The following is a 124,114-nucleotide window of genomic DNA, read 5'->3' as shown; positions in this document are numbered from 1 at the left end:
TCACTTTATGCCGTAGAGAAGCAAATGAAGTTGCTCACATTTTGACCCAATCTGCTGTAGAGACACCACCTTAAAAACACTCACCCAATGTTTATAGCACAAATGGTGTTCCTTGGCTACTCTTAACTTCTCATGTAATCGACATTTTTTTCTCAGACATATAAATGAAGTTATCAGTTTCCAAAAGGAAAAACTACATGATCGAATGATTTTCTTGTGTACGAATATAAAAGATCAGTTTCAATTCTGAATAACTTACTACTTTGTAGAATTATATACTTATCAGAAATCACATTTCTAATACGGTAACATAAAGATCCATAAATGGAACTTATAAATATTTGGGAGATCCAACAATGTGCAAGCATGGAAATAGGTGATATTAGAAAAGTTTGTTGTTGGCAAGTTTAGGAGATTGGGATTTGGTTTGCCTAGCATAACCTCCTTAACTTGAGGAATAAAATGAGAGGCTTTATAGGCAGCCTAGTCTAACTTATGCATAGTATGACTAAGAAACTTGTCAAATCTGAGGGGTTCCTTGCCCAATTTTGGAAATAAAATTTCCAAACAACAACCTTTGTTCTCTTCAACAAAGAAAAAAAAACCTTTTGTTCTTTTACAGAACTATCGCACGCTAAAATAGTTTAAGCAATGTTACAATCACATGATTCACCGTCGTTTATTTCTTTGTTCTTTTTTTTTTTACAGGAAGCAAGTTGTTTTCTCAATAGAAGTACTAAAAGGAGGAGAATAAATGCATAATCCTTTTAAATTTAGCATTTTTGAGATAGATAGATATTAGATAGGTAGGGCATGGATTTTCTCAACATATGAGAGGTTTAGACAGCTAGTAATATTTTATCTAGTAAAAAAATGTTTTGTTCGTGTACCCTCACAATTCATAAAAGAAAACACATGATTCAATCAGCCTAGACTAATAATTGTATTCATTGTCATGACACAATTAGATCCGAGATCGTTTTATATGTACAAAAAATCTACAAATATTGACTCTGATCTAAAAAAGTGACACTTGTACAGAAGTTCAACATCCGGGTCTATTAAGAAACATAGAATCTTAGCACATGAGATTTGAGAAAATAATGGTCTATAGAAACCAGAAAGTTATTTGTGTCCTAGGTTGATGAAAATGGATCCTAAGATAATAAAGTGTGGCATGATAATAATGTCCCTAACAAGAGAAGTAGAAATCAATCAAAATCCATAAAGGGTGCATCAATTACCCCCCACATTTTTGGGTTCTTTACTGATCCTTCATCATTGTTTACCCACCAAATAGAGACATTGTCCCACAATAAGCTAGCTAGAGTGATAATGCAACTTTTGAATAATTGTACATTAGAAACACACGCTTATGGACATGCTAAGGTGGTATTTCAAGTGTTTAGTCATTTTTATGTGAGCATGCTAATATGATTGAGTACACAACTATTTGATTCGATGATCACCACCAACATTTATCTGGCAAGATGATCATGGCCGTACAATATATATATATGCCCTACCACCACCACTACTTAGACACAAGAAATCGAAGACACTTTAGGATATGTTTTCCCGTTTAAAGATAAACACAAGATATAATTCCATGACATTCTTTTTCACTTTGGTTCCCTTAGGTTATTTCATCTTTTTATTATTTTGAAGTTCTTTTTTTGTTGAACTTTATTATTTTGAACTTACATAAAGTTCAATTAAATATGGTAAATACACCTTAAATTATCCAATACAATAGAAATGATTAGATATTTTAATGGAAAATGGTAAAACTCGAATTCTAATATCTTCAGGGAACATACGTACGATAGAAATAAATATAAATATTATCTGACTATAAAATATGGTAGGTTTTGACTAGATATCTTCAGTGAACATACATACGATAGGAGTAAATATAAGTATTATCTGACTACGAAATACGTAGTAGGTTTTGGCTATCCAACTCGCATATGTCCACCAACTCAATATACATCAAATATATCACGCATAACTGGACATACATCTCTTCTTCCAATTAACTTTATACAGTTGGAAAAGGAATAAGAGACACGTTGGACCCATTTCCCATTGACAACATAAATTCAGATGTGGTAGTGAAACAAAGTTGTTCCTTTCCTATCATTCATGTGATTGTTCAAGCATGATTTTTGCCGTGTGGATTTTTAACTGACGTAGTGCCGTGATCAAAATCTTTTTTTTCACCTCTCAATACAGTCGTATGGGTGATGGGTCCCACTTGAGATGATATCGTCTTGACATTTGTCTGGTTCGATTTTTTCTTTTGAATTTGTCTTCAATGTACTATAGTCATTACAATAGTGTGGATACATTAAAGATGTGATAAACACGGTAACTGCCAGATTAAACAAGAACATGCCTAAGTCCAACTTAACTACGACTTAAAGTCCATCTACATTATTTATTTGTCTGGCTCGATTGTTTCAATGGACCCTGCATCTTCACTTGTAGAAACATAGTTACTGGTTGAAGTGGACTGAGTGGACCCACCCACACCCACACTCTTATCTCATAAAATAAGGCCAACGCTTTGGGGAAAACTAAATAGTTTCCGGGGTGTAAATTTTTAAAGGGAATATGTAGAATTTTAGAAATTTTCCAGGGAAATAAATTTTAAGGGGAAATAAAAAAAAACACTCCACCTCACCTCACTCTCTCTCCACCTCACCTCTCTGTCTTCTCCGATTAGGTCGCCAGCCGGAAAATTTTCCGGGCGGCGACCATGAAAAAAAAAAAAAAATTTCACACTCTCTCTCTCTCTAGAAACTCCGGCGAAGGGGTTTCCCTTCGCCGGAGTTCCGGTCTGTTGAAGAACAGACTGATGCAGACCAGATCGGTCTGTTGAAGAACAAACCAGTTCCGGTATGTTCTTCAACAGACCGGAATTTCGCCGAAGTTTCTAGAGAGATAGAGAGAGTGAGTGAAATTTTTTTTTTCATGGTCGCCGGCCGGAAAATTTTCCAGCCGGCGACCTAATCGGAGAAGAGAGAGAGAATGGTAGGGAGAGAGAAGTGAGGTGGAGAGAGAGAAGTGAGGTGGAGAGAAAGAGAGAGCTGAGGTGGAGAAGCTATTTTGCTTCCCCCTAAATAAAATTGTCAAACAAAATTGACCAATTTTTGACCAAGTCTTCACACCCCGAAAACTATTTAGCTTTCCCCAAAGCGCTGGCCTAAAATAATACTACTTATCTTGTGATAATTAACCCACATTAGTTGAGTTCTCTGTTTCTTTTTTTAGTTGGATATCTAAATTTAAATTTGAAGCTGAAATTTGAAGTTTTATATCTAATGGTAATGGAATAATGGGCAGCAGTTGAAAGTTTGTTTCTCGCTGATGTTTTCGTGACCATCCAAAAGAGATTTGTGGGTATTATTTGAAAGTAAGAGTCAGGTATTTGAATTGGTACTTAAAGTTGATATTTGAAATTTTGAGTCGATAAGAGTGCAGGCTTTCTAGTCTTTCTTATTACCATTTTTCTAAATTCTTTTAGACGAACTAATTTTCTTAATCATTGAATTTAGTTGTCGCTTTCAATGAAATTATAAATTGTTGGCAAGTGTGGAATTTGAGGTGTTTGTAGTCACATTAAGACGAAAGGCCTTCATACGACCTGGATATTATCACGCACGGTATAACTATCAAAATTCTTAATGTGATCCATAACAATTAAGAAGCATTCATGGGACACTGATGATAAAAACTTGTGTTCAAATGTGAAAACACTTCGGCAAATTCTACTACGTTTTTAGAGTTCCTTGTTTTTGTTTTACCATAATACAGAAAATGAGTTTTAAGTTACTTCAGCAACGGAGGCGATGCTCTTTTTTAAGCATGTCCTGAAGGAAAAAGGAACGAACATTTTCTTATGGCATTTTATTTGCCAAAAAAAAGGAGAGACTTACATGGTTTGCATAGGTAGTTAACTTTGTTATTTGTCTATCATTTAATTCGTTTAATCACACTTTTTTCTGAACGTTTTAATTGCACTTTTAGATGTTAACATGTTGTACTTGGTCTCGCAACAACAAAAATAGTATTTCGTAATGAATTTGGGCTTACTTGACAAGATTAGACAGACACTAAATTGTAAACAGTACTCGCAGTTGCATCTTTCCCATGTTTTAGTGTTTGTACAACAAATATGATTTTGGACGGCTTTCTCAAAAGTTAAGCTTTATTTGTTTGAATTAGATTCGTATTTTTTTTTGTTGAAATTGAATTAGATTCGCTTGGATATTATTTAGAATTTTTGGGCTTATAATCCAAAAAACGGACCCTAATAGGACTTTTAGTCCTCTCTAATCATATAAAGGATTTCAAAACCAAAAAAATAATACAAATGGATATCTAGTCCATTTGGTGTCATCTAGAGAGAAAACACAAATCCCTAGAATACCAAATAATTTATAATACCTAACCTAACCTTCCATATATATAAGATCTAATTTAAGCTCAAATCAACCAATATTCGTTTCCCTTTTTTATCTCCCTGTTTCTCTTTCCAATTATCGACTCTAAAGGAAGAAAGAAATCATTATCTTCCTTAAATTTATAACTGAAACCTTCTCGTCCTATCTTTCTCTCTCTCTACTTCTTCATCTTCTGAAACTATCCTCCATTAAAACAAAAAACTTTGTAACCGAAACCTTCTCGTCCTATCTTTCTCTCTCTCTCTCTACATCTTCATCTTCTGAAATTATCCTCCATTAAAACAGAAAACTGAGGTTCTAAGTTCAGGTAAAACTCAAACCAAATTTTATGTTTTCTGATTATGTTTCGATTGAAAATCTTCCATTAACTTGTTTCATATCATTAGAGCTATTAAAAATCATCATCTTAATTGTTAATCAGGTAAACAATTTTCTTATTTGATGATTCTGTTTCAGATCAAGAAAGTTATTATTGTCTTTCTCTCTCTAAAGTTTGTATTAATGATCACGATCTTCATGAGATTAATACTTCATTTCTAAATCTTACAAATCGAGTTTACTAATTGTTTGCAATCAATCGTCATATCAGTTATCAATAGATTTGGAGTTTATGCAAAGTATGATATTCAAATTTTCTCCAGATCTGATTTTTCTCCGTACAGATTGATGAAACGTGATTCTTTCGCACGGTTACTCATAACAGAATTAACATTATATATACTTTAGAATAAATTACCATAATGTAACGTAAATTATATAAATTTTTCCCTGCGATGTTTATCAAATTGAGAACATGATATATGTTCTGGTTCTGCAAATTTTTCACGAATAACATTAACATTATATTATTTTGTGTAAATCATACGTAATTTATGGAACATTATGTATGATTTAATATCAAAACAGTTCTCCTTTCATTATTAGAACATCTTTAATTTACATATGTAAATCCTGTGTACTTTTCTGTAAAGTACATGTAATTTATTCAAATGTTCATATAATTTACTGCAAATAATATACTTGTATATATAATTTATTTGAATTAATCTATCTCACTTTGTTATCACAGATGGAGTTCCAGGCAGAATCATCAAATCAAAATAAGGAAATCAAACTGAAATCAGATGGTTGAGATAAGATATTTACAGAACTAGGACAGTTATTTCCTGGGGGTACAAAAGCTTTTCGATATGCTCTTAGGCAATATAGCATCAACACCGGGCATGATTTCAAATTCATAAAGAATGATTCTAAGCGTGCTACTGCTGTGTGTCCTGTTGAAGATTGCAAATGGATAGTGCATGGATGGTCACCATTGAAATGCGATTATATGTTCATATTGAAAGACATGGAAAGGAAACATGATTTCATTATTTGTGATAAATGTCTCATTATTTTTCATAAAGTTTGCATAATTTATTTACATAATATCGTATTTACAGTTTAGGTATATAACGTTTAAAATTATACTTTATCATTAGTATATCAGAATTTGTTGTACATCATTAAATCCTATTGTAAAACATACTTATTGTATATCAGTATACAATATAAATTCCTTCATATAAATGACCACTATCAGAAATTACAAGGTTTGATCAATTAAAAACTTTTAAATTTTTGCTGTTATCATTGGTTATTTATAAAAAATTACCGAATCCTGTTGTAAATCACGGATACTTGTGAATAAATTATACATACTTTACAGTAGTTTAAGTTATACCAGACAGAAATTGACATAATTTATCAAACAGATCTCTAAAAATTGATTTATGACGAAGCTTTGAACATCAGAAACTATGTCACAACAGAAAAAATCATAAAAATCAACCCAAAATCTCACCATAACGTTGAAACAAACTTCTTTATGATGAAAAATAATCATGCAAAAAAAAACTTGTGAATAAATTATACATACTTTACAGTAGTTTTGGTTAGGATTTTTGTTTCTGATTGATTCGGATAATAGGAAAGAGAAAATTGATTTGGTTTCTAAATCTGTAAAGAAGAGAGAGAAAATTGATTTGGAAATATCCGTGGTGATGACGTTTCGTTTTGGTTAGGATTTTTGTTTCTGATTGATTCAGATAATAGGAAAGAGAAAATTTGCTTTCCAAATCTGTTTAGAGGAGAGAGAAATTATGATTTGTTTCTATCCATTTTTTTCTAATAAATCTCCATATTTTTTGCTAATAAATCTCCACAATTTTTGCTAATAAATCTCCACGTCAAATTTGAGCGTGGGACATTGATGGTAATGTGTTTAGAAAATGAGAGTTTTTATGTCCATAATGTAAAAGGACTAAATATCCATATTTTGAGAAGATTGGATCATAAACCTTTTTTGAACATTATTTTGGTCTATATACCCACCGACCCTATTATTTATTGTTTCGGGGTTATATCAGGCTTGCACCGTAAGAACCCCAAAATTAGCATTTTAGCAAGTTAAGTGAAAAAAATTAATATATTATATATATAAGTGAGAGTCTATTCGAATGGGAATCTATCACAAAAAAACAAATCCAATGATTGAGGGTGTCTAACGGGTCGGTTCGAATATCTCACTACCTAGAATCGAAAACTATTAAAATTATGGTTCCAATTCCTAACGGTTTTGGTTCCTTAATATAAGGATCCAGAACCTATAAAAAATGCAGGTACCCGTCGAATATCGGGTATTTATCGAGGCTCTTTGAGACTTTGTATTTGATCATTTTTGCTATTAATTAGGAAGGTTATTCTTCATTCAAGATTCTAATTATTGTTATTAAAACTTATTTGATAAGAGATAGATGATCGAATTATAAAAACTTACAACAAATTTTATTATTAAATGTTTGAAAGTTGCTATAAAATTTCCTATTGAATATATTTTGATTATCAATGAAGAATATTGTATGGGAAGTTTTAAAAGGCCTCCCCAATTTTGTTAAAAGGCCTCCCCATGAACCATTTTACTTGCTAAATTATCACTGAGGGGAGGCCTTTTAACAAAAATGAGGGGGCCCTATAAAATCTCCCATATTGTATTGAGTGGGACATTCAAATGACGTAATTAATATACAATTATCATATAGTAAGTAATTCAGACCTTACGTCTTGCAAAAATATCAATTAATCACCTATTAGAATTGGGTATCGGGTACCCATCGGATCCGTGTGGGATATAGTATACTAAATTAGTATTGAAATCTTATCGCTTCCAATCAAATAATACCCGACGGGTATAAAATCATTATCGGGTATGAAAATCAAGATCCAAAACCGGCATAAGTTCCAGTTCGGTACCGAGGTTACCTATTGCCACCCCTGCCCGTGATACTCATTCTTATGTTAAGTATAAAAATAACACGGAACAAACTAGTACACATATACACCCTACCCTACTCAGGGAGTCACGGCAAGACTAAGGGGGTGGTAGTGGTTCAGGACATTGGAGGACAATCAGAGACAAAATGTTCCAGAGACATTTTAAGACATTTCGGGACATTTGTCCGTAGACAAAATGTCTTTATGGACATTTCAAGACATTTGATTCATAGACAAAATGTCTCAGAGACATTTCAAGACATTTGGTTCATGGACAAAATGTCCTGGGGACATTTCAACATATTGAATCCATGGACAAACTTTGTATTGGATATTATTATTATTATTATTTTTATTATTATTATTATTATTATTATTATTATTATTATTATTATTGAAGGGTAATTGGTAGACATTTATTATTTTAATATTATGAAAATAATATTATGAAAATTATTGAAGGGTAATTGGTAGTGTCAAACCATATGAAATAATATATTTGTACTCATATTTCAATAATATATTTTTCGACTTTTGTGGATATCTGAGGGATATTGATGCCAATTGATAGACATTTATTATTTTAATGTTATCATTATTGTCTAATCATATGAAATAATATATTTGCACTACCACTTTTGAAAATAAATTTTTCGACTTTCGTAGACATCCGTGAATATCTGTGGACATTGATGGCAATTGGTAGACATTTATTATTTTAATGTAATCATTATTATCTAATCACATAAAATAAAATATTTGCACTACTACTTTGAAAATATATTTTTCGACTTTCGTAGACATCCGAGAATATCTGTGGACATTGATAGATATTTAGTTGATATTTATTATTTTAATATTGTTACTGTCTTACCATATGAATTAAAGAAAAATTAATTAATATTTTCAAATATATATTTTTCGACTTTCGTAGACATTCATAGATATCTGTGGACATTGATGCACAATTGGTAAATATTTATTATTTAATATAGTTAATATAATATTAATATAATAATAATAATATAATAATATTAATATAATAATAATAATATAATAATATAATATAATAATAATAATATAATAATATAATATAATAATAATAATATAATAGTATAATATAATAATAATAATATAATAGTATAATATAATAGTGATATAATAATATAATATAATATAATAATAATATAATATAATATAATATAATATAATATAATATAATATAATATAATATAATATCATATAATATAACAATACAATAATATAATAATTATAATAAGATAATATTATAATAATATGATTTGATAATAATAATTATTTTTATCACCTTCCTTACCCAAATATAATATAATAATATAATAATAATAATAATAATATAATACTAATAATAATAATAATAATAATAATAATAATATAATAATAATAATATAGTAATATAATAATAAGATAATATTATTATAATATGATTTGATAATAATAATTATTTTTATTATCTTCCTTACTCAAATGTCCCCAGGTGTCCACAAGTGTCTTCCATATTTTGAGAGACATTTTCTCTCCAAAAGCTCTCCAAATTTACACTAAAATGTCTCCAAATGTCCCCAAAACTAATTTGTCTTGAAATGTCCCTAATTTCGTGTCCCAAACGAATAACACAGACATTTGGGGACATTTCAAATGTCCCCAACCAATAACACAGACATTTGGGGACATTTGAAATGTCTCCAACCAATAACACGGACATTTGGAGACATTTCAAATGTCCCCAACCAATAACACGGACATTGGGGGACATGAAAATGTCCCCCAATGTCCCCAACCACTACCACCCCCTAAGAAGTGACCTTCACGAGCCGTGCCGTATAGAAATTGGATGTCCCAACCTCCAATCCTTAACTAAAGAGTAACCATTTGGCTTTTGTAAGTTTTATCGACTAAAGTACTAAACCATCTTTTTTACTTATGCTTTGGGTTAGTGCATATCATTAAATTTGTTAGCCTCTAATAAAAGATCAATTGTGATAAGTGAGAAAACACGAGACATTGTTTATTTGTTTATGAGACTTCTTTTATTGTACATGGGGTTCGACTATCACGATTGTGTGTCTCCAAAATGTAGTCATTGCAGATAAATTAGAGAGGTATACTCTCACCTCACCCCTTTGAGATAAGTTTGATAATTTTTTATCTTTGAAAATAAATTTAGGAGGTATAACCACAAACAAATATATTGCAAAGAAGATATCTTTCTCTTATTACATATTGGTATGTATCATGTATCGAACACAAATGTTCCTATTAAACTATTTTCAGTAGAATAATGAATTTACGATACATAAGGTTTCTATCAAACCATCATAAATAAAAATGTTGGTTTATATCATGTATTATGAATGTGAATCGAGTACATATGTTAGACTACTGACTAGTTTATATATCTTCTTTAAGTTGATGAACTTTCTGTTTTGTTTTTCCAAGAAAATTGGATTGAAAAACACCTAGATTAAAATCAAATAGTTTATAAACAATTCAAGATACACTAACATCAAAATTTACTGAACATGAGTTTGTATATCTGGAGTTTCTTCATAGCACTATTGCCTACAGTGGTCATTACAAAGACATTGACACATCGATACAATGTGGTAAAGAGTTTCCTCATATTACCATCGACTACAATGATCATTACAAAAGCATTGACACATCGATACAATGTGATAAGAAATATGAAAGGAAATGACGTAAATGCGACAAAAACTACTTTATTTATGCCCAAGCTCAATATTCCTGTATTTGCCCTTCCATACGAGGGACCCCTGGGACCTCCGCATTACAGAGTACATGCACTTACCACGGCTGCCAGTTGGTGGCCAAATACTCATATTGTGAGTTGCTATATAAATAGGAAATATAGTTGTCCACGTAGTAGCCACGTGTATATTATAGTTGGTCTTGTTTTAGGTCTTGAGCTTGTCACCGGATGAATGTGATCTTTCAAAATTACAAAATACTCAAACCAACAATATACAATAGTATCCTCATCAAAAAACAATATACAATAGTAGTATAAATACAGGTTTACTCCTTTGCGCCTTTTCTGCTCCCCCACATCATCTTCCCGTTTAAACCTTTTACCTTTCTTCTCTTTTCTCACTAACTCATCCATCTCTCTCTATAAGGTACCTTCATAAACCCTAACTTACTATCTCTGTTTCTCTTTCTTAATGTTTCTTCTCTAACCTGACTCCACGTTAATCGAGTTCTTCACTAGAACTAGTTCTTAAAGTTAGTCCAACTTATAAAACTCTATGAGTTTTTTTTTTCCTTATTAATGTGAATTCAGAAGCGGAATTCGCTTCTTTTTTGTAATTTATTGTTTATAATCTAGATGATTTTTAATTAAATTTGCTTGATGATTGTGTTTCTTTCCTTTTCTGAGAATTGTTTTTCTTTGATTTTCAGATGATTTTGATTATGTTTAATATATTGATCGATTTTACATGTTCTAGCTCTTCAAAATATTTACATAATTTTTTTTTTTTTTTTTTTTTTTTTTTACTTCAGATCAGTAATTTTAGTTGATTCTGGATTACCTTTGAGACTTGAGAAACTCAATCTGAAATCTTCTCACGCCATTGTTAGTATTTGACTGCGTGTTGTCTATTAACGTAATTTAGTAGAAATCCGATGGTTGCTTTTGTTTTAATTTAACTTCTCTTTTCTGGATTGTTTGCTAAACATAGAACACCTAAAAATTCAGAGTTTTGCCTTTTTTTTGCTTGTTTCTATAATCAATTAAACTTACTTATTTTCTCATTTTTTTTGTCTTGGAGCTTGTTTGATCTGAATTACTATAGGTATTGGATGTTTGCAGGGTCTGATAACTAATCAGAGTTTGAGTACTGAGGAAATTTTTTGGATGGAGTAGCTTGGAAAGATAAGCTAAACGTCTAAACGAATTGAAATAAGTTAGCGGGTTTGAGTTATTTATCCGACTGAATTGGTTACCAATGGCTCTCGATCTTGGCTCTGTTTCGAACAATTTAGAGCTATTAAAGGCATCGGATCACGCCACTGTCGTTTCGGTAACATTGTTTGTTGCACTTTTATGTGCTTGTATCATTATTGGGCATTTACTAGAGGAGAATCGATGGATGAATGAATCTATTACAGCTATTGCTATTGTGAGTTTCTTGTGTACTTCGATTTCGAGGATGGTTTATGTAGTTAGTATTGTTTTTTTCTTTCTGGAATTTCATTGAAGAAATTATGAAGTAATTGATTTATTTGTTGGAATTGATGATAGGGTATTTGTACTGGAGTTGTGATTCTACTAACTACTGGAGGAAAAAGCTCACATATATTAGTCTTCAGTGAAGATCTCTTCTTTATTTATCTTCTTCCGCCTATTATTTTTAATGCTGGGTAAGTTAGCTCTCCATGTTTCCTATTTGTAGCAAAAATCAGGTTTTAATGTCACAATTGAGGCAGTGATTCTGTTTCTTCGTGTCACAAATTTGTGTTCTTCCATAAAGTGTCTGTGTCTGTGCATGTAAAAAAGTAAATTATTGGAGATATAGTTTTGGATCAGTATGATTTTTGGCACTTAATAACAAAATATTTGATTTCGCGTCTATAGGTAATTTGTTAGTTCCATAAGATTTTCGTGCTAATAGACTGAGATAGTTCAAACAAAGCTTGTCAAAGCAGTTATCTGTTTTTTTTTTTTGGCATAGAGTTTATCGCCTTCATGTACGAATGTAGAATTAACATCTCCCTGTACAAGTTTGAACTTTTGATTTAAGAAGCTTAATTTGATATTAGAGAAGAAGATTCGAAGAGGTCAAGCTTCAATTCTCATTGGTACCCTGAAGGGCCTGAACCAGACCAAATTCCTCTTTGGCCTTCTTTTGTCATTTTTTATTTTTCATAGATATGCAAGTCAAAATTACTGTACATTGTCTAGATATAGTGAAATTTCACAACTATTTGGAACCTACATGAAAGAAGCTGTGGTAGTCTTTTCATTCGTTTGATTAGCTCTGTCGTTTTAATTGCATCTTTTAACCCAAATTAATGTTTAGTATTAATTTCTAGTTACATTTTGTGGCAGTGGACGTTTCTTCATATTTTTGACATTGTTATTTTGTCTTTTCTTGATGTGGTAACCAGTTTCCAGGTTAAAAAGAAGCAATTTTTCCGCAACTTCATGACAATCATTCTATTCGGTGTAATTGGTACATTGATATCCTTTGCCACTATTTCTTTAGGTATGTAACTTCAACTTTATATATCTATTCCTTCTGCCCTCTTCCCTTTGTCTGTAATTTTGCATACTAAAGCTTGTTATCTCAAAATAAAATTCTTGTGTTATTGTCCATTTGTTAGTTTACAAGTCATGCTAATTGAAGTATTCATCCATAGATGATCCATTATATGATCCTTCATGAGTTGTCTGATTCGTAATGCAGGTGCTACAGAAATATTTAAGTGGTTGGATGTAGGCTCTTTGGAGTTGGGAGACTATCTTGGTACTTTTTCTATATTACCCACTTTTGTCATTAAAAAGAAATTTAAGCTTCAAAGTGTATGTCACTTTTGCTCATTCTCTCAACCGTATTCCACTTGCGACTTGTAGCAATTGGAGCGATCTTTTCTGCAACAGATTCTGTTTGCACCTTGCAGGTATGAATGGCCAAGTCTGACTTTTCCCCCTAATTTTTACCTAATAACGTAGAATGAGCAGAGAATAAGTTATCTGCTGTAACAGGTGCTAAATCAAGATGAAACACCACTACTTTATAGCTTGGTTTTTGGGGAAGGAGTCGTTAACGATGCTACGTCGGTGGTGCTCTTCAATGCAATCCAGGACTTCGATCTTACTCGCATCAATTCCAGAATCGCTTTTCAGTTTTTCGGCAACTTCTCATATTTATTCATTATAAGTACTGCACTGGGAGTGGCTGTAAGTCTTCCGTCTTCTGGCTTTAATCTGCTTGCCCTTGACTTTAAGTCATGTTCTTAACTTAATTCTGTGCTTTTTTCCTGCAGGTCGGTCTTCTGAGTGCATACATTATAAAGAAATTGTATTTTGGCAGGTACTTGACACTTTTACCTAGTTGAATTGGAAAATTTTCTTCCCTTTCCATGTAAACTTTTCTCCCCTTCTTGTTTTCTTATCTGAACCATCAATCAAAAATACCTAGTGACTGTAAATCTATTTGGCAAACAAAGTTGCAGCACATGACATGTCCAGAATGTGTGCACTGAGCTATTGTGATGATTTTACTTTAATATACTATACTAGACTGGGTTGACCAAATAGCATCTGATTCTGACCTCTAGTCATTAGGGTTGGGTGAGATCAGGTCATATGTGTTATTGGGTAAAATCCCATGCTCAGATTTGTAATCTCAATGGTTAGCATCTTTGAGTATTTTGAAATCAGTTCAGTTATATTACCATTACATGCTGTAGTAGAAGCACAACGCGACTACACGAGTATATAATTATATTTGTTTAATTGATATCAATATTATTTCAAATTTTTGAAAGTTTCTGATTCCTTAAGTTCTCTGTTATTACAGACACTCAACTGATCGTGAAGTTGCAGTTATGATACTTATGGCTTACCTTTCTTATATGCTAGCGGAAGTAAGAATTTGCAACTCGTTTGGAATTCCCCAATTAGCTCAGTTCTTTTCTTCTATGTGTATATATATGTTTTTCTTCTCTAACCTGACGCCTAATGTTCGAAATTTTGATTACAAATGCAGTTATTCCACTTAAGTGCAATTCTCACAGTATTCTTTTGTGGAATTGTCATGTCACATTACACTTGGCATAACGTAACGGAGAAGTCCCGAGTCACCACCAAGTATGTTATTCAAATGATGTTAATCCTATTTAATTATGATATTGACCTATTGTTTTGTTTTCGAATTTGAACTAGTAAAATTGTGGACTAAACAATGCTGTTACGGATAAATTGCAGGCACACTTTCGCAACATTGTCATTCATGGCTGAGATATTTATCTTCCTTTATGTTGGTATGGATGCCTTGGACATTGAAAAGTGGAAATTCGTGAGAAGTAGGTATGATGATATGATCTATTACCATCCCTCATCTTCATATTATATGAATAGTTCTAAGTTTATGCTTCAAGGGAAGGTACAAACGACATTTTCTGTAGTGTCGGTTGAGTTCGAAATGGAATATTTTTGTTATTTTGGTGGAAATTTATATACATTCAGTACAAATGTACAATCATCACCGTTTAATATCTTCTGATATTCAAATCCTTGTACTAAGTTATTAACATGAGTTTATGTATTCTCGTCTTGCAGTCCTGGAAAGTCAGTTGGTGTGAGTTCGATACTGCTAGGGTTAATTCTGATGGGAAGAGCAGCTTTTGTTTTCCCATTATCGTTTTTATCCAACCTAACTAAAAGGAATCCGGATGAAAAGCTCAGCTTAAATCAGCAAGTAAGGGGTTTTAATTCATCTGACGTCTATTTTCTCACTCTCTTGATCCAATAGAACTGACATATTAAATGACAACAATCTTCTCTCTGCAGGTCACTATATGGTGGGCTGGTTTGATGCGGGGAGCTGTTTCGATGGCACTCGCTTATAATCAGGTATAGATTAGAACTGTTGCTTCCATTCACATCTAGAAATTTCTAAAACTTAATTGTTAGTGCTTATCAGGAGAAATATATGCCGTCCTCTTATTAGTCATTTTACTTTCTACATTTATCTCACCTGAACACCGGTATGGGTACCGATATTTTGACAGCAACCTAAAAATATCCCAAAACACGGGTACAGCTACGTTTACGTTTCCAGAAAGTAATTGAACACTTATTATTTTATCTTCTAAAAATGGACACGAGCTTGGTATTATACACAGAATACACTAGCCTAGAGCAGTAATTTACGCTCCTAAAACTATAAAGGAAGTATCCACACATAATCGCTTTGCCTTGGTGAAAAGGATCTTCGTATAAGTTGATATATATATATATATATATATACTATCTCCTTACATCTTCTGTGGATTTAATTGAATAATCAACTTTCCTTGCATGTGCAGTTTACAAGGTCAGGGCATACTCAACTTCGTGGTAATGCTATTATGATCACTAGCACAATAAGTGTCGTTCTTTTCAGCACAGTGGTAAGATAACTTATTTTTCTTTAAATTTTTAACTGGACCTAGCATTTCTCCACCAGTATCGCATTAGTTTTGAATGGTGGTTCACTTATGTGGCGGGCCAACCACCTGGAATGCCACAGCCTGGCCTGTTTGGTTATGGGCGGTGTCACTTCCCATGGCCCATTGGTGTTTTTCTTGGGCTGATACGACCTGTTGTGGATTACTAGTTTCAACACTAATCTATTATTCTGAATTTCCCTATAACCTTTTTCGATTTTCTCCTAAATTCTTAATGTCCCATCTTTGCTTCTCTATAGGTATTTGGATTCTTAACCAAACCTCTTATAAGACTCTTACTGCCTTCACCAAAACCCATGGACAGTATGTTATCCTCTGAATCCTTCATAGTTCCACTTCTTGAGGAAGATGATCAACCTTCTGACGTCGAAGTTACTCCGGGTCACATCCTCCGGCCGTCCAGTATTCGTATGCTCCTTGCCACCCCAACTCATACAGTTCATCATTATTGGCGTAAGTTCGATAATTCATTCATGCGTCCAGTTTTTGGTGGCCGGGGATTTGTTCCCTTTGTTGCTGGGTCACCTAGCGAACAAAGTCTACACGATAAAGATGAAGAAACACAAACACAAACACAAAGCTAAGTGTACAGAGTTTTTTAAGAAGACGACGACGACGAAAATTGCATTTCTCTACAGCTAATATGGACTTCTTGTTATTTAGTGTGAATATGTGAATAGAATTTGAGATATAGGAAGTGTGCCATCTGAGTTGCTATGTATATATATATATATATATATAATATATATATATATAATATATATATATATATAATATATATATATATATATATATAGAGGGAGAGTTGCATATTCTTTTTGTAGTCTTTAGGGAGTTGGGGCTTTGTTTACCAATAAATGGGGTCTATTTTTCTTTTCCATTTTGATAACCTTCAGAGCTAAAGCACAGGTGTTGGTTTCAATGTTATCTAAGCTTTCATATTTGTGGGCTTGTGCCTTCCTTTTATATATTTCTTTCTGTGTGCAATAATGTCATCGAAGGCGTTTTCAGGGTTTCAATTACAATCTAGTATCTTGAATTATTTCTCCGAAGAGGTTTCGCATCAACCTAGAGTATGAACTGAATATTATTATCAGTCACCAACATCAAACTAAGGAAAAAAAGAGAAGCCCAGTAAATTCTATGATAACATATGACATGTGTGGTAAGATACATCTCACCTAGGACAATAGGTGAAAGTGTAGGGTAGGGGTGGGAATCGGGCGGGTATCGGCATCCAAGGGCACTTGAAGTATCGGGTTGGGCACAAAACTTCAATTGCTATTGGGGTAAGCGGGTTAATTGGCGAGCAATTTTGAAATTTGCCTTGTCCATTGACCGCCTAAGCCTATAAGAAACTCGTGTAATTCAGGTATGGGCAGATGAGTAGCAGGTAAGTCCAAACTTGAAAAAGTTTACTTCTTTCTCTCCATTTGTAAAGTCTCCAAACACCTTTCCTAATTCTAAAGAGGCAATGTGGGGACCAAAACTAGAATTTGTTTGTATGTTCTTTTGAGTAATGTAATCCAACATTGAAAGCTAATGAAGAAATGAAATTGTGATAATATAAATTTATCCCACTTCTTGCTCCCTTAAGTCAAGCGCTACTTCACTAACTCACTAGGAATTCTCTTGCGCTATTGCAAAGCAATGCATTGGGTTTGTGTGATTGCTTTAAACATATTGTTTACCATCACAGCTAGGCCTAATAGCATTGGATTTTAGGCTTCATCAAGTCAAAAAGTCAATGTGATTTGGTTGGTTATTAATGGGTGGCGCTTAGCGGATACAAGCATGGGAGTGCGGGGGTATAGGTTTTAACTCATAGCCTAAGCCATGCACAAAAATTTAGCGGGTGGACGGGTTGTGTCGGAGACAGGTGCGGGCGTCCACGGTCTTCGTTGGGCTCGGGTGCCCATGGTCGGTTACGGCTCATACGCATAATTTCCATCCCTAGTATAGGGTAATGTAACATTTTTATATGTATTTTGGGTGCCAAACTTTGCACAACTTAGTTTTTCTTTTGTTGCAAGTTGCACAACTTAGTTGGGTTGCATTCATTTTTCCTTTTGAAAATGACTTGCCTTGCTTTAGAATTAAATTGATTTGTACCAGTATGTGGTTAGGGCTACGACTGTACAAAACATATATTCTAAAGTTTGGGGACCGGTAGACTCCATTTAACTCTACTTTTCGTGTCTGGCAACTTTGGAAACAACCGGTTGAATAACATTACTTGTGTGAGTTCAATTGATTTGTGCTCCTGTCTGGTATTGAATCCTATAATGTGGGAGGCCTACTCTGCCTTGGTAATTTTAGAGTACATTACACTTTTCTTTTTGGCCTCCCCATGGATGGAAATCTCGCTTTACGTGGAACCCCATTCCATAACTAACTTTGGACCTATTACATTTCAGTTTTCGCTTCCGGTAACTTCAAATACGAAGTTGATTTACGTCACTCAGTCTCAAATTAAATCCTTTCAGTTTAATAGCTACTTTCAACTGGAACGCTTTCGTATATAAGATTGTTCGTAATGACTTTACATCCCAATACGAGTGTTGGAGAAAATTATTTCTATAAATTGAATACTACTTAAATTTGAGAAAAAAAATGAACCTAATTGGGCAAGCTTTAAAAGAGGCAGGTAGACTGCGGTTATCAATCCTCGAAGACATACTTTTTTTTTGTTGAAAAAAAATGAAAAGTAAAAAGTTGAAAACGACGCCTGAGAGATTCGAACTCTCGCGGGGAAACCCCATGTACTTAGCAGGCACACGCCTTAACCACTCGGCCAAAGCGTCGTTGTTGTATCTTGGCCAAGAAAACTTTAATAACTAAACACTTCTCGTAAGAAACAAATATGCATTAAGCCATGATTAACAACACTATTAGTTCAACAAAAAAAAAAAACAACACTATTAAGAAACACAAAGAAACATTCACTTTAGGTCAGCCATATTTCATGTAGTTGGACCATTTATAAAGTTAGAAATTTGATTTATCGGTATGCAATGGTGGGTCGAGTAAAGGTTATTATCGCAAGACACCAACATGACTAAAATAATTAAGGATCCGATAATGATTCTTCATCAGTGTTCGATACTTTAGCACAAGTAATAACATGAGTTCGGACTAGTCCATCTAATTAGCCAAACCGCTTTAATACATAAATAATAGTATACTTTTACTGTGTGTTAAGTGCAGAAAGATCCACTTCAATCCGCCACAATCCACCACATTCATATCCGAATTCGAAGGGACAACGTCTATGTTCTGTTTTGTGTGAAATGAATCAACTTCTTTAACTTATGTTTTTCAGTTTTATGTTTTTGAATTATATTTGTACATTATGTACTTTTACACAGACAAGTATAACCAGTTCACTGTATTTTTAACCATTCTAAGACAGTTAAACACGATACTTATTTGCTTTGTCAAATTGTCATAAGACTTATCTATTTCATATACTTAAACAATGCCTCATGATAGTTAGGAGCCCATTCAAGCCTCCCAATCACGATGGATGAATTCTCAACAGGAAAATCTTAAGGACTAAAAAGACCTAACACTTTAAAGTGTAACAACAGTCCAATGGGCAGGTCAATTAACCAACAACCAAGTGGTTAGGTATTAGATGAACCGCAGAGCCGTTACAGGTCCCACCACCAACCATACACGTTGTCAATAAATTTCATATGCGAGAGGATTTTAAGATGTCGTAGAGAAACAAAAAGTTTTGCTCTTGCACCAACTGAAAGGCTAAAAAACAGTCGATGAAACCAAAGAAAGTAGCAATATAAGTAGGAACCCAGTACAAAGAAAGAAAGAAGAAGCATTTTTTGAGTTCTCCGCCTCTTTCTCTCTCACTTTCTTTCATTCAGATCTCTCTCTCTATCTTTCTATTTCACTTTCTCTCTCTAGAATCCTTCTTTCAGATCGAGCAATGGCTTCCATCGGAGTATCTTCTGTTTCCGTTCAACCTCGTTCGTTCGCTAACCAGGTATAAATCATCTCGTTTCTGATGTTTTAACTTCTTAATTTGATCTAGGTTTGTTTCTTTTGTTGAGATTTTTGTTTGATTTAGTTTCTTATATCATAGATCTGGAGTTGATTTGTATTATTTCAATTGATTTCGAAGTTGATTCATTTTGATGCATGGAAATCGTTGTTTGATGTTGATTCGTGTTGTTATGATTCTATCGTTGTTCTTACTCTTTTCTATAAGGATTATAAACTTGATCTGAGAAATTTGTTGAAGATTTAAGTGAATTTTTTTTTTCCTTATGTTATAATTCTTCCAAAGATTAATTTTCACCTGAAATTTGCATTAGAAGTTGTTGATTCTTTGGTGAGATAACATTTCTGTGAGGATTTTCTCTTACTAAGTGACGGATTTGTTCCTCAAGAGCTGTTTAATCATGCAGATTTGTATTTAGGCGCTTCAATACAAAGAAGTTTTATAGGAAAAAAAGACCTTTTTTTCAGAATTTTTAAATTCATGGCACATCTCACATCAATTACTGCTCCCACCAGCACTTCTGGCATCCATTTTGGGGACCAAGACAGTGATTTTGTGGGTGCATGATAGAAAGTGATTTTGTGGGTGCATGATAGAAAGTGATTTTGTTTCCTAATGAACCTCTCTAGTTCCTTTGTTTTATTCATGCTTAATCTTTTTCTCATGAGGGTATTGTATCTTGTTCAAAGCAAAATGATAGTGTCTTGCTCTCTCTAATACTTTATTGTCTTACTAGCCCCTTTGGGTATGATTAAAAAATTAATTGGAGGCTTTTACAAGATAAAGTGGTCTAATAGATGTAGATACAAGTGGATTTGTTTATGGATTGATTTGTTTATCATGTTCCTGTAGTTGTTTCTGGGACAAACTACTACCGAGTGTTTGTTTTAGAATTTGGCGTACATTTACCAAGACTAGAATTGTATACTTGAAATCTCACTTTATTCTACTACTAAAGAAACTTGCTAGTTGAACAAAAATAGCTTGGCCAGTGCAACCTACAGTTCCAACCTAATAGTTTGCTCTTCGAAGAATGATTAAATATAACATCAGATATTGTTTTTGTTTTGCTTAATATTGCTCTAGATCTGGTAGAAACTGATGATTCAATTTTTTTTTTTTAATTGAGCAGGCTGCAACCAGAATTTCAAGTCTTAGGCCGACATCAATTGCTTTCCAGACAAGAGGCTTTCCAGCTCTCAAGTTGCGCTCTCTTCAGGTTTCTTGCGCTGTATGTTCTTCTAACCCTTCCATTTTAACTTTTCCAACGATACGCTTTTAAATAACTCCAGTTTATCTTTATGATTTTAAAATTTGATGATAGTGAGTTAATCACCATACTTTCCGCCAATATTTCCAATAAAACTATAATTGATTATTATGTACTCTTAATGGCTCAAGTTCTGGTACTTTAGAGGCGTCACTTGTGGTGGTTTCGTACCTCATTTTGGCTTAAATGAGGGATATTTTCAGAATCTGATGCTAATATTTTTTGAGCAGGCAAAACCAGAAACAGTGGAGAAGGTATGTGGCATAGTGAGGAAACAATTGGCTTTACCTGATTCTTCTGAAGTCACTGGTGCATCAAAGTTCTCTGCTCTTGGAGCTGATTCTCTTGACACTGTAAGTTAAATCCTTACAAAAACTTCTATAAATATCCTCTTAATATATCTGTAATTCTCATCTTAAGTGGTTCTTAAGTATGCACAAGTTAGACATGAATATCTCAGCCTTCATATTAACATCCATGACCATTGAGTTTTTGAAAAATTTAGTATTTCAAACATTTTGAATCTCGCGGAACAATATCTTCATCATTGTCCCCTCACCAATCCCTCTTTATCATAATCCTTGTTGCATAACTCCTGCAACGATTCTATCTAGAGGTGTAACCTTGCCACCCTACTCCCCTGGCCCACTCCAGGCCTTAAACAGGCCCATGGACTGGATGCAATATCAAGTTTCAAGTGGTTTAAATCCGGCCAGTCTACTACTTTGGACTGGCATTAGCCTCAAGCAGGCCCAAACTGGGATGCTGTCCCGGGCCGGTGGGTCTTTATCTGGCCCGAGGTAGTATATAAAATATACGTAGCTCCTTTATTGCAAAACTGTTTTGTTGAACTTAGTATTCGTTTTTCGTTACTGGGTTGTTGTAGGTTGAGATAGTGATGGGGCTAGAGGAAGAATTTGGAATCAGTGTAGAGGAAGAGAGTGCTCAAACTATTGCAACCGTTCAAGATGCAGCTGACATGATCGAGGAACTCGTCAAGTGCAAAAATGCTTAAGATGATTATTTCAATAAAAATTCTCATATTAGATATTTATGATCTTTTTGTCATCTAGGGCTCTGTTTTTCTTTTGCGTGTTTGGTCTCAACTATGTTTCTCCTTGTTTTAGTTTCAGAAGATATCAAATTTTGGGTTTGGATTTTCTCAACTCATAAATGTTTAAAAGGTTTTTAGTTACTGTGATTTCTTCTGGTTGGTTAACTCTGTTTTAATAACCGTAGTACAGATCAACAAAAGTGGACTATATCAAATTCAGGGGACTTCTCTGTCTCCTCTCTTTACAAACACTTGATATACACCCAAAATACATCACTTGCATCAAGCTTTCATTATTGGAGAGAACTATGGAACCTTAGAGTGCACCCTAGAATTCTTCTATTTCTCTCGAAAATTGCTAATGGTATCCTTCCTTTAAACCAATACCTTGCTAACTTCCTTCCAAACACTCTCCCTCTGTACCCACTATGTACTAAGGAAGAAGAAAGCATTACACACTTCATACATAACTGTGAATTTGTTAAAGGAGTATTAGGAACCTTTCCAGAGATCCAATTAGCACATACCTCTTGCAGTAACTTTCAGGAATGGTTTGATCATTTTCAAATGCTAGACTCGGGGCAAGAATCATCTAACACTCTTAGGGTTATCGAGAAAACAACTACTGCTCTTTGGCATATATGGAAATGTCGATGTGAATTGGTCTTCAGAAACAAGTAACCTCATATTGCTTCTTTGGATATAGAAATTAAATGCTATATTCAGTCACAAACTACAATATCGAAAGCTCATTCTCTCAGCCAATTGTCTAACCCACAACAATAGATTCCTCCACCATCATGAGTTATTAAATTCAATTATGATGTTTCATTTATAAAATCCACTCTAACTTCAGCTCTGGCTATTATTATACATGATCATACAAGAAGCGAAATTGGCTGAGAATCTATCCTCACCAGCTCCAGATCAGTAGACGAGGGCGAAGGGAAAGCAACAGAGCTAGGTGTTTTTTTGGGCTCAAAGACATGGAGTGAGAAAGCTTATTTTGAAGGGAGATTCAATCAACATCAACAACTTTTTGAATGACTTTCTCCAACTAGATGCACTGGACAGCTAGGCACATGCTAAAGAAAATCAAAGAATCCATCTCTTCTTTTGATATGATAAAAATTTTGTATGTGAATAGAAGCTTCAATGCAAAACAAACTCTCTGGCTGTTAGCACTAGGAAAAGAGGATCTAATCACTCCACTTTTCTTCCTACTTGTTACTTTTCTCATCATAGTAACAATGTACCGAATAATCTTATGAATGAATAGATGTTGTGGTTGTCATAAAAAACAAAGTAGTAAAATTTGGATTCACAACCTCCAAATAGAAGAATTTAAAAGAATTTTTTTAAAAGTATTTAAAGAAACTACAAAATGTTCCCCAATGCTAAACTATTCAACTTGACTCCCAAAGTGAACCCATCGAGGCGTTAACCACAACATAGAGTTGTTTTGCACCAATGTTTGAAATTTCGTTAATTCAAACATTCGTATTTTTGATATTGGCAATTTCAGTCGTTTACCTTTACTTTTTGTTGCATCGATTTCTTCCATCAAATTTTCAATCAATTATATATCATTTCTAGAGGTCTTGAAAAGCTTAAGCAGGAACAATTTCTTTTGCATCATCTTTGAAGAACAACAATCTAAGAGCAACTCCAATCCCACTTTGTCTTAGGTGGAAAAATTCACTTTTTCAACCTCAACTCAGCCTCGAAAATTGAGCTCCAATACCAGCCTGTGCTTAAGTCTAAAATTTGTGCATGTGGAAAACTTATGTATAGATTTTTTGTGGATGTGTGATTTTTTGTATGTCTGAAACACCTGCTTGAACTATTTTGGAAATAACTTTTTTTTATAAAAAATAAAAACTAATGAAATTTTAAAAATAATAATTAGATTAAAAAAACTTATTAGAATAAAATCTAATTAGATTTAAAAAAATTAAACTAAAAACTATATACATTTAAAAAAAAAAACATAATAATAATTCTAGCCGTTGGATTTCCTCCAACGACTAGATTTGGCCCCCAACACATGACTGTTGGGGTCTCCCGACCTTCATCCAACCCAATCTGTTGGGTCGGTTGAAGGGTTCGACCCCCCAGCTCTGCCCCAAGCGATTGGCGTTGGACGGTTGACTCAAACCCAAATTCAAATTTTGGGCTTAAATCGGCCCATGTTCGAGATGCTCTAATAGTGTCTTTCAACAACAACAAAAAAAGAAGGCCAGCGCTTTGGGGAAAGCTAAAAAGTTTCCGGGGTGTGAAGACTTGGTCAAAAATTGGTCAAATTTGTTTGACAATTTTATTTAGGGGAAAGCAAAATAATTTCTCCACCTCACCTCTCTCTCTCTCCACCTCACCTCTATCTTCTCCGATTAGGTCGCCGGCCGGAAAATTTTCCGGCCGGCGACCAAATCGGAGAAGACAAAGAGGTGAGGTGGAGATAGAGTGAGGTGAGGTGGAGATAGATTGAGGTGAGGTGGAGTGTTTTTTTTTTATTTCCCCTTAAAATTTATTTCCCCGGAAAATCTCTAAGATTATACATATTCCCTTTAAAATTTCACACCCCGGAAACTATTTAGCTTTCCCCAAAGCGCTGGCCAAAAAGAAATAGTCTAACTTTTTTGAAAAAAATGTTGGTATCCGGACACCAAACCACCGAGCTCAACCCAGTCCACGGCCCCATTCTTCCCTCTAGTCTGCTAATGCATCAATATTAAGGCCCAAAACAATTCTTTCCAAGTCTCTCTCTCTCTCTCTCTCCTTCCACAGGTGATCTGACGAACTATTCTTCCATTCAGAGGTAAAGTTTTAAATTTTAATTTGTTTTTCTAGGGTTTCCTTACACAAATCCTTTCGGTTTTCACACAAATGTTAATTATTGATGTTAGTTTACTTGTAAGGAAGAAGAAAATCAACTAACTCAGATTGATTTATGTATAAATGGTGTGTACAGAAAGTTTCCTAGTTTTTTAGGTCAAAGTAAGAATTTCATCATTGATTTAAGTCTAGATTTGCATAAGAATAAAAGGGTTAGGTTTGGGATTTTTTGATTTTACCCCATATAAGACCTAAACCACAATTGGGATGAGACTTGAAAGCCATTCTTCATCAGATTCTAGGAGAATGTGATATCAAATATTATGTCTCTTTAATAACTCATTTGTAGGATTACATCGAGCAATTCGACCCATTGGCATGATTTTATTGCTAATCACTGATTGTGTTCGTATTTGTTTTATGTCTTTTGCGCAGGTAGATAGTAAAGTATATCTTCTCATATTGCTTTGTTTTTCTGTCTTTGAATCAGATACAATTCATTGTAGTTCAAATGAAACATATTATAAAGATTTTAACATTGCTTGTGGCCATTTTTGCCTTTTGGATTGGTCTTTTGGAAACTTCTGTGGTTCCGCGTAGCTATACTTGGTTGGTTAGTGTTCTATCCCTGCTTAAATTTTGTCAGTTTTGCTCCTTTCTTCCATGACAATGCTTTATGTACGAACATGTTTTCCCTTTTTCAGCTTCCGATCTACTTAATCGTATCGCTTGGATGTTACGGTCTTCTTATGGTTGGAATTGGATTGATGCAATTCCGAACGTGTCCTCAAGAAGCTGTCTTGCTTCAAAAGGTGATCACTTGCATCTTTGTTTCACCTTTAAATCGTATCTAATCTCTTTGAGTTTATATAATTCTTTTTCTTTTTTAACAAATTGTACTTGTTTTGTTTCAATACTAGCTTTTTGAGTCCCAAGCCACTGGCGGGCTAGATCATCATGTGGGTGGACTAGTTTTTTTCCTTCCATTTTAAGAATTCCTTGTTCTCATATTTCACTATATGGATAACCCATTTCTTGGTTTCCTTTCACTACTCCATTCACTATCTTCTCCTTTAGGGCCAGTTGTCATGGCTTTAGTTCTTGTGAGATCCCTTTAGGCCATAGTTTTAGCTTCTGCAAACCGAAACCGATATGCAAAGAAATTTGGATTTGCATCTGTATCAAACCATCTTTCATATTTATCAAAATTTCAATTTTACTAGATTTCCAATTATTTTTTATCGTTCTCCCCCATTCCTCTTCTGTGCTTTGACTGTACATTCAACTCTTTACACCCTCTTACACGAAATCACTCCTGTTTCCCTGCAAATCTAATGATTCAATGAGTCCCTGCAAATTACTTTAGTACTTAATCTCTCATCTCACTTGCAACTTTGCATCATTAACTCGAATCACCTGATCTCTTTAGTGCTTCCTAGTATCTGTCTTATTTAGTTTGTGAACAGACGACTCTCAACCAATTGGGAATGAGTGACGATATCAGAGATATTATATACTTGGTCACAAAATTTGCGCTTTGTCCATGTGGAACTATTATCGCGTGCCCCTTCAGGAGGGGCGCTTTGAGCCTAAAATGTGTCTTTTTGTTGGTAACATGGAAGCAGGTTTGATCCTTGGCCTATTATATGTAGGCCTTGATCCGAGACCGTATTAGTTTTTTAACCATCCAGATTCATACCAATTGGCCCGTTTACATCTTTAGACTTTCCTTTCTGCATGGTTTTTGAAGTAATATTAAAACTAGATGTATTTTCGACAGCACTTAGAATTAAATATTTTATCATCCAGGATGTTTTGGAAGCTAAAGAGTTCCTGAAGCAAAGAGGTGTCGATGTGGGAAGCGAGTAAGTTTAAAAGAGATATATTTTCTTATTGTCAGGATGGTTGCGATCCAATTGATTGGGAGATGCTACCAAATACCAAGGTTTTTCCCGAACTGACGCATTCACAAACTTTGTCCAAGTAAATATTTGAATGGAAAGGCAGCAGAATATGGATTTGAGGAGATTTGGTGTTCTTCAAATTATCTCATGTCATAAAAACCATTACAGTTGATGTTTGAATAGATAATTGTGTTAAAATTCTAATTTTATTGAACAATTTTGTATGATTTTCAGAAAGAAAGCAAAATGAATGGTGCAAGTAAACTCATAGATGTGCCTGTCAAAAATCACTCTCAAGTTCTCAACTATATTTTTCTTCTTGTTTCTTTTCCTTCTCATCTTTGACCTTACTCCCATCTCTTTCAGTGACACATTCGTGTTCATGTGAGGGATTGGTTCAAAGTATTTCAGTGTCGTATCTTTTTGTAAGAGTAACGTTGCTCTTCGTCAAACCTAATAGCTCGGGTTCCATAACGTAATAGGGATTACGTGGCTATTCCATGTTGAGTTCCTTATTCCAACTCCAAAATCCTTCCTTTTTCTTCAAAAACCATAGCTCTCTACTTAGTATATACTGTACTATATAGGTTCTTTTTTATTCGTCAAAAACCATATCCTGGCCAGTGATATATGGATGTAATCTCATGGTTGTGCTTGTCCAACATTACTCTTAACTATTTTTCTTCTTCTCATCTTTGACCTTTCTCCCATCTCTTTCAACGACACGGTCGTGTTTATGTGAGGAATTTCTTCAAGATATTCTAGTGTCCTATCTTCTTTTATGAGTAATTTACTGGTTCTAGTTTTTGGGTCATAAGAATAAAGACCATCATACGTGTACAATATTTCGTTGCTCTTGGTCATACCAAATAGCTGGAGCATGGCAATGTAGGTTTTCCCGTCGCTCCCCTGTGGCCATTCCATGTTGAACTCCTTATTCCAATTCCAAGAATCGTCGTCACACTCTTCTTTCTTCTTGAAAGACCATAATTCAACAAACTTGTATAGGTTTGAGTTGAGACAATACAAATCCCCTCCCAATATACTGATATCAAATTCAACCGTGTCAGTTTTACTGATGCAAGGTGGTGACGGTAGCAACCTAAACTCTTCTTTCGCCAAACTGAATGATACAACGCCCAAAATGTCCAAAATGCCTTCCCGTTTTACCGAAACAAAGTAAATTGATTCATTCGCAAACCCAGTCGTATCGTGCACCTGGTAATCTATGGTTCCTATTTCTCTCCACCCACGACGATCACCGAGAGTGTAAACTTGGACAAATCCAACTATGTTATTTCGAGTGCTGGAGGCGTAGTAAATTCTTAAAACTTTGTACTCATTAGTTGAACGTAGGTAACCGAATCCACTAACTATTGAGCCTCCTCGATGTTTGATCAACAGGCGTGGAAGATTGACGTATTCGCCTGTATAGGGATTACATACTTGGACAGGATCAAGGAGATCGTGGTGGGGTATCGTTTAACAAACCAAACCATTACACGAACCGACCAATGTAATTGAGAATTCGTACTTACCTATGGGAGGGTGATCTATCTTTACAGTATCCCTTGTATAAGAGTATTTCTCCCAGCCTATACTTTTAATATCATCGAAATCTCCGTAATAAAGTTGAACACTGCTTCTACTCTGATAAAACATATTAACACTAGTGTAACTGCTCTGCTCCAATCCAAACGAAAACAAAATACCAAGTTTGTTACGACGACGAAGAATATCTTCCCATGTTTTGCACACAAATTTAGCCTCTGAAATACATTGTGGAGGAATACGACTAACAATTTCCTCTACAAGAGCAGGGTGAAGAGTCTCCATGAAGATCCGATGAACGAAAAGTAGAAGAGAATTGTGCAGAAAGCAATGTTATTTCTCTTCTTTAGATTTATATTCATGTATTAAGAAGGCAGCTATATTAATAAGTCGGTTGAGAGATAAATAGAAATAGCAACTAAAATCCATATTTCCCAAAGTTTTATAAAAATTTAAGGAATTCTATTTTACTCGGAGAACCAGTAAAATCTCCCAATATTAAATCAAACTCTTTTTTAGCCGGAGGAAAATACTAGGATCTTGACATCAGAGTCGTTATCTATAAACCCTCGTTCAATGACTAAAATTACACCTGTGGATAGAGGGTGAGGTGATGCAGGGGCACCCGGCGTGGATACTTTTTACCGTTGACCTAACGACCACGTAGGCCAACCGGCCATATTGATTAGTTTAGAAACAATCCTAGTTTAGTAAGATTCATAATGAATCTAGGTTTAGGAAGTTGCATTATTTCAGTATTTCTATTATTTAGGAAAGTCCAGTTTGAGTCTATCTAGGAAAGTCCAATATCCTATAAAAGGATGTCCAGTCTGTCTTTATTATTCATGTTGAAGAGAAAAACCAATTGAGTTTAATCAAGTTTATAGTTATTTATTCGTTATTTTATCGTTTTTCGTTTACTTTTATTATCTTCTTTTAATTCCGCTGCGTTCTACATCATGTGGTATTCAGAGCCACCAAAGTTTTGGGTGAATGATTCTGGAATTTTTTTTCCAGACCAGTTAAATCAGTATCGATCATATTCTACCCCTCAAGAAGATTATAATCAACCAGATTATACTCATCAAGAGATACCGAATCGATGCTCATGCTCATCATGTTTATATGCGAATAGAGACTCGTACAACTATCATTGGAATCCGGGAGAACCGGTACAAGAAAACCTACCACAACCGTCTCCTTGTCAATGCCAACCGTCACCACCACAAGTGTTTTCTACACCATCACGTCAGTCTTTTTATTATCCGACCAAAACCGAACCAACACCACCACCACCACCTCCGTACTCTAATTATACACCACAACCTTCTCCTTCTCAGTACCAACCGTCACCACCACCACCCGTGTGTTATACACCATCACCTTTATCTTATTATTACCCGACACCATCCTTGGAAACACCACCACCACCGTACTCTTATTATACACCACCACCTTGTTCTTCACCGGATTTACCACCGTATTCACCATCGTATTCCCCGCTTATTATGTCTCCAAACCATGAAGAAGTAACATATATTCAACAAAGACATGGCATGAAAATAGAAAAATATGAGTTCGATGTTGAAGAACCATACTCCGATGATATTAAAGAAGATAATTTCCGATTTTATAGGGATAATCTAGAAGATCAAAACAAAATCTTGGTTCAAACTTTTTGTGAAATCACAACTTCCGCTACAGAAGAAGTTTTGTTTTTCTTAGAAGGTCATAACCGAGATCCCGATTCTTCTGTCTCTACTTTCTTAGGGAACAATATTCCCCTCACCGACAATATCAATAACCCTAATTTCCAATCAATTTCTCCTTCCCTTCTTCCTCTATCTCCACCATCAATTTCATCTATTATCCAACAACCTTCAATTTCATCCGGGTTTCAATCAATGGCTGCTCGACCAGACATAAAATCAGTCACACCTGCTGTTAGACATCCTGGAGATGACTATACCCTCTTTGATTTGAATAGTCATTCTGGTCCTGATTGGTCAATCATGGGTATTTCACGAGAGTCTATGCACAAGAGACGTGCAACTGGAGGCAGGACGACGGGTTGGAGGAAGAAGCAAAAGTACAAGCTTGGAAGACAACCAGCAAACACAAAGCTTTCAAGCTCCAACACAGTTCGAAGGGTTAGGGTTCGTGGAGGAAACATTAAAAGGAGAGCCCTTAGATTAGATACAGGAAATTACTCATGGGGAAGTGAAACTGTTACTGGAAAATCTCATATCCTTGATGTAGTATATAACGTATCTAACAACGAGTTGGTTCGAACTCAAACTCTAGTAAAGAGTGCCATTGTTCAGGTTGATGCTCCATTCAAGCAATGGTATCTCCAACATTATGGTCTTGATATTGGACGTAAGAAGAAAAGTACTTCCACTAAGAAAGAAGCTGTTGTTGAGGAAGCAAATAAAAGCAACCGTGTTGTAAGGAAAATTGAGAAGCGTCAACACGCGAAACAGAAATTTGCATTCCAAGGTGTAGGAAAATTTATTGATGTTTCGCCTACTAAGTTTGCACAGTTTGAGATGAAGAATGGAGAGATTTCTAGAAACATCTACGACACCGCGGTTAACAAATTAACTAAGGAAACGACGAAGGAAGAAGAAGGTGACATTGAAAAAGTAGTTGAAGATAAGGAAACTGATTCCCTGTTTGAAGGTATTGTTTTTTACTCCACCCTTACCAATGCTAGTTTCAAAGTTATTAATATGAATTTATTTAAAGAGTTTATGAAGCCAATTGGGAAGTGTTTGAGTGATGCCAAAATAGTTTTTCCTGGTGTTGTTCTTGTTGGTGGATCGACTGGGACTTTGAAAGATCGATTCCTTTTGCCGGATTTCTTTGAAGGACAAGGGCTTTGCACACGCATCTACCTTGATGAATTGGTGGCTTATATTGTTGTTGTCTACGCTGCTATTGTGAGTGTTGAGGGTATTGAGACGGTTCAGGACTTATCATTGTTGGTTGTCACCCCTCTGTCTCTAGGGTTGGAAGCGGCTGAAGATGTTATGATTGCGTTGATTCCTAGGTACAACACCATTCCTACCAAGAAGGCACAAGTCCTCTCTAATTACTCGAGCAATCGACCCATTGTGTTTATTCCGTTAGATTTCGGCAAGATAGCTATAACAAGGGACCGCAACTTGTTGGTTATGGTCTATAGACTTCATGAAGATGAACGTGGAAAGTTAGTCAGAGTTAATAAAAAGGAAGAAGCAAACAATGTCATACATCAGAAGAAATTTAAAGTTTTTTTTTTTGGAGAACAATATGGTATTTGCATTCTTATACGTCAAACTACAAGATGCTGGAAGATTTCGAAATTTAGTGGACGTTAATTCACTACTATCAATTTTGTGCAAATCTTCGCATCATGGGTTTCAGTTTATCGTTGGTGACTTGGTCCCTTTCTCTAGCCTTCGGATTTCGTACACCGTTCGTGCAAAGTGGGAATTACGGATCGTCATTGCGGAATTCAGTGTATACGGGCGGCGGCTCACATTATTTTTGTCATCGAAACGGTTCGGGACGAACCTCGTGGGAGAAGGGGAAGCTGATGCAGGGGCACCCGGCGTGGATACTTTTTACCGTGGACCTAACGACCACGTAGGCCAACCGGCCATATTGATTAGTTTAGAAACAGTCCTAGTTTAGTAAGATTCATAATGAATCTAGGTTTAGGAAGTTGCATTATTTCAGTATTTCTATTATTTAGGAAAGTCCAGTTTGAGTCTATCTAGGAAAGTCCAATATCCTATAAAAGGATGTCCAGTCTGTCTTTATTATTCATGTTGAAGAGAAAAACCAATTGAGTTTAATCAAGTTTATAGTTATTTATTCGTTATTTTATCGTTTTTCGTTTACTTTTATTATCTTCTTTTAATTCCGCTGCGTTCTACATCATGAGGTATATGCGCCGGCACCGGGTCCCCACCACAAATAATAAACGTTTTTAAAATAGACAAAAGAGTTTTTTAGTAGCTTAGCTGGTCAAGGGTTTAGAACCTCTTGGTAGCATTACATTTTTTTTTATAAAAGTCGAACATTGCATGCATGTTAGCTCAATTTCGAATCTCTACTCTGCCTGTATTTATTGATTTTTTGTTTTACTACTCTAATTTTCATATTAACTAATACATTAGAGCCTCTTAGCTAATACACTAAATCTCATACTTTCTTTTCTCTCTCAATTTCTTCTGTCTCTCTTTCTCACAAGGCTCTCTCTTCTTTTCTCTTTATCTAATTTGTGTCTTTTTCTATATCAAATCTATCTCTATAAACCTTAATTTTAGATCGTGTGAGAAGATAAAGTTGAAAGCCTAATTTAAAAAAAAAAATAACTATACAAACTACAGAAGTTTTATTTCAGATAATGTTAGGTGAACCGTAGAGAAACATTACTCATTGAGTTGGATTCGTCGATGATATAATATAATTTTTATTCCTAAATTATTTTAAAATTTGTGTTAATTACTTCGTTTGTACGAAATAAAAATTACCTTCCGTATTTACGATACAAAGGCCCTGGTTGAAGTTCAACACTAGGCTCATAATTGTCAGCCACGATCCTGGATTTACACCTCCCAAATTTATCTCCAAAAGTTGAGATTATATCTCTCAAACTTATTTTCAAACCCTCTTTGAATGGCTAAGATTACACCTCTAAAATTTATCAAATAAAGGGCTTGAGTTTATAACTCCCAAATTTATCTTCAAATCCTCTTCAATGGCTAAGATTATACCTCCTGAACTTATTTCAAAGGTTGAGATTACGAGTTTGATAGAACTGTCCATGCCTGCACACACACGGGTAATGCTTTCCCTTTACTACATGATATATATGGGTGAAATCTGTTTTTGCCCCTCATTTGTGATCAATTCACCATTTTAGCCCCCACAAGTATATGACCATTCGATTTTTGACCCCCAAGGGCCAAGAAAAATTCAACATTTTCCAAAAGTATCCTTGGTGCCAAAATGGAATTAATTATCAAAACTTCTAAAACATAAAAGCCACCTCATATATCCCTCTCTCCTCCATTTCATCTCTCTCGCCACCTCATCATCTTCTCCGACAAAGATCATCGTTCGGCCAAATTTTCCGGCGACTTTCAAACTTAAAAAAATAATAATTCATTTCTTTCTCTTCCTTTTTTTCTTTTCTCTCTACGTTCCCCTTAGCTGGACGACGAAGGGGAACAATTTCAACAGTAGGGTTTCATGAACAAAGCTCTCGGCTATCGTTTATCGATCTTTATCTTCACTCCATCTGTTCTACTCCATCAAAATCCCCTCTACACTAAAAGATATAAAATAAAATTTATAGAAACTAATTTTATTTTCTCATATTAAAGCTCTCGGCTATTTTTTTTTCTTCTTTTTAATCGGTATGAAATCGATTGGAATGAACAAAGAACGAGAAAGAGAATGAATAAAACTAGAGAAAGTAAGGGGTCATCTTTAAGCGAGCGATAGAGAAAGAGCTGCTATTGTGGTGACTAAAATCCTAAATTGTTAAATTTTTTTACTTGTAATATTATATTAATGACGATTTTAATGTTTCATAAAGGTATTTATTCATGATGTAGCCAAATCATATTAAACGATAATTCTTGGAATGAATAAAAATTACGCCAATGTAACAGAGGTGTCACTTGTGCTATTACAGTTTACCGTGGAAGAACTAATTCATATATTTATTCACCATGTATCCAAATTATATTGAACGTAGTAACTTTTGGACCCATGTCAAAAAAACAAAAAGGTATGACATTTCGTATTTCATCTACAATGTGGGAGATCTCACTTACTCCACTCTGGCAGCCTATAACTTTGAACATCTGGTATGAAATCTCATTCTTATTTTGTTTTTGAGATTGAGCTTCAAGGACTTTTACAGTTATGTGACATTTATATAATACGAATACTATATCTCTTTTGCTCTTAGGATTCACTCATAAATTCATTTTCTACAACATGTATCATTTCAATTTTGAATATCTCAATTATTAATAAAGCTGAATCTCTCAATAATTAATAAAACTGAATCTCTCAATTTCTTAAATGGATTTCCTAACTTATATGGTAAATCTTCAACAAAAAAAACTTATATACTAAAAGACATATCATGACATAAGTTATTTTCACCTTTTACCAAATAATAATAAGAGTTAATTCCTATATGGCCCCCTACTTTGTGACCAGCTTCCTTTATGGCCCCCTTTTTTCGTAAATTCAAATTTGGCCCCCTATTTTCAGACAAATGTCATAACTACCCCTCTGATTTATGTATTTTCAAAATAAAATAAAAAACAAAACCTAAATTCCACCTCACTTCCTTCTCCACCACTCATCTCTCTCCACGTCACCTCTCTCCAACTCACCTCTCTCTCTCTCCAACTCATCTCTCTCTCTCTCTCCAACTCATCTCTCTCTCTCTCTCCAACTCATCTCTCTCTCTCTCTCCAACTCATCTCTCTCTCTCTCTCCAAGTCACTCCTTCTTCTCCGACGAAGGTCGCCGGCCGGAAAATTTTCCGGCCGGCGACCTTAAAAAAAAAAAAAAAAAAAAATTTACCTCTTCTCTCTCTCTCTAGAAACTCCGGCGAAGGGGTTTCCCCTTCGCCGGAGAACAGACCTTGAAGGTCTGTTCACGAACAGACCAGATCTGTTCACGAACAGATCTGGTCTGTTCGTGAACAGATCTTGAGGTCTGTTCAAACGAACAGACCTTGAGGTCTGTTCGTTTTTTAACAGACCTTGAGGTCTGTTCGTTTGAACAGACCTTGAGGTCTGTTCGTTTTTGAACAGACCTTGAGGTCTGTTCGTTTGAACAGACCTTGAGGTCTGTTCGTTTTTGAACAGACCTTGAGGTCTGTTCGTTTGAACAGACCTTGAGGTCTGTTCTTGAACAGACCATGGAAGGTCTGTTCTTGAACAGACCATGGAAGGTCTGTTCTTGAACAGACCATGGAAGGTCTGTTCTTGAACAGACCACGAAGGTCTGTTCTTGAACAGACCACGAAGGTCTGTTCTTGAACAGACCACGAAGGTCTGTTCAAGAACAGACCTTCTCCGGCGAAGGGGTTTCCCCTTCGCCGGAGTTTCTAGAGAGAGAGAGAGAAGAGGTAAAAAATTTTTTTTTTTTTTTTTAAGGTCGCCGGCCGGAAAATTTTCCGGCCGGCGACCTCCGTCGGAGAAGAAGGTGTGACTTGGAGAGAGAGAGAGAGATGAGTTGGAGAGAGAGAAAGAGGTGAGCTGGAGAGAGAGAAAGAGGTGGAGAGAGAGAGATGATGTGGAGAGATATGTGTGGGGGAGTAGGAAGTGAGGTGGAATTCAAGTTTTTTTTTTTTTTTTATATGTTGAAAAAATATTGATAAGAAGGGTATTCAGGACATTTACCTCAAAAAAGGGGGCCATATTTGAATTTACGAAAAAAAGGGGGCCATAAAGGAAGCTGGTCACAAAGTAGGGGGCCATATAGGAATTAACTCTAATAATAATGATGTTTTTATACTACAAATATGGGTGCTTTTAAAGGCACCGGGCCAAAAGGCTGTTAGCGGACGAGCTCTATTAATACCAGGCCAACAACTAATTTCTCTGTTAGCACCGGCCTCATCTAACCTAGCCCTAACCCCCATCTAAATCTCACAATTTGAAAATCAATTTGGGGAAAAACCTACATTTTCTCTCTCTAAAGTTCAAAACCGAACCTCAAATTTTTGCTCTCAATCAATCCTTTCACTCTCTAAGTGTTAAAATCCACAATCATTTGGTGAAAACGGATAGTGATGAATGATAAAAATTTTAATTTGCGCTATAAATCTATCGGACGGACTGGACCAATCCGAAACCTAAGAGAACCAAACAAATCAGTTGATTCGGAACCTAAGAGGACCAAACAGATCAACTGATCCGGGACCTAAGAGGACCGAACAGATCAGCTGATCCGGGACCTAAGATAACAAAACAGATCAGCTGATCCGGGACCAAAGAGGACCAAACGGATCAGTTGATCTGAGATCTAAGAATATCGATGATAGTGGACCTTTACTTCTTTTAAAAGATGATATAACACAGTTGAAAAATGAATATCTCACTCGGATTGATGGTTTCGTTTATTTGAGTGGCCCCTGGTAGGTGTCGATGTGGTTGCCGGAGAATGTCGGTAGTAGTGCACAACCTACGATTTTGTTTTGGAAAAAAAAGAATTTTGTTTTGGAAGAAGAAGATAAAAAAACGGAGGTGAACTTCACCCAAGTTAGGTCGGGTGCTTATAGAGAACTCGAGTCAATAGTTATTGACCCGAGCCAACGAAATGGTCGCCCGCTAACAGCCTTTTGGCCTGGAGCCACCCTACAAATATTTGTGATAGATGGTATTGTCAACCACCACTTAAAGAAAATTATACTTAGTTTATTGTGTACAAATCTCTTTGTGGTTAATTTTCATTTAGCTCCGAATATGTGACCAACTTGTTTACTTGGCCAATATAGTCCAGCTTTCCATTTAGCCCCTTTTATCTATTAATTTTTAATTAATGAAATAATCTTTAATTTTAATTATGCGTTTGGGTTTTTTCTTCTTTGTTCTTCTTTCCCTTTATTACATCTTCTTTTCTCACAATTAAAAGAAAAAAAGTTTGAGATTCATGGATTCCAAATGAACATATCCTCTAGAATCATCAAGTTTTGCACCAATTCTGGATGACTTTTCGATTTAAAATCCTAATGGTTTAAATTCGTCTCAAACCATGGGGTTTCAAAATATAATCCCATCCTAAGGTTGATCTGTAACCCATTAAACCTTGTACAAAAAGAAATTTAGTGAGAAAATTAGATAGGAGAAATGAAGATTACGGTTGAGGAGAGACATAAAAAAACTAAAGTTATAATTGAAAAAATATTTAAGTTTTTTTTCTTTGGTTATAATTGAAAATTTATTTAGATTTTATATTTTGTTAAAGAAATCTATATAATAAAACAGAAAGGAAAACGATGATTGTGACAAACATCCTTATTTAATAAAGGGTGCTTCTAAAGGCACCTGACCAAACAGCTGTTAGCATCCAAAAATATTGTTGACTCAAGTCAATGATTTTTGACTTGAGTTCTCTATAAGCACCAGTTTTTAATGTGGGTGACCTTCACCTTCGTTTACTTCTTCCATCTTCTTCTTCCAACAAAAAAGGAATCCTAATCAATTCTTCTTCCAAAACAAAACCCTAGAAAAGAGTGCAACATTCTCCGGCAACGGCGACGGCAACGTCTCCGACACCTACCGGCGACTATTCTTTTATTCGAAAAAATCAATCCGGGTGATTTATTCATCATACAGCTGTGTTACATCTAATTCATAGCTTCTTTATATCATCTTTTGAAAAGAAATTAGGAAGATAACCATGGAAGAAGAGAGTTCTAAAAATTTAACAACTACATCGATTCCAACTCTTTCACCTAATTCCGGGCAAGGAGAAGTTTCTCATGAGGTATACAACCATTCCCCGATCCTATTTTATATGTTTTTATACGTGTTGTGTGAGTTTTTGAAAAAATCAAATTGAAACTTCGGTGACGCGGACGGACTGAACCAGTCCGGTACTTATCAGTCACTAACGGATCGGTCTATCCGTTTATAAATGAAAGGGCACGGACTCAGAAGTCCGTGATCTTGTAGATATGGACGGATAGGCTGATCCGTCATTAGCTGATAAATCCCGGACTCGTTCAGTCCGTTCCATCCTGAAGATTTTTTTTATCTTTAAGTGTTTTTTATGTTTTTTTCACCTTTTGACAGATTCCGGACCTTAATATTGTTCCTATTGAAGAGGAGTACCATGCCGAAGAAGAAAATCGACCTTCAAATGATGGGTGTCAATTTATTAGTATTGATGTTGGTGAGTATTTTGTGACTGAAGATGTTTTTCAAACTAAAGAGGAGTTAATCGTTTGGGCTCAAGAAATTGGGAAAAAACATAAGTTTGTAGTATTGACCTCTAGGTCAGGTAATAGAAAAGGGGGACAGAAACCCCGGTTAGAATTATGTTGCGAAAGAAGTGGAGTATTTCGTTCACATGAGAAGAAGGATTTAGTTCCAAAATCCCATCAACCACCTATAAAGAAAAGGAAATCGAGCACCAAAAAATGTCAATGTCCGTTCAAGCTCAAAGGAATACCGGGGGTTAATGACACGTGGAAAGTGTCAGTTGTGTCTGGAATCCATAACCACGAGTTAGCTGAAAGTCTTCTAGGTCACGCATATGTGAATAGGTTGAAACCCGATGAAAAAGCTGTTGTGAAACATCTATTAAAAATTGGTTCGAAGCCAGCTCAAATTCTTTCTCAAATTCATGAACAATTCAAGGATAACACATCAACGTTGAAAACCATTTACAGTGCACGTGCGAACATACGTATGGAAAACCAAGAAGGAAGGAGTCCGATGCAACAAGTCATTAAGTTGTTGGTGGAACACCATTACGTCTACCATTTTTCAAAGAACGAAGACACTGATGAGGTAACAAATCTATTTTGGGCACATCCTGATTGTATTCTATTATTACAGAGTTTCCATACCGTGTTATTGCTCGATTGTACGTATAAAACCAACCGATTTAACAAGCCATTGCTTGAGATTGTCGGGGTAACTTCTACGTTGAAATCCTTCACCGCGGCCTTTACATTTATGGATGGGGAGACAACTAATCAGTACACATGGGCCCTTAATCGTTTGCGGACGTTGTTTTCTCCCAACTCAATGCCAATCGTGTTTATTACCGATCGTGAACTTGCATTGATTAACGCCATTGGTGAAGTCTTTCCAAATGCTCAAAGGTTGCTATGTACTTTCCACATCGACAAGTGTGTGGTAGCCAAAGTCAAAGGTCATTTCAAACAAGAACAATTCAATGTGTTTATGACAATGTTTCGAGCTATCATGTATGCTGAGACTGAAAGTGGTTATAATGAGGCGGTAGAAACTTTTGTGAAGTTTTGGTCAAACACACATCATAAAGATGTTAGTTATGTTCAAGATACCTGGTTGGGATTGAAAGAGAGATTTGTGACTGCATGGACTAACGGGGTTATTCACATGGGAAATACTACAACAAATCGTGTGGAAGGTGCTCATTCTAAATTGAAGAGATATCTATGTAGCTCCGAAGGTAACTATGTTACGTGCTGGGAATTTATGCATATCATGACGGAAACCGAGACATGTGAAATTATAACATCTTTTGAGCACAGTCGTATTAAGGTGAAGGAAGGGCATCAAATCAAGTTTTTTAAAGAGCTACGTGGTTATGTCTCGCACGCGGCATTAGATCTTATGGTAGATGAGATCGACCGTGCAAATGGGATTGATATTAACGTTCAAAATTGCGGATGTGTCCTAAGGTATGTCTATGGTCTCCCTTGTGCTCATGAGATGGTATCTTTGATGAATCAAGATAAGGTATGTCCAAAGGACATCATTCACCCTCAGTGGACCAAGCTATCCATTAACCCGACTCCGCCGATTCATAATGATCTTGACGCATCACATGAGATGGAGCACCTTTATTTAATGTGGGATAAATCCAGTGATGCTGAGAGGACCGCAATACTTGAGAAGTTGAGGGAAATTTCTTTTCTGGTCATGACAAACTTGTGTGAGCCATTGCAACAAACAAAGACAAAAGGGGCTCCGAAACAAAGAAGAATGAGCAAAAAAGAAAAAGAAGCTGCAAAATCTACTAAGAGGAACCCATCTGCTTTCGAATATGCAAAGTGTGTTGATGAATGTGTTCCCTCCACTCAGACAGTACGTAAAGTTAAAAAAGTAACCAAAGCACCGAAAGCAACCATACCCAATTTTGAAAGATACAAAGGACATATTCCGTCAGTTATGCATCCATTCTTGGATGACATTATAGATGTGCCAGGCGATGGTCATTGTGGGTTTCATGCCGTTGGTAAAGGACTTGGGTTTTCACTAGAAGATGGTTGGAAACAAGTTCGCGAAAATGTCATAAAAGAACTTGAGGATCAGCACACACTCTACAAAGAGATGTTTGGAATAAGAGATTACACTCAAACACACAGTGCCGCGAACAACTTCAATTCTACATGTCCGGAAGATTGGTTCTACATTCACCCAAACACTAGTATAGTTGTGGCGAGTAGCTTCAATTGCATATTAGTTCATTTGTCTTACGGTTGTTCGACAACTTTCTTACCCTTACTTAGTGGTCCACCTTCTGAGGGTTATAAAATTGCATGCATTACATATACTGGTGGTCACTTTATGAACGTTAAACTCAAAAAAGATTCTATACTCCCTCCCATTGCACCGCAATGGTCTAGGTATGCATCGCTAGAGGCAACGGGTTGGCTTCAACTTGTTAGAGATAGAATCGAGGATGGAAAGAAATTTTATTCTCATGATAATTCGAATGAGCCAAGTAGTAGTGTGATAAATTTAAGTGATGATTAAGTTGTACTGAAAGACCGAGTTACAAAGTTTTTGATTTTATATTTGAATAAATTTAGATGATTAATTGTCTTCGTTACTTAACTTTTTTTTTCTTTGGGTTTATAATCGAAGAGAAACAGAAAAATAGGAATTTCATACAGGTCACGGATCCCTGAATCCGTTCTGGTTCACAAAGGGACGGATCCAGAGATCCGTTTCTTGTAAAGTCGTCACGGATCCATAGATCCGTTACTTCTTATAACCGGGGCTATTATTTTCATGTTAGAAAGAAACGGATCTATGGATCCGTTTCTTGTAAAGTCGTCACGGATCCATAGATCCGTTACTTCTTATAACCGGAGCTATTATTTTCATGTTAGAAGGAAACGGATCTATGGATCCGTGACGACTTTACAAGAAACGGATCCATAGATCCGTGACCTGAGAAGGGAAGGCACGGATTAGGTGATCCGTACGTTTTTTTTTTTTTTTTTTCCGAACAATGGTACTTAAGGTAGATATTAAAACTTGTTAAAAAAACAAGAATAACAATCAAAATGTACGGTAGATGTTAAAACTTGTTAAAACAAGAGTAACGATGTTCAAACATAGATCAAATTGTACGATACACATCGTTCACAAAAAGCAATTCAAAATAACGAGACTACTCTTGAGATTCTAAACCATAATATATGCCTTAATATAATACTTCATTCCATTTGTGATTTCCTCGACTTCTTCACCGTAGCTTTTCTAGACGATCTTCTTGGTTCGGGTTCTGATTGAGGTTGATGAGGACATTCGGGAAGCGGCATTTCAGCCCTCGCATTAGTTAGGATTTCAAGCCCTAACGAAACGTCAGACGCTTGAATCGCTACAATGGCACGATCAATTCCATCTCTCTAAAAAAACAACAATGGATTAATAACAAATTATAGCTACAAATTCAAAAGTAACAAAACAAAAGAATGATAAATCGAATACTCACGTAGTACGATACCGAACCTATGTACTGTTCTGGTCTATTGGATTTGTACAAAGCTGGGTTTTGTACAAACGGGTGAGATACTCTCTTGAACCAATGGTTATACTGAGCGCTTGCCTCCCACGGAGCCAAAGATACCTCCTTCGGTCTATCACTCATGTTTAGTAGGTGATCTTCCCAACGCCCCCAATAAGAAGCCACATTACCAAAGTTTTTAGAATCTCCATCCTTCGACACCTTTTTTGGTCGAATCGGTTCTTTAGGGATGACTTGAACCAATCCAAGTTGCCTTAACACCCTATCAGGGTGATAGGGCTCGGCAATATCATTAACCGCGATGCAACCAGTGTAAAAAGAGTATTCAGGAAGTGGTAGTGCATCATCAGACGATAAGGGACGATATGGGTCCCAAATGACCTACATGATACAGACGTTTAACGAGTGATTCCTATAGCATACGTCAGGTATTATAGAACACAGGAAAAATTAATAAATAAAATACATACATCTCTCTCGGTCAGACCGTCCAATTGCTCACGAGTGCTTCCTAGAGCACATGCCTTGTTGCCTTTCAAGACGTGTTCCTCCCATTTATACATCCGGGGCACGTTAGATGTAGGATCATATTTTGGGTTGGGAACAGACACCCCAAGTTTGAAGTGTTCATCGATCCACGCCTACAAATGTAATGTTAAATACACATTTATTATTCGCTACTCTAACATAATAAAGAAATAATTGAGAGACAAAAATAAATATGAAATTACCTGAAATAAAGTAAGATAACCAGCCAATTGATTTCCTCCCCTCGAAGCAAAACCAATCTGCCGATAAAGATAGGCAAGCGCCGCTGTTCCCCACGAGTAACTCGAAATATCATCTAAGTTCTTCAGATAACGTAGATAGAGAAAAGGAACCTTAGTTGCACTCTTATCAGCAAAAAGAGTACAACCAAAAAGATGCAAGAGGTATGCCCGTGCAACAGCATCTTTGACATGTTCGGGGTCATCCTCTTTCGACCCACTGCATTGCTCCCTCAACCACTTAAGCTCCACAGACTTAGATTTACCTAAGTGCAGTTTTACACCTTCGTAATCTAATTGTAAATAACGAGAGACTAGTAATGCATCTGGATCTTTTGTATCATCGTCATCGTCATCGTCATCGTTCAAATCTTCATCATCCGTCTTAGACAGAACAACGGGTTTACCTTCAATTGGAAGACCACATATGCGATACACATCCTCTAACGTGATCGTCATCTCCCCGAACGGCATGTGGAAAGTATTTGTGTCCTCGTACCACCGCTCTGTAAATGCCGAGATTAGAACACGATCTAGCTTGGTGTATGAATATTTGGCGATGTGGGCCAATCCCGTGTTCCGGACTCTCTCTCGAACACTTTGACACTCAGTTTCGAGGTCCCACCCATTCGTCTTCTTCAAAGCAGTACCCACAACTACGGCAGACGCATGGTTGTGTAACTTCAGCACCGGCCTCTCCTGAAAATAAAAAAGATATTGTTTTAGATTGATGATTAACAAAATTTTATCATAACTACTAAAATTAGAAAATAATATTTGCTTACCGGTTTGTTCCAAATCGTATAAGCAACATGATTCTTGAAACAAGGTAGAAGCGAACGATCTATCGGACCTCCAGAGTACGGGTCTGAAAATGAAGATGACCCCCCTACTTCTGTTTCTGCTGTCGAAATAGGAGGCTCTGTTTCGTTCTCATCTCCTTGCGTTCGTCGTTGCTTACGTGGTGCCATAATAACTTTTGAATAATACGCGTATGTGATGCACAAACAATAAATAATCAAAATATGTTTTCCTACTCTAAATTAATGAAGGAAAAATTAGACGTATCGCTACAAAAAAGGTCATTCAAAATAGGCACGTATCGCTACAAAAAAGGTCATTCAAATAATGAAGGAAAAATGATGAGAAAAATAAAGAAAGAAAAATATGAAAGATTAAAAAAAAAAAAAAAAAAAAAAAAAAAAAAAAAACTAAGGTCCCGGATCAGGTAATCCGAACCCTTTAAGTCCGGAACGGATTACCCAGTCCGTCACGGACTCAAAAGGGAGTCCGTTTCTTTGTACTAAGTCACGGATTAGCTGATCCGTGACTAGGAAGACACGGACGGACTGGACCAGTCCGTCCGAGTCGTTCCAGAACGTTCATAAACCTAGGGCAGTACACATGGGCATCAAACATTCACAAAAAATGCTCTAAATATGTTCGAAATTGAAGAATACAACATTCTAAACATGTTACAACACACTATTAACATCCCCAATCAATCAAACAACAAATTTATTCAAAAAAATTATAAAAGTTAGGGTTTTTGAACCAACCTTGAAGGAGTAATTGTAGCTTGATTTCAACTTCGTCTCCACCAAATGATTATTGATTCTAAGAGTTAGAGAGTCGAATGACTTATTCTCAGCAAAATTTGAGGGAGATTAGTGAGATTATGAGCGATTTGATGAGGGTAAAATTCGGTTTTGGGTGAGCTTAGAGAGAGAAAGTTTAAAATCCCCAATTTTGGATGGATTTTGTGAGAGATGGATGGAGGGGGGTTAGGGTCAACAGATAATAGACGGTGCCTACATACTTGAGTGGTGCCAACAGAGAATAGAGCGGTTGGGCGTGGTGCCAACAGAGATGGATGCTAACAGCTGTTTGGTCAGGTGCCTTTAGAAGCACCCTTTAATAAAAGATATTGTCTAGAAGTCCTTCTCAAAATTTGAAATATAGTCCTTCGTAGAAATAAAATTACCTATTTAAAAAACAATAATCGTTACTTCTTAAAAATAAAATAAGTAATTTAAGAAAAAAATAAACAAAATAAATTTCAAGGGTTAAAAAAAGAAATTAAAATCTTTTTCTCTTTCAATAAAATAATAACTAATTTAAGAGAAAAGAAACAAAAAAATAATAACTAATAAAAATCTCTCTCTCTCAATAAAATACGAAAGAATAATAACTAATAAAAAATAATAACTAATAAAAATCGTTCCTTCTTGGAAATCTTCTTCAATAAATGACCTGATTTCCTAGCTTTAAATATAGGACGCGTGAGAGTAGAGGAACCCGGGGTTAACAGGTGGTTTGAGGGAGTGGTAAATTTCCAAGGTAAGTAGTATAAAATAGGGAGGGAAGATGCATCTCTAATTGCATAATACAATTAACCTAAAACACAAACACCACCCCACAAGCCACAACCACATTCATTCAAAAGAAGAATCTAGAGAGAGAAAGTGAAAGACATACACTAGGACTAGAGAGAGATAAAACAACTCTGCTTATTAATCAAATCCCTTCTTTACTTTACCCCCCTCAAGATTTCACAACTCTCAGGTACTCTCTCTCTCTCTCTCTTTCATTGTGTGTGGGTCACATTTTTCTTATCTATAAAATTTTAGTTGTTAGGTTGTGTTTGTTTTTTACCTAAATAATCAGATTTCAGTCTATTTGTTTTAATTGAAAAAAACACCCCCATCATTTTACCCTTTAGATTTTTTATTGAGTTTTTTTCAGACGGATTTGGAGAAGATGAATAATGCTAGAAGTAGGGTTTTCCGGCGAAATAGTCAGATTCCGGCCACCTTATTCTCCAACTCATTTATTTACATGATCTTCTTGGGATTTGATGATTATTAAAACTTGAATAGCTTAATTTTGAATTTTGAATTCCTTCTATCATGCTACGGTTTTTGCGCCAAAAGTTTTAAGTCAACAGTCAAAGGTCTCTGACTAGAATTAAAGTCCATATTGATTAAAAAAAAAAACTAAGAACAAGAAAAAACCAGACAGATTTTGGATAGAAATTTTACATCTCTTGCCATGGTTCGTACTTCCGGTTATTTTGATCTGACTTTGCAGCAAGCTAAATAGGGTTTCTGCTTAGAGTATACCTAGTTTTTCTTGTTCCCTAACATTATACTAGATTAAAGCCTAGTTACAATCACCTGTGACCCATCTTTGATAATGACTATTATGTCCCTAATTATTATTTAGAAGGTTATTTGGTCATGATTTTGGGCAATGTTAATTTCCCTTAGGGATTTTAACCTTCTAAGTTAGAAATCTTAAAGATCAATACAATCAAGGAGAGAAATTAAATTTTGACTAATTAAAATGGGAAATAATCTATAATTTTATCACATATATTTAGGACACATGATGAAGAATCTTTTTTTTTTTTTAATGTATGATATGATTGTGAGTCTTCTAAACCACATATCATGGTTAAAAAAAATCTGCGGTTGAGAATGTTACCCTAGTAAGTCTTATTTTGCTAGTAATAATACATTTTACTCAATATTCTCATTCATTTTGACCTAGGTTAAAAGAAGATGGTAGAGGAGATAGTTCAGAAAAAACCTTCACATTCATGGTGGTTTAAAGGTCATAGTACCCCAAAAAGGTCCCCATGGTTGCAGTCAACTCTCTCTGGTAATAAGTCTCTCTTCTTCTTTCTAGCTTATTTATTTTTTTTGGCATTCACCCATCTCTTATTCTTTTTTCTACTTGCTTTTGACTTATCAAACCTCTTGTTAGAAAAGCTACTTAATTAAAAAATCACTTATCAAACCATTTGTGTACAGAATTCCATTTGATAACCTTTTCACTTTTATTTGTTGTGTTGAATTTTTAACATTTGATGGGTCAGTCTTTCAAACTTAAAAACCTTATAATTTAATCATGGGATTTCTATAATAATTGTTGAAATTAGATTAGAATTTAATCTAATGATGGTTTATTCATTGAGAGGAGATTTGAATATTAGAGGGACGGGTTTGTATTGTTTGCCCGATAAATAATGTATATCTAGAATGACCAGACGGGCCGACAACTGTTTGGTCAGTTGGTTGTGCATCTACTTAAAAAACTCGAAGATCATGGTTATGCATATGCTTAGCCACATAATTGAAGGTTTTGTGATTCATGAACTATTTATTCCTCAAGCTTTTGTTACACCTCAATAACCACTTTGTTTAGATATATGAACAAGTATTTTTTCACTTGACTAGGTAGTTCTTTCTAAATAGAGAATTATAACTTAATTCAATTCGCTATTCAAACTCACATTCTGATTTTGCTTCTCAATTCTTATTTACTATTACTTATATAGAGCTAGATAAGAAGACAACAGCAATGCTCAAATTGATCGAAGAGGATGCAGAATCATTCGCTCAACGGGCAGAAATGTACTACAAGAAGCGACCTGAACTAATCAACATGGTTGAGGACTTCTACCGAACTCATCGCTCATTAGCTGAGCGATTCGATCTGCTCAAGATTGAATCGAAAACTCGCTCGTCTATTTACCAACCAAACAAGATTAGTACTACCGACATGGTAGAAAAGCCTTATGATAGCTATTCTGACAAGTCTGAAATGTATCCTGAATCTGAAGTTGATGATCCAGAGGAAGTGGAACAAGAAGAAACCCATGTTCATAAACAATTGGAAGACGACTTTGAGGGCGATGACGGTTTAGGGGAGTCTGAAGTTGATGACGATGAAGAAGAGGAAGAAGAAGAAACCCGTGTTCATGAAGGAATCGAAGACAATCTTGAAGATGATGAAGGTTTAGGGAAGTCTGAAGTTGACGACTCTGAAGAGAATGAAGAAGAAAAAGAAACCCAAATTCATAATCTAACGAAAGACGAAGAAAACGAAGTTTCAAATGGTAAAATTAATGAAAATGAAGTCGTGAAGTTGAGAGAAGAGCTTGAGAAACTTAAAGAAGAAAACAAGATACAGAGAGAACTATTGATGCAGAAAGATGAAGAGAAAAGAGAAGCTATAAGACAACTTAGTTTGTCAATGGAGATCTTGAGGGAGAATTTCAAGTCAAGTAAGAATGCTATTAAGGAGTCATACAATATGAAGAAGAATCAGTTTGATTTAAACAAACTCAAGGAACTAATTTCAGGGAAGTTATTTGGAGGAGGATCATCAAAAACTAGTACTAATCTAGTAGCTCTTTGAGGAAATTTTGTTAACTTGGGTTAACAAACAATTGTGTAATTTAGGAACTTAGGTTACATATGTGATGAATTATAAAGAGAGTAGAAGTAAAAAAACTAGGAGGGTTTATGTTCTAGAGTAGGTCTTAGACTTTAACTTCCATACATACTCTTAGCAACTAACTGATGTTGCTTGTATTGTGACTGTTATATTTATATAGTTCTCTTGTTGTTATGTTTTTTTTTTATGAGATTTGTTGTTATGTTGTTAATCAATCTTTTTTTTTGTTTTTTAGTCTTTGATAGCTCCCAATTTTGTGGGCTCTTTTTGCTTTATTCTCCAAGTATTAACCTACTTGGAGAGAAGTTCTACTTGTACAACCTGGTGAACACAATTTGATGGTATAAGTAGACTTTCTCATATGCTGTGATTTGTGACTCCTATTTTGGGTTTAATCTAGAAACTTGCTATACATCTAACTTTAGAACATAAAGTAGCTTTCTAGTGTATATTAGATGGAAAAAATTTTGAGGCACCCCGCCGCCGACCCTTTGAAACAAAATTCTCTTCTTCATCATCTCATTCCACCACCTCCCATCCACCACAACTGTCGTATCTCTCTCCTCTCAGATCTCTTTTTTTTCACTCTCTCTGATCTTTCTTTCTCCGCTCACTGTTCCGGCGAAATGTTCCCTTTGCTTAAACCACATTCGTCTCAGAAGAACGAGAAGGGTTTAAGGTGAAACCCTAATAAAGGATTTCTCCTAAACCCCTCGAAAAGGGTTTTGTGGTCTGCCGACCACGAAACTAGCCACAAATATCTCGTGATCGACCAGTAGCGAACATCTCATGGTCGGCCAACCACAAGATGTTTCGTGGTCGGTCGACCACGAGATGTAAAAGAAAACTCTCATGGTCGCTGGTCGGTTGACCTCGAAACTTCTCGTCGGCGATCGACCATGAACCCATCGAGCGAGGGTCTGAAACCGTCAAGGAGAGTTGTGTCAACCATCCTCGTGGAATTCAGCCCATTTGTCTCAGAATAGGGTTTCGGCAAAGAGAGTCCTTACATTTGCTGGAACAGTGAGAGGGAGGGAGACAGAGAGAAAGAAGAAAAAAAGAAAGAGGGAAATAAAGAGAAATAACAGTAGTGGTAGAAGGTGGCAGTGGTCTAAGTTGATGGTGGTCTAAGGAGAATAAGATATGGAAAAAGAAAAAGGTTCAGTAGTCACCAACAATGACAACCCTTGCCGGCGTGAAAGACCAAGATGGGATAAGTCCCACAAATTTTGGATGCCTCCGAGACTTTATATAGTGCCCTAAAGTCGCGGCCTTTTAGAACTACATCTGAACTAAGCTGAGAGACGAAGTCTTTTTTTTTTGTTAACAAGGTTATATAAGAGTTCAACAAAAAGAAAACAAGGTTATATAAAGAACTATATTAAAAAATAAAAGATAATAACCTATATATCATAACAAGCACATGACATACAACTCATTTTTACCTAAACCACTGCAACAATTATATACTTGAAGATGTTCAATAATAAAAATCAAAAACACAAAATCTACAATAAAGAACAAATAAGAGTAATTGAAGCACCAATCCAGAGGCAACAAACTACTCTCTGTAATTCTCAATGTCCAAAAAGCAGCAAAACCCAAAAAACCATTAGACCCATAAGAAACCCAAATGAAGTTGGTGTTGTTATTGAAGAAGATGAAGACATGGGTGCAATAGACCCAGATGGTGAAACAGCTAACATAGGATTAGATGAATCCATTTCATCAGGATTTGGAGGACTTGGGTTTGAAGGAATAGTGGGAACTGAAGAAGACCCAGATGGTGAAAGATCAGAACCACCAGGAGAAGGAAGAAGAGGAGTTACATCAGGAGATAATGTTGGTGAAGGAGAAGAAATTGGTGGGTTTGGATCAGGTAGTAATGCTGGAGAAGCTGAAATAGTTGAGGTTTCTAAAGATAATGAAGGTGAGGTTATAATGAAAGTTATGGATAAAAATAGAATTAGAATTGAAAAGGCAGCCATAATTGATTCTACCCTCTCTCTCTCTCTTTCTCTCTCTTCCTATTTGGGGATCTGCAATAAATGTGACTAACTTTGAACCTTTTTAGAGAGAGAAAGAGAGTTGTAGAGAGTGTGAAAATGGTGGATTATATGATGAGGGAAGGGTTTTTAAGGTGTATAATGATGGAGAGGGCTAACAGGTGGATGATGATTATTGGATGAAGATGATATGGTAGAGCTGGAAATGTTGGGCTAAAGACAAGTTTAATATTTGTTTTATAGTATATCCTTTTTGTTAGCCTCCAACTTGCTTTTTAGTAGGGTCAAGACTCAAGGGTGTATAGAATCCTTAGTGTGACTTGAAGTACTATCAAAGATGAGATTTCAGAATCCTATTTACAATGGGAGTTTGTAATATCACCCAAATTTCAAACTCTTTGATTTCATTAATATATTGAATGTAACACTTAAGTCCCAAAGAAAACATATTAGGTTAGGTAATCTATGGGGAGTTCTAGACCCACCAGACCCCCCAAGGTAAGTGCGAAGATACTCTTTAGGCGTGTTATCGGCATGTCTATATATATACCATCTATCTATTACGTGTAATCCGTACTACCAAGAGTCTAGGTTTAAGAACTCAGAGAACTAATATATATATATATATATATATATATATATATATATATATATATATATATATATATATATAATTATTGCATGTGAAATACTGGCAAGATCTCTTCACTTTATCTTAGTTTATCTTCTTCAATGTGTTTGAAGCATAGGTTATATAACTGAGAATACGCATATGATAAACAATAGAAGACAAAGACAATGCTGAAAACGAAAGCTGCCACACCAGTCATGGTGAGGGAAGAATCTAAAGACAACACAAAATGGTGGGTATTTGGGAGAGTCAGTCCTTGCCATTTTCATTTTGCTTTATTAGGTTATCACTGAGAATTTTGTCAAATTTGTACCTAACTTGGAAATAGATTGTCAATTTTTTCTTAAAACGTCAAACAGATAAAGAAAGATACTAGTTTTCTATCCTTTTGGTATTCTAAAGTTTTACGTCATAGAGGTAGAACGGTCAGTTGACGATAAAAGTAACCTTATTATATCGTAACCTTCATATCGTTAGTTATATAGAACTATTACATGGTTTTATCACAACCCTGAAATCGTCTTGGTTATATCACAACATAATCCGATTTAAGAAACCATCTAGCTTTATCACAAAACTCAACCGGAGTTATCAGAGCTCAATGATGGGAGACTAGTAACCCTGACAAATGAGCTCTCTCTGTATATAGGGTATGCCCAATTAGTTAGATATGTCAATCAGTTTTTCAGCTAACTACGGTTGCAAAGCGGATTGGCAATCTTCCTTATAACATAACCTATTTTTAAAGTACAATCACAGTTCACAAATTGCTGCAAGAATTATAATAGATGCAAACTGAAATATATTTAAGGAAAGTAAATCAAACGGCTGACCTTCTTCACAGAACCAGGAACCATCATTGCTTTCCCTGCAATTTATATAGATTCTTTTCAGGTTCAAATGGGCTTGTATTTCAGATGTTTCGAGGAAGCCGTTGCAATTCTAAACCCACTACAAATGCAGCATCTGTAACACCAGGAATGCTTGAGGCTTTAAGATCGGAAATTATGGCTTCAATTTTTGTGATTTCCGATATTGACATAGATAATATCATTGCTTGTGATAAATACTGCCTACACGAATAACCAAGAGAATGTAGCATTCTCTGCAGCAGTAAGCTAGATACACCACGTCGCCAAGACTCCAAGACTCGACTAACCTTCGGAAGGTTTGTAAGAAAACCGATAGTAGATTCTCTTGGTGCTGATTTTAATGATAAAACCACACATTCGGATGCTAAATCTGAAACCCGGGTTTCATCAGAGCCGCTTAACTCTAGTAACACACTTACGTTGCTGCCAAAGTCGGTTATATCTTTGATGTAGTTTTGTTGATCAGTTACTCTCGCATCGAAAGAAGTATCACATAAGAGACCTGGTTCTTTAGAGAGAGAAATGCCTTTCTGGCTTCCTACGACACGCATAAGAAAAGCTCTGCAGAGAGCAATAGTTGGTTCGAGAAAATCTTCCATCTCCTTTGCGTTCACAAATTCGAGCAAGTTACCGATTCTTCTGACAACTCTTAGTTGTGAGAGTATCTTAGTTTCTAATTCAGGAGCAGATGCCAAAGCCAAACAAAGCTTAACATCGTTCACGTTTGCACTAGAGAGATCACCGAGAAGGAACTCGAAGCACTGGGAAACTGTTTTCAGGTGAAGAATATCTGAAATTTTAATATAATTGAACTCGATGAGCATCACTAGGAGCTTCTGTGCATACATTGGAATGGGATCTTCATCCTCGATCAAGGTGGGGTAAAGTGGTAGAAAATGAGTATTTGATATCAACTTCAGACCCTCTGATCTTTGCTCATCTTCAGACGGTTCATTCAAGAAAACAACCATCACATCAAACAAAAGCTTTAGGCATAAGAATCTGGCGTCTCCATCTTTATTGCCCTTGTACAGCACAGCAAGACTAGGCAGAATCTGACTGATAAAGACATCCTGGTTTTCGACAATACATGACATCTCGTCTGTTATAGACTCCAAAATCCGCAAAAGTGTGATCTGAAAGTCATCTCTTCCCTGAAATTCAAGTGAGCAAGCTATTTTAGGGTGAAAACAGAAAATAGCAAGATGACTTTGTTTAATTCATTTTAGCTCCAAACAAGCAAATCCACAGAAGCTTATGAATATTGTTCTCTACTTGAAGATATGACAAGCTATACAGTGGCTACAAAGATTGAATCAGGGGGACTTAAACTGCACCTAGGTTTAGTAGGTTAAACAGAATTATTCATTGTGGAATGTTATATGACCACTAAGGTGGTATTTTTCTATAAAACATTCAATCAAATTTTTGTGACTTTTACATATTTAACCGTCAGTTGCTGCACTTTTATCTCTCTTTTAACAAAATCAGATCTTAAATCAAGTCCTCTTACAAAACTCAGGTACTTTATAACTGAATGTACAACTGAGGTGGAAACTTGTGATTAAGTTTTAACTCAACCAGACTGATACACCAAACGCATGCTTAACATACAAAAATAATTCAGATTTGAGAGAAACCGTACCTGGAAAGGTAACTCCACAAGTTTGATAAGATTTGCCAGTTGCAGCAAGACTGTATCAGTCACCACCCTCTGCTTGAACGAAAAATTTCCAAGAATATGAAGAACGACAGGAAACAAATGAGTAATAGCTTTAGAAGTTGCCCTGCCAGTCAAAGAAGATATCTGCCCGGGCCGTTTTCCTCCCATCATTTGTTGAACTTCCCCAGTAATAGTCTTCAGCATTCCTGGCACAGTATTTGCAATAACCTCGACAAAAGCATTCATGCATTTTTGAACAAATTCGTCCTTCTCTTTTGCCAATCTATCCACTGCCAATAGTAGTTTCGAATTGCAGAAAAAATAAGGTAGCCATCTCTGGGCATTGGTACAAAGAAGTGCAATAAAGATAAGTGCTTTTCCACGAAGAACTTCAGTTCCCTGCTCAAGAAGCGAGATAAGACTTGGTACTAGTTGCTTCTCCTCCACAAGCGGTAAAAGTTGTCGGTTCATGTTTGTAAACATCTGGCTTCCAAGCATGGCCATGTTCAAAAGGTTTAAGCTGACTTGTTGTTCACGTGGGCTGCCTTTAACAAGAGCAGAAGCAGTGTCCTTGAAAGAGAGCTTTTCCAGTACTGTCTGGACATTAGGAGGATTAAAACGAACAAGACGTACCAGACATGATCCAGCAGTGAGCCTTGTACTCTCTTGTTTTCCGGAAGCCTTGAATATATAACAGAGATTGCTAATCACATCTTGGCTGGTAAAACGAGCAGCCCAATCTCCTCCTTGACTGCAAATATTTTCTATTGTTCTTAAGGCATAAAGTTGAGTCAAATCATCCTCTCCTCTCCGTAACACAGATGAAACCAATATAATCACTGGATTTGGAACCTGTATAAAAATAAGAGGAAGAAAACATACAAGTATTATCAATTTATCATGTCAAAAGGAAATTAAGGCTAGTGACAATTAGACTATAACATTCATTTGACCCGCTCCATTAGTCATATTCATGACCAAATTTCCGACCAAGTCATGGAAAAAGAAGTTCCAGAAGATTAACCATTTGAGAAACAATAATATATTTTGGAAGAATGCATATTTTAAATTGCTTTAATGATACTTCTAGATGAAAGGTTACCTGCCAACCAGATGAAGATCGACTGTCCTTTGATGGAGACTCTAGAGGATTACTTTCGCGATTCTGTTCGTTCTGAGTGGATATGTAGAAAAGCAATTCTCCTAAAGCAGCCATAGAATATCTTCTCACTTTATCTTGTTTATCTCGGAGACCATCTGTTAATGCTGACAAAATGCCAGAACTTGCTAATTCATCTTCAATGAAAGTCGAATGCCGAATCAATAACCCAATCACAGAAGCAAGTGGAACGCGTAACGCAGAAGCCTTCGATAGTCGCAGCATTTTGACAAGAACTGACATTATTGGCCCATTTGTTAGGATATTAGCTGCCTCTGCATTTCCACTTAGCATTTCAAGATATCTTATCACATTATGCTTCTCTGCAACAGGATTATTCCCATTCAAAGTGGATATAATACGATAGTTGAGTGAGTCAAGATGATCTTTAGACATCTTTACAAAATCAGATGTTGGCACCGCATCAAATGGAAGCGACGGCATAACATCTGAAGCTTTATCACTCTTTCTGCTGGGCATAACGGGTCTCACTGAAAGATCGGAGGCATGCCACAGTACTTCAGAGAGATTATTGGATGATTTTGAAGAATCTGAATAGGGGCCACCACCCAATCCTACTTTAAATGTCTTAGCTTTTCTTTGATGAGCAACACTAGGAGGTGTAGCAGGAACCTCCACATTTTCTGAGCATGACTCCTGTTCAAGTTCTTTTGAGTCATCAGAAACACGCATATGAATATCAGATGGAGTACCCGGTCGGCTTTCATTATGATCAGGTTCTCTTGTTCTCTCGTAGTCCTGAGTTTGACTTGACACTTTTTCTGCCGTGGTAAGAGTAGAATCAGATCCATCAGGTTCATCGTGCGTTTCTTCCTCAACATTTTCACTAAAATTGAGTTCCATATCATTGTTCTCAATTTTCACTTCAGCGTCATTTTCAGAGCCCTTGGTCAAGGGTCTTCTGTAATTATCTTTTTCATTCTCCTTCTGAAGATTAGTTTTTGCAATTCTTGAGAGCCTAAGAAGATTCACAGCCCTTGTAGCACTTGAAAAATCTTTCCTTTTCTCCACAGCCCTACCAGGAGCCTTTGTTTGAGTTTTCTTACCACTAGGCACATTTTTAGCAGGTGATTCAAGATTTCTTGCTCCTGAAATAGAATTCTCATCCTGTTTAAGACCCCCTCTCATATCTCTTTCACGGGATCTTGGGGGTGTCTTGTTTTGGACTGGCTTTTCACCATTACGTTCTGAAAGACATGGTTTTCCATATTGCTCAATCATGTCAAGGAAAGCAGGTTGTGGAGGAAGAGGAATTGGAGTGAACTTTGTTCTCCAAAATTCATGCAAACAAAGATCCGGCCACTGTATTCTTTCAGCTGGATCCTTTATCAGAAGACATTCAATCAAGCTCACGAAAGAACGGCTAGGATTGCCAGGGAGTGGTGGAAATGGTTCAGATAATATTGATTTTACAAGCTGAGTGAACTCATTTCCAACAAACGGAGGCCTACCCGCATAGCATTCATATAAGACACAACCAAGTGCCCAGAAATCAGAAGCGTAAGAATGAACTCCACCATCCTGAAACAGCTCAGGTGCCATATAACACGGTGTTCCACGCTTCGCTTGAGGTAGCTGAAAGGTGAGAAAAAAAAACATATACGAAAATCGTCATTTCAAGATTTAAGTACTGGTGCACAAAATACGAGGAGCAAAAGGGTACCAAATCAAAACAGCGAGTAGAACTAACCAGGGATGAAGGAGTTTTTGATATGTCAATCAACCTTCTACTCAATCCAAAATCACAGAGCTGTAGCAAATAATGACAGAAGAACTAAGTTACTTTGTGAGCAAAAATACCAAAATAACCTCACCAGGATATCTCCAATAATCAAATTAAATAAAAGATGGCAACTAAGTACCTTTGTGCGTCCGTTTTCATCAAGTAGTATGTTAGAGGGCTTTAAATCACAATAAATGATTCCCTTAGAATGTAAGAACCTGAAAACCATGTTGCTATAAGCCCCAGATATGAACTCTAAGAAAGAAAAAATATCATGACGTATCATTAAAAGTGATTTCTTACTGCAAAGCTTTAAGAAGATCACGGCCAAAGTCATGTATTGAATCTTCAGGAAGGCGGCTATCCTGCAAATCCAATGAGTAAAATCATGATTATTTTATGTGTCAACTGTCAACACACATGGACAAAATAAATTATATGATCGTATTTCTGATTATGAAGGATGATATCATTTATCTGATTATTGATGTCAGCATTCAAATATGTACTGGATTAAGCAAATGCAAGTAATTGAAAGATTTTCCCGATACATGAAGGATCCAATAGAAATATAGCTTTTATGGTCTCCATTTGGATCTAGATTTTATGTCATTTCTCCATTAATAGACATGTTGTTAGAGAACTGTTCAACTAGGATGCTTCAACAAGTTAATGAAAACAATACACTCCACATTTCAAGGACTCTACTGGGATGAAAATACAGTACTGAACCAGCTAGACATGAGAGTATCTCCAATGCAAAACTTAAAAGACACTCTAAAAGTATTATGCGTCAAATTTTAACATAAAAATCTGTAATTGGTTTGTTCCTGCATTATGGTTAAACTTCGCAAACACACACCATTAACCGATGATTCTTGCATCTCTAGTTGCAAAGGTAATTAACTGGAAACCATAACCACAATAAGCGTAAAATGAACTACAAAAACAAAAAGTTACCTGACGTAATAAAGTCATCAGGTCTCCACCAACACAGTATTCCAAGACCAACCACAAGTGTGCAGAAGTCTCATACCTAAGGAGTAAAGATGCATCAAATGCATATAAGCAATAATATTAATATATTTGAGAGTTTTCATCAAGAAATTGAATAATCTGGACCAACTAACCCACTATATGTAAAAAGAGAAAAATGTCGTAAAGATTGCTTACCATGAGTAGAATTTTAATACATTTGAGTGATCTAAAGAGTGAAGAATCCGCACCTGTATAAACAACAATTCTAACTCAACATACAAGGCAGAGAAAGTAAACTTCAAAAACAAGTCTTAACCACAAACTTATGGCATCTACTAGGTACACAATGTTTCTGAAAGATGATGAAGTAATAATGTTTAACGTCTAGACACTTAGGCAGCTAAGACATGTTATGGCAGCTGACTGCTAACTAAACCGAAGCAACACTTAAATACTCAGGCTTTTGTATCCTCATCCCTAAAACCCAAAAAAGAAATCGACAATTCTTTCGCTTTGGGTAGGTAAGAATCTCCTGCTTATGGAAACTAAAAAATGGATGAATTCAGTTTCTAGATTCATAAACAAGGATTGCATCCAATAGGGGGACGAAGTAATTACCAATTCAAAGTGGCATTTAAGTTATAGATTGAATCAAACAGCAGAGAAAATTCGACAGCGTAAGAACAAAAGACGCAGAAAAAGGCAATGGCAAACTCATCTATCTTCAAAACCTTAATAAATCATGATAGTACACAAAAACTCAAATTTGAAGAAAATGGCTTACTTCTTGAAGGACTTTGTTTTTATGTGATTTATCAACACTTTTGCAAGCAAAATACTCGATCGTCTTCTTCTTCCTTGCTTTATAAACAGTCTAAAACATTGAATAAATTAGTACTTGGAATGAACGAAAAGAGGGAAATTATCCAATTCAGAATCGAAACCCTAGACAAAGCAAGAAAGAAGCTTACGGAGTATTTCCCTCGCCCAATTGCTTCATAGATGTGGTACTGGTTCATTTTCAAATCTCGAGTCTTAGTAAGAGACAGACCGATCAAGGAATTTCAGTTGAGGTCGGACACTACTCTGGTGGACAAATTGAACTTGAAAACAAGATTCAAAAATAAATAGTGTTTGAATCAATCAAATACTTACAATTGAAAACAAGATTCAAAATTCTCCAAACCCTAACCTGTGAGGACTGCGGAAAACGTGAGACTGATTACCCTTGTTTTTCAAACAAACCCTGATTGAGAAACCAGAGTAGAGATCCAGTAATAGAAGATTTCAAAATAAAGATAAACTTGGATGAACAGATTAGAGCATTTTTAAAAGAGTGGAAGTGTATAAAGTGTGTTTGTGTAGAGAGAGAAGTATTTGGGGCTTTTGGTTGAGTAGGCGGGACAAATGGAGAAAATAAAAGTTCAAGTGTCGACCCGCACTTTCGGCCCGCTGCAGAGCGGTTTATGGGTGCCCGATAGGCGGCTTGAGCAGGGCCCACTCATGAGATCGGGCATTCACAGCCAGTGCACTGAGTAAGGGTTTTCCTCCATTTCATCACTTCTCTCTTCCATTTCATATCTCTCTCTCCACATCACCATCTTCTTCTCTCCATTTTTTTAAACTTTTTGTTGCAGAAGAATCGTGAATAAGAAGGGGTAAATGCATTCAGATTTTGATTTTGAGTTTGTTCAGGAATCTTGGACTTTCAGAGAAATATCAATTGTGATAATGTCATCGAAAAACGTATTAACAAGGATTCTCGATGTTTAAAAGGAAGGAGCAAAGGAACTCTGACGTTGGATGCTTACATATGTAGAAAGGTTGAAAGATTTATATAATAAGAAGCTAGGTGCTTATAGATATTCCGACGCCTATAAAATTTTTAGTTGTTGGGCTACCTGCAAATAGCCCACCCGCTTATAAAGCTAATTTGGAAGAGAAATCCTAACCGACAGTCTAAGTCCAAAATGAAAGGTCAACTTTCTCTGGATTTGTCTTTCAAATCCCGAGAAAACCCTAACTGTTGATTCAAGTCTTCCTTCCAGGTTGTCCAAGATTTTATGCGGTTATATCATTGTTTTAATTCTATTGTACAAATATATTTCGAAAAAACTATTTTTGTTTCGAGTAATGATAAAATATGCTACAAGGGCAACTCCAATGTGGGAGCCCCTGAATTTTGGGAGCCTCGGGGCTTTGCTCGATTCCAACGTTGAGCTCCCAGCAGGGGCTTCCAAATCAAAATAATATACGTGTGTGAAGTACGTGTGCGAAATTTTGATTTTAAATTTCGACTATAAATTATTAGATTTCGACTATGAATTAAAATGTGATATTATTCAAGAAAGATAATTTCAAAAAGATAAACACAAAAAAAACAAAAAAAAAATTAAAAATTAGAGAAAAATACTTAAAAATGAAGTATTTAAAATAATAAGAAGATTAAAAAAAATTAATTTAAAAAAAAATTTAAAAAATTAAAATAAAGTGGTTTTAGGGGATCCACCCCAAATATGGCCGTTGGAGCTCCCAACGGCCATATTTTGGGGGTTGGGAGCCCCGAGCCCGGGCTCCCATTTGGGAGCCCAGGAGCATGGGGCTCCCAGCCCCACCGAGAGCCCAGACCGAGGCTCCCGGGTTGGAGGGAAGGGGCTGGGGCTCCAAAATTTAAATTTTTGGGAGCCCCAGCCCCCTATACATTGGAGTTGTTCTAAATTAGAATCTACGACAGACACAAAAAATCAAGGATCTTGAGTAGTCAATAAATCATAAAAACTCAATAAATCCTAAAATGATCTTACTTATAGATCTTGAGTGGTCTAGTTTTGTGGTATTTTTCATCATTTCTATTTTGGTAACTAGCTCATATTTCTTCCTTCAACAAAAAAAAAAAAGAGGGGTTGGGCCATTGGTCCAAAAAGGGGGCCAAAATGAAAATCCCACCCAAAGTTGCCTAAAAATGTAAAGGAGGTCCAATGTGTCAGTTTTGGGGGTCAAAATTACGTAAAGGGCCCTTAGAAAATAAAGTATTTACCGTTCATGCCATCGAAAATTACAAAATTGCCATCGAAAATTCTCGGGAAACGATTTTTTTTCTGAAAAATAATCTGACAACCCGTCCATCAGAATGTGTACTGTTCAGAAAATTACGGAACAACCACCGAAAAATTCTCGGGAAACGCAATTTTTTTTGGTAAATTATTTTATTTACTGGAAAATTTTTTCTGTACTAGACATTTTTGCTGGGCAGGAATTTGAAATTTCGTAAAAAATTTTGGAAATTTGGGCGGGAATTTGAATTTTCGTTTGAAAATTTCAAAACTTCGAAAAAAAAAATTTTGGACCGGGAAATTATTTTATTTACTGGAAATTTTTTTCTGTACTAGACACTTTTGCTGGGCGGGAATTTAAAATTTTCAAAAAAATTTCAAAATTTGCCCGGGAATTTAAAATTTTCAAAAAAATTTTAAATTTTGGCCGGGAATTTGAAATTTCGTTTGAAAATTTCGAAAATTTTAAAATTTCGAAAATTTTAAAATTTCGAAAAAAGATTTCTTTTGAAAATTTCAAAAAAATTGAAAATTGGAATTTTTTGTGTACAAGAAATTATTTTATTTACCGGGAAGAGATGGTTTGCTGGGCGGGAATTTGAATTTTTCGTGTACTGGTAAATTATTTTATTTACCAGACATTTTTTTTTTTCAGGAAAACGTCAACATGTCCCGTCCAAGGGCAAGAGGGGAATAAAAAAAAAAACTGACATTTGGACCTGCAACTAATTTTTGGGCAAGAGTTGATTTTTTTTGAGTTTACCCCCCAGATTTTGGACTGTTGACTCAAAAATCCAAAAAAAAACTAGTTCATATTTCTTCACTCGATACCCACGTAAATCACGCCAATCACCAAATAGCCTGGTAATTATCAGCTCATACTAACTTTACGATATTACCCTTGATCAAGATCAAGTAAAAGCAACCCTATTTCCCAAACTCGAGGGTAAATCATGGAATTTTTTAGTATACTTCCTATTCCCCACCTCAATAAAATGGTCAGATTCAGACTGCGGCACCAACCAACCAACCCTCAGTCTTCTCTACCATCTCTATCTCTCTCTACACTTTCTCTCACTAAAAAGGGGCGTCCTGAGGTAAACTTTTCTAATCGTCTTCTCATTTTTTTAAGGTCTTTGATCTTCTTTTTGCTGTTTAATTGTCGAATTCGATTCTTCTCTTAACGTTAGCTTGATTTGTAAGCTGTTCATTTCTATCTTATTTTTACCTAGTTACTGTTTTGGTATGATTCATTTGTTATTCGTTTTGGTGTTTGATGACAATCGATTCTAGCTACGAACTGTTAGATCTAGGGTTTGTTATGTGAATCTGATTTATATAATTGTAGTATTTTGATCTGATTGTCATTTTGAGAAGTAGTTAGGTTTTTGAACTTCTCTTGATTATATTTGTGCTGAATTGAGTTTGTTTAGTTTTGTTGACTTGCTTATATGCCGATCTAATTTAGGATATTGAAATCTGTATTATTGATCTAAAGCTCGAAATGATCATGTAAATCTAATTGATTTTCTTCATGTTTATCATATTCCAATACGAAATTGAACTTAAATTGGCTTATATTAATCACTTTAACTGAGTTTCTGAGAAGATTTGTATATCTATCAGTTTCACTTGATCATGTTCCAAAGAGAAAATATTTATAGTTGAAAATTTGCAAACAATCATCACCAAGTATTTTTTTTTTGTGAACTATGTATAGTTGAATGCTTTATCTAGCAATTAAATTTTTTAGTATTTCTCAAGTTCATCCAGTTAATGGCATATTCTGTAGTAAGTGAAAGCATACGAGGCGAAGCCTCTTTTGCCCTTATACGTTCTTTCTGTTCTAGCATATTTTTAGGATCGGAAAGGTCAGAATTTGGGTAGTGGCAGGCAAATTAGCAATTGATAACCCATTATGCCCCCTTTACTAGATCAATTCTGTTTTCGTGGTGACCTTGGTGCTTTGTGTGGCTTGAATTGCTAGTCCAAATTAGGCACTGATCCAACAAGTCATCTCTGTTATCTTATACAACTGTCTCTCTTCTTCCTGCATATCCCTTAACGGTTCCCTTTTTTCAGATCACAGGAAAAAAATGGTGAAGGCAGTTGTCGTTCTTAACAGCAGCGAGGGTGTATCTGGCACCGTCCATTTTACCCAAGAAGGAGATGGTAATTCAGTTGAAATTCAAAAATACGAGTTAGCATCGATTAAAGTAGATCTTCATCGCATAACGAGGAATAGCTAACTATATGTTCTTATCTATTTATTTGTTCAGGTCCAACGAATGTAACTGGAAATCTCACTGGTCTTAAACCTGGGCTTCACGGTTTCCATGTCCATGCTCTCGGTGACACAACAAACGGTTGTATGTCAACTGGTACTGTTCACGACCTATCTCTTCCTCCATTACTTGATCAAGAAGCAAGGAAAGAATATAGAACAAAAAATATGGAGTCCGTTATAACTTTTTCATATCTTAATTGCAGGACCACATTTTAATCCTGCTAGCAAAGAGCATGGTGCCCCCGAGGATGAGACCCGTCATGCTGGTGATCTTGGAAATATCACAGTCGGCGAAGATGGTATATAATCTTCTCTCTTTTGCTTATTTCAATGTGCTTAGCCATTGTTTTAGTCAATAAGTGGATAATCCTTATCATCAATCATCCTATCATTAACGAAATTGTTCGAAAGATAATTGAAATCTAGACGATTTTTTTGAATGACCTCTGATCGTGAATATTATGGTGTTTTTTCAGGTACTGCGACATTCACTATAGTCGACAAGCAGGTGACTACACTCTCCTCGCTTCCTTCCCAATTATGATGCACTAATTAGATTTGTGTTATATGTAAGATTGTTTATCAATGAATGCTTACAATGCAGATTCCTCTCACTGGACCAAACTCGATCATTGGAAGGGCTGTTGTCGTCCATGCTGATCCTGATGATCTCGGAAAGGGTAATAGTCTATCTCTTTAGTCAAAATTACTCAATTCGGACTGTTACTGTGAAACATAAAAAAAACATTGTTGAAGTTAACGAAAGACAAAACTTCAAACCTGAAGAATATTAGACAAGATTTTATAAATAGTTAGACGAAACCAAGTAAAGTTGGTAGGTAAATACTTTGCGGGATTGCAGGGAAAAATCAACATAATCGAATTCGTAGTTCCCAAAACCCGCTGATATTTCATGCGAAAATTTTCTAGGCAGAGCTAGTTTCAGTAACAGTTGTATTGCTTTACTGAAACTAACTAATCAGAGCTATTTTAGGTGGACATGAACTCAGCAAGACTACTGGAAATGCTGGTGGAAGAATTGCTTGCGGTAAACTGAGTTACCTCCTACCGATCTTGTTTTCTTTATGCAAATTTGGTTTATGTTTTCTTTTCCAATTCATTTTCATTTATTTCGATCTTTATTTGTGCAGGTATTATTGGTCTGCAAGGTTGATTAATTCTCCATGAGTTGTTCATTTAGTACTTAAAGAGCTAGACTATGGTACTATCTAGGAATAAAAGTCGAGCATATTTGGTTTAGACATGTATTGGACTCTCCTCAACTCATGAATTTGTAATGGTTTATTTCTCACTTTTTAAGTTTCTTATTTACCTGTTTTGCTATTAGTTTTGAGCATTTTGTTCAAAGATGATTTAGATTGGTGATGCGTTTAAAGGAAGGGTAATGCAACTCTCAGATATACTTATCTGAGAGTTAGGTCTTCGTAAATTTGTTCGATAGCAAAAAAGAAAAGAAAATGAGGTTCTAGACTTCGAGTTGGTATATTCCACGAAAATGAATTAGACCTTCAAGTTTTTTTTTTATGAAATCAGACCTTCAAGTTACGAGTCAATACTTCCACAGATATAAAACTGCAATCAAAACAACAAAAAATAATGTTTCTTTAGAATAAGCCCATTTTTATGGAAATGAAGCTTATAAAAGACAACCTCAAAACGGAAACTTCGTATCCAACTAATTACTGTCATTGCTTCTACAAAAAAATGAAAAAACTAATTACTGTCATATTCACTAGGTCCCATGGACTTGTATGTGAGATTATTTATTTTGCCAATTGGACCATTTCTTTTACAATGTTTTGTTTTGTTGCAAATCCATTTCTTTTATTGAAAAAGCAGGATTATACAAGTGCAACAGATAATCGTACATCGTTTATAATTGAATATGCTTACAACGGTCATGGAACTGCCATATAAACATTTGTACACTCTGAAGACCACACAAACTACTCTATAGGTGATGTACGGTTTCAATAGAAGAATCAAAATACCCCCAAAGTTTTGGATTGTCCAACCACTATACCAAGAGGTAAACTATCAGTTGGCAATGGACTGCTCATTTTGTGCCCAAGTTTTCCACTATTCTCAATCTTACATTGCTCATAGAACAATCTTTTACTTGAACTAACATTAATTTCTATTATTATTCGGTTTTCATCACAAATTTCATCAATCAATAAAAAGAATCATCAATTTAATCTGCAGATAAAAACTCAGATCGTTTCTGGAACAATTACCCTAACTCTAATGATACAGTGATACCTAATAAAAAACTAGGCAGCTTATTTGTGGAGGGCATTTTATGCTCTGCATATTCTTCTCCGCAACAAAAAGGAAGACGAACAACTCGAAGATATCACAAGGATCGACCTGGAAGTGGATATGGCCAAGAATATAATTCTTCGCCATGTGCTTCATTTTTTACTCCTTAAGAAAAATCTTGAAACAAGTTCTAGTTTAGTGTTTTGATTGTTTCAAGCCCAAAGAAGTCCATCGAACCCAAGTTCCAAATTTGATACAGGACTATCACCAAATTCTCGATCTATTGCCTGGTCATCTTCTAATGAGTCTATATATGGTTCTAAAAGATCGGAAGATCTTTCAGATGGGATCCCATAATCCTTGAGAATGAGTGCAGAGGCTTTGCCAGCTGCTTCTCTTTCTAGAACGGCTAAGAAGTTGTCTTCGAATTCAAAAACTAAATATTTGTCCTTGCACGCTGTAGTCGAAATGCATTAGTAATTAGCAATACAGATATGTTGAGGGGGAGAGAGATAAATGGTTAACGACAAGTAAATGAGACTTACAGTCGACGAGATGTGATAGGTGAGATATGTTTCTTATTCGAGTGCCATTCAACTTCAAGACCTGTACATTTTTGTTATTTGAAGGAAATGAGGTTATATTAGTTGACAAATATGGGTCAAAGTTCAAGAGTATTTCAATGTTATTGATCCATGAATGTGTGACAATACCCAATATGTGATTGGTGGAGCTTTATAGGTCAACTCCACTAGACGATTAGTTCTCACCAGTCACGACATTAGGTATTCTCTATGAAACTGTAAGAAGTTCAAGATAAGTAAAAGATAACTTGCCTGTTGATTTCCCATGTCCTCGTATCCAATGTTTACTTCATTTGCCAAGACCTGCAATACAAGAAAATCGGAAGACACACGATGAAAATCAAAACCGACAGTTTATTTCCAAATAAAACTTGATGTACTGAAGACAAATACATTGTAATCTATGTTTCCTTGGTTTCCAGTATAAGTTTGATGAGAAGATGAACAGTACTAATTAAGAAATCGTGTAAAAAAGGAATTGTATATAGAAGAGATTGGTAATGATTAAACCAGTGTAATTTGGTCAAAGTAGTATGAAGCTTAACCTGTGATAAGATCACAATCTGCTCCCCTTTGAACTTCGCAGACGAATATCGAGCCTTTGTTAGGAGTTTCAACTGACCAAAAAGAACACTAACACATCAAGTTTCCAAAGAATGCGATAGTACATGGAACAAATTTGAAGGAAAATATTGAAGTGATGAGATGTCAACAACTTGTGAGTCTCTGGTACTTACCCCTATAGTGTCTTCACATTCCTCACTGTAAAATTTAAAAGGAAAGAAAAAAAGAAAAAAAGTTGTGAGGATGACCAATAAGACATTATTTTTTCTGAAAATGATCAACTTTATGCTACTGCTACTTGCAAATTTCTTAGTTATACGAATTGTATCACAACATACATACCAAGAAAAGGAATAGTGATACATACTAGAATGATATAAAGAGAAAGTAACAACTAAACATACTCTATTAGAGGTTCTGAGAGAGGGGTGAACACCAGCCCGGCAATGATGAGATACGAAGGTTGACCTTCTTCAATATGATAAGGAACCTAGCACAGGACAGAATTAATCTATTTCAATACATATGTCGTAAAGTACAAATCAATAATGGTTTATGCGATTAAATAAGTATTCAAATATTGAATTAGTAGGCAAGCTATTGCAGATTTGCAGCATACCAAATGTACACGTGGATTTACAACTGTTTGGACTTTCATGAAGGATCCTTGTCGAATTATACCAAGCTCCACGACATCACCTGCAAACCTGATCACTTAAATGTTATTTGATCCATAAGCCTGTGCTACTTTAGCCCATCTCTATTTTTATAAGAAAGACCAAAACTAAGTCCCCTCTATGGTGGTGTTTTTCTTTAAAGGTACTCTCTTGTGTCCTATTTGTATGGCTGACTCAAATGGACCCAAAATAAACCGAGTCAGACATTCGAACGAGTCAGAAACACGAGTTAGATAAAAGACAAACAATTTGGAACCTGACTCGAGTCAGAATTCATATCTGAATTTATAAAAAAAACACCACCGCATAAGAGTAGTGCTGCTTGCATATATGTGAACTGACAGCTAATTATCGAGGTTTTTAACACCGCAAACTGCGTCAGGTGCATAAGAATGTAAGACGAACACTCCTTTTCTTCACAATATCAAACATGTTAACTGAAAAGTATGACATTGTTGTGCACAATTGTTTTTTTACTTTTGACTTATGAGGTAGCGAAATGCAATTCGCTCGGTTGATCTGAATGGCACTGTTCCTTCTGATCCAACTTGAATATTGTCAAAGCTTACAATGACATCTCCCTGAAAAATAACAGTACATGCAAGCATTAGTTTCTTAGGTTTTTAAGGAACTGGCGATTACTAGAAGTGCGAGAATCCTAGTGAAACTGCAGTTGAATTTTATTAAAAATTTCCACGATACCTCCTTCAAAGCATTATACGCATCAGAAGTAGGTTCAATTCTCCGCACCAGTACCCCCTGGAATACATAATCATAAGAGAAGCATAAGAGAATCTCAAGGATTGTACATAAATAATTGTGAGCAAAAAATGGTGAATTCTAGTAAGTGTGATTATATGTTAGAGCGTTTTATATGCATGAAAATCTGAATAGTAGCCATTTGGGAATTGAAATATCTGTCATTTTCTCTCACAGATTTACCTATACGCTAAAAAAACTCTCTCAATCATGTAATGTCAGTATTGTTAAGTCATATTGCAGTTAGGTGGCATGAGAACTGAACTCGAAGGTTATAGGAATATTACCTCATTTGATTGCACTTTCAAGCATGCCCGCAGTGCTGGATTTTCCAACTTTTGCAACAATACTCCAAGGCAAGGGAATCCTGAAAATCCAAATATGAACACGTAAATACCTAAGCTTGGTCAGATTAATCGGGGATCGCAAGGCTTGACATCAGTTTGGTAAGTCAAAGTGCAAGGATTCATGTTAAAGGGTCAACAAGCAGATTTCTTATTGAAGCCGTTTTGATTGAAATAAGATCCTCCCTCACAAGATTTAGAGGTCATTTCGCAACACAAAAATAGTTGACCTTTTTTGACATTACAAAGAACGATTATAATCAACTAGTTTTATTTCTCTTCCGCTGCTCACTCCCTGGCCTCTGCTACACAACCAACATCACACTTCAACCACCTCCACCACCATCAACAACCACCACCACCACACCACCACCATACTTCGAATACCAATTACACCTCCATCGAGATCACCATACCACCATTAATCACAACATCTCCTCCATGACACAAACTCCACCATCATCATACCACCCATCATAAAAAAAAAATAACAAAGTAGACTGTGTTGCGCAACAAACTTTTTGATTTATAAGAAATGTTTTACTAAACAAACTTTACGTAGTTCTCTACTTCTTTAAAGCAAACATACTTCTACTACAAGCATAAACAGATGTAACGTTTAAATGGTTGTATCGGCATACCGTAAAACGAGCACAAATAACACCTGGACTGAGGGAATCAATGATGACAATGGAATAAAAATGGCAGAATGTACTTGTAGTACTATAAAAGCTTACGTGAGAATTAAAATAATCCTTGCACGAACTAGAGATTTGTGAATCTATCAGAAGAATTAGAGGTTCGTGAATAAATGAAAAAACAGGAAACAAGCAGCTCTATAACCATTCCAACAAACATGCAGATTATTATATCTTGTTTGGAATGCAAAGAAGAACTTAAGGTAATATTATCCAAATCGTCATACGTTATATATAAAATCAAGATTTTACCACTAAGGTCTTCCAACCCCAATAGCACCTAGACCCCAAATAATGTGAACTGGCACTCTGACAGATTTCGGAAGTAGGCATAAAGCGAAATAAATATTAGAAACCTTTGAAAGATAGCTTCTCACCAGTATACTTCCCATTCTTCTCATAGTCATTCAAGAAATGAGACACGACGGTAGTGGGAATAACATATCCAATATTCTCAGCATCATCTGATCTGAATACCTAAATGAAGCATTTGATAAGAATCTTAACAGACACACAATTTAGGACCATGACAAATGGTAAATCTTAAGATGATACCGGTAAGATACTAAGATCTATCAAGATTTTGATTCCATAAAGGTGTTTTTGTCTTCTTAAAAAAATCACATTTTTTATGAATACATGGAGCAGGAAACCGTTATACATCAACACATGTGTACCTGCAATTTTTTGAAGCATTAGTGGCTAGTCCCAGATTCTCAAATGTGTGGTGCTCGATGTTTCAATATGCAAGTCATATGTGAACTGGAAATCATATCTAACATTACCCAAATGTTGTACTCTTCCCTACGTCCATGCCAGAAAGAGAAAGGTTCACTGGGTTGCTTGGGACTTGACAGCCAAACAGTTGCACTTTTATCCAAATGGTTGTGGAGATTTAATACAGAAGAAGATAATCTATGGTCTACTATTATTAAAGATGTGTACGGATCGCAATGGGGGCCATGGTAAACTAAGAAGCCTAGGAATCCCTATGGTTGTACCGTGTGGAGAGGCTTTCAACCGGTCCATGCACTTCACAGATTATATCAAGTTTCAAATGGGAGTGTTGAGGGTTGAATTTTGGAGTGATGCATGGAAACTGGACAGAACTTTTCAAGTGTAGTTCCCAACTACATATGCTCTTTGTAGTATGCCCGAGGCTAGTACTTTTTATGCTACGTCGTCCAGGAAGATGGAGTCACATGGGACTTGGGGGTCAGACGACACCTTAACGATTGGGAAATAGATGAAATGACCTCCCTCCTTAAAGTTCTAAGCAATGTCCATCTGAAGAAGAAGAAGAAGAAGAAGAGTGATGCCTATGGTTACCAGTCATTGAGGAAGGTTTTCTGGTAAAATCTTGCTATGTGGCGTTCTCTAAAAGTGCTGGTGTTCCTTGTCACCGATAAGACAAATATGGAAACCGGTCATACCTTTCAAGGTCAATTCTTTGTTTGGATGGCTAGTATTGGGGGAATTCCATCACATGATAACCTCAAGGCGAGAGGAGGCACTTGGGTTAATCATGGTACTGGGCACGAAAGAGGAGAAGGCAGTGAACCAACTATTCCTACAGTGCGACTGACCAAATATTTAAACGTCTTCAAAGTAACAGCTCAAGTTCAATGGGTACCACCGAGAGACGTTAAAGGCTTATTGCATGGTTGGAATACTCTTCTGATTCATAAACCGCAAAAGCTGTGGAGGAGCCTCCCCTCCCTCATGTCATACTTTGGTGTGTTTGGAAACCTAGGAACCGAGCTACATTAAAGGGGCGAGAGGATCAACATGGATCATATCCTTATCTCAATTATTTCTTATGTAACATTTTGGGCCAAGAAAAAGAATTGGCAAATAGGGATTTCACCTGTAATTGGGATGCTATTTTTACAAACTTGTAATCCCACATCTTTTGCTTGTATATTAAACCTTTCGACTCATTACCACATCAATAATGTTATTCTTGATCTTTGTACACAAAAACATTTAAAATTTAAATAACAAAAGATCCTGCATTGCTATGAAGAAACATTGTTCATGCATAGTTTTACTGGTCTACCAGCAGGTTGCTAACTAGTAGTCTTCATTAATCATTTGGTTCCAACATCAGAAATTTGAGCAGGAGACAAATTTTTTTTACCTGAAATGCTACCCCAATGCACTCGCCATGGTCATTGAATGCAGGACCACCGCTATTTCCTACAATGTAACAAGTGTAAGAAGCATTTATGAAACAAGTTAACAGATCATAAAAGATCTTAATCTTTAAGTAGATTGTGAAATAATACCATGTGCGGTCTAGGACATAAATATATTAGAAATCACATTTTGAAAACAGAAGTTCCCGGGGAGCATTTACAAACCAGGATTTACTGCCGCATCAATTTGGATACCCAGCAATTCAGAGGCACCATGAGCATATGAAGTTACCTGATAATGCGAAAAACAAAAAAAATATGAATTTATTTTCAACTAATATTTAGTTAAAAAAGATGCAAGCTGGATATAACTTTTCAGTGAAAGATACTTCGTGGTCTCTAGATGTAATGATTTCTTCCTTTCCAATGGGAGGTCTTGAGTTTCAACCTCAGCCAGTCATGCCCAATGTTTCTACTCAAATAATTGTAAAACTTGTAATAATGAACAAATCAGCTTTAACTTTTTTAGTGAAGTAACTAGCAAATGATGTGCAATGTCTGAAGACCGCTAACTTAAAAAGTATCAGTTACGGCCATCATTGGCATATGCTGTCTAGAGATCTTATGTTCCACAATTACAGCAATTATTTTTTACTCCAAGTCCAATTTAATGCTCGTTTGACAAATGTTGTTTATCATCCCTAGATAGGAGCCCAGGATACTTCCGTCCATTTTTCATGACAGCGTTACATTAACATTTAACAAGCAGAACTCCACAGCACGACCAAGAAAAGAAAGTTCATAAATAAGTATAGGTCGGAAAGATGTTGGGTCATAGGCTTGATACATACCGATGCCACTTGTCAGAATGTATGGATAACAGGTAATGACAAATGAACAATAAGAATACAGTAGCGTAGCTTAACGAGCAAAAGTGTTAAAGTGTATCCTCAAACCTCAATTCGTGAAACTACACCCTTTGTCACAGATATGGTGTCACCTCCAAGTGGGTATCCAACAACAGTAACTGCATCCTGCCATTAAAAGTAACATTGTGAGCAGTTCAAATCACTGCATGACATTCCCTCACGACGACATTTAGAACATGAAAAATGTACATATTTGTATTTTAAATGGGTAACATGTTACATGGAATCCATTAATTTGTTGGTCTCTTTTGATTATGAGGATGTTTTTCCTTTTGCGCCCCTCCTTGCATCTATACAATGTTAATTCCTAGGAATTTTTTTACTCTTCTTTCTTTAATATCAAGATCTTTACATTTCTAAGGAAAAGGTGATCATGCAACGTAAGCCCTTCCATGCTAGTAGTTAACATGCATAGGTAAAGCAGTAAATACTCAGCGGTATCATCGTATGAAATCATCATACAAGACAGTTATAATCGAGGAAGCAACGGTGTTACAAAAGTTGGCATCAAGAGATGCTTAGTTCAAGTAAAATTAATATTGGACACTCAGAACTTCATATTGCGAACACAAATTTTATGCGCAGTGCACGTAAGGTGTATTTGGCTAAAGCTTTTAGCCCATTAAAATAACAAGATCAAGGTGGGGTGACTGCTAGAACCTGGAAGGGCTCCACCAGTCCAACGGGATAGTCTACATTTAAGAAAAAGTTGAAACCTGAAGAGATGGAAGGCGTCCAAAATGTAGTGGCTCGGTTCCTTTCCAGAATTCCTCACTCTCCACAGAAAGCAACGCAATGTCACATTCAATACCTTTCGCTAATACCTGTACAAAAGATCAGTAAGGATGTTAGTTCTCAAATCCAAAAAAAATCTTATAATCATTATAATTCAGCATCTACTAGTGAACTAAACTTAAGAACTCCCAAAGATTTTAGAGGTGAAAAAGCTATTAAAGGCAGTGACTTCCGCTTTGCTGAGAACAGTGGAAGAGAATACAACAAACTCAACCACAAGTCATTATTTCAGCAGAAAGACACCCGTTTGGCCAAAATTTATAATGCCAAAAATTAGTCAAGAAACCCAAGTATATTGATGAGAAATACCTTAGCTACATATTTGGTGTCATCACCTCTTCTCTTCACTTTGACCTACAGTAATAACAGAAAAGAAAAGTGTAGATAAAGAGCACAAACATGTGCATGCTATGAAGAGGAGCACATAAGAAAACCATCCACTGCAATTACTTTCAAGTTACGAAACAAAAAATTAAAAACAGAGCACCACGACAGGGAATTTGGGCTATCTTCTTGTATTACACATACCATGAACATTAATTAGAAGATGCAAAATAGTTAAAGAACCAATTGCCATACTCTTGACTCTTCAAAACCAGCCAAATGATTTCACTATCGTTTGATGGTTAAGTGGCATAAGTCATACACTACAATTGATAGTAAACTATATCTTCGATCGAATAAATGATTTCCTAAGCAAATCCCTATGGCTTGATGGTTAAGTTGCATTTCCATCCCTATAGGCACAAATCCGTTTCTTTCTTATAGCAAAGCAAACAACTAGCTGAAAACAGATTGTCGAACCATTCCATAGACTAAATAAGATTCAGAAAAATCTTTAAAGAAGTTACCTGTGTACCATGTTCAACACAATGTGCATTGGTCAAAAGTTTTCCATCTCCTATCATAAAAGCACTGCAAACCAATAAATCCGTTATTGTAAGTAACAAGGCAGTGTTTCCCTTTTTTATCTAGAGATGAAAAGAAAGGCCAAAATTGTGAAAATGAAAGCAACCGATTAGCTTGCAATCTCAATGATAGCTAAGAGGTAGAAGACATACCTTCCTGTGCTTGTATACTGTCTTTGTTTTTGCCACGGAAGGGAATAATCAGGAGCTGTATGGGTGCAATAAACCTGCACAGAACATTGATAACGTTAAGGAGGTAAAATATAGTAACTGAGGAAAAAATTAGTGAAGTCATTCTGCTACCAGATATAAACTAATCTCAACCAACAAGTTACGAACAATACCTTCACTACAGCATTAAGGAAAGATGCAACCTGAGGGTTCCCTGACTCAACCTGAAAATGAAGTCAAGACATCAGTCAAACAAAATACTGTATACTGATAGAGTAAGCGGAAACCCGCTATTACTACGACCGCAAGGCGTTCAGGATATAGAAAAACTTACAGGTAGGTCTTAGTTTTCTAAATGGGTTCCTCAAAAGGACTTCTAAATCCAATTTAATATTAATTCAACAAAAGTTAGTATCCATATAGATATTGGTAGTCTTATTTATTATTCTATCCTCAATTATTTGAGTTTGCTAACTCCAATTTGCTTTTCCTTTTGTGTGAAACATAAAAAATGTACTTTTGAGTCGAAAATTAAAACTCATAGGTGTAATTGATATAAAGCGAAAAATGACTGAAACTCCCAAGGCAAATATTTATTGCTGGAAAGGTTCAACAATACTGTTCAGTCTTCAATTCCTATCTAAGGTGTGCACAAAGTAAGGTATGCACAAGTTCGCGCATTGGAGGTAAGGTTTGCACAGGTTTACAAAAGTTTGCATAGGGACCCAAGTCTCACAATATCCACAGTTTGCACACCATAGGGAGCCCAAACATAAAAAGTATTGGCATCTTTTTTTTTCCAAGACCAACACGAAATTGGGCCGAAACCGATTCATGTTCATATAATGTCTACCAAAATGCTATTAAAACGTGATAACGCTACATTAAGAACAACAAAACCCCCTTAAACCCCAACAAATTTATAACCAAAATTTGCTCATTAAAAGAAAGAGAGTGAGATAACCACCTGAGAATCTTTTGGGTCAAAGAAAAGATTACTCTTTTCTTTCCTTTGTGTTCCTAGAGATTTAAATACAGTAGATTGAGCTCGACTCATTTCCCCTTTCTCATCTTTCGGTCTCTTTTTAGAAACTGCTTCAATCTAAACTCAAACAAAATGCAAGTTGAGTTGAATAAACAAACATTAACATAAAAATGGAAACATAAAAAGAGAGATAAAGTTAGGGTTTTTATACCTCTTCTCTAGATTTTCCATGAGATGATGAAGAACTATTACCACTTCTTGAAGGTCTTCTATTTGAACGAAGAGGTTTATTATTTGAATTTGAACAGAAAATTCTTCTATTCAAAGTGGAGAAGAAGCGGGAAGAAGAAGAAGTAGAGAGAGAAAGAGAAGTGTCTGAGTATGTGTGGAAAGAAAAGGAACAGCTGATGCCCGCCATCGCCATTAGTGAGAGAAAGAGAGAGAGAGAGAAGAAGCAATGGGGGTGGGAGTTGAAATGCCAGTAAAGTTTATTTAGCCAGTCCCCTTATCCTCTTTTCTCTTTTACTGCTTGATTTTTAGTTAAACCGTTTCTTTTTCACTCTCTAGTCTCTACTCTCTAGGCCTCTACTAATTTTTTTTAGGGCCGGGCCTTTAGCCAATCAAGAAAATTTTAAGAGAACAGAAAATTGTGAAACTTCCAATCAAAATTCAAAATGGTGCTATGCCAGGCTAATATCCCAGCCGGGTACTTGGACGGGCACAAGTACCTCACCCGGAATTCGGTCAGGATAGTGGTCGGACATAACATCACTGTTGTTTTCGAATTGTGGTTCAATAAAAAAATATATTCTTTTATGTTCTCACCATTATCTCGGGTCAACACTACCAAACAATCTTTTATATTAATATTGATTTGGTTGAGTAGTTTGAACTTCAAATATGTGACATTTATTCTAGTGAACTGTGAACGTTTACACATGTTTTATATAGGAGAGATAAATTCAAACTATTTTATTTTCAAATAATTTTCATTTCATTGACATTACCAAGAGAATTAGAGATTGCAACTTCGTGCTACTTTACCCACACATTCTAGAATTGTCATTTATTAAATGTGGCAACTAAAAATTCGAGTCTACTCTATTTTCTTCTTCAAGGAATACAGTTTTGGTTAGAGTCGTAGATACTTCAGTCAGCTAAATTTGACCTTAACTGATTCAGGAGATAATTTATTTTTAGTTGAAAATGGACATATTTGTTTTGTAGTATGATTTTTATCTTTACCACCACTTTCAAGTTTCAACTCATCACCACCACTTGCCTCGGCAACCACCACTTAACTCGGGACTTTGAATATCTCTCGACTTTGAATCTGAATGACCAAAGTCTTAGGGGGGGTAGTGGATCGAGACTTTCACAGACTTTCATAGACAAATTGTCCCGTAGACATTTCAAGACATTTCGGATGACTTATTATAGACAACATGTGTTCATAGACATTTTCAAGACATTGAGAGTTTGTAGACAAAATGTCTTTATAGACATTTCAAGACATTTGATCCATAAACAAAATGTCCTGGGGACATTTTAAGATCTTGAGTCCATTGACAAAATGTGTAATGCATATTATATTTGTGCTAATCAAAAATATATTTTTCGACTTTTGTAGACATCTGTGAATATTTGTGGACATTGATGGACATTTGATAGACATTTATTATTTTAATATTATTATTATTGTTTAATCACATGAAATAATATATTTATACTAACATTTCAAAAATATATTTTTTCAACTTTCGTAGACATCTGTGAATATTTGTGGACATTGATGGACATTTGATAGATATTTATTATTTTAATATTATTATTATTTTTTAATTACATGAAATAATATATTTATACTAACATTTCAAAAATATATTTTTCAACTTTCGTAGACATCTGTGAATATTTGTGGACATTGATGGACATTTGATAGATATTTATTATTTTAATATTATTATTATTTTTTAATTACATGAAATAATATATTTATACTAACATTTCAAAAATTTATTTTTCGACTTTCGTAGACATCTGTGAATATTTGTGGACATTGATGGACATTTCGTAGACATTTATTATTTTAATATTATTATTGTTTAATCACATGAAATAATATATTTATACTAACATTTCAAACATATATTTTTCGACTTTCGTAGACATCTGTGAATTTTGTGGACATTGATGGACATTTGATAGATATTTATTATTTTAATATTATTATTATTTTTTAATTACATGAAATAATATATTTATACTAACATTTCAAAAATATATTTTTCGACTTTCGTAGACATCTGTGAATATTTGTGGACATTGATGGACATTTGGTAGACATTTATTATTTTAATATTATTATTGTTATTTGATCACATGATGGACTTCAAATGTCTCTTGTTTTTTGAAAGACATTTTGGCTTCCAAATTTGTCCCAAATCCTTCACAAATCCATCAAACTATGGAGTCCACCAAAGTCTGAGGCATTTCGTGGACTCTTAAATGTCTGGATTTGAATGCCTCGGACTTTCGCGGACTCTCAAATGTCCGCGAAAGTCCCAATCCAATACCCCCCCTTAATAAGAAGCAACCAAATCCCTTCTTTAGGTTTTGTGGCATGACTCTCTCAAGAGCTATTTTCTACCAGTCACAAGTAGTCTGTTAGGTGTTCTAGATATCGAATAATAGATGGTGTATCAAAACCAATATATATTCTCAGTCGGCGTTGAGACCCAAACTTCATGCGTTGGGGAGTTGTAATGGGAATATATACAACACATCAAAAAATACGCAAACGAGATATGTTTGGTTGTTGGCCCTGAACATATTGAAAAGGTGAGTATTGGTTATTCATTGTAGGACACAACCTAATCAAGGTTGTAACATGGAGGAATGCTGGTCCCGATGCAGTAATAGGTAGTTTCGTTCTCATCAACATAGGTCTCACAATCAGTTGGATATGCTTAATAAATGTACAGAAACAATGCGCCTTTTTGTGGAAATATTGGAGGTATGTACAAAGTGAAAAATTAGGGATTTTCCTTTTATGATGATTTCAGCCAGCTGATATGGTTATGTGCAGGAAGAACACCCAACATGGTACTCCCGGGTGCCTGAATTTTTCATTGAACTTGTTGTAGATGTGGAAATGAATCCAACCCATACAACAGTATCTATCAACTCAAGCTTCACGTTACATTTATGTTAAAGTTATCAACTTATTATCCCCATTTACAAAGTTTGGAATGATTCGTTGATTGATGTAAAGGAATTGGTTGAAAAATATATGGAAGAATAGAGGCGGCCAAGTATAAAGGTGACAAACTAAAACGGCCAAAACCGAAGCTACAGGTGTCGGAGTTGAACGAAATTTTGAGGAATGGTGCGAAATCGCCTTCCGGACAATGATGTAGCAGAGAGAGGTTGTGAGATGGAGGAGAGAGAGGTTGTGAGATGGAGGAAAGAGAGTAACTGACATTTAACGGCAACTGAAACTCAATACAATCGTTGTCTGTAAAGTAGTGCATAATCGAATGCAAGTATTCCTTTATAAACATTATATTTTTCAACTATAAATTTTGATTTTAAAGGCAAAAGAATTTTTCAACTTATAATGTTTTATTAGTCTAAGTTAATAAATAAATATTTAGTATTACAAAAAATCTTTGTTAACTAAATATCTTACAGTAATAGGTTTAATCCTTCTGAAATTTTTATAAGGTTAGTTAAAGATATATGCAGAAGTTATACATATAAAAAAAGTTACATATATAAAAAATGATAGTAACTTTCAACTAATAACCCAACTTGCGTTAAACACTTTAACTTCTCATTTAAACCTAGAATGTTTTTGAAAACATTCTTTCTACAGTCAAAGTTTTTAAAGAAGACTCGAGACACTCTGAATATCTATATAATAATAGTAGTAATGGGGTTAAACCTTCGCAAGTGTTTATAAGGTTCTTCAAAGATATATGCCAAGGGTTAACTTTTCTGTAGAATCAATGAATAGTTTGTATAGATTTTTCGACAAAAAATATTGTGATCGTTCAAGTTAACGACGGACTAGATTGTCTTCTTAGAACCAAATTAGTTGGCCCATTCGCTAAGCTCGTCAAGGGAGTAATTTCGAACAACAATGTAAGTATTCTTAGAGTATATTTTTAACTTATAGATTGAAATATTTAAAGTAAACTAATTTTCCATATCTTATTTTACTTTTTGTAGATTTGCAAGGTCTGATCAGTTTGTTAAAAGATTTTGATTTTTAAAGTAAAAGAATTATACATATTGTATTTTATTTTTTGTATTAAATTATGACACCTATAAAGTTTATTTTAATAAATATTAGTTAAAAACTATTAATTAATAAAAGAAAGTAGTTTACTTGAAGTTAAAACTAATTTTAACATAATATGTTTTAACTAAGTATTCCTTTAGAAACATTATATTTTTCAACTATAAATTTTGATTTTAAAGGCAAAAGAATTTTTCAACTTATAATGTTTTATTAGTCTAGGTTAATAAATAAATATTTAGTATTACAAAAAATCTTTGTTAACTAGATATTTTATAGTAATAGGTTTAATCCTTCTGAAATGTTTATAAGGTTAGTTAAAGATATATGCAGAAGTTATACCTATAAAAAAAGTTACATATATAAAAAATGATAGTAACTTTAAACTAATAACCCAACTTGCGTTAAACACTTTAACTTCTCATTTAAACTTATAATGTTTTTGAAAACATTCTTTCTACATTCAAAGTTTTTAAAGAAGACCCGAGACACTCTGAATATCTATATAATAATAGTAGTAATGGGGTTAAACCTTCGCAAGTGTTTATAAGGTTTTTCAAAGATATATGCCAAGGGTTAACATTTCTGTAGAATCAACAAATAGTTTGTATAGATTTTTCGACAAAAAATATTGTGATCGTTCAAGTTAACGACGGACCAAATTGTCTTCTTAGAACCAAATTAGTTGGCCCATTCGCTAAGCTCGTCAAGGGAGTAATTCCGAACAACAATGTAAGTATTCTTAGAGTATATTTTTAACTTATAGATTGAAATATTTAAAGTAAACTAATTTACCATATCTTATTTTACTTTTTGTAGATTTGCAAGGTGTGATAAGTTTGTTAAAAGATTTTGATTTTTAAAGTAAAAGAATTATACATATTGTATTTTATTTTTTTGTATTAAATTATGACACCTATAAAGTTTATTTTAATAAATATTAGTTAAAAACTATTAATTAATAAAAGAAAGTAGTTTACTTTGAAGTTAAAACTAATTTTAACATAATATGTAACTAAGTATTCCTTTAGAAACATTATATTTTCCAACTATAAATTTTGATTTTAAAGGCAAAAGAATTTTTCAACTTATAATGTTTTATTAGTCATCGTCGACGTATGACATAGCTTGTGTTGTTAGAGTGGGTGAGGGTGGTTCGTATAAGAACATATAACACAAATACTAACACAGGTTTGTGATATGGAAAGAGGTCCTATCGACATTCCAAATAACAATTTCACCTCGTACGTACTGCCAACGTCGTAAAGTACCCCATAAATGAGAAACTAAATTGGGGTGTTGGTGGATAGGGATAACTCTTTAGGTATGATGGTATTGTAATCTTGTATGGTGGTAGTTAATTGGTCAAAAATGAATAAAATGTGTTGCCTATAACGTGAGTTGTGACAAACAATTGTGAAAATGTTAATTTATATCGGCACCTTGAACTCGACAAAATTTCATAATTGGACTAGAAAATACAGAAAAGTCAATTTGTCAGAGGATCGTTTTTGAATCTGTCTAAGCCAATGTCAGTATGTCACGATTTTTGTGATTGTCATCCACTTCTTTTTCTGTTGAAAGGTGATTGTTATCCACTTGATAAGTTTATTTGACCTTGGGTCAACATAAAAATTAAGTATAATATATATATATATATTTATTTATGTTTTTGTTGACAGAAGTACGTATATATGTTGAGAGGGCCATGAATAAACTTACTTCCCAACCATAACTCTGCTCCATGTTCACCAACATTTATTATTTTTTGAAAAGTGGAAAAATCATCCAGGGGTTAATATATAGTCTAATCATGAAGTCATTTTCTTGGCCAATAGTAATCTCTTAATTCCCATCTAAAGAGCACCAAACATCAACACACGTAAAATGATAGTGCCTAACCAAACATTAAATAAGTTATTTTTGGTTGAAAGACACTTTAACAAAGTAAGTCTTTGAAGTTTTTAACAAAATAAAGTAAAGTGTTTGAAGTTGAGTTAGTAGCAAAGGACCGCTTTTAGTCCCACACTGCCAACACAGTGTGAGAATCAATTGTGAAAGGCTTATAAAAGACATCCCTTGCTGAGTACTTTTTAATTACTTTTTAGTACGGGTTGTTCAACCCGTCATAAGGTGCCTGGTCCCGCAAGAGAGGTCGGGTTGTTCAACCCGTCATAAGGTGCCTGGTCCCGCAAGAGAGGTCGGGTCGAGGGTACCCGCGGGCAGATTCGAGCCTACGGGTATCATTCCCACTCTTAGGGTTGGGTATTGAGTAATTATTTGTTTTTTAAAAAATAATAAGATATATAAGATAAATTGGTTTTTTTAAATATAATAAAAAAACCCGAGCCCGTCCGGTCCGAGTCCGTTGGAACCCGTTCGGGCAGCCGGGCTCGGGCGGGCTACGGGCACCAATATGGTGTGTTTGGTCCGGCTCGATCCGCCCGACTCCCTACTACGGGCTCGACTTATCCGAGCCCGATCCGCCTGAGTCCGGCTCATTCTTGCCCGAGCCCGCCCGATTCCCACCCCTACTTGTAGGTTTAAAAGTTTTCTATTAACCTAGTACTCCACCAACCCCCCATGGCCCCATCCAACCATCCACCAAGGCACCAACCACCCCCTACAAAATACAGACAATACACTCTGTTCAAACTCTCCCTCTCTCTCTATCTCTAAACTCCAATGAGTTCATTTAGTCTTCCGGTATAGATCTCCCATCTTTCTTTTTCTAATCTCTCTACTATAATTCATAATTAACACTACTTCCCCAATTTGCTTTTGAATTTCAGTTGGCACCTTCAGATTTCATGGAAATAAAGAGTGGAGGAGGAGGAGGAATGGGGAGTAATTCGACTTTACTTTGTGCCCCATTGATGGGGAAAACAGTCGAAAAGATGTTAATCGAAATGGGTAAGGCAAAGAATGGAGGGGCAGACATTGTTGAGATCAGATTGGATTATTTATCTAATTTCAACCCTAATCAAGATCTCGAATTTCTCATTAAAAACTCTACTTTGCTTAATTTGTTCACTTACAGGTATATAATTAAACTACTTGAGCTAATTTCTTTGAAAAGTATAAAAAAAAATCTTTACTTTTTTTTTGTTAGTCAAGAAAATATTTGCCATTTGTTAGGAATGTTTCTGATAATTAGTATACTGTGTGTTTATGAATTCAAATGATTTATATTGTGTGGGTTTTCATGGTGAATGGCAAGTCTTTTAAATTTGATAAATTTATGAGTATTGGGCATGTTAGAATTTTCCTAGTATGCAAAGATTTCAAACTTTCTTTTGTGTACTATTGGGAGGCCAAAATGGGAGGGTGGGGAATATGAAGGTGATGAAAAGAGCCGGTTAGATGCACTTCGATTGGCCACGGAATTAGGAGCTGATTATATTGATGTTGAGCTTCAGGTTGTTCCCTCTTCATATACTCTGCTGTATTTTCTTCGCAAATTGCAACTAGGCTTTTCACAGTTACTATCAAATTCTTGTGTTACTTCTCAATCACTATGGATTCACATTTAACTTATGATCTTTGATTGTTTTGCTTCATGCTGAATGCGCTAGAGAGAAATTTTCAGATAAGCTATTGAGACTTTTTTGCTTGTCTATGAAAAGGTTGCTCACGAGTTCATTAGTTCCCTAGATGGAAAGAAGCCTGAAAATTGCAAGATAATTGTTTCTTCTCACAACTATAAATGCACCCCTTCTGTCGAGGAAATCGGGGACCTTGTTGTAAGAATACAATCAACGGGTGCTGACATAGTGAAGATTGCGACAACTGCCCTGGACGTCATAGATGTTGCTCGTATGTTTCAAATAATTGTGCATTCCCAAGTAAGCTTTGTACATTCCGCATTTATGTGTCCGTTATTTGGAAGTTATTTTACATACGACATATCAAAGTATTAAGTGATGGACTTAAAGTTTAGTTCGACCTGATTTTCTATATGAGTTGGATGTCTTTTGCAGTTTGGTGCTGACTAAGAGTTCCAATTTCAGGTTCCAATAATAGGTTTGGTTATGACCGAAAGGGGTCTGATCTCACGAATACTTTGCCCCAAGTATGGTGGGTATCTCACTTTTGGCACGCTTGAAGAGGGGATAGTATCAGCTCCTGGGCAACCCACAATCAAAGATCTGCTGGAGAAATACAATCTCAGAAACATAGGGCCTGATACAAAAGTATTCGGACTTATTGGGAAACCCGTTGGTCATAGTAAAGGACCCTTGTTGTTCAATAAAGCATTTAAGTCAGTCGGTTTTAATGGAGCTTATGTGCCCTTCTTGGTGGACGACGTCTCCAATTTCTTGAGTACTTATGCTTCTGCTGATTTTGCAGGCTTCAGGTTGTATAACTTCTCCTTGGAAAGTACTTTAGTATGATATTCTGTATTATGGTAGCCTTCATATTTTTTGACTTGCTAGCTATTGTTAGTTACATCCAAAGGCTAGTGGTTAACATGCCCAATAGACGGGTCGTGTTGAGTCGTTTCTGGACCGACACAATTGTGTTATGTGAAACACTAGTAATTGATATATTATTTAAAATGTGGCTTTCAGACTCTAATAGGTAGTCCGTAAGGTTCCGTATATTCCATATATAAAGTCACGTGATGAATTGGCATTATCAAAATTAATCTTATGATTGGCTATTAGCAATCGCATGTAAATATGTTATAGCGGATAGGATTAGCTAGGAGGATATTTTATTGTTAATGCATTAAACTATTAATGTAGTTCAATATGAAATGCAGTTGTACGATTCCACACAAGGAGGCTGCTCTTAAATGTTGTGATGAAGTTGATCCTATTGCCAAGGTAATCAGTACTTACACTTGCTAACTTCCTCTTATCATATTTCCATCCGAGTAATAAGCTATGTAATGTGGACACATTTAGGGTGTCGGTATCCGATACCGGTATGAGTTGTTGTCGGACGCCGAAGTGGAAAAGTCAAAGTGGGGGTTGGACCATTATATATATATATATGTGCTATCATAGTTACTAGTTACTTCATTTCACTTAGAATAGTTTACTTTGAATCAACCATTGTTGAATTGTACCCAAAAGATGCTAATTCAAGGTGGGTAGTTTTTGGTCATAGACTCCAACACAACTTTGTACAAGACTACAAGTAAAGAACAGATGTAGAAACAAACTCTCACATTATACCCACTACTCGAGTATCTGACCAACCTAAAAAGAAGATTGTGTGCTAATTCTTTATTACCATTCTGATTTTGGGTTTTCCTGGATCAAAACCTGCAGTCTATAGGAGCTGTTAATACCATTATTAGGAGACCAAGTGATGGAAAGTTAATTGGTTACAATACCGACTATATTGGGGCTATTTCCGCTATCGAGGACGGATTGAGAGGTTTTCTCTACATATTCTGCAAGATCAATGGGACTTCATTTAGACTTTGTTGCTTAAAGATGTTTTATACCTCATTTCTTTTCCAGGTTCAAATAACATTCACCAAGCAACTGGTTCACCTTTAGCTGGTAAATTGTTTGTAGTAATTGGAGCAGGTGGTGCTGGTAAGGCGCTTGCTTATGGCGCAAAAGAAAAGGGTGCAAGAGTTGTTATTGCTAATCGAACATATGGTAAGAATTTAGATTGGGTTGTTTTGGATTTGGTAATAAAGCCATTGATGGGCAATTTGGATGACGATTTTGTTTGATTTTTTTCTTCTGCAAGATCGTGCTAGGGAACTTGCAAATTTGGTTGGAGGAGAAGCGGTTACCCTTGCTGAACTAGAAAGTTTTCGCCCAGAGAACGGAATGATTCTTGCAAATACTACATCTATTGGAATGCAACCTAAGATTGACGAGACACCCATACCTAAGGTTAGTCTCCTTACTCTTCCTAGAGCAATATTGAAAACGAACATTGTGAACATCTTTTCATCAAGATGAACACTGTAGAAAGTAGTCAAGAATGGTAATAACGGGAAAAAACCGGGGTTGTAACGGTTATAACAGTCGGATAGCGGAGAATGAATTTTTCCACAAAAACGGAAAAAGCGATAACGTTTTCCGTAGTTACTGAAGAACGATAGTTTTTAACCCAGACGGCCAGACAAAAAGGTTCATATATAATGAAAAATGCAGTGCTTGAGGGTTTTTTCTGTTCTGCAATTTGCTGGTCGATCCTTATTGAGAATTGTTGTCTTTGTGCAGCATGCTTTAGGTGCTTATTCTTTAATTTTCGATGCTGTTTATACTCCAAAAGTTACAAGACTCTTACGAGAAGCAGAAGAGTCTGGGATCGAAGTTGTTTCTGGGTCGGAGATGTTTATTAGGCAGGCATTAGAACAATTCGTAAAGTTCACTAATTTACCAGGTAAGTTCGATACCATGAAAGCTTCTTCTTTACCCTTTTTTCCTTATTCCGTCCTACACTTATCTTAATATTCTTTGTGCAGCACCAAATGATCTTTTTCGGGAAATCATGTCTTACAACTAAGGAGTCTGATTTGTTCGGTATTATCACGGCTGACTCAATATCTTCAAATTTAGTTTAGATCGATCTCGAGTTGTTCAACAATAACAATATTTATACCTTATGTTGTACTAAAAACATGCATTTTGTTGCTATTATTTTGAACATTCAATCCATTAGAGAGAGAAAAAATAGAGTAAGAGAGAACAAGAAACATTCTCATTTTGCTGAAGTTCGGGTTCTACTGAGTACATGAAGATGAATTTAAATTTTCAAATTCGAAAATCTCCTCACGGTTATATTTCATGCTTTGACTTGATCAGGTGTTGGGAACCCTAAACCCTTGAAGGAAGTAAAACCTCCATCAACTACAAGATTATGACCACTCACATACTTAGCATCATCAGAAGCCAAAAAAGTTGCAGCTTTTGCTATATCAAGAGCTTCACAATTCACCCCATCTAACTCCCCAAAACCATTAACGATCTTCACAAGTCGATCAATCTCGACCCCTGGGTATATATTTACCATATCCTTCATCACAAATTGTGTCGGAATCACAAAGGGTGATACACAATTAACCCTAATTCCATATTTACTAAGCTCAGAAGCTACTGATTTCACTATTCCTGTTACAGCGAACTTTGAGACACTATATGCATGAGGTGCTAGTCCGCCAATAACTCCTGTCACACTTGCAGTACAGAGAATACTTCCTTTTCGACGTGGTATCATAACCCTAGCTGCATGTTTTATTCCAGTAATCACACCTCGAACGTTTATATTCATGACATTGTCGAAATCGGTTAGGTCAAGGTCGACAATGCTCGGATGAATTTTGCCACCTATTCCAGCATTGTTGAACATAATATCAAGATGACCATGTTTAGTTACTGTGAAATCAACTGCAGCAGATATATCTGATTCTTGAGTGACATTGCAGGAGATGAAAGTAGCATTTGAGCCTAACTCTGATGCCGTTTCTTCGCCGAGTTGTCGATTGATATCAGCTATAACAACTTTCGCGCCATTGTTGATGAATTCTGTCGCTGTTGCTTTTCCGATTCCGGTTGCTGCTCCGGTGATCAATGCTACCTTGTTTTCTAACCTGTTTTAGATATTACTTTGAGCTAATTATGATACAATCTCATAACTAGTTCTTTAACAGTTCTAACTACTTCAACACAAAATGAGGAAGGAAAAGAGTCTTTCATTGCGAAAACAAAACAAACATTCTGGAATCCAACTCAAATCAATTCAGACCTGGTTTCCATAAGATCCCTGACAACCCATATCCACACACTTATAATAATTTACAGAGAGATATATTCCAGAGAAAAGGGTTTGTTCTTTAATTTAATTGAAATTGAAAAGAAGAACCAGAGATTACCTTGACTGAGAAGAGAAAAGCTTGTAATGGTAATAGAGATTCTCCAAAGCAATAACTCTTACTAATTTACTGGAACAATTTCTGTTTCAGACAACATAATCATAATATATTAATTCAGTTTAGTTAGAGAGAAAGAGGAATCTCTAGTTAAGAGATTGATAGATCTCTAACAAACATGAAAAATAGCAAGTACCCATTGTTCTAAAACTGAATATCAAATCTGGGTATCAACTAGAATTCTCCACTAACCTATATGGAAGATGAAAACTATGAAGGTTGAATTGATATTTCTAATAACATATGAACTGACTCACCTAGTTTGGAGTCTAAACATGTTTCTCTCTGTAAACTGATTAATTTCACTTCAAAATTCAAGAAGCCAATCAAGATAGATAGAGAGTGAGAGAGATATAGATAGATAGATAGAGAGAGAGAGAGAGAGAGAGAGAGAGAGAGAGAGAGAGAGAGAGAGAGAGAGTTGCTGTAATAAAATGCTATTGAGCTTCAAACTTGGATTTATTCGATTCCTCAGTGTATTGACTAACTACTGACATTATATTAATGGAGCACATTTTGGATGGAAGCAGCTTTGTTCACCCACTTTAGCTTTGGTCAACTATACCCAAGCTTCTCAGATGGTTTCCTTTACCATTTGGTCCCTAAAATCCTCTTGCTTCTTAATATTAGCCATGATGGAACTTCTTTGAGCCCTAGTCCAGTTATGTTGAATTTTAGGTAAAATATTCGACTCCTAAAAATCGTTGCAAAATTCTCTAACCATCAGAATTTCTAATTTCTTAAGTACTTTGAAGTTTAGAGTCTTTTTTTTTGAATTGTTCAACGTGTGCCTCGAACCCTTGACCTCTAAGGTGGAAGATTATACCTCTTACCACTCCAACCAAGGGTTGTTGGCAACTTTGAAGTTTAGAGTTATTACTTACTAACAGTGACGAGCCCATAATTTTTTTTTGTGAGAACACATTTTGGTAATAAATAGCAATATCTCCCTATCTTAATTTGGAAGTATTAAACATCTTCTAAATGGGCTTCGTATAAGATACAACTTTAGTCCCGTCCACCACCCTTTGGTGTAACGGATGGACACCCCTCTTAAGACCATGAGGTCGTGGGATCGAGTCTCGGTGGAAGCAGTTGTTATCAAGATTTATCCTATGTAATTTAGGCTATGAATAATGTAATAATTTGTCGGGCTTTAGGCCTCTTCGTTGTCGGGTTTTAGGCTTCTTTCATTCTCAGTTTTAAGTAGGCGGTTATCGTGCTCATTACATCTCCATGATGCATCAATGCCTTGTAACGACTAACGTAGACCGTAGTCGAATTCTCAAAAAAAAAACTTTAGTCCCATAGAGACCGTTATGCCTTAAGCGAAGTTAGCTAAATTTTGTCAAAAATTCATTTGGTTTGTCAAATTTGGAATTCATACGTCAAAATTATATTTGGTTCCTCAAATGATTAATCTGTTCATTGCATATTTGAAAAATGTCCATTTAAGACAAAATCTTTTCTCCAGTGATAAACATAACAAAATTGGAATTAGTTTGCAAGATTTTGATAAAGACTTTTTTCATATGTAGTTCATCATATTATGGTTTGTCTTTAAAGTTATTGATTTAAGAATAGAAAAAGTGAGAATGACTAAATCTGTAACAAAAGATATAAACATAAGACGTTGTGTATTTTTCAATAGACAAATCTTCATCTTATCGATATTTTAAGAATAAATTAATATTAAAACTTAACGACATTAAAACCTAAAACATAAGATTCTCTTTATCTAAGTTTGTAAGGTCATTAAATCTATAATTATATTTTGTTTTTACAGAATCTTTCACATTGTATCTTTTATAGCGCTTCAATTATAATTTCATTGACAAATAATTGAGTTAAAGAATTACTTTAACCAAATGATATTGTAGTCTTCGTTAAAAAGAAAAATTAATTATAGTCCAAATAGATGTCAAATAACTAAAAGAGAATGATATTATAATTTTGTTGATAAATCAGTAACGTAGGTTTAAACTAAGTTCCTAATGGCTCGCGTAACTATGACTATTTATGGAATGTGTCCAAGTCCCGCGAAAAATCTAGAACTGCAACTTCTTTTTGTTGTTGTTGAAATAGAACTGCAATTTAAAATCTGATAAAAAACTTTTTGAGAACTTCTGAAGACTATTTTAGCATATTTATACCGGAGTGTACCTATATATGGTTATTTTCAACGAGTTTGAGAGGTGCAATTGACATAACAATTAACGATCATTCGACAAAAAAGTAGAGTTGGAACTATTCCCCAACATATTTTAAATTTAGGAGTGGCACTCCTTGTCAATGTCAAATAATGTCACAACATTTTGTTAGAAATCTCTTCCACTAAACCATTGCGTTAAAATTGTTGGGGTTGAAAGAGAACAAAATTTTGTTTCTTTTTTAGTTCCCGCTTTCCTTTCCCTCTCTTTTTTTTATTTTTCTCTCTCTCTCTACTCTTATATTTCTTCTATCAGGGAGAGAGACCAGTTTCAATTTCTGATTCTCTCTCTAACCCAGAAGCAAATTTGTAAGTCATTTTCTCTCTCTAAGTTTTCTTCAATACCCATTGATTGTGTTTGTTGGACCCTCATGAATATTAGGTTATTTTTTCTTTTCTTCCAGGTGTCTGTATTTCTTAAGTTCGTAAAAGATCTTATTAGTATGATTTTGAAAATCTATCTCGTTTTAGTTTCAAATCGTTTTCTCAATTTTACTGTTTATTTGTATTAAGGGTTTAAGTTTTATGTTGATATAACCTGATAGGTTACTCTTTTGGTTTTTGATTTCATTTTACTTGCATGGTTTGTTTGGATCACTATTTAAGGCTAATTAGGGTTTTGTGTTTCTTGGTATTGGTTAATATAGGAAATTTTTGTTGAGAAGTAGGTGTTTAAGGTGAAGATTCAATTTTATCTTTATATATTTGTTCTTTTGATTCAAAGTTACTGTTGGAATTCTTTTTTTTCGAAATAAAGTTGTCTTTTTTATATTTTTCATGAAACATTTTCGATCCGTTTATTAGTTCACTTATTTTCTAGAGTGAGCTCCATGAATTTGTGTTTCAGATTCTGAAAATGGGTTTCTTGATTTATTCTGTATTTTGATATATTGTGCTTCATTCACTCTCAAAATAAGATTTCAACAGTTGTTAGATAAGTCTTGTCTCTTAGTTTTAGGTTTCATCGTTTGCCTTCCGTTTTCTCCATGAATATTGTTCATTTGTTCTCTTCATGTGATCAAAGTTCACGACGAACTTTCATGTGATTGGTTTTCTAATAGAATTTTGGGTAGACACAAGGCTGATAGTCAATCTTTTGATTTGGGCAGTATTCTCTGTTTCTTTTGGTTGATTATATTTAGTTTTACAGCCATTTACTTTCATGGTTTTGAAAATAGGTATCTGCGAGGACAAACTTGTTGTGTTTAACCACCTGCATCTTGGGGGGCATTTGGTTGGTGTCCGAGGTCATTTTTGCTACACCAGAAGGCCTGTTCGGAAGGTCAAAGGCGAGCATTGTTCAACTCCATTAAGGCTGTAGTTATTTCTCAGGTAAAAATCTATATCCTATTATAACATGTATCAATGTCTGTGTCCAAATTGTTTTCATTATATGCTTTTGCTTTCTGACTTTATCAAATTTCATAATAAGCTTTTGTCATTTTGGTGATAAATAGGACTATGGCGTGTTGAAATCACTATTTCATCTGCTGCTTTCGGAGGGCAAGGCTCTATTTTAGTTACTTCCACTAGAAAGTTGCATAGTTGACTCACAAATCAGACAAGAAATAAGTATCATTGTCGTTCAAGATTTGTGTCAATTATGGAGTGCAACAAAGAAGAGGCAATTAGAGCCAAGGAAATTGCCGAGAAAAAGATGCAAACACAAGATTTTTCAGTAGCTCGAAGAATAGTTCTTAAAGCCCAAAAACTGTTCCCTAATCTGGAAAATATATTCCAAATGCAAACAGTTTGTGATGTACACTATGCTTCAGAGCAGAAGGTATCAGGGACGGAAATGGACTGGTATGGGATTCTTCAGATTGAGCAAACTGCAGATGAGACAGCCATTAAGAAACAGTACAGGAAGCTTGCTCTTTTACTCCATCCTGACAAAAACAGATTTCCTGGGGCTGAAGCTGCATTCAAACTTTTAGGGGAAGCTCAGAGGATTCTTTTGGATCCTGTAAAACGGAAAATGCATGATATGAGACGTAATGCTCCACAAAAAGCTACTTTACCAAAGCAATCTCAGCCGCAGTCAAATGGGAATAATGCCAGGAAACCAGAGGTGCCTGCCAATAATGTGATGAATCCTCATCAGCAAAAACAGCAACAAACAACCCAACCAGAGGTGTCTAATAGCCAACAGACGTTTTGGACTACTTGCTATTTTTGTGATTATAAGTATGAATATTACAGACGCGCTGTTAACAAAGCTCTTCAATGTCAAAACTGCTTGAAAACATTTGTTGCGTATGATTTATATGCGCAAGGAGTGCCTCAAGGACCTAAGAAGCAGTCAAGTGTGCCAAAGAAAAAAGGCCCGGCTCCTGATGGTCCGAAGAAAGGTTCAGAAAGTACAGTTAGGAACTCTCCCTCCAATTCAGGACTAAGGGGAAATCATGAAAAAGTAGCAGAACCATTCACAAACATGGGAGGAACATCTAATGCTGGTGTGGATTCTCAATCTAAAGGAAAAGAAGAAATCAATCATCCGATGGACGAGGGACAGGGAAAAAAAGAGATGAATATGGATACTAAACCCTCGGGAAACAGGAAAAGGAATTTGGAGGAGTCTGGTGAGAGTTGTGACACTGGAAGGAACCGAGACACTGATGGTGATAGTTTCGCAGGAGTCTCCAGTGGGGATAATCCTCGGAGATCATCACGGCGTAAGCAAGCAGATGGTTATAATGAAGCCCCAAGTGATAAACAAGACATTGTTGGCTCCTCAAAAAGGGCAAAGCAGAATGGGCCACTCGATACCACAAAAGAACACAGTGGAGAATTTATGAAAGGAGATTCTAGTAGAATTAACAAGCCATTTGATTTTGATGAAGATAAGGCGGAGAAAGAGAAAACAGGTACACCTCTTAAAGAAGGCTTACAAAATGGAAAAGACAAATACGAGGAATGTACGAAAATGGCCGACGAATCTAATAACGGACTCAAAACCAAACCAGTTCCAGGTACACTTGAAGTACCTGATCCAGATTTCTATGACTTTGACAGGGATAAGAAGATAGAATGTTTTGGTGTGGATCAGATGTGGGCTTGTTATGATGATGTAGATGGCATGCCTAGATTCTACGCTAAGATCAGAAAAGTCAATTCATGTAGTTTCAGAGTACGGATCACTTGGTTGGAGCCTTATTCAGATGACAGAGATGGGATCAAGTGGATAAATCAACAGTTACCTGTCGGCTGTGGTAATTACATATATGAGAAATCTGAAGACACTGAAGATATTGGTATGTTCTCCCATAGAGTTGACTGGGAGAAAGGGCCTAGAGGGTTGCACAAGATATACCCCAGAATAGGTGAAACTTGGGCAGTGTTTAAAAACTGGGATATTAATTGGAGCTCTGACCCAAATACTCATAGAAAGTATGAGTATGAATTTGTTGAAGTACTGTCAGATTATAACCAAGAATCAGGGATTAGAGTTGCATATTTGGTTAAGGTCAAAGGTTTTGTAAGCCTTTTCAAGCCAAACAATAGATTTACTTCCTTTATGATACCACCAAGTGGAATGCTAAGATTTGCGCATAGGGTTCCTTCGTTTAGAACGACTGGTACTGAAAGGGAAGATGTTCCGCAAGGATATTTTGAACTTGATCCTGCTTCCTTGCCTAGTAACATCGAGGACATTCCCGTGACCGTAGATGTGAAAGAGAATGTTCAAAGTATCGATACTAACAATGAAGAAATTTCTGGAATTCCAATGGAGAAGATTTTCAGTTGTTCAGATCAGGTGAAAAATCATTACGATTCAGTTGCTAACGGAAATGGTGTACTAAGAAACCCCTCTTCACCATCAAATTTGGTCTCCGCCGGACTTCTGGAGGCAGTATTTCACAACTTCGAGGATGATAAGTCTCGTGAGAAATTTCAGACTGGTCAGATATGGGCATTATATTGTGACTTGGATGCCTTCCCGAAATTTTATGCTGAGATAAAGAAAGTTGAACTATTTCCAGATTTCAAAGTGAAAGTCAGATGGCTTGAATCCAAAGCTTTACCCAAAGGCACGATCAAGTGGCTCGACAAGGAAATGCCGATATGCTCTGGGACTTTCATGTACGGTGAAGACAATGAATTCAGTGATACTGCTGTTTTCTCTCATGTATCAAGAGGAGTAACGACTAAACAGAAAAACACGTTCGATATCTACCCAAGGAAAGGGGAGGTGTGGGCATTATATAAGAACTTTAATCCTGAATTGTCATCTTCTGACCTGGGTAACTGTGAGTACGACATTGTTGAAGTCTTAGAAGAGAAGGTTCAGTCGATAAACGTTTCAGTATTAAGACAAGTTGCAGGTTATGAGACGGTTTTCAGGAGTGAACGTGAAGCAGGACAGGACGTTACTGTGGAGATTCCAAGGGTAGAATTGCTTAGATTCTCTCATCAAATTCCTGCTTTTAGGCTGATAGATGAAAGAAATGGCAAACTACAAGGTTGTTTGGAGCTAGATCCCAAAGCATTGCCAGTTTATCTGCTTTCTTCTGACTGAACAGATGAGGTTCTAATCTCTACCGACAAACTTGTTATTTTTCAAAGATGAATAAACTTCTTTATTTACTGCCATTTTGTCCCTGATAATTCTGATGCCCATTCAAACTTGTCCTCCTTTCAGAAAGAGGAAGCTCAGCTATGGCGTCATCGAAGAATATCTCTATTCTGCCCAGGTCCCGAAACACAGAAATATTGAGGCAATTTTGTGGGCTCATTTTCAGATATGGGTATGGAAGATTATACTGTTGTTTCTTTTTTGATATACCTGTTTCTGTACCCTAGTCGACGAGTCAGTAGAAATATTTTCAATCTAGTCGAGGCTAGATTGGTACTCATTTCTATCATAGTCTAATTTATAATCGTAGTTTTTGTTTATTCGTGGATCAAGTATATGATGAAATCATCTTGGGAGGTATACTAAGTTATGTTTCAGCAGATGTAGTTTGTTGTATTTCCAGAATTAATACTTCAATTCAGTTTTACATTCAAAACCCTTTTTAGCTTCATCATAGTATCCAAATATGAAATCTAATAATTTTTGTGTCCATCAATGCAGATTTAGACCAAAATAAAAACAAACACAACCCATGATAATTTCGTTGCTCTCGTGCCCTCTCCACTATTTCTTCTCTATGCCGGCAAAAGTTACTAGCAAAGTTCTATAGCCAACAGCCTTTTAAAAAAAAATTCAGACCACCACAGCGTTTGACCACAATCACCATTTCTCTCTCCTTTCTCTAAAATTTTCACTCTCTCTACCCTCTTTATACCGGAGAAGGAAGGATTTCCTTGGACGACACCACCTTCCCTCCCTCTCTCGCATATATTCTCCCTCCTGTTTTCCTCCCTTTTTCTCCTCCTCTCTCTTCGAAGCGTTTTTTTTACATTTAGTCATATTTATTTAAGTTAATTCTTATTTGGCCCCTTATTTTGTGACCAGCTTCTTTTATGGCCCCTTTTTTGAAGTAAATGTCCTTTCTATATTTATTTTTTCAAAATAAAATAAAAAAGAAAACTTCAATTCCACCTTATTTCCCTCTCCCCCGCACATCTCTCCATGTCACCTCTCTCTCTCCAAATCACCTCTCTTCTCCGACGAATGTCGCCCCGGCGACCTTCGTCGGAGAAGAGAAGTGAGTTGGAGAAAGGGAGAAAAGTGAGTTGGAGAAAGAGAGAGAAGTGAGCTGGAGAGAGAGAGGTGAGTTGTAGAGAGAGAGAGAGAGGTGAGTTGGAGAGAGAGAGGTGAGTTGGAGAGAGATAGGTGAGTTGGAGAGAGAGAGGTGAGTTGGAGAGATATGTGTGGGGGAGAGGGAAATGAGGTGGAATTGATGTTTTCTTTTTTATTTTATTTTGAAAAAATAAATATGGAAAGGGCAGTTATGGCATTTACATGAAATAGAGAGCCAAATTTGAATTTACAGAAAATAGGGGGCCATAAAGGAAGCTGGTCACAAAGTAGGGGGGCAAATAGGAATTAACTCTATTTATTTAACCCATGTGGTCGACATATGTTGTCTACTAAACTATAGTCTGTCTTCAACATCCTGACATTTTTTTAACACATTTACGATTGTCTTGAACCCTTGTTAAGTCTTTGGAGGGGCAGTACGATCTAGTATCTGGCTTCAAATTATACAAGATTTGGGGGACCCAACGCTCAAGATATCTTCATTTTTATAGAAGAATTTTTCTATGATCTATCTGGGTCACAGGGTTCGTGTCTTCAAAATCTGTTTCTATCTTCATTTTGTATAGAAGAATTTTGCTACGTTGAAAGTACCTTGATGGTGTGTTTGGTTGCCCAAAAGTGGGATTTAGTAGGAAGGGAGATTTTATAGGGCCCCCTCATTTTTGTTAAAAGGCCTCCCCTCAGTGATAATTTAGCAAGTAAAATGGTTCATAGGGAGGCCTTTTAACAAAATTGGGGAGACCTTATAAAATTTCCCTAGTAGGAATCATGAATCCTTGGTCTATTTGGCTACCAAGAATCCTAGGACTCTTGAATCCTAAGGATTCTTAATTCCAAAATTTATATTGGACCAAAATCCCACCCTACCCCCTGGGATTTGCTAGGATTTTGGATTAATTTATTCAAATTTCAAATTTGAAATCAACAAAAAAATATTTCCTTTAACAAAATAACTATTTTAAAAATATTATTTTTTTCAAAAATCATTATTTTTTCCGATTTTTTTTTTCCCAAAAATCAGCTTTTTCCCCGAAAATCATTTTTTCTCTAAAACATTTTTTTTTCAAAAATCATTTTTTCCCCCGAAAATAAGTTTTTCCTTGAAAATTATTTTTTCCCGAAAAATCATTATTTTTTCTCGAAAATCAGTTTTTCTTCAAATAATTGTTTATCTCCAAAACCCGTTTTTTTCCCAAAATCTGTATTTCCTCGAATGAAACGATATTTGAAGAAACGAGTTTCGAGAATAAGGTTTATTCAATATTTTTTCTAAAGAAGCGTTTAAAAATACTCAAATAATAATAAATCATAGGATTCTTATTAGTTGCCAAACAAATCAAAAAAATATTATTTGGATTCATGAATCCGTGGAATCATGAATTCCAAGGACTCATGAATTCGCGGATTCATGATTCCGTCATCCAAACACACCAGAGTTTATTTAAACATTCGGGAACAAGTCTTTAAAATTTCTCCTCCTTTTTTGTGTTTATCTATTACAGTACTACTCTCATGAAGTCCTAGTAACTTTCTCGTCCCAATGCATCAAATGTAACTCCAAAATTAGAATAGAGTTATTTCCAAAGTGGTCCCTTGATTCATGACCGCTTAGGCCCCTAGTTTATTGAAAGTGTCTGTATGGTTTCATTTGTTTCTTCCGTCCGCAATCATTAACATTAACAGTTCTATATCCATTTTACCCTTATGTGTTTGTACTTCATCACTAATCGATATGGTTAAAATAGGCCCCCCTCCCTTTTCTAATGTTGTAACCAATGATCCATACTCTGAAAAACAATAAAACACACTATTTACTACGATAACTTCGGTTATTCTAATATGAGTCCTACTTATATTTTTTTTTGTTTAAAGAGTCCTAGTTATTACTATGACTAAGTTTTTTTCAAGATCTTAGGATATAGAGTCAAGGAGAGGAATAAATAAACAACTATACTGGTTCTACCATGAAACTAACATAAAATATGTTCACATGAGAGCAAGTTGGACATTCAAATTTTATTTATGACTGTTACGAAATCATAAAACTTTCCTCTCTGAGTAAATTGCCTTATGAGCACCTAGACCATTATCGATATATAGCTAATTAATTAATTTTAGAAAGAGATAGAAAGTTAATTATTTTCTAGAGAAAAAATAGTGAAAAGGAATAAAAGAATCAGATGAAGATTAAAAATGTTGCTGACTACACGTAAAGGCAAACGAGATTAGAAATGTTAATGTTAACGTGTTGTAGACGGAAAAGAAGAAATGTAGGCCACATGGGTATTTTCAGTAGGCCAGTGTTTTGGGGAAATAAACAAAGTTTCTGGGGAATTAAGTTTTGGGTGGAAACAAAATTTTTTTGTTTCCTCCAAACATCACCTTTTTAATTTTTTATATTCTTTCTTCTTCTCCTCTTCCTCAACTAGAACTCTGACGACTTCCACCGGATTCCGGCGGCTTTCACCATTAACGCCGGCGACTCTAATTCCGACCGACTATCACCCTCTCTCTCTCTCTCTCTTCTCTCTCTCTCTCTCTTCTCTCTCTCTTCTGCCTCTCTCTCTCTCTTCTGTCTCTCTCTCTCTCTCTCTAATATTTCTTCGTTTGATTTGATTAAAGTTCATAATCAGAGAAGATTCAAGAGATCTTTGATTCTCCGGGAAGTAAAACTCAGTAAGTTAACTTATCTCTATTTTAATTCTTATTATCAGTTTTTCTCACTAGAATACAGGAGTATAATGGAGCCTAGTAGTAGCTTCTCAATTTAGGGTTTTGATTCGAAGGCAATTCATAGGGAGGATTAACTCATTCTTTGTTCAATTTCTCAAGGGATGGAGGCTTATACGAAATGGGTTTGAACGAACAAGGATTGTGTTCTTTATGTCCAGTTACTTCTACTACTGGTTATCATCTAATTATTCTTTTTGGCTTATGTAATTATTCAGTAAAGTATAATTAATCAATTGATTGAAAAAGGATCAGATAAGTTTATTTGATTGTTTCAATTTTAATGTGCAGGGATTGACATGGCTTCTCCCAAAACGTTTCTCTGCCTCTGAAATAGGACCATTCCCGCCGGAATTTAGAGAGAGAAAGGAGAGAAGAGAGAGAAACAAAAGAGAAAGAGAGGCAGTAGATAGAGAGAGGAGAGAGAGAGAGAGAGAGAGATAGGAGAGAAACAAAAGATGATGAAGTCGCCGGCCGTCGCCGACAACATCCGACCGACGACTTTCTGCCGGCAACTTTTAAGGTGCGTTTGGTTTGCGTTTTTTGGGTTTTGCACTGCCTTCCCCGGAAACTTTTCTGCTTTCCCCAAAGCGACGGCCTTTTAGTAAACTAGGGGGCCAAAGAGAAATCCGGTTATAAACTAGGAGGTCATTTAGGAAATAACCCATTAGAAATAAAATAGTGACTTTCGAGTATATGAAGATCAAACTGAGGGAGCTATATCTAATTATACACTCTTAATAGTTCCCCGCACTTTTTTCGTAATAAAACCTTCTTTGATGGTTTAGCTTTCCAATCTATCTCTCTGATCAATCTCTCTCCCACTTCAAGTCTCATTGTTCTCTTCGCCCCTCCCCCCCCCTCTCTCTCTCTAGAGAAGAGAAAGGAATGGCACACCCAAGTAATCTCTCTTTCTCTCTCTTAGGTTTCCTGTTTTCTTTGATCTGCATGTACTGTTACTCTTCTTTTTTACCTATTTAAAAAAGAAATCTAAGCATGTTTAAATGTCTAGGTCTTAAAATTGTGTAAAAGATGGTATTTGGTTTTAAGCATTTCCATTTTGTTCATCTTTTTCTCTAGTTTAGTAACAAAAAAAAAAAAAAAAAAATCTAGTTTTGGTTATTTTTCATAATGCATTCTAGTAGGATTTTGGTACTACCTTTCATGGGTTAGCTTTCTCTTCTTAGATATGAAAATTTGGGTTTGAGTTGGTTTTGTCAAATTAGGGTTTCTGTTTTGATTCTTGTTTGATTTGATAATTTGTGGGTCAATTATAGAAGTTCATGTTTGTGCATTTCAGGAGAGTATTTGTAGATACACCTACTGGCATTATCCTCATAAATCACCTATAGTCAAAAGGGTCTACTTATGAAATATAAAGCTTCCCACAAAATTACTTCATTGATCTTGTGAATACTGGTAATAAAATCATGAATTCTCATCAACGTAAACAACAAGAACAGACTCAGCTAGGGTTTTCGAGTGAGCAAAAGACTTTTTGGACTGCATGCCCTTCTTGTAATAGCGGACAGACGTTTTGGACTACTTGCTATTTTTGTGATTATAAGTATGAAAATTACAGAAGCGCTGTTAACAAAGCTCTTCAATGTCAAAGCTGCTCGAAAACATTTGTTGCATATGATGGTGATAGTTTCGCAGGAGTCTCCAGTGGGGATAATCCTCGGAGATCATCACGGCGGAAGCAAGCGGTTGGTTACAATGAAGCCCCAAGTGATAAACAAGACATTGTTGGCTCCTCAAAAAGGGCAAAGCAGAATGGGCCACTCGATACCACAAAAGAATATGGTGGAGAATTTATGAAAGGAGATGCTAGTAGAACTAACAAGCCATTTGATTTTGATGAAGATAAGGTGGAGAAAGAGAAAACAGGTACACCTCTTAAAGAAGGCTTACAAAATGGAAAAGACAAATACGAGGAATGTACGAAAATGGCCGACGAATCTAATAACGGACTCAAAACCAAACCAGTTCCAGGTACACTTGAAGTACCTGATCCAGATTTCTATGACTTTGACAGGGATAAGAAGGAAGAATGTTTTGGTGTGGATCAGATGTGGGCTATTTATGATGGTGTAGATGGCATGCCTAGATTCTATGCTAAGATCAGAAAAGTCAGTTCCGGTAGTTTCAGAGTACGGATCACTTGGTTGGAGCCTTATTCAGATGACAGAGATGGGATCAAGTGGATAAATCAACAGTTACCTGTCGGCTGTGGTAATTACATATATGAGAAATCTGAAGACACTGAAGATATTGGTATGTTCTCTCATAGAGTTGACTGGGAGAAAGGGCCTAGAGGGTTGCACAAGATATACCCCAGAATAGGTGAAACTTGGGCAGTGTTTAAAAACTGGGATATTAATTGGAGCTCTGACCCAAATACTCATAGAAAGTATGAGTATGAATTTGTTGAAGTACTGTCAGATTATAACCAAGAATCAGGGATTAGAGTTGCATATTTGGTTAAGGTCAAAGGTTTTGTGAGCCTTTTCAAGCCAAACAATAGATTTACTTCCTTTATGATACCACCAAGTGGAATGCTAAGATTTGCGCATAGGGTTCCTTCATTTAGAACGACTGGTACTGAAAGGGAAGATGTTCCGCAAGGATATTTCGAACTCGATCCTGCTTCCTTGCCTAGTAACATGGAGGATATTCCCGTCACCATAGATGTGAAAGAGAATGTTCAAAGTATTGATACTTCTAAATCTTCAGCAACCCATTCACTGAAGACTAGAGAAATCACTGACGAAACAATTACCGTAAATGGAGGATGTGAGAATGTGTCTAGAAAGCATAACAATGAAGAAATTTCTGGAAATCCGATGGAGAAGATTTTCAGTTGTTCAGATCAGGTGAAAAGTCATTACGATTCATTTGGTAACGGAAATGGTTTACCAAAACACCCCTCTTCACCATCCAATTTGGTCTCCACTGGACTTCTAGAGGCAGTATTTCACAACTTCGAGGATGATAAGTCTCGTGAGAAATTTCAGACTGGTCAGATATGGGCATTATATTGTGACTTGGATGCCTTCCCGAAGTTTTATGCTGAGATAAAGAAAGTTGAACTATTTCCAGATTTCAAAGTGAAAATCAGATGGCTTGAATCCAAAGCTTTACCCAAAGGCACGATCAAGTGGCTCGACAAGGAAATGCCGATATGCTCTGGGACTTTCATGTACGGTGAAGACAATGAATTCAGTGATACTGATGTTTTCTCTCATCTATCAAGAGGAGTAACGACTAAACAGAAAAACACGTTCGATATCTACCCAAGGAAAAGGGAGGTGTGGGCATTATATAAGAACTTTAATCCTGAATTGTCATCTTCTGACCTGGGTAACTGTGAGTATGACATTGTTGAAGTCTTAGAAGAGAAGGTTCAGTCGATAAATGTTTCGGTATTAAAACAAGTTGCAGGTTGTGAGACAGTTTTCAGGAGTGAACGTGAAGCAGGACAGGACGTTACTATGGAGATTCTAAGGGTAGAATTGCTTAGATTCTCTCATCAAATTCCTGCTTTTAGGCTGATAGATGAAAGAAATGGCAAACTACAAGGTTGTTTGGAGCTAGATCCCAAAGCATTGCCAGTTTATCTGCTTTCTTCTGACTAAACAGACGAGGTTCTTATCTCTACCGACAAACTTGTTATTTTTCAAAGATGAACAAACTTTTTTGTTTACTGCCATTTTGTCCCTGATAATTCTGATGCCCATTCAAACTTGTCTTCCTTTCAGAAAGAGGAAGCTCAGCTATGGCGTCATCGAAGAATATCTCTATTCTACCCAGGTCCCGAAACACAGAAATATTGAGGCAATTTTGTGGGCTCATTTTCAGATATGGGTATGGAAGATTATTCTGTTGTTTCTTTTTTGATATACCTGTTTCTGTAACTAGTCGACGAGTCAGTAGAAATATTTTCAATCTAGTCGACGAGGCTAGATTGGTAGTCATTTCTATCATAGTCTAATTTATAATCTTAGTTTTTGTTTATTGGTGGATCAAGTATATGATGAAATCATCTTGGGAAGTATACTAAGTTATGTTTCAGCAGATGTAGTTTGTTGTATTTCCAGAATTAATACTTAATTCAGTTTTATATTCAAAACCCTTTTTAGCTTCATCATAGTATCCACATATGAAATCTAATAATTTTTGTGTCCATCAATGCAGATTTAGACCAAAATAAAAACAAACACAACCCATGGTGATTTTGTTGCTCCCGTGCCCTCACCACTATTTCTTCTCTATGCCGGCAAAAGTTACTAGCAAAGTTCTATTGCCAAGGGCCTTTTAAAAAAAATCAGACCACCACCACGTCTCACCACAATCACCATTTCCCTCTCCTTCTCCCCCTCTCTAAATTTTTCATTCTCTCTATCCTCTTTATACCGGAGAAGGAAGGATTTCCTTCGACGACACCACCTTCGTTTGAGATGAAAGGGCGAGGGGTTTTAGGCGAATCTTTCATGGAGGGTGTCAGGCGAAACCTTCCTCGAGGGTTTTGTGGCCGGCCAACTGGAACAAAGAGAGGATAGGAAAAATGATAGGAAAAAGTGAAAACTTTAGAGAAACAAAAGTTTTTGAAGGGTCACTGGCGCAGTCTATAGACGACTTTTGTCAACGTGAAGAAAAGATCTGGTGGTCCAGGTTTGTAGGGAACAATTTTTTTTTTTTTTTTTATCTAAATTGTGTACCCACAATTTGTTTGTTTCCCCCAAAGCCGCAGCCCATTCTAGATACACAAAAAGTGTTATTTACGCTCACATTGTCCCTGATTTGGTCAACTTGACTAAGACAAAGTCAAATTTATTTGCACATACTAACCACCTCCTTCTTTCCTATTTTCGCCGACCACCTCACAGACCACCACCAAAGTCAAGCTCTCTCTCCCTCTCTCGCATATATTCTCCCTCCTGCTTTCCTCCCTTTTTCTCCTCCTCTCTCTTCGAAGCGTTTTTTTTACATTTAGTCATAGTTATCTCACCTATGTGGTCGACATATGTTGTCTACTAAACTATAGTTTGTTTTCAACAGATTGATATTTGTTTGAACACATTTCAGATTGTCTTGAACCCTTATTAAGTCTTTGGAGGGGCAGAATGATCTAGTATCTGGCTCCAAATTATACAAGATTTGGGGGACCCAACGCTAATTTTTTTTTTTCATTTTTTCTAGTTTTCTATGATCTATCTGGGTGGGTCTCAGGGGTTGTGCTCAAAATCTGTTTCTATTTTCATTTTGTATAATCTCATCAAAAAAAAAAAAATTCATTTTGTATAGAAGAATTTTGCTACGTTGAAAGTACCTTGAGTTTATTTAAAATTTGGGAAAAAGTCTTCAAAATTTCCACTCCTGTGCTTATCTATTACAGTACTACTCTCGTGAAGTCCTAGTAACTTTCTGGTCCTGCTGCATCAAATGTAACTCCAAAATTAGAATAGGGTTATTTCCAAAATGGTCTCTTGATTCATGACTGCTTAGGCCTCTAGTTTATTGAAAGTGTCTATATGGTTTCATTTGTTTTTCCGGTCCACAATCGTTAACGTTAACATTTCTATATCCATTTTACCCTTATGTGTTTTTACTTCATTACTAATTCATATGGTCAAAATACCCCCCCTCCCCCTCTTTCTAATGTTGTAACCAATGACCCATACTCGTATTAGGATATACAGTTAAGAAGAGGAATAAATAAACAACTATATTGATTCTACCATGAAACTAATATAAACTATGTTAACATGAGAGCGGGTTTGACATTCAAATTTTATTTATGACGGTTACGAAATCATAAACTTTCCTCTCAAGTAAATTCTTATGAGCACCTAGACCATTATCGATATATAACTAATTAATTAATTTTAGAAAGAGATAGAAAGTTAATTAATTTCGAGAGAAAAAATAGTGAAAAGGAAGAAAAGAATCAGATGAAGATTAAAAATGTTGCTGACTACACGTAAAGGCAAATGAGATTAGAAATGTTAATGTTAAGGGTTATTTCCCTAATGGCCCCCTACTTTGTGACCAGCTTCCTGCCTAGCCCCCTACTTTACGAGAAATGCCCATATGGCCCCCTCCCGTTATAACACCTTTACTCTCTCTCTTCCATTTCTTTTCTCTCTCCTCCAACATGTTTTCTCTCTCTGCCACCTCGTTAAAACCTGCCAACTCATCATCTTCTCCGGGAAGGTCGCCGGCCGACCAATTTCCGGCCGGCGACCTTTAAACTTAAAAAAAAAAAAAAATTTTTTTTTTCACCTCCCTCCCTCTCTCTAAACTCCGGCGAAGGGGGTTACCATGATGGTCTGTTCCGGCAGACCTTAAAGGTCCTCCGGTGAAGGGGGTTACCCTTCGCCGGAGTTTAGAGAGAGAGAGGGAGGTGAAATTTTTTTTTTTTTTTTTTTTTAGAGAGAGAGAGGAGAGATGAATTTTTTTTTTTTAGGTTTAAAGGTCGCCGACCGGAAATTGGTCGGCCGACGACCTTCCCGGAGAAGATGATGAGTTGACAGGTTTTAACGAGGTGGCAGAGAGAGAGAAAACATGTTGGAGGAGAGAGAAAAGAAATGGAAGAGAGAGAGTAACGGTGTTATAACGGGAGGGGGCCATATGGGCATTTCTTGTAAAGTAGGGGGCTAGGCAGGAAGCTGGTCACAAAGTAGGGGGCGATTAGGGAAATAACCCTAATGTTAACTAGTTGTAGACGGAAAAGAAGAAATGTAGGCCACATGGGTATTTTCAGTAAGCTATGGGGCCAGAGAGAAATCCGGTTATAAACTAGGGGGTCATTTAGGAAATAACCCATTAGAAATTAAATAGTGACTTTCCAGTATATGAAGATCAAACTGAGGGAGCTATCTCTAATTATACACTCATAATAGTTCCGCGCACTTTTTTCGTAATAAAACCTTCTTTAATTGTTGAACTTTCCAATCTATCTCTCTGATCACTCTCTCTCTCTCTCTCTCTCTCTCTCTCTCTCTCTCTCTCTCTCTCTTCAAGTCTCATTGTTCTCTTCGCCCTCTCTCTCTCTAGAGAAGAGAAAGGAATGGCACACCCAAGTAATCTCTCTCTCTCTCTCTCTCTCTCTCTCTATATATATATATATATATCTCTTTCTCTCTCTATATATATCTCTTTCTCTCTCTTAGGTTTCCTGTTTTTTTTGATCTGCATGTAGTGTTACTCTTCTTTTTTACCTCTTTAGAAAAGAATCTAAGCATGTTTATATGTCTAGGTCTTAAAATTGTGTAAAAGATAGTGGTATTTGGTTTTAAGCATTTCCATTTTGTTCATCTTTTTCTCTAGTTTAGTAACAAAAAAAAAAAAAATCTAGTTTTGGTTAGTTTTCATGGGTTACCTTTTGTGTTCTTAGATATGAGATTTGGGTTTAAGTTGGTTTGGTCAAATTAGGTATTCTGTTTTGGTTCTTGTTTGATTTGAAAATTTGTGGGTCAATTATAGAAGATTGTGTTTTTGAATTGCAGGGGAGTATTTGTAAATACACCTACTGGCATTATCCTCAGAAATCACCTACTCAAAAGGGTTTTACTTGAATTATTTCAGTGATCTTGTGAATATTGGTACTAAAATCATGAATTCTCATCAACATAAACAACAAGAACAGACCCAGCTAGGGTTTTCGTGTGAGCGAAAGACTTTTTGGACTGCATGTCCTTCTTGTAATATGAGGTTTTTATATTACATAGAGATAGTTAACAAAGCATTGATCTGTCAAGTTTGCAAGAATACATTTATTGCTTCTGATGTGGGTGTTCAAAAAATGGCATCAATAGCTAAAAAAGAGTCGTTTTTCGAAATTAGAGAGTGCTCAACTCAGAATGATCTTAAAGTAGTCCAAGAAACACTATTAAAACCTACCCGTGTGACTAAAACCAAAGGGAAAGAAGATTTGTTTGTTTGGGAAGTTGATTCTAATGAAGAAAGCTCACCTGTTGAGGGAGTTCTTCAACATAGTAGCTTTAGCAAAGCTACTGAATGTGAGAACAGTGGACTAGAAGCAACTCGAATGGATGATAACCAGGTTAGATTGAGAGGTGTTAATGAATCTGAACCAATTTCCGGGGCGAAACGGACAGAAACTTTGGGGTCTCTTGTTGTTCCCGATGCAGAGTTTCATGACTTTGACTCGGATAGGAAAGAAGATTGCTTTAAAGTTGGTCAGATTTGGGCTATTTATGATGATATAGATGGAATGCCTAGATATTACGCTCGGATCAAACACGTCTATTCACCAGGTTTTAAGGTGCGAATCACTTGGTTGGATTCTTATTTGGGTGGCCAGTTTGAGAAGGAGTGGATTAGGAAGAGATTGCCCGTTGCTTGTGGTAAATTCAGAAATGAGAAGACTTTAGATACTAATAATATTGCCATGTTCTCTCATAAGCTTGACTTCGAAAAAGTCAAGAGTAGAGGTCCGTACATGATATATCCGAGGAAAGGTGAAACTTGGGCCATCTTCAAGGATTGGGATATTAGCTGGAGCTCTTATCCAGATAATAACCGCAACTACGAGTATGAATTTGTAGAGGTTCAATCAGATTACACAAAGGAATCAGGCGTTAGTGTTGTATATCTTGCTAAGGTCGAAGGGTTTTTGAGCCTTTTCAAACCAATAAGCGATGGAAATAGTTTCTTTCGAATACCACCGAATGAACTTCTAAGATTTGCACATAGGGTTCCTTCAATCAGAATGACTGGAACAGAACGAGAATCTGTCCCGGAGGGATCTTTCGAACTTGATCCTGCTTGCCTTCCTCGTAATCTGAAAGAGACATCCAATCACATTGGTATGAAAGTGAATTCTGAAACAATTGGCGCTTCTAATTCTCTAAAAGACAAGAATTTCCATAAGCGAAAGAAGCGAAATCCTGAAGAGAATAATACTATGATGGAAGGACGAAAGTTAAGAAATAGAAATCGTCTTCAAAAGTCTGCAGATGGTCTGAGTGAGAAGCGGGTCGAAGGAAGTACTGACTACACCAACATTGGAATTGAAAATACACTTTCGCTTCCGATTGCTGTTAAGGAGATGGGAATTGGAAGTCCCGAGGCAGTATTTTACAACTTCTATGACGACAAATCAGATGATAAGTTTCGGCCTGGACAAATTTGGGCTTTGTACTGCGAGTTGGATGATTTTCCAAAGTATTATGCGAAGATAGAGAAAGTTAAATTACGCCCAAATCTTAAATTGTATATAAAATGGCTTGAATCCTGCGATCCACTGAAAGGCATAATTTCGTGGCTTGACAGAAACATCCCCATATGCTGTGGGACGTTTAAGGTGGCAAGTGGTAAAGGTGAGATCTTGCATGATTCCGCTTCTCTCTCTCATCAGGTAAGAGGAGTGTCAACTGATAAAAACATGTATAAAATCTACCCAAGAGAAGGGGAGGTGTGGGCATTACACGAGAACTTCAACTCTAACCTGAAAAGTTCTGATCTACGAATTTGTGAGTACAAGATGGTTGAAGTTCTAAAGGTGTACCATGATAATTGGATAATAGTTTTGTGTTTGCAACAACTTACTTGTTTTAAAACTGTTTTCAAGGCTAAAAGAGAATCCGGACATGATTCATATATCGCTATTCCATGGATTGAACTGTTCAGATTCTCGCATCAGGTTCCTGCTTTTCGGCTGACAGGAGCAAATCATGGAAGCTTACGTGGTTGTTGGGAGCTCGATCCAAAATCAACACCACTCTGTTTAGTTTCTTCGAATTGAAGTAGTGGGTGCTGCAAGTTCTTTCCTATCGAACATACTCTTTACAGGTAGAACCCTTGATGTTTCTACTCTTTTCTTGTATCTGGTATCTGCATAACTTAAGTCGAAATGCATTGTATATGTTTTAAATCCTCGGTTGCTTTAGAGGATCAATACCGTATTGGGCAACTTAATGTATGCATTTTTCTTTTCCCTTCCTGTCAGGGCAGGGAAGTATAACCACAACATAGATTAGTCCTTTTGCTATATAAATAGTTGAATGCATATATGTGCATGATTTGTACCTAATGGTTGTACGGAACGCATTCCTTTTAATGCAAACTCGGTATCATCTATTGTGAAGTTATATTCAGTGTAATTGCATAAGTGTTATTAAATTTTATCTTGTGGATTTGTTATAGCCATTATCTTCTTTATCGGTTAGCCTACAGATATATACTCAGAGAATCTTAACAACTTACTAGTAAGAAAAATGACATATGGTTGATATTGGTAATGAACCATATTCATAAGGGCTGAAAAATCGATTATCCATATAACAATTGAATATCAGAAAATTCCCCAAAAAAAAGTGAAGTAGAAGAAAAAGACCTTGTAGAAAATCTTTTTTTAGCCTAACTCTTGTTTGAGTTGATATAATATGTGGTTTTAGAGAAAAATGTATTTACATTTGTCTAGAGAAAAATGTCTTTTCTTAACATCCTCCTCTAGGTTTGACAGAATTTGGCTGGTCTTGTGCTTCTCCTCAGGCCAGTTCTAGCTCGATAAAGTATAAGAATTAGGTTTTGTATGAGAATAAGATTTCAATGGTGGTCTTCGAAAAAAAAAAATGAGACATTTTGTAAAAATAAGAATTTTTAAAAGGGAGGAGAGATGAGGCGGAGGAGAGGAGTGATGAATGGAGAGAATGAGGGATGAGGCAGATTTAATGTCTTAGAATTAGTTCTACTCTGACCCCTAAAAGTATTTTTGGAAAAAAAAATGAAGGAAAAAAAATGAAACTTTTTGGCTTTTTGGAGGCAAATTGAACTACCACACTTGTGGGGGTCAAGACAGTGACTCAGTCTAAGCCAATCTTTTTTGGGAGATCTTATAGGGCTTCCTCATTTTTGTTAAAAGGCCTCCCGCAGTGATAATTTAGCAAGTAAAATGATTTATGGGGAGGCCTTTTAACAAAATTGAGGAGGCCTTATAAAACTTCTCATCTTTGTTTGGGTTAGAACAAAAATCAGATTCAATTCTAATGTCTTGTGAAGACATAAACATTTTTGCTGACGCCCACCCGCCTATGTTGTCCTCAATTCACATTGGTTATTGTGGGGACAAAACTCACAAATATGGACTAAAGCTGGCAGAGAGCAACTCTAATCCGGTTGACTCTTAAAATGAGTCCATCGAAGCCCTGGAGCACATCCAACAGCCAGAAATGGGTTCAACCCCTATAAATAAGGGGTCGAACCCCAACCACTCACATTCTCAATTCTGTCTAAATTTATTTCTCATTCTTTCTTAATTTCTTTTTGTCTCTCCGATAATTTTCTCATTCTCTCATTTTATCTATCTGTTCATATAATGGACCCCCGAGACGTTCAACAAATTTTCGATGAAAGGTTTATGAAATTGATGTCTCCTAATTTTCTGTCTGTTGAAATAGGGAAAGATGATACCGAGAAAACATCACCACACATTCTTTCAACATTTGATGAAATTTTTGATGATTCTCATGCACAAGATGATACGACTACAACCAAAAAAGCTCCAAGAATACTGTATGCACAAGATGAAGATTATTTACTTGTTAATTATTTTCTCAAACTCACATATGATGATGCAGCGACGAAAAGAAATAAAAAATATAAAGTATTTTGAGAAAAAATATCCGATGAATGTAATGCAGAGGAGGGCCCAGAGCGTACGTTAAGGAGTTGTAAATCTCGTTTTAGTGAGATAAACTTTGAACGTCAAAACTATATTTCTATTTTGAGGCTAGTAAATAAAGTAAGAAGAAGTGGGGGAAACGATTATGATCGGATAATTGTTCAAGTGTTTAATCCCTTTCTTTCTATTTCTTTTACGTCATAATATAAACTTATAAGTTTTATTCTTTCAGTTTGAAATAACATTTCAGAGGTTTTGGAAAAATGATAAGGAAAAAATTTTTAGGTTCGAACATGCTTACAAAATTTTGATGACACACAACAAGTCGATGTCAGAAATGTCAAGTGAGACAAGCACGGCAAAAGAGATTCTAGTTTCAATTCAAAAAAATTTAAAGTATTAATTGTGTTGGTAGAAAAAGTGGAAAATTATAAATCTGAAAAAAAGGTTCACGCACGCGTGTCGCACGTGCTAAGATTACATACGTTTTTCTCACACAACAAAAAAAAAAATAACCACCCACTTGTTTGGCACAAACACAAATTTTAGACCTAAACCCCTCTTGAGTTGGAGTTGATTTTTTTAAGCTGGGCTCCGTGATTTAATTTTGGATAGAAAAAGTGATTTTTTAGGCCTAACCCCATCTTCGGATGGAGTTGCTCTGGTAACTAACTTCACAAAATTTGCATAAAATATAATAATTATCTTTGTCTAAAACTCAGTCTTTTTCAGATACTTTAAACTCTTTCTTCCCTCATTCTGTTTCCGACTCATTTGACTCTTTGTTCCACATCAATTTTTTTTTTTTTTCATACTTTTACCTCTCCCTCTTTCTTCCTCATCATTTTGCCACAAAATTATGTGCATAATGAATCTTAGTATGAAAGATAATTTACATCGTGAATCGTGATGAAATACAAGATAAAGTAGAAATAAAAAAGAGGCAAAACTACAAAATAAGAGAAAACAAAAGATAGAGAATTAGTTATGATCTTCTTTGCTCCTCTTTCCTTCTCTAGAATGCTTCTTCATTGATCTTCTTTTTCTATCTCTAAAATGCTGCTTTGATCTTCTTTATCTCTCTAGAATACTTCTCTGATCTTCTTTGTCTCTCTAGAATACTCTCGCTCACTCTAGGGTCTTCTCTTTTTCTCTCTCAAACTCAAAAAAAATCAGAAGTACAATCGAGATTTTGACTCAAAACAGCTTTATATACGGCTTCTAACCTAACCCTAAATTTGATGGTGAGCCTAACTCTGAATTTGACGGGGAAGGGCACTCTAAAAGTTAAGAGGGGAGATGAAAAATCGGGCGAGCCGTCGGGCTGAAGTTGTGGGCTTATATTTCTGTCAGGTTTTTCGGGATGGACATCGGGTGAAGGGCTTTGCACGTGTCTCGTCCACTAGAGCCCACTTTTACGGGTCTGGTGAGCACATTACTCCCTACATTTGTCTTTGAGGCACCTTTTAATACTTGTGGGGCACGTTCAACTGTTCCCTCGCCAAAAATATGCAACACGAGCAATTTGTCAGATAGGACAATTGATGAAGAAGATCATCGAGTGGTTGATCTAGGGGTCGTAGTGTTTAGCTAGAAACCAACTACGATCGTTGAATTACGAAGTAATTCGAGGCTAACTTTGATCGGATCCTACATCGGGTTACACATAAGAATGTCTATTTGATCGGATGATATGACTAGTAGAAATGAGATATATAAACATGAGAGTGTCCCATAAATATGTCTCATAGGCCTAAAAGAAGTTTAGGCAAAGATAACACAAAAGGCCCGAAAAGAGGGATTTTTGGGCCGGGGAAAAATGGAGACCTTTTGGACCCATTAGGCGGGCCGACCATGCACAATAGGAGGCCCATAAGGGGCCTGTCAGATCTGGAAAAACTCCCATGCATGGGCCGGCCACAACTAAGGCAATAGAGAAAACATAAACTAGTTTCTATTTTTGACTATTTTCTTAATCTTATTCAAAATAGACTTTTTAGGAGTCTAATTAGCGTCTGACTCTAACTAAGAACTATATAGAAGGTCTCTTAGGGACTTGAATAAGGTGTGAAATTTCTCAAGAAACTTTCTTACTCTATCACATCAAGTAGAGAAGAGAAAGTGAGCTAATTTCCAAGCAATCTAACTAGTCAATATAGAAGAAGAAGTTCTTCATATCAAACCACCATTGGAGTTCTAGCTAGCTACGAGGTGGGAGATCGAGTAGATCATTCGATGTCTTGAGTAGAGGAGCAACACGTGCAACTCTTAGTCTTCGCATTCGATTGAAAAGGTCCGAGGGAAAACTAGCGATTAAGATAGTCCTAAACTCTTAGTTGATTATTTGCTTATGCATGATGATATTGGGACCATACTAGTGTTAGACATGAGATGTCTCAGATTCCGCTTAGTACACTAGTATAAATAGACACCACAAACCAACATATACGACTTCCAACCTAACCCTAAATTTGATGGTGAGCCTAACTCTGAATTTGATAGGGAAGGGCAGTCTGAAAGTTAAGAGGGGCGATGAAAAATCCGGCGGGCTATCAGGTTGCAGTTGCGGGCTTATATTTCTGCCAGGTTTTTGGGGATGGACGTCGGGTGAAGGGCTTTGCACATGTCTCGTCCACTAGAGCCCACTTTTACGGGTCTGGTGAGCAGATTCACTCTCTACATTTGTCTTTGAGGCGCCTTTTAATACTTGTGGGGCTGGTTCAACTGTCCCCTCGCCAAAAAGTAAGAGAAAGTGTAGAAAAGCGGAAGTCTAAAGGCACTCCTTGTAAATGTTGAAGGTGCATTCTTCACTCACAAACCTTGTCTCAAATTTGCCTTGATAAAGGCGCCTATACGACTTATAAGGGCACCCTTAAAACTCCCGTTTGTTAAATGCATTGGCACCTCTAGGGACGGATCCTGGGTTTTCACTCAGGGGTTTCGGATTTATGTACCTATTTTTTTTGCAAACAAAGTAATTAACAAAATACTGTATTCATTAATTATATTAATACATCAACAACTACAAACGCATTAACTTCTACGATTTCATGTTTTGAAATGTTCTGATAATCGACTCATTGTCAATTTTACTATATTTTTTTTTTCAGTAAAGACTAATAAACTATCATTCAACCACGGATCACTCGTCTTGTTTCTTAAACATGTTTTAACTAGCTTCAAAAAAGCTCTTTCAATAGAGGCAATTGCAGCCGGCAAAGTTGGTGTTAAAGTGATAAGCAAATAAACTAAATGATATGATTTATCTCTTTTAGTTTCCACCAATGTTCTAGCAAGAGCTACAATCCCATCTACATTTGGAAAATCATGATTCTTTCTCATACCGTAAATGTAATTATCAAACTGAGAACTAAGTAGCATAGCGTCAATTCTAATGAAATCTGGCGGATACAACTGAACAAGACTAAAGAACTTAATTTTGTCGAAAAGGACGCAAATGTAACTATTGCTTTTGAAGTGACATTAACAAGCACTGTTGTACGTAGCTCACATACGCGAAAATAACTCCAATATTAGAAAGGGTTAGAATACTGCATTGATACCAAATCATGTCTCATGGAGAATTATGCATTACTACACCAAACTTTATTGCATTATCAATACAAAAGCTTCAGCCAACAAAATTAGCATAGTAATAGTTTGCAGTTGTCAAGAAACAAATCGGAAAAATAGGGAAGTAGCTCTTTTTTTGAGGTGTTGGTGAGCTGAGGCGAGGCGGTTGCCTTGTCGCCTCGTCTCACGCCTAATACAACATAGCGTGCACCTTTTCTGTCCTGAATAAATCATTGGCGCTGCTTTATGAATAAATATATATGCATAAAAGCCACCTACTCTGTATGTTTTGTTGTCCGGTAGAGGGATCTGATGGTGCTACTAGTAATTGAGAAAGGTTTTTCTCGAGCAAATAGAAAATATGCACTGTCTTACTTGATCAGCCTGATGCCCAAAATATTTATGCCTTTCAAAAAACATTAATTCTTGTGACATCGCCAGTAAATGGGCGGCTAAGTCAGTATTTACCAATGAATTGGAAAAAAACAACCAGAGATAACCAAGTTATGAGCCTAAGAAATAAACGTTACCCTCATTCGCAAATTGAGCTGCAAGTTTTTTTTACACATCAATTATGTTCTGCCTGAAGTTGAAACAATGACTTTCCAGATGGGAGACCAATATCTGAAGTAAAATATAGTAAAGAGACCAGTGAAGAGATTCATACCCTGAAGAGATTCATCATCACAACTCCCATGGCAAGTAATACCTCCTGCTAAAGAACAAAACAAACTAACCTAAGTGAACTTGGTGAAACTTTTAAATTTCATTTCACATAATAAGCAAATAACATTCAAGTGAAATTCTGATAAGGAAGACCAACAATTAACTTACAGATAACATAGAAAAAAAAGGGGCCTAGGGTTGCGGGTTGCTTTCCTTTTACCAACGGAGTTTCTTCCAAGCGTCGGTAACAGGTAATATTACCGGCACTCAACAAATAGCCGTTGGGAATATCCTTATTTGTGACAGTTCTTGAAACGCATCGTCGTTAATGACCGACGCGAAAACCAGTCATTCAACCATTAACAAAACCAAGAAAATAAAGAGAGAGAAAGAGTTGTTACCAGAGGATTAGAGAGAAAAAGTTAATAAATAAAACAGTGTAAAAAAATGCACAAAAATCATCTATTCTATTGATGAACTAATCGAAGAATCCAGTTTACAAATTGATAATAACCCCCAAGAACAAGTTTTTTAATCAATTAAAGAATTGTCAAATATCATCCATTCTTGGTCTTCAAATTGAACCTTTGGTCTTCAAATTGAGAGTGACAAACTGTATATAGAAAAGGTAATAATTGAATTCCAATCACTAGTTTCACCATTAAGCTCATACTTTTTTCTTTGGTTTCTTCACTCAGCTTCATCAAGATAAAAGGTAAAAAACTAAAAAAAAAAAAAATCATCTATTGATCAATTAAAGGAAGAACCCAATTTTCACATTGATGAATAACCCCAAGAAAGTTTGTAATCAATTAAAGAACTGTCAAACATCATCCATTCTTGGTCTTCAAAGTGAACCTTTGGTCTTCAAATTGAGAGTGACAATCTGTATATAGAAAAGGTAATAATTGAAATCCAACCACTAATTTCACCATCAAGCTCATACTGTATGTTGGGACACGTTGGTGTCATGCTACGATATTGGTTGGGAACCAAGATGACTTGATAGTCGAGATGCTCCGAATATGTTCGGGAAGGCTGACTATGTACTAGGAGGGAGTGCATAGCGCCGCACGACACGTTAGGATTTGATATTCCCACTATCGACCCGTGTCTTTTGAGCATAATGTGTCGGGTCGACCTAACGGGACAAAAAGGTCATGACAATTGGTATCAGAGCCTAGATGAAAGGCTAAAGATATATTACACTCTGATACCCATGCTCTGATACCAATTGAGAATTGGTATCAGAGCCTGAGTGACAGGCTAGAGTATTGTGCTCTGATCCCATATCAGAAATGGATATCAGAGCCTGAGCTACAGGATGAAGATGTACAGGTTGAAAATGTATTACATCCTGATACCCATTTAACAATTGGTATCAGAGCCTAGATGAAAGGCTAAAGATATATTACACTCTGATACCCATTTGACAATTGGTATCAGAGCCTGAAAGTGTACATGCCAAAAAAGTATAGCACTCTGATACCCATTTGACATCATCAAGATAAAGGTGGCATTCTTTCTTAAATTCAACCAAATTTACATCTATCTTAAGACCTCTCAGAAATTGGAAGCAAGAAGCAGTACAATGTATGATAATGCGTTCATTTTTAAGAAATTGGAGCAGGTTTTCGTTCATATTAGGGTGTTCATAGACAAGAGAACTACTCCCAATGCCCATAATGATTAGATATCTCAAATTATGATCTTGAGTTTTGGAATCTATAAAGATGGGAATCTTCATCATCCCCCCCTTCTTGCATTTCTTGACAAGATCCAATTGAACAGTACTCCAATCTCCAACAATTCCTTGGTTGTGAGTTAGAATAGTTTCAGTAATTGTTTCATCGATGAGAAACTTGAAACGGGTAAGAACCCCATTAGGGGAAGGACATTTTCTAAAAACTTAAGCTCCATTGTTGACAAAATGGGTAACAGAGCAGTGAGAGAATGGGTAACACAGGAGAATTGGTAACATTCAGACCGAGATGGTCGTGAGTGAGAGAGGGAATACTGGGGCTTATGAGGTTGGACACTGAGAGAGATATGGAAGTTCTGTCATAGGGTGGAAGAGAATTTATAGAGAGAGGGACACAGAGGTTGGGGTTTGAGACTCTATGGAGTTGGAGTTAAATTCAAGAGGATGGAGATATAAAGAACTATTATTCTCTGAATATTTTCAGAAACTATTTTTTATATTATTATCATTACACATATGGGAGTGTCTAAAGGCGCCTCCCATGATTGTTGTAGGCGCCTTAAAAAAGGTTTGACCGTAGTCAAACTCCGGCAACGGTTGGCGCCTCCCTCTGGGCTGGCCAGTCCGAGGCCTAAATCATGGCTTCGAAATTGGACCAATCCGAAATGAAACGGACTGGACAATCCGAATGGTCTCGAACAGGACCCAGTCTGAGGCCATGCTTTGGGCCTAAGGTCTCTGACTGACAAGTCTGATTCATCCCCAAATCTCACAAAATTTGATTCATCCATATAGGGCTTCTTGCTGAAATCTATCGTTGGTTTCTTCATTCCAAATCTAGTGTTGCTTCATCTCAATAAAACCTAGAGGCCTTAAGCTTGAAATCGATGGATTTTTGATTTTTTTCAAAATGTTTAATCTTTAATTGATTACACTCTGATACCCATTTGACAATTGGTATCAGAGCCTGAAAGTGTACATGCCAAAAAAGTATAGCACTCTGATACCCATTTGACATCATCAAGATAAATGTGGCATTCTTTCTTAAATTCAACCAAATTTACATCTACCTTAAAACCTCTCAGAAATTGGAAGCAAGAAGCAATACAGTGTATGATAATGCGTTCATTTTTAAGAAATTGGAGCAGGTTTTCGTTCATATTAGGGTGTTCATAGACAAGAGAACTACTCCCAATGCCCATAATGATTAGATATCTCAAATTATGATCTTGAGTTTTGGAATCTATAAAGATGGGAATCTTCATCATCCTCCCCTTCTTGCATTTCTTGACAAGATCCAATTGAACAGTACTCCAATCTCCAACAATTCCTTGGTTGTGAGTCAGAATAGTTTCAGTAATTGTTTCATCGATGAGAAACTTGAAACGGGTAAGAACCCCATTAAGGGAAGGACATTTTCTAAAAACTTAAGCTCCATTGTTGACAGAATGGGTAACAGAGCAGTGAGAGAATGGGTAACACAGGAGAATTGGTAACACAGTTTCAGACCTAGATGGTCGTGAGTGAGCGAGGGAATACTGGGGCTTATGAGGTTGGACACTGAGAGAGATATGGAAGTTCTGTCATAGGGTGGAAGAGAATTTATAGAGAGAGGGACACAGAGGTTGGGGTTTGAGACTCTATGGAGTTGGAGTTAAATTCAAGAGGATGGAGATATAAAGAACTATTATTCTCTGAATATTTTCAGAAACTATTTTTTATATTATTATCATTACACATATGGGAGTGTCTAAAGGCGCCTCCCATGATTGTTGTAGGCGCCTTAAAAAAGGTTTGACCGTTGTCAAACTCCGGCAATGGTTGGCGCCTCCCTCTGGGCTGGCCAGTCCGAGGCCTAAATCATGGCTTCGGACTGGACCAATCCGAAATGAGACGGACTGGACAATCCGAATGGTCTCGAACAGGACCCAGTCTGAGGCCATGCTTTGGGCCTAAGGTTTCTGACTGACAAGTCTGATTCATCCCCAAATCTCACAAAATTTGATTCATCCATATAGGGCTTCTTGCTGAAATCTATCGTTGGTTTCTTCATTCCAAATCTAGTGTTGCTTCATCTCAATAAAACCTAGAGACCTTAAGCTTGATATCGATGGATTTTTGATTTTTTTCAAAATGTTTAATCTTTAATTGATAATGGGCTTTGTTTATAAAGTAATGGGTTTTTGTGGGTCTAGTCTTTGATTGATTTTCTGAACTTTAATCTGAGAGTGAAGGTAGAGAGAGAAAGAAAGCAACCAAGAAGAGAAGAAGGCACTCCGGAGGTTTCTACGACATTTTTGGCAATTATGGGAGGCGCTTACAGAGGGGTGCCTATAGCAGATTCGAAAGGCGCCTATGGACATTATAGGACATTCCCAACAATTACTTATTTTATAATTCATCTTATAATTTTGAAGGTGAATACACACCTTGGACTATTACGTACACTTATAGTTTTAGTAGTACTTTTGTCAAGTAACTAACAAAATGATGGCTCACTTTATAATTTTGATTGCTTGGTCAAATTGGTAGTCTATATGGGAGATTGATGTGATAAGCCAACATTTGTAGATGATGTACAGATAGATGAGGTCCATGAGGATACTATTTCTGTTGGAAGTCAAGTAGATGTTGATGGTTCAAATTATTTAAAGTTAGAAACACAATTTAATGATATTGACAAGGTATATGAATGTTTCAACCATTAAGGAGTTGTAACTTGATTTCTAATCTGGAAATGAACTAGTAAGAAAGAATCTAGCATAGTTAGAAGAAGAAGAAGAAGAATGAAAAAGGTTTGGTCACGCGGAGTGAGAGGGTTATAAAGAGGAGAGAAAAAGAATGGAGGTGGATAAATGAAAAGAAAAATTATAATAATATTACAATAGCATTTTTAGCAAGAACAAAATAAAATTTGAAGACCAAAACGAACTACCCGACAATTATAAGGCCAAGTGGTCATTAATCACAAATGCTTTCTTGCTATCATGAAGCCGACCTTAACAGACATCTCTTTTAGAGTTGAAAGTACAATTGACCTCAAAATCTGACTTAACTTTAACTAACAAACAATGGCCAGAAAAATCCAAATAAAATATTTTGGGCATTTTTTTTACGAAGTGGTCAATCCAAAAACTGCCCTAACTTACTGATAAGCCTATATAGCTTATTGTATCTATAGGGTTAAATCTAAGTTTTAGTGTCCCAAAGTAGACACGATAAATTTAACCCCATCTCTTATACATATAAAAAGGTGAAATTAGAGTATTTTGACTCAAGCTACAACCTCGTCGCACTGCCTGTACTATCATAAAAATGAAGGTTGCGGCTTAGGGCATAAAGAAAAACTTCCGGAGCATAAAGACTTAGTCAATCATGATTGACTTAGAGATCATATTTTTTTTATTTAGCCTAAATATTTATTTGATTAAACTTTGCCTCCTAATCTTCGTCTTCTCTCTTCCACTGCCTTTCACCATTTTTCTCTTTCTCTCTCAATTCCTCATTGTTTCCCTCAATATCTCCTTATCTCCCATTCTCATACTTTCTCTCTCTCTTTCTCGATTCCTTGATGGTTTTCACTCACTACCTCTCTATCTAGATCCCTCATTGTTTCTCTCTCGATCTCTAACTGTTTCTCGATCTCTACAGAAAGATTGACATACTGCAAGAGAGATGGGGACTATGAGAGAGATAGGGACTGTGAGAAAGATATCTATAGTGAACAAAATCTACAACAAGATAGAAAGATAGATAGTTAGATATCTACAACGAGAGGGAGAGGCCTAGAGAGAAAGATAATGATGGAGAGAGAGAGAGAGAGAAAGAGAGAGGATAAGATCGAGAGATAGATAGTGAACGAGAGAGAGACATAATGTGAGACAGTAGAAGAGAGCAACACGAAAGAGGGGGAAGATGAAGATTAGGATGTAATCTTCAATTAAGTAAATTTATGAGCTAACAGAAAAATATTTCACTAAACCAATCACGATTGACTAAACATTTATATCTCCGAGATTTTTCCTTATATCCTAAAACCTCCACAAAAAATGAAGCCGGTATTGTTCAGAGAGAAATTTTGATCAATTTGTTAATCTTAGGAGGCCAAATAAAGCTAAGATTGTGTTTGATATCAGAGAAATAATTTCGTGGAAATAAAAAGTTTCCATGTAAAGTAGTCTTCCATGGAATTTATTCCGTGGAAATAAGAGTTCTTTCGTTTGATTGTCATTTATTAATCTGTAGAGACACAAACTCTGTTATTTGGTTAACAACTAACTTCTACGAATATAATATTCAATCAAGAGCTTTTATTTACTCTTTATGTAGTCAAAATGCCGTTTTTACCCTTATGTTGCTAAATTTATTTTTTCACCCTTATGTTGTACAAATTAAATTTTTGCCTTTATGTTGTCAAAATTATATTTTTACCCCTATGTTGACAAAATTATTTACAGTTGTGTCACTTTGCTAACTTAAGGTGTCAAGCAGCTAATAAAACAAGATAAAAATGTAACTTTAACAACGTATGAGTCTAAGAAAGATTTTACTAATATAAAAGGGTGAAAATGTCATTTCAATATAAAAATGTAGACAAACTATTTTTACAAGATAAAGACAAGAATGTCATTCAGACCATATAAGGGTATTCTGGTAAGAAGGTCAAAATTTCGTTTTACCCAATTTATAAGTAAAAGTGTGTTTTGCTAAATGTTTGGGTAAGATATCATTTTGAACATATATGGAGAGAAATATTAGGTTTTAACTATCCAAATATATTGAATTTTTTTTTTTTGATTTTTGACTTTCCACGGAAGCTAATTCCGATGGAGAGCAAGGAATTAAAAGTAGTTTATTTTAATGGAAATAGATTCCCTAGGGAATTAAAGTCATGGAGTTATACTTCCTATCAAACGGTGGACATACCTATTTCCACGGAAATACTTTTATTTTCGCGAAAAATAGGAGATATTAAACACACCCTAAGAGATAAAGTACAGTATTTAAGGTTCAGGGAAAAAAATTGAAAATGAGCATATAAAGGGGCATTTGGTAATTTCAACTTGCAAAAGCAAGTCCAGAAGAAGATTTTGTGGATCACCCAAAAAGAAAACAGAAGAGCAACCCCAATCGTTAGCACCAAATTATTCACCAAAAATGAATCTTACCAAACTATTTGGTGTTTTCAAAATTTTGAACCCAAAGGTAACACCAAAACTCCCACCAAATCACTATTCATCACATTAGATTTCATTTTTAATACTCATTTTCTAAATAAAATAATATAACAATTAATTTATTAAAATAGTAATTAGAAGTATAAGACTTAAATTACAAATTAAAATCATTACGAAAGGTCGAATAACAATAGATTGACCCAGACTACAACGTGGTCTGACCCCTCCCTTATTATCACAAAAATGAATTGTTTACAAATTTTCAAATGGAAAGAAGAACCATATTTGAAGCTGGGATTATTTAGGGACCAATTTTGATGAATTTGCATTCTTTAGGGGGCCAAATAAAATAAGAGATGAAGTACACTGTTTAGAGCATCTCCAATGCAAAACTCAAAAAAATCTCTATTCATCCTATGTGTCAAGTTTCAATTGAGATTCTCACTCATAGGTGGCGACAATAGAGATCCTCATTTTTTTTTGTCTCCAATACAAAATTCTAAACTAGTCTTATTTACTTATGTGGCATAGTTATTTTTGTGAAAATATAGAAGACTCGATTTATATTGGTTGAAAATGAAATATTGATGAGTTGGACAATTAGAGATATCTCAAGAGGACACTCTAGAAATAGAGTGTCCTCTTGAGATATCTCTATTCCACCCTCGACGCGTCATCTTAGAGATCCAAATAGAGTGTTGCATTGGAGAAAGTTTTTAAGAAAAAACTCTACAAATCATAAGTGGCACTCAGAGTTTCTAAGATTGAGTGTTGCATTGGAGATGCTCTTAATGTTGTGGGAAACCGAGCTTGGTAATTTTAACGGGCGAAAGCAAGTCCCACTTACGGAAGAAGATTTTGTGGGTTGCTTTCCCACTTACGGAAGAAGATTTTGTGGGAAAGCAAGTTTCTAAGATTGAGTGTTGCATTGGAGATGCTCTTAATGTCGATCGTTTCGTCTAAGTCGATTTCTTCGTTTAAGTTAAAGGACTCTTCTTTCTTGATGTAGGTTGCCTCCTCCTTCATTAATGGCGGTTCCTCATCCCTAAGATCTTGAGGTATCATCTTGAAACTAAGACTATAGTGATGGTAAAATTTACAAGTTTTCTAATACTAATGGTGATGTTGATAATAGTGACGATATTAGAGTTGAGTTGTTTATGTGAGAGAAAACTACTCCTCATAAACTAATTTGGTAAGGGAAGAGTAAATACATAAATTTACCTTTCTCACGCACTACATTTACTAAACATTGTTCTTTGTGTACCAAAGCCCAATATCTATTATATTAAAACAGGTCAGTCGGTTATACAGGGGATACGTCTGACCGTCCATTTTATTTTAGAGATTTGGTTGGGAACACATCCGACGGATGATATGATTTTTTTTTATGTAAATAGACTACAAAAAGAATGGTATTTATGTAAATCAACTAAAATTAGTTAGAGTAACTACTACCCATATATTTCTCTTTTTTTTTTTCTATTGAGTAGAAAAACGTGGGAGGATGAGAAATCAGTGGGGAGAAAATCTCTCTTCCACATTCTTGATCGGTTTTTTTATGAAAAACTTCCCAAATAACTACTTCGAAAAATATATAAATAGGACTCTTGCCAGACTGATATCTTTTCACTGTAAGAAAAAAACAATCTCTCACATCTATTTTATAGTTCAGGCTTCAATGAAATATTATTTTTCTTTTTTAAATGTACAATGAAATATTTTTTTTTTAAATGAAATTCTCTTTTTTTAAGTGTAAATAGCTTAGTATTTGATTGCTCATCTTGGTTGTTTAATGTATAATTATTATTTTCTCTAAATGTAAAATGGCTATTCAACTGTTACAATATTCTTAACACGACGGCGCAGCCAAAAGGGATCTACCGCGTCCTACAGTCACGTGGTTTGGCCGGGTCCGAGATAGTTAGATACGAGTGAATTGAACTTTGGAAACTTCCAATCACTTTCACTTATCTCCTCCTGATTTGGTCCTCACTCCCATATCTATTTCTATTTATTTCTCAACCGACTTACCAGAAAGAAACCTAATTCCTTCCTCCTCACTATATATAAGAAACCTTGAAGCCAAGAAGAAAAAAAAAACATTAATTGCTTTGAAGTTGAGTGTTTCTATATAGTTAGTTAATTTTCCATACGATTACTACTTTCATGGAGACCCTTAACCCTGATCTTGTTGAGGAAATTGTTCGTCGTATTCCTCGACAATGTATTTCAGAGGCTAAATTTGTGTGCAAATCATGGGAAGATATTATTCGTCGTCGTCATAACAAACTTGGTATTTTGTTTTCGTTTGGGTTGCAGAAGAGCAGTGACATCACTGGTCCTGATGATATGTCTAATCAGAGAAGAAGCAGAGTTCAACTTTATTACGGAGATTTCGATGATATTAAAAGTATAGGCGGGAAGCAGTACTCTTATACAAGGGATACGGTGAAGATAGATCATCCTCCCATAGGTAAGTATCGATACAAAAATACATTGGTCGGTTCGTGTAATGGTTTGGTTTGTTTAAAGATACCCCACCACGATCTCATTGATCCTGTCCAAGTATGTAATCCCTATACAGGAGAATACGTCAATCTTCCACGGCTGTTGAAACATCGAGGTGGCTCAATAGTTAGTGGATTTGGTTACCTACATTCAACTAATGAGTACAAAGTTTTAAGAATCTACTACGCCCCCAACACTCTAAATAACATAGTAGTTGGATTGGTCCAAGTTTACACTCTTGGTGATCGTCGCGGGTGGAGAGACATAGGAACCATCGACTACCGGGTGCTGCAAAAAACTTGTTTTGCGAATGAATCAATTTACTTGGTTTCGGTAAAAAGGGAAGACGTGGGCTTTGTATCATTTAGTTTGGCCAAAGAAGAGTTTAGGTTGCAATTACTGCCACCACCTTGCATTCCTAAACCTGGCAGCTGGGTTCACACATTTAAAATGAGAACATTGGGAGGGGATTTGTATTTTATTCAAACAAGCCCTTATTATTTTGTAGAATTATGGTCTTTCAAGAAGAAAGACCAGTGTGACGACCATTCTTGGGAGCGCTGTGGTCGATGGTATATTTGCACAGACTAGGTATTTGGTATGACCAAGAGCAAGGAAATATTGTACTGGTATGATGAAGGTCTTCATTGTTATAATCCAAAAAAGAAAACAAGTAAATTACTCCTAAAAGAAGATAGGACACTAATAGAATATTTTGAAGCAATTCCTCACATGAACACGAATGTGTCGTTGAAAGAGATGGGAGTAAGGTCAAAGATGAGAAGAAGAAAAATAGTTAAAGAGTAATGTTGGACAAGGACAACCATGAGATTACATCCATAAATATCACCGACCGGGATTTTGTTTTTCTTAATTATTTGGACATCTAATTGTGTTATTATATGTTAGCAGGGTGGGTCTGTCAATGGTATATATAGTTATAGAGTTCATTAAGATGGATGTTTATTTGAACTAATCTTGATTGAGTGACTTTTTTATTAACTAATGTAATTTTTAATCAATGGGTTCTAGTCTTGAGTTGTTGAAGAGTACATTATGTTTGTGTTTCACTTTCATATCTCAAAAGTTGAACCTTTTTCTAATAGTAGTAGGAGTAGTAGTTCAATACTCAAAAGTATGGTAAAAGATATGATCTTTTTGTGGGAATTTGGTTTCATAAGATGTATATTTAGTACCTTGATTGAGAGATTAAATAGAACCCTTAATAATTGACCTAATTTTAATCTGTGGGTTTTAGCTTTTACATTTTATCATACTAATTTTTGCAGCTCTCGGTAAAAATATTTACGTCGTTCTCTTAACCTTTTTCATATACTGGAAAGATTGGCCGAAACTCCCGAGGCCAAATGGTCTTATATAAAGAGGATTCCTCCAATCTAATCTGCTGCACCTCCCTATGTATAGACGCAAATATAGGACAGTCAAGTTGTAATGTTAAAACAAGGCAAAAATAGAGTTAAAATCAAGAACACGAATGCAAACCACAAAAGTTCGCATTCCAATATCTTACTACACAAGCAAGTCCAAACAATTGCATTGCGTCAAGGTGAACACTAAAAACGCTCA

The 124,114-nt window shown here is 35.8% G+C and overlaps 13 protein-coding genes, 1 non-coding gene and 2 pseudogenes across 21 annotated transcripts; 10 read left to right on the top strand and 6 right to left on the bottom strand.

The window, feature by feature from the left end:
* The first annotated feature begins 10,769 nt into the window (after positions 1 to 10,769).
* Positions 10,770 to 16,744, top strand: LOC147559366 (sodium/hydrogen exchanger 1-like). The gene is made up of 15 exons (XM_086661264.1): positions 10,770 to 10,960; positions 11,639 to 11,965; positions 12,088 to 12,206; positions 12,954 to 13,051; positions 13,253 to 13,312; positions 13,420 to 13,466; positions 13,552 to 13,746; positions 13,833 to 13,879; positions 14,369 to 14,435; positions 14,558 to 14,658; positions 14,776 to 14,877; positions 15,130 to 15,268; positions 15,361 to 15,423; positions 15,879 to 15,962; positions 16,259 to 16,744. The coding sequence occupies exons 2-15, from the start codon at positions 11,792 to 11,794 to the stop codon at positions 16,601 to 16,603; spliced, it is 1,641 nt and encodes a 546-aa protein (XP_086517390.1). The 5' UTR covers positions 10,770 to 10,960; positions 11,639 to 11,791; the 3' UTR covers positions 16,604 to 16,744.
* A 1,997-nt stretch (positions 16,745 to 18,741) lies between these two features.
* TRNAS-GCU (transfer RNA serine (anticodon GCU)) lies at positions 18,742 to 18,823 on the bottom strand. The gene has a single exon. It is a non-coding gene; the product is annotated as a tRNA-Ser (tRNA).
* Positions 18,824 to 19,851: 1,028 nt separating this feature from the next.
* On the top strand, positions 19,852 to 22,509 carry ACP1 (acyl carrier protein 1). Its single transcript, XM_086661263.1, has 4 exons — positions 19,852 to 20,022; positions 21,173 to 21,271; positions 21,541 to 21,663; positions 22,197 to 22,509. Exons 1-4 carry the CDS (start codon positions 19,966 to 19,968, stop codon positions 22,323 to 22,325), a joined length of 408 nt encoding a protein of 135 aa, XP_086517389.1. The 5' UTR covers positions 19,852 to 19,965; the 3' UTR covers positions 22,326 to 22,509.
* A 2,553-nt stretch (positions 22,510 to 25,062) lies between these two features.
* Positions 25,063 to 27,390, top strand: LOC147559363 (dolichol-phosphate mannose synthase subunit 3-like). 2 transcript variants are annotated; one of them, XM_086661261.1, is made up of 4 exons: positions 25,063 to 25,182; positions 25,690 to 25,812; positions 25,904 to 26,011; positions 27,100 to 27,390. In XM_086661261.1, the coding sequence occupies exons 2-4, from the start codon at positions 25,711 to 25,713 to the stop codon at positions 27,184 to 27,186; spliced, it is 297 nt and encodes a 98-aa protein (XP_086517387.1). In that variant the 5' UTR covers positions 25,063 to 25,182; positions 25,690 to 25,710; the 3' UTR covers positions 27,187 to 27,390. The 2 variants fall into 2 exon arrangements, with proteins under 2 accessions (XP_086517387.1, XP_086517388.1); XM_086661262.1 differs by having other exon boundaries at positions 27,009 to 27,390.
* Positions 27,391 to 27,680: 290 nt separating this feature from the next.
* On the bottom strand, positions 27,681 to 28,939 carry LOC147559362 (F-box protein At3g07870-like; annotated as a pseudogene).
* A 1,223-nt stretch (positions 28,940 to 30,162) lies between these two features.
* Positions 30,163 to 31,221, top strand: LOC147559361 (small ribosomal subunit protein eS8 pseudogene; annotated as a pseudogene).
* A 6,206-nt stretch (positions 31,222 to 37,427) lies between these two features.
* Positions 37,428 to 48,525, top strand: LOC147559359 (protein NETWORKED 3A-like). Of its 2 annotated transcripts, XM_086661260.1 has the most exons (5): positions 37,433 to 37,709; positions 44,846 to 45,486; positions 46,474 to 46,584; positions 47,264 to 48,159; positions 48,211 to 48,525. In XM_086661260.1, the coding sequence occupies exons 3-4, from the start codon at positions 46,485 to 46,487 to the stop codon at positions 48,124 to 48,126; spliced, it is 963 nt and encodes a 320-aa protein (XP_086517386.1). In that variant the 5' UTR covers positions 37,433 to 37,709; positions 44,846 to 45,486; positions 46,474 to 46,484; the 3' UTR covers positions 48,127 to 48,159; positions 48,211 to 48,525. The 2 variants fall into 2 exon arrangements, with proteins under 2 accessions (XP_086517385.1, XP_086517386.1); XM_086661259.1 differs by having other exon boundaries at positions 37,428 to 37,709; positions 47,264 to 48,525.
* On the top strand, positions 39,094 to 41,154 carry LOC147559360 (PKS-NRPS hybrid synthetase cheA-like). Its single transcript, XM_086659167.1, has 2 exons — positions 39,094 to 40,134; positions 40,480 to 41,154. The coding sequence occupies exons 1-2, from the start codon at positions 39,094 to 39,096 to the stop codon at positions 41,152 to 41,154; spliced, it is 1,716 nt and encodes a 571-aa protein (XP_086515293.1).
* A 1,021-nt stretch (positions 48,526 to 49,546) lies between the features above and the next one.
* AGP26 (arabinogalactan protein 26) lies at positions 49,547 to 50,265 on the bottom strand. Its single transcript, XM_086661258.1, has one exon. It carries the CDS (start codon positions 50,151 to 50,153, stop codon positions 49,743 to 49,745), a length of 411 nt encoding a protein of 136 aa, XP_086517384.1. The 5' UTR covers positions 50,154 to 50,265; the 3' UTR covers positions 49,547 to 49,742.
* A 1,248-nt stretch (positions 50,266 to 51,513) lies between these two features.
* Positions 51,514 to 58,817, bottom strand: LOC147559357 (kinase family with ARM repeat domain-containing protein). 4 transcript variants are annotated; one of them, XM_086661253.1, is made up of 11 exons: positions 58,411 to 58,817; positions 58,190 to 58,304; positions 58,003 to 58,092; positions 57,414 to 57,466; positions 57,201 to 57,276; positions 56,544 to 56,605; positions 56,380 to 56,458; positions 56,208 to 56,267; positions 54,440 to 56,092; positions 53,320 to 54,189; positions 51,514 to 52,828 (listed from the first exon to the last, which is right to left on the bottom strand). In XM_086661253.1, exons 2-11 carry the CDS (start codon positions 58,235 to 58,237, stop codon positions 51,716 to 51,718), a joined length of 4,104 nt encoding a protein of 1,367 aa, XP_086517379.1. In that variant the 5' UTR covers positions 58,238 to 58,304; positions 58,411 to 58,817; the 3' UTR covers positions 51,514 to 51,715. The 4 variants fall into 4 exon arrangements, with proteins under 4 accessions (XP_086517379.1, XP_086517381.1, XP_086517382.1 ...); XM_086661255.1 differs by having other exon boundaries at positions 58,190 to 58,299; positions 58,411 to 58,751; XM_086661256.1 differs by having other exon boundaries at positions 58,190 to 58,321; positions 58,405 to 58,606.
* Positions 58,818 to 61,238: 2,421 nt separating this feature from the next.
* LOC147559356 (superoxide dismutase [Cu-Zn] 1) lies at positions 61,239 to 63,870 on the top strand. 2 transcript variants are annotated; one of them, XM_086661251.1, is made up of 8 exons: positions 61,239 to 61,368; positions 62,354 to 62,443; positions 62,551 to 62,652; positions 62,762 to 62,857; positions 63,035 to 63,066; positions 63,163 to 63,238; positions 63,553 to 63,606; positions 63,710 to 63,870. In XM_086661251.1, the coding sequence occupies exons 2-8, from the start codon at positions 62,368 to 62,370 to the stop codon at positions 63,730 to 63,732; spliced, it is 459 nt and encodes a 152-aa protein (XP_086517377.1). In that variant the 5' UTR covers positions 61,239 to 61,368; positions 62,354 to 62,367; the 3' UTR covers positions 63,733 to 63,870. The 2 variants fall into 2 exon arrangements, with proteins under 2 accessions (XP_086517377.1, XP_086517378.1); XM_086661252.1 differs by having other exon boundaries at positions 61,366 to 61,469.
* Positions 63,871 to 64,692: 822 nt separating this feature from the next.
* On the bottom strand, positions 64,693 to 74,959 carry DEG2 (DEGP protease 2). Its single transcript, XM_086661250.1, has 21 exons — positions 74,605 to 74,959; positions 74,376 to 74,510; positions 73,582 to 73,632; positions 73,391 to 73,464; positions 73,181 to 73,244; positions 72,639 to 72,683; positions 72,251 to 72,358; positions 71,562 to 71,639; positions 70,831 to 70,897; positions 70,608 to 70,666; positions 68,845 to 68,944; positions 67,713 to 67,792; positions 67,369 to 67,425; positions 67,144 to 67,247; positions 66,609 to 66,696; positions 66,394 to 66,479; positions 66,163 to 66,187; positions 65,971 to 66,042; positions 65,678 to 65,728; positions 65,387 to 65,447; positions 64,693 to 65,298 (listed from the first exon to the last, which is right to left on the bottom strand). Exons 1-21 carry the CDS (start codon positions 74,815 to 74,817, stop codon positions 65,054 to 65,056), a joined length of 1,863 nt encoding a protein of 620 aa, XP_086517376.1. The 5' UTR covers positions 74,818 to 74,959; the 3' UTR covers positions 64,693 to 65,053.
* A 2,070-nt stretch (positions 74,960 to 77,029) lies between these two features.
* LOC147559354 (bifunctional 3-dehydroquinate dehydratase/shikimate dehydrogenase, chloroplastic-like) lies at positions 77,030 to 86,306 on the top strand. The gene is made up of 13 exons (XM_086661246.1): positions 77,030 to 77,055; positions 81,263 to 81,402; positions 81,489 to 81,736; positions 82,010 to 82,115; positions 82,323 to 82,541; positions 82,707 to 83,053; positions 83,462 to 83,525; positions 83,976 to 84,084; positions 84,171 to 84,314; positions 84,409 to 84,557; positions 84,891 to 85,053; positions 85,136 to 85,193; positions 85,476 to 86,306. Exons 2-12 carry the CDS (start codon positions 81,382 to 81,384, stop codon positions 85,174 to 85,176), a joined length of 1,611 nt encoding a protein of 536 aa, XP_086517372.1. The 5' UTR covers positions 77,030 to 77,055; positions 81,263 to 81,381; the 3' UTR covers positions 85,177 to 85,193; positions 85,476 to 86,306.
* LOC147559353 (zerumbone synthase-like) lies at positions 85,279 to 87,075 on the bottom strand. Its single transcript, XM_086661247.1, has 3 exons — positions 86,857 to 87,075; positions 86,543 to 86,623; positions 85,279 to 86,260 (listed from the first exon to the last, which is right to left on the bottom strand). Exons 1-3 carry the CDS (start codon positions 86,874 to 86,876, stop codon positions 85,456 to 85,458), a joined length of 906 nt encoding a protein of 301 aa, XP_086517373.1. The 5' UTR covers positions 86,877 to 87,075; the 3' UTR covers positions 85,279 to 85,455.
* A 1,906-nt stretch (positions 87,076 to 88,981) lies between these two features.
* LOC147559352 (uncharacterized) lies at positions 88,982 to 101,121 on the top strand. Its single transcript, XM_086659166.1, has 6 exons — positions 88,982 to 89,117; positions 89,987 to 90,097; positions 90,266 to 93,323; positions 93,451 to 93,556; positions 98,628 to 100,895; positions 101,010 to 101,121. Exons 3-5 carry the CDS (start codon positions 90,412 to 90,414, stop codon positions 100,884 to 100,886), a joined length of 5,277 nt encoding a protein of 1,758 aa, XP_086515292.1. The 5' UTR covers positions 88,982 to 89,117; positions 89,987 to 90,097; positions 90,266 to 90,411; the 3' UTR covers positions 100,887 to 100,895; positions 101,010 to 101,121.
* Positions 98,073 to 107,397, top strand: LOC147559351 (uncharacterized). Of its 2 annotated transcripts, none has more exons than XM_086661245.1 (2): positions 98,073 to 98,149; positions 104,760 to 107,397. In XM_086661245.1, exon 2 carries the CDS (start codon positions 104,867 to 104,869, stop codon positions 107,018 to 107,020), a length of 2,154 nt encoding a protein of 717 aa, XP_086517371.1. In that variant the 5' UTR covers positions 98,073 to 98,149; positions 104,760 to 104,866; the 3' UTR covers positions 107,021 to 107,397. The 2 variants fall into 2 exon arrangements, with proteins under 2 accessions (XP_086517371.1, XP_086517370.1); XM_086661244.1 differs by lacking the exon at positions 98,073 to 98,149 and adding an exon at positions 104,162 to 104,333.
* The last annotated feature ends 16,717 nt before the right edge of the window (positions 107,398 to 124,114 follow it).

The sequence above is a fragment of the Eschscholzia californica genome, unplaced genomic scaffold, assembly GCF_041429995.1.
Source record: "Eschscholzia californica isolate CP2 unplaced genomic scaffold, dmEscCali1.0.p SCAF_2, whole genome shotgun sequence".
Classification (NCBI taxonomy): Eukaryota; Viridiplantae; Streptophyta; class Magnoliopsida; order Ranunculales; family Papaveraceae; genus Eschscholzia; species Eschscholzia californica.
The sequence above is the reverse complement of the archived record's forward strand: the minus strand, read 5'-3'. Positions and strand labels throughout refer to the sequence as shown.

Excerpts from the sequence above, each read along its gene's own strand:
- LOC147559366 (XM_086661264.1), top strand. The coding sequence starts at position 11,792 with ATGGCTCTCGATCTTGGCTCTGTTTCGAACAATTTAGAGCTATTAAAG. Across the intron at positions 13,467-13,551 it reads ATTCTGTTTGCACCTTGCAG|GTGCTAAATCAAGATGAAAC; the intron begins GTATGAATGGCC and ends CTGCTGTAACAG. Across the intron at positions 14,659-14,775 it reads AAGTCCCGAGTCACCACCAA|GCACACTTTCGCAACATTGT; the intron begins GTATGTTATTCA and ends GATAAATTGCAG.
- ACP1 (XM_086661263.1), top strand. The coding sequence starts at position 19,966 with ATGGCTTCCATCGGAGTATCTTCTGTTTCCGTTCAACCTCGTTCGTTC. Across the intron at positions 21,272-21,540 it reads CTCTTCAGGTTTCTTGCGCT|GCAAAACCAGAAACAGTGGA; the intron begins GTATGTTCTTCT and ends TTTTTTGAGCAG. Across the intron at positions 21,664-22,196 it reads GAGCTGATTCTCTTGACACT|GTTGAGATAGTGATGGGGCT; the intron begins GTAAGTTAAATC and ends GGGTTGTTGTAG.
- LOC147559363 (XM_086661261.1), top strand. The coding sequence starts at position 25,711 with ATGAAACATATTATAAAGATTTTAACATTGCTTGTGGCCATTTTTGCC. Across the intron at positions 25,813-25,903 it reads CGCGTAGCTATACTTGGTTG|CTTCCGATCTACTTAATCGT; the intron begins GTTAGTGTTCTA and ends TCCCTTTTTCAG. Across the intron at positions 26,012-27,099 it reads AAGCTGTCTTGCTTCAAAAG|GATGGTTGCGATCCAATTGA; the intron begins GTGATCACTTGC and ends TCTTATTGTCAG.
- LOC147559360 (XM_086659167.1), top strand. The coding sequence starts at position 39,094 with ATGGAAAACCAAGAAGGAAGGAGTCCGATGCAACAAGTCATTAAGTTG. Across the intron at positions 40,135-40,479 it reads CTTTGATGAATCAAGATAAG|ACAGTACGTAAAGTTAAAAA; the intron begins GTATGTCCAAAG and ends CCCTCCACTCAG.
- LOC147559359 (XM_086661259.1), top strand. The coding sequence starts at position 46,485 with ATGGTAGAGGAGATAGTTCAGAAAAAACCTTCACATTCATGGTGGTTT. Across the intron at positions 46,585-47,263 it reads GTTGCAGTCAACTCTCTCTG|AGCTAGATAAGAAGACAACA; the intron begins GTAATAAGTCTC and ends TTACTTATATAG.
- AGP26 (XM_086661258.1), bottom strand. The coding sequence starts at position 50,153 with ATGGCTGCCTTTTCAATTCTAATTCTATTTTTATCCATAACTTTCATT.
- LOC147559357 (XM_086661253.1), bottom strand. The coding sequence starts at position 58,237 with ATGAACCAGTACCACATCTATGAAGCAATTGGGCGAGGGAAATACTCC. Across the intron at positions 57,467-58,002 it reads AAAACAAAGTCCTTCAAGAA|GTGCGGATTCTTCACTCTTT; the intron begins GTAAGCCATTTT and ends TTGTTTATACAG. Across the intron at positions 56,459-56,543 it reads GATCTTCTTAAAGCTTTGCA|GTTCTTACATTCTAAGGGAA; the intron begins GTAAGAAATCAC and ends CATGGTTTTCAG.
- LOC147559356 (XM_086661251.1), top strand. The coding sequence starts at position 62,368 with ATGGTGAAGGCAGTTGTCGTTCTTAACAGCAGCGAGGGTGTATCTGGC. Across the intron at positions 62,858-63,034 it reads TATCACAGTCGGCGAAGATG|GTACTGCGACATTCACTATA; the intron begins GTATATAATCTT and ends GTGTTTTTTCAG. Across the intron at positions 63,239-63,552 it reads TCCTGATGATCTCGGAAAGG|GTGGACATGAACTCAGCAAG; the intron begins GTAATAGTCTAT and ends GAGCTATTTTAG.
- DEG2 (XM_086661250.1), bottom strand. The coding sequence starts at position 74,817 with ATGGCGATGGCGGGCATCAGCTGTTCCTTTTCTTTCCACACATACTCA. Across the intron at positions 73,245-73,390 it reads CAGTATACAAGCACAGGAAG|TGCTTTTATGATAGGAGATG; the intron begins GTATGTCTTCTA and ends ATTGGTTTGCAG. Across the intron at positions 67,426-67,712 it reads TGAAAGTGCAATCAAATGAG|GGGGTACTGGTGCGGAGAAT; the intron begins GTAATATTCCTA and ends TATGTATTCCAG.
- LOC147559354 (XM_086661246.1), top strand. The coding sequence starts at position 81,382 with ATGAGTTCATTTAGTCTTCCG. Across the intron at positions 82,116-82,322 it reads ATATTGATGTTGAGCTTCAG|GTTGCTCACGAGTTCATTAG; the intron begins GTTGTTCCCTCT and ends GTCTATGAAAAG. Across the intron at positions 84,315-84,408 it reads TATTGCTAATCGAACATATG|ATCGTGCTAGGGAACTTGCA; the intron begins GTAAGAATTTAG and ends TTCTTCTGCAAG.
- LOC147559353 (XM_086661247.1), bottom strand. The coding sequence starts at position 86,876 with ATGTTTAGACTCCAAACTAG. Across the intron at positions 86,624-86,856 it reads ATGTTTAGACTCCAAACTAG|AAATTGTTCCAGTAAATTAG; the intron begins GTGAGTCAGTTC and ends TGTCTGAAACAG. Across the intron at positions 86,261-86,542 it reads CTTTTCTCTTCTCAGTCAAG|GTTAGAAAACAAGGTAGCAT; the intron begins GTAATCTCTGGT and ends TATCTAAAACAG.
- LOC147559352 (XM_086659166.1), top strand. The coding sequence starts at position 90,412 with ATGGAGTGCAACAAAGAAGAGGCAATTAGAGCCAAGGAAATTGCCGAG. Across the intron at positions 93,324-93,450 it reads GTTTATCTGCTTTCTTCTGA|AAAGAGGAAGCTCAGCTATG; the intron begins CTGAACAGATGA and ends TCCTCCTTTCAG. Across the intron at positions 93,557-98,627 it reads GGGCTCATTTTCAGATATGG|AGCTTCCCACAAAATTACTT; the intron begins GTATGGAAGATT and ends TATGAAATATAA.
- LOC147559351 (XM_086661245.1), top strand. The coding sequence starts at position 104,867 with ATGAATTCTCATCAACATAAACAACAAGAACAGACCCAGCTAGGGTTT.